This window comes from Chenopodium album, chromosome 14 (genome assembly GCF_948465745.1).
Source record: "Chenopodium album chromosome 14, dcCheAlbu1.1, whole genome shotgun sequence".
In the NCBI taxonomy this organism is placed as follows: Eukaryota; Viridiplantae; Streptophyta; class Magnoliopsida; order Caryophyllales; family Amaranthaceae; genus Chenopodium; species Chenopodium album.
Window position 1 is genome coordinate 7,388,590 of NC_137847.1, and position 144,179 is coordinate 7,532,768.

At 36.4% G+C, this 144,179-nt stretch overlaps 9 protein-coding genes, 1 non-coding gene and 1 pseudogene across 13 annotated transcripts; 8 read left to right on the plus strand and 3 right to left on the minus strand.

The window, feature by feature from the left end:
- Positions 1-4,692: 4,692 nt before the first annotated feature.
- LOC145579989 (putative pectinesterase/pectinesterase inhibitor 32) lies at positions 4,693-11,025 on the plus strand. The gene is made up of 3 exons (XM_081637302.1): positions 4,693-5,212; positions 8,503-9,093; positions 9,917-11,025. The coding sequence occupies exons 1-3, from the start codon at positions 4,903-4,905 to the stop codon at positions 10,636-10,638; spliced, it is 1,623 nt and encodes a 540-aa protein (XP_081493428.1). The 5' UTR covers positions 4,693-4,902; the 3' UTR covers positions 10,639-11,025.
- Positions 11,026-23,751: 12,726 nt separating this feature from the next.
- Positions 23,752-31,595, plus strand: LOC145577695 (putative pectinesterase/pectinesterase inhibitor 12 pseudogene; annotated as a pseudogene). Its single transcript, XR_014098832.1, has 2 exons — positions 23,752-24,775; positions 30,928-31,595. The product of XR_014098832.1 is annotated as a putative pectinesterase/pectinesterase inhibitor 12 pseudogene (transcript).
- A 1,965-nt stretch (positions 31,596-33,560) lies between these two features.
- Positions 33,561-37,215, plus strand: LOC145578783 (putative pectinesterase/pectinesterase inhibitor 13). The gene is made up of 4 exons (XM_081636085.1): positions 33,561-34,300; positions 34,853-35,349; positions 35,580-35,740; positions 36,518-37,215. Exons 1-4 carry the CDS (start codon positions 33,827-33,829, stop codon positions 37,213-37,215), a joined length of 1,830 nt encoding a protein of 609 aa, XP_081492211.1. The 5' UTR covers positions 33,561-33,826.
- A 1,253-nt stretch (positions 37,216-38,468) lies between these two features.
- On the plus strand, positions 38,469-42,798 carry LOC145578784 (DNA repair protein RAD51 homolog). The gene is made up of 9 exons (XM_081636086.1): positions 38,469-38,730; positions 40,039-40,183; positions 40,301-40,411; positions 40,516-40,607; positions 41,097-41,191; positions 41,276-41,389; positions 41,895-42,024; positions 42,184-42,305; positions 42,390-42,798. The coding sequence occupies exons 1-9, from the start codon at positions 38,635-38,637 to the stop codon at positions 42,511-42,513; spliced, it is 1,029 nt and encodes a 342-aa protein (XP_081492212.1). The 5' UTR covers positions 38,469-38,634; the 3' UTR covers positions 42,514-42,798.
- Positions 42,799-44,723: 1,925 nt separating this feature from the next.
- LOC145578786 (conserved oligomeric Golgi complex subunit 3-like) lies at positions 44,724-59,521 on the plus strand. The gene is made up of 25 exons (XM_081636087.1): positions 44,724-44,943; positions 45,169-45,252; positions 45,353-45,460; positions 45,954-45,998; positions 46,080-46,154; positions 46,277-46,372; positions 46,457-46,534; positions 48,416-48,501; positions 49,085-49,151; positions 49,260-49,322; positions 49,408-49,509; positions 50,143-50,247; positions 50,335-50,427; positions 53,016-53,104; positions 54,243-54,462; positions 54,631-54,717; positions 55,488-55,604; positions 55,717-55,749; positions 55,909-55,995; positions 56,083-56,145; positions 56,638-56,754; positions 57,701-57,793; positions 57,955-58,080; positions 58,680-58,780; positions 59,196-59,521. Exons 1-25 carry the CDS (start codon positions 44,860-44,862, stop codon positions 59,323-59,325), a joined length of 2,349 nt encoding a protein of 782 aa, XP_081492213.1. The 5' UTR covers positions 44,724-44,859; the 3' UTR covers positions 59,326-59,521.
- Positions 59,522-60,429: 908 nt separating this feature from the next.
- LOC145579990 (1-phosphatidylinositol-3-phosphate 5-kinase FAB1B-like) lies at positions 60,430-75,931 on the minus strand. 2 transcript variants are annotated; one of them, XM_081637304.1, is made up of 14 exons: positions 75,735-75,931; positions 75,295-75,331; positions 74,396-75,215; positions 71,296-71,976; positions 68,681-68,834; positions 68,076-68,420; positions 66,812-67,675; positions 66,385-66,716; positions 64,616-64,739; positions 64,363-64,533; positions 62,507-63,952; positions 61,986-62,091; positions 61,825-61,883; positions 60,430-60,918 (listed from the first exon to the last, which is right to left on the minus strand). In XM_081637304.1, exons 3-14 carry the CDS (start codon positions 75,010-75,012, stop codon positions 60,616-60,618), a joined length of 5,202 nt encoding a protein of 1,733 aa, XP_081493430.1. In that variant the 5' UTR covers positions 75,013-75,215; positions 75,295-75,331; positions 75,735-75,931; the 3' UTR covers positions 60,430-60,615. The 2 variants fall into 2 exon arrangements, with proteins under 2 accessions (XP_081493430.1, XP_081493429.1); XM_081637303.1 differs by having other exon boundaries at positions 61,825-62,091; positions 75,735-75,929.
- A 6,866-nt stretch (positions 75,932-82,797) lies between these two features.
- LOC145580483 (small nucleolar RNA R71) lies at positions 82,798-82,904 on the plus strand. Its single transcript, XR_014099513.1, has one exon. It is a non-coding gene; the product is annotated as a small nucleolar RNA R71 (small nucleolar RNA).
- Positions 82,905-89,359: 6,455 nt separating this feature from the next.
- On the minus strand, positions 89,360-93,057 carry LOC145578787 (uncharacterized). The gene is made up of 3 exons (XM_081636088.1): positions 91,802-93,057; positions 90,675-90,786; positions 89,360-89,596 (listed from the first exon to the last, which is right to left on the minus strand). The coding sequence occupies exons 1-2, from the start codon at positions 93,031-93,033 to the stop codon at positions 90,705-90,707; spliced, it is 1,314 nt and encodes a 437-aa protein (XP_081492214.1). The 5' UTR covers positions 93,034-93,057; the 3' UTR covers positions 89,360-89,596; positions 90,675-90,704.
- A 1,526-nt stretch (positions 93,058-94,583) lies between these two features.
- On the plus strand, positions 94,584-98,444 carry LOC145578788 (uncharacterized). Of its 2 annotated transcripts, XM_081636089.1 has the most exons (5): positions 94,584-94,738; positions 94,852-95,034; positions 96,926-97,055; positions 97,163-97,277; positions 98,058-98,444. In XM_081636089.1, exons 2-5 carry the CDS (start codon positions 94,874-94,876, stop codon positions 98,111-98,113), a joined length of 462 nt encoding a protein of 153 aa, XP_081492215.1. In that variant the 5' UTR covers positions 94,584-94,738; positions 94,852-94,873; the 3' UTR covers positions 98,114-98,444. The 2 variants fall into 2 exon arrangements, with proteins under 2 accessions (XP_081492215.1, XP_081492217.1); XM_081636091.1 differs by having other exon boundaries at positions 94,661-95,034.
- Positions 98,445-99,441: 997 nt separating this feature from the next.
- LOC145577696 (uncharacterized) lies at positions 99,442-100,479 on the plus strand. The gene has a single exon (XM_081635165.1). The coding sequence runs from the start codon at positions 99,442-99,444 to the stop codon at positions 100,477-100,479; it is 1,038 nt and encodes a 345-aa protein (XP_081491291.1).
- A 370-nt stretch (positions 100,480-100,849) lies between these two features.
- Positions 100,850-105,507, minus strand: LOC145579991 (CRS2-associated factor 1, chloroplastic-like). The gene is made up of 5 exons (XM_081637305.1): positions 104,569-105,507; positions 103,355-103,482; positions 102,540-102,765; positions 102,266-102,393; positions 100,850-102,169 (listed from the first exon to the last, which is right to left on the minus strand). The coding sequence occupies exons 1-5, from the start codon at positions 105,395-105,397 to the stop codon at positions 101,138-101,140; spliced, it is 2,343 nt and encodes a 780-aa protein (XP_081493431.1). The 5' UTR covers positions 105,398-105,507; the 3' UTR covers positions 100,850-101,137.
- Positions 105,508-144,179: the final 38,672 nt, after the last annotated feature.

Sequence of the window (144,179 nt, forward strand, 5' to 3'; positions counted from 1 at the left end):
TTAATTTTTCTATTTAGAATTTATTAGACTATTAGGTTTCAAGATCGAAGTCAATATCTTTGTACCGTACAATCACTAAATCAAAGTCGCTCAACTAAAGTTTTGGACATTGCATAGCTACACAACATCCAACACATTTAATGATTACATGCAAATAATTTTAATAAAACTACGCATTCGATATAAGTTATTAAACAATTTAACTATATATACATTTTGATAGGTTTATATCTTTCATATTAACAAAAATTTACAAATGTTATTATTATATTTTGAAAAAAAAATTAGACTTTGGAGTTTTGTATACGATAGATAAAGGATAAGTTAATTCCCGTCATATATGCATTGAGTTTTGGGTGTTCTATCCGGTTCACCCTTTGGGCTAATCCAGATTTGAGGATCTGTTCTAGGCTATTAGGTTCCACCCCCCTTCCGATTGTTGTTGCAGGGGAGCGAACACAGGTCCTCCCTACCAAGTGTAGTCTCAATCACCACTACACCAACAACCAAACACTTGGTATGGAAGACACGTGTTATAAAATATTATATTATATACATATACTTTTTTATATTATATAAAATATTATATTATATACACATACTTTTTTATATTATAAAAAATATTATATTATATACGTACACATACTATTATAGTTAAAAGTATTATTATGTACACAAAATTTTTAAAAAATCGGGTGTACAATAATTACTGTACATCCATTATCAAGATAGCCTAAAGTGATTAAAAGTTACCCCTAAAATGAATAAAAGTTACCTCCTATATGCATAAAAGTAACCCAATACAAATAAAAATTATATACGATTTATTAATAAAGAATCACATTTTAAATGACTAAAAATCAATTATTAATGACTTAATGTAATTACATTAGTTTTATAAAACTTTTCATGTTGTCTATTTATATAAAAATTATATTATATTTAAAGTTACCCAAAAAAAAGACAAAAAGTTACCCTAAAATTAGCTAAAAGTTACCCTTATACTGCTCGATGTACACTAATATTAGTGTAAACCGGGTGTATACAAAAGTTTTCCTATTATGTATAAAACAACATAAATTATTGCACATGATTGTTGTATATCTAGTATAGTACACGAGCAATGCACGATTTTTAAATCAAAATGTTAGTTTTTCTAAAAAAAATTCAAGTGATAGCATTGTTAATACGAATATTACAATTTGAAATACGAGTAATAGTTATAATACATTTTATATTTATCCCTTTTCCGTCAAATGTCTAATTCAATTTAACTTTTATTCTTCTTGTTTAGATTGGTTATTGGTTCAGGTTTTTTTTTTTTTTTTTTTTTTTTTTAATGTAAGAAAAACAAAAGGTCATTGTAAAAGACATTGTATAGAAAATGAAAGGCCGATTAAAATTAAATTTATGTTCAAGATTATGTATTTTTTTCCAAGACAACATTTCGGCTCAGCATTCAGTATTTGTCAAGGAATACAACAAACGATAAAAGTAATTTTTACACTATTTTGTATCTTTATCAAAAACTTTTGTATTCATCCGATTACTTGAATTGAATTTAGGATAACTTGTAGACTATTTTGGGTAACTTTTATCAATAAAGTATAAATAACTTTCATTCATTACAGGGTAGCTTTTATAATAGGTGCACAATATTTTATTGTACATCTGAATTTTTTAAATGTTTGTATTGATTTCATAATTGACGTCAAACTAAATTCTATCGATTTTATTTAATTTTCTTAAAAAAAAAAACAATATTAGCCTTTCAAAATACGAAACAATTGTTTTCTTAATTATGCCACTTTAATCATATTGCTTCAAATTAGTTATTATTCTTTAACTTGACTATAAATTAAGATTGGAAAGACTTTATGTATTATTTGTAGTATTGGAAAGTATATATTTATTATAAAAAAATTAAATCAATATTTATGTTAGGAAATCATGAAAATCTTATGCATGTATAGAAACTTGCTTTTATTGTTTGAAGTTTAACAAAAATAACTATGCTTGAATATGTAAACAGTAATTATATAGATATATTTTATACTTAGGATAAGCCAATGAGAGAGTGACATTTGTCATCCTCACATTGAGGCGCTTGTCTTTTAGTATATAATATAATAGATATAAATAGATGCCTTATTTTTACCAAATTCCTTTTTGTTGTGGTCCTTGTGGATAGATTATGGAATGTGTGCATGTAAATTTAAAGAAAATCTTTGCCTACTATTTAAAACATCTGACTTCATGAGCCATGACCTTAACAATACAATCAATAATAACTTTACATATATTAGACTTTATTATAATTAACTATAGCTTAATGATACAACTAGCTTAAGTCTAATGATATAAGCTATGTATGTATGTATGTATGTACTAGCTTAAGTTGTACACTATAGAAAAGTAATACATAATTCATTCTATCATATATAAATTAAGGGGTGAGACATCAATGTTCTCCTTAATTAAGTATACATAAAATGTTTGCTTAATCTGTTAAAACAGTTGGTGTACGTATATATAGGGCATGTTGTCATACGTTTATTTTCAGTTCAGTTCAGTTTAGCTCAGTTCAGTTCAGTTCAGCTCTTAATTTCCTCATTTAAGTTAAGTTCAATTCAATTGAGTTCAATCAATGAGAACATGCCTATAGTTTAGAAATTTAAAGCACGGATCGCAAACATATAGTTCAAGTATGTATACATAAAGGAAGTTGCTATTTACCGCCGACACAGAACATGGGAACGGGCCACCATTATGGTAGGGACTAGGGAGAGGAACGATATATATACGAGTAGCCTTATGCCTTTACATAAAGAGGTGAAACATGCAAAGGCAGATGCAAAGGCCACAGATTTGAGAGGTTGGGTCCCATTTTATAATGTCTTAGAAGTAGCATTCATAGTAAGCTTTCCAAAAACTATATAATTGTACGCGTTTTTCTGGATACTCTAAATCATAATCAGCATCTACCTTTGATGGATACTGGATTATATTATGGGGTCATCTCGATCTATTCTTCATTTTTTTTTTGTCTATGTGATCTTAGTTGTCTCCGTATAAATCCTATCTCATGTCGACTTTTTTTGGTAGTGCTTATGTTGACTTGTGCTCTTAGCAGATTTGTCGAGTTGATTATAGATCGGGTTGATAAAACTTTTATTTTAAAACTTGGAGTCAAACTAAGGAGAAAGTCAAACTTTAGATCGTAATAAGAGTATTCAACTAAAAAGAAGTATCCCAAATACGAAAAAAAAAAACAAAACAAAATAGTGGTGAAGGTAATTAGTTGTAATGGAATTCATTAGTTTTCATCAATCCAAGTCATGCACAAAAATAAAACATAAATATACTGCAAAAGGCGGTTGTACAAATAAAAAAATTCATTCAGAGTAATAGTTATTTTGTTATTGTAATCTACGCAGTATATACCAACAGAAGATTCTGTAAAGAAGAAGGAAAAAAAAAACTCCAATTTATTGTCCTTTAATTTGTAATCTAGAATCAAAACCCTAATTGCTCATTTATCGAATTGGTCAAATCATAACCAGAGAAATTATCACTTTTTGGTAGAAAGAGACATAAAATCCAAATAATGTTCTTGTTTCAAATTGAGGTATATATAAGATAATAACAATCAAGCAAAACTTGGTTTTGTGGTAATAGTTGAGTCCTTGAACCTTGAACTTGGGGATTCAATGACCAACAGGGCATTCCCTTACATTTCCCCCTACTTTGAAAGTGTCTAGGTCGTAAACTCGATCGAATTGATTTGTTAGAGGTTTTGGTTCGATAGAGTAGAGTTTATCTTACCTTTCTTTTTTTTTAAAAAAAAGGTACAACTAATCAACTTGGTTAGGGGACGACTCAACTTGTAAAACTCTAAATTTAGTAGAGTTGATCATGTCTGACCCGACTTGGCTCAAAAACTGCTTGGGTTTGAGCAAAATTTTGGGCTTGAAAGCCGAGCTCAGACTTTTTGGGAGAAGGGGGATTTGGGCAATCTAAAACTTTTAGTTTTCAGTTGTAATTTTGATGCTACCCAAAAATGGTTCAATAAGTCTACTACTTTTTATTCGAAAGTAGGTTTGGACACAAGCTAAGTTTTTTAATCCACCGACCCGTTAGGTTGGATATTTTAAGCATAGAACATATTGTCAAGGCTTAATAAAAAAAAATGTTCGTTGCAGGATTAGGGTAAAGCACGACACCACGACCCAAAATTTGTTAGAGTAAAACACGACCCAGATTTTGTTAGAGTAAAACACGATCCAAATTTTGATAACTTTAGCCAACTTATGCAACTAAAATGGTGTTAAATTTCATTGCATCGACAACATAATCGAGTTCAAAAATCAAAAGTAAAGGACGTGTTTTTTCTCTTAAAAATTTACCAACTAATTATAAAAAACTGATTTAGACGCACCTAAAATTGAGTTTGGCACACCCATACGGGCCATACTCGAACAAGGTCCACTGAAGTCGTCAAAGACTGGCGTTACTTAGTCCAAGCAATGAAGCAAAGCTCCCTACTCCCGTTCCATCAGTGGGCCTCAATAGGTCCACCCCTGAATACAACACATCTTGTTGATTGTATTAGATTGCACTGTATAGCACACAATGGCTAACACAGTAAAACATTAAATATAACATATACTTCTATAAATACTCAAAGCTATCTTAGCTGTGATATTTATTTAGACTTCCAAATATCAAATTAATCATAATAATAATCCTCCTCTATAATAAATTCCTTCACCTGTCACCCTGCCTTTTTTCTACACCTATTAATGCACCCCTTTTAACAGGGGAAACTCCTATATATTCACTTATTTCCATTTTCAAACCATATATTATACAACTCATATCATATACTATATAGTTTTCATAATGGGGAAATTATATAATAAAGAATCAAAGGTGGTATTAATCTTGTTAATGGTGGTGATTAATATGACAAGTGTTACAGCATTTTCTGATGAAGAAATATTGGGGGCAGAATGTTTGAATGTTCCAGCTTCTGTGTTTACTGATACTTTGGAGGCTACAATTGATGGTGTTCTTAAGGTTGCATCAATGGTTGCCAAATTTGCTGGTGCTTTTGGTGATTTTAGAGTTTCTAATGCTATTTCTGATTGTCTGGATTTGCTTCAATTGTCTCAAGATGAGTTGAGTTGGACTCTCTTTGCTTCTCAACATGGTAATTTCTTCTTATCCCGAATCTTATTTCGAATTTTGATATAAAATCGAGTAATTTGTTATTTCGTAAATAGATGTCAGTTAGTTTAGATGGTAAAGTTATTTTTTGACACTATGAATTATTTGTGATGATTAAGGATGAGATTCTATTTGTATCACAATAATTTCAAGTACGAGCACATTTAAGAATTAGTTAATGCTCCTTGTTAAAAAAAAATAATAATAATGAGAATTAGTGAATGCTCACGAGTCAGGACCTTCTTAAATATTTTGCAGTACTAGGAGATATGTATGAAGTACATAGTACATAATATTACATGATGATACCACTAGTTAGTTTGTTACTTCCATATCTATAATTTTGTATGAAATTTAATATTAAAATGATATACTACCTCCGGTCCAAATTACTCGCAATTTTGGAATATTTTATATCTTATAAATAATACTCCAAAGTTGCGAGTAATTTAGACCGAAAGTAGTACTAGAATAAATATTTATGATTTTTGGGGGAGGGGTCTACAAGATATGAGACCCTCTATATGAGGGTGTCTTGTACACCCTTATTAATGGGCATGTTCCTATGTTAGTACTCGTATGATAGAATTGAATCCTTTTACATCTTTATAAAATTAGAATTTTTGGGAAATTGTGGAGAAAATGTACTACGTAGAGCGTATGATTTTGGTGGATTTTGATGGAGTAGTTCACGACATATTTACAATCATTGCGTCTTTTTTTAGCAGGATATTGCGTCGGTTTTATTAAATGGTTATGATATACAGAGTACTTCTTATGAGATACGAAGTATGACTGTACATACATGCAACTTTTAAAGAAGTTGAATACTTGAATATAAGCATCAAGCATATTTTTTTTTACATATTCTTACTATAGACTTATAAATGTATTACAAAATGGCGTACTTGTATTAATCATGTGTTGACAATATTAAATTGATGTTTTTTTAAAAAAAATAAAAATAAATTGATGCTTAATATTTTCAGTTTTAGTAATGTATTTCATATTAAGGTGTAAAAAAAATATAATAGAAATGAAGTTGAGATGAATTGTAAATTAAATAATAAATAAATTGAGATGAAATCGGTGAAGTTAAGACATATATTAAAAAAAATAAAAAAAAATAAAAAAAATAAAATAAAATAAAGACCTATATAAACCAATGAATTTCTTAAAAAAAAAAAAAAAATCTAGTGAATTACTACATATTATTTCATATTGGAGAGTGAGATATAACTGAAGTGTTAGAGCTTCTTTACTGATTCCTAGAATCGATTTTCACCCCGCCCTTGTGGCTCTTTAAACAACATAAAAAAACATATTACTTCATATTATTCAAATTATTTGAGAGCCAACCAATGCAAAAATGTTTGAAATGGGGTTCATTTTCAATATTTATTTACAATCATCTAGCTAAGGTATTTACCTAAAAAATTGTGTTTTTGGGTGGATTTAAGAAAAAAAAAATGCATACGAAGACAGTGAAGTACAGATTAAAATTTTAGTGTTAATTTAATTAAGTCTTCATCATCTATAAGACTATAATTATCATCTATAAAGACTATAATTATCATCTGTAAAGACTATAATTATTTCCTCCATTACATATTAGTTGCAATTTTGGGGAATTATTTGTGAGATATACAAAATTCCAAAGTTGCAACTAATAAATATATAATGGAGGAAGTACTTTGTCTTTTTTTTTTCTTTGGTGTTCCACCCGGTTCACCCTTCGGGCTAATTCGGATTCGGAGATCAGTTCTGAGTGGTTAGATTTCAATCCCCTCCCGATTGTTGTTGTTCCAAGTGTAATCTCAATCACCACTACACCAACAATTAATTGGTTGTACTTTGGGCATGTTCTGTTCGGCTTAATTTCAATTCAATTCAGCTCCAATAAGTTAAGTTAGTTCAGTTCCTAATTTCCTTAACTCATAAAATATTCATTTCAATTCAGTTTAATTTAGTAAATCAGAATCGGCCTTTTTTTTTATGCCCCTGCACTATGTATTACAGAGTAAAATTACTACATTCGTTAACTATTATTTACAACAAAAGAATATTTTATATCTCATAAATAATACCCCTTTGTTGCAAATAATAGTTAACGGATGTAGTATTACTCTTTTTTTTGTTTCAAACATATATTCCTTGGGTGATTTGCACCACAAAATTCGTTTACTCTTTTTACTGCATGGTGCAGTCTTTTTCTCCACCTCACCTTTTTTTTTCCTTCTTTTACTTTTTTTTTAATAAAAATTATATTTTCGTTTGGCTTTCGGTGTTAGATTCAGATTGTGCACTATCATTTGAATAGAAAAACTCATCTACCGTAAGACTTTTTTTATTATTAAAAAAAAGTCATTTTTATGATGTATTGATGTTTATATATATATAGCTCAAAGAAATTAGAATAATTATTATTAGTTAGTTAGAGGTAATAATTGATTTATTATTTATGAGATAACATGACCTCTAAATTTATCAAGAATTCGTTGGGATTTAGAGATAGACATATATAGGTTGGTATTTATTGTCCATGTGCTAATGGAATGGTCCTATCTATGCATGTCTATTACTTACAAGTACTATTGCAACAATGCCAACAAGTGCACAAATTGCCCGCTATTTTGATTTTGAATGGCACGGAGTAGCACTACAAGATATATGTTCAAAGAGGGCAATTTTAATCGCCCTCTTAGAGCCAAATCTCGTCTTTTTAGGCAAAGAGGGCGACTTTCAAATCGCACTCAATTCAAGTTGCCCTCTTAGTATCGTTGTATTAGCTTTGAAGTGCAGTTGAGATGTTTCGCCCTCTTTGAATTCATAAATTTATATTGATGATTGTATATTTTTCCTCTATAAATTTATAAATACGTAGTACTTGTATATAAGAGGTTAATCTCGAGATGTGCATATATATAAGATAAATTTTATATAAGGACTTCAATAATTAACTTACTAGAAGTGTTCGTCGATCTGGGATTTTAGAGTGATTATACTAGTCGCATATTTTATCATGTAGTCATTTTTCTAGTCAATTTGAATTATCGACCTTGGCTTGTATGTCGGTTGTCCCATAATTTGGTAAGGAAAATTAACATTCATAATGCTATAATATAATTTAGAGGTCTAAATGAGACAAAACAGGTTACATCCTTTTACAAATTCCATGCAATTTGTGACATTTGCATGTTATTATTATTGAGTAATATGGACAATTTACATGAATGTGATTGATTTTAACCTTAATTTGAACGTATTCAATAGGTAAAGGCAATGGGACGGGTGACCTAGCTTCTGATTTGAAGACATGGTTAAGTGCTGCCCTTGTCAATCAAGAGACTTGCCTAGAAGGATTCGAAGGAACGGGCAGTATGGTCAAACCCATAGTCGCGGGCAGCATCAATCAAGTCTCCTCATTGGTCCAAAATATCCTCCATATGGTCCACCTAACACCCCGTCCCACTAAACCAGGTCGGGTAAATGGTACCCGACCTGGTGGTGGTGGAAGGCGATTATTGGCTAAGGCCACGACTTCTAAAGATGGGTTTCCTTATTGGCTAAGGTCAAATGACCGAAAGTTATTACAAGTCTCTGGAATGTCGAGCCCAAATGTAACCGTGGCTCTAGATGGGAGTGGTAATTTTACTCGTATTATGGATGCAATTGAAGCTGCCCCAAGTCATAGCACTGACCGATTCGTGATTTATGTAAAGAAAGGGGTGTATGAAGAAAATGTGGAGATTAAGAGAAAGAAGACCTATATTATGATGTATGGTGATGGAATGGATGTTACAATTATAACGGGTAATCGAAATGTCGTTGATGGTTGGACCACTTATCGTAGTGCCACATTTGGTAAGCACATGAAATCCTTAATTTTTCATATCTTTATAACTAAATTCTAAAAATTCACAATTAAACATAAAATACAAGTTTATTTTAGACATTTGGTAATAGGAAAATTTCCTTACCTTCCCCCTCTACTCTCAAGTGTTGAGCTGCGGAGCTGGATTGGCTAAACTTGTAAAAGATGCCGATTCAGTAGGGTCTTTCCTCTTACCTAAAAAAAACTGTATTAACAATCAACCCAGGCCAATGTATGGTAGTACATTTACCATGAATCCATGATTACTTTATAAATGTTACATAGCCATGCATGCGTGTACGGCTGTACACGGCTTTATTTTTGGTAGTGTGTGTGTGGGGGGAGGGAACAATAGAGCATCGATTTGGATTAATGCTTGTGTTTTTCAACACTTTTGACCATTGCTTTTTTGCTTGGCCAATAAATGTAGATACAAAACTATCTAATAACATCTTACTTTTGTGCCTTAATTTTCATACCCATGCTTTTTCTAGATTCTAATAAAAATATATTAGTGTTACTTTAGTCTTCCTTTAGTCCAACAAAAAGTTAAGAAAAATAAGACAAATAAAGTAATTGGGGCACATAGACATTGTACGTAACTACGTACATGGATGCATGAATAAATTGAATACAAATCCTTAGCAATGTGCCAATGTGTCAATATAGATGCATTTTTGAGTGGCTCCATGTATGACAAGTAGTAAAACTCCAATCAAATTGATAAATGCATTGCTGTTACTTGTAAAAATGGGTTGAAAATATATATTTTAATTTTAGAATGATAAAAATAACTGATTGAATATAATGCAGCTGTTACCGGAGCTGGATTCATAGCACGAGACATGACATTTCAAAACACGGCTGGACCAGAAAAACATCAAGCTGTTGCATTTCGATCAGACTCCGACCTATCAGCCCTCTATCGTTGTGCCTTTCGTGGATACCAAGACACACTCTATGCACACGCGAATAGGCAATTCTTTCGAGAATGCACAATCACAGGCACCGTAGACTTCATGTTCGGTGATGGGGTAGCCGTGTTCCAAAATTGCCTAATCCAGGCTAGGCAAGGCCTCCCAAACCAAAAGAACACCATCACGGCCCAAGGTCGCAAAGACCCTGGAGAGAACACCGGGTTCTCAATCCAATTTTGCAACATTACCGGAGACTCTAGCCTTACAATGACTAATACCTCAACCAACACGACCACCACCACGACGTACACGTATTTGGGCCGTCCTTGGAAGGCATATTCTAGGACAATCATCATGGAGTCATACATAAGTGGTGTGGTAAGGCCAGAAGGGTGGTTGGAGTGGAATGGTAATGTGTCTTTGGACACACTTTACTATGCTGAGTACATGAATTATGGGCCTGGGGCTTCTCTTGGGTCCAGGATTAAGTGGCCTGGATATCACATTTTAAATAGTTCAGCCCAAGCACTTAACTACACAGTGGCCCAATTCATTGATGGGGATTTGTGGTTGCCAACAACTGGCGTCCGATTTGCAAGTGGACTTTCTGCTGTTTAAGAGACAAGATGGTATATAATTTTTTTTTTTTTTACATTATTATTTTTTCTATTTTAAGGGACAACACCATAAGAATCCGTGTTTTTAACGAATGATATACACGAATTCTTGTAGTGTGTGAAAAAAGTATGCCTAAATTATTTTGTATGTAATTTGACAAATGAAAGTCAACCTACACATATGTTTGTACTTAATTTGGGGTTGGGGATTACCATAATTTATATATTTTGAAGATTATGGTAGGATATATAGTAAGCTCGCTGTTAAATCATACATGAATTATGAAGAGTAATCTTCTCAATGTAATATTTGTCTTCCATGTTCTCAATGTAATTTGAGAGATAATACACTACTAATACAAAGTATCATACTTCCTACATTATATTAGATGAGTGACTTCTGAATTTTACTAGTTTCATGCGCAAAATATTTTTAGTCATATTTGTAATTAAAATTTATAAATAACAAGTGTGGATAGTTATTAATAAATATTATATATGGTAAAAAAAAAAAATTGTACAAAATTTTGGAATACATAAATAAATAAATTACAAACACTATGGCCCTGTTCTCATAAGATTATTTTCAGTTCATTTCAGTTCAGCTCTAATAAGTTCAGTTCATTTAATAAAAACAGACCCTGTATTATGGAACGAGAATGGAATTATTTCAAAAAAATAAAATAAAAAATGGAACGACAATGGAAACACTAAAATATTGTCCACCGACGACAAATAATACGGATAGATGGCATGGTTAGATAGCTGATATAGTTGAATTCTTGCACAAAGAATTCACATGTATTTTTGCGAAATTTTTCATTCAATTCACTTATAATCGTATTGAATCTCTTCAATTTGTCGTATTTTCTTCATGAAACATTTATGGCATGCAATTTCAGTCTTTGTAATTTGTTGGCTCACTTCCTCTTCCCCCTCACATAATTGTGTCAGAATATATAATGTTTGTCTTTACATTCTGTATTGCTTATGATAATTTATTGTTCATAGGTTCTATTACTTTACACTTCATAGTACAATCTATCTAGTTAACTAAGGGTCTGTTCTCTTACGTTGAAATTCAGTTCAGTTCAGTTCAGTTCAGTTCAGCTCAGTTCAGTTCAGTTCAGCTCCTAATTTCCTTCTCTTATAAAATATTCATTTCAGTTCAGTTCAGTTCAGTTCAGTTCAGTTCAGTTCAGTTCAGTTCAGCTGAGTTCAGTTCAGTTCAGTTCAGTTCAGTTCAGTTCAGCTGAGTTCAGTTCAGTTCAGTTCAGCTGAGTTCAGTTCAGTTCAGTTCAGCTGAGTTCAGTTCAGTTCAGTTCAGTTCAGTTCAGCTGAGTTCAGTCAATCGGAACAGGCCCTAACTTTGTTATTGCACATAGTTTTGTACATGGAATTCAGCTGTTTGGTTTGGACAGTTTTACTAGACTACTGTGAAAAAAATATGTTAAAGGACCAATTTAATCAAAAGCTTAAGATAATGGTTAAGGCCCAGAGAATATGTTTCATACTCTATCAGAATAGTTTCATGTCATTGTATATGGTAAATCCGTAAAGCTTTATCTTCAGAATTCAAATCGATTTCATTTATAATACGAAGTATAACATTATATTTATCGTGCACTATCACTTTGGATGGGGCATGGGTTAGTTTTAAGAAACTCTTCATATCTATTTGAAAAAAAATACACTTTGATAATCTCAACTTATTAGAGTTTGGTTGTTATATTTATGTTAATATTGTATATTTGGCAAGTTTATCTTGTTAGGAGTTTTAGGCAAGTTATGTATTGTGGATATATATGTGATTATTATCAATACAAAGGGGAAGCCGTTTTCTCCACAATACTCTTGAGTTTAACATGGTATCAGGCCTCTCTAATTTCTAGAGAATTTTTCGATCTTGGTTTGTTCTTGATTTAATTCCGCAATTAATTTGTTTGTTTGTGAGATTTAGGCTTCAATTTATTTTTTTTCCCACAAATTTTGTTTCTTCAACATTAGGGCTCACAAACCCTAATTTTTTTTTTTTTTCGGGTTCGATACGATTTGTTTTTTGCTTGGTGCGCATCTCTTGTGCGTGCTGCTTTGCTCGAGTTGTGGGTGCTGCGTGTGTAGTGCTCAGTTTTGTGTGGTGCTGTGTGTAGGCAGTGCTGCGAGGTGTTTTTTTTGGTGCGTGGTGTTCTGCTTCTAGGAGTGTGCTAGTGTGCGGCGTGGCTAATTTGGTAGTACGTGTTACGGTGCTTTGTGTGCAAGGGTGCTATTTGCGTGTACTACGGTATTTCGTTTCTCAAACATTAAAGGCAGCAACAGTTAGTAGTATTTCATACTTTTTGTTTTCACTCACTTTTGTTTGTTTAAGGTTGGATTATTATTCACTTTTCATATTAAAGTGGATTGAGGCAGTGTGTTGGAGCAAAAAGTTTGGTGTTTGTGCATTTAAATTTTGCCATAGTCTGCCATTATTTTTTTTTCCCCTCTTGGTTTGTGGTTCATACTTGCTGTTGTTTCTCTTGTGGGAGCACGTTTGGTATCCTTGGTTTGTTTTTCTTAGTTTGTGCTATTGTGGTGGTATCTAGGCACTTTGGTGGTCTTTGTGTTGCACGGAGTATTATTGGATTTTGTGGTTCTATAGCTCGGTTCTTTGTTTATTGTTGAGCTAGTTTGGGGTGATTTGGTTATATTTGGTGAAGTTTGGTGCTATTTGGTGATTCTTTTTATATATTTTGGTGCGTGTGGTTGGTTCTCTATTGTGGTTCTTGGTTTTTATTGCTATCGTTCGGTTGCTGTGTTGTTGAGCTGCTTGGTGTTCTCTTTCAATGGGGGCTCAATCTAATTGTACATTTGAGCGTCTAAGTGATGCAGATGGTAGGAGTGTTCCTACTATCACCGATGAGCAATGGAAAGACCTCCTATCTGTCGTTCAGTGCTCGAATTCTTCGTCTATTCGCACCTATAATTCTGTCGATTGGCTCATTGATACTGGAGCTTCAAATCATATGTCCGGTAATATCGATTTATTTACAAATTTATCTGATATTTCGTCTCCTGTTGGTTTGCCTAATGGGAAGAGCACTACTGCTACAAAAGAAGGGAGAGTTATTCTGTCTGATAATTTAACTCTTCATCATGTTCTTTATGTTCCTGCTCTTAAATGCAACTTGTTGTCTGTGTCTCAATTGTTAGAAAAACAATCTTATTCTGTTATGTTCACTGACAAGCTATGCATTATTCAGGACCGCAATTTGAGGAACCTGATTGGAGCGGGGGAGCAGTGTGATGGGGTCTATATTTTCCGTCCGGTTCGTGCTCGGAATCCTCAGGCAAACAAAGTGGTAATTTCGGATGCAAGTTTGTTATGGCACAAACGTCTTGGTCATCCATCGATGCAAGTGGTTAGTTCTCTTCCGGGAGTTTCTCGTACTACTCATGATCATAGTAGTTCTTCTGGTTGTTTGTTTGATTGTGATATTTGTTTTATGGGGAAGCAACCCCGCAACTCTTTTCCATTGAGTACGAATAGAGCATCTAGTATATTTGATTTGATCCATTGTGATATTTGGGGTCCGAATAAGATTTTGTCTAGTTGTGATGCTCGCTATTTTCTTACCATTGTTGATGATTTTTCGCGCTCTACTTGGGTGTTCTTAATGGTTGGTAAATATGAAGCTGCTCAGTTAATTCGTGAGTTTTGTGCTATGGCTAAGACTCAATTTGGCCGTAAGGTCAAGGTGGTTCGTAGTGATAATGGTCAGGAGTTTCTCAGTTTGGGTTCTTTCTTCGCTAAGAAAGGCATCTTGCATCAAACGTCTTGTGTTGACACGGCTCAGCAGAATGGTCGAGTTGAACGCAAACATCGTCACATTTTAAATGTGGCTCGTGCTCTTCGGTTTCAGGCAAAGTTGCCTTAGTATTTTTGGGGTGAGTGTGTTATGACGGCGGTGCATCTCATTAATCGCACACCTACTCCAGTTCTTAAAGGCAAAACGCCTCATGAGTGTTTATTTGGTCAAACACCCTTATATGATAGTTTGCGTGTTTTTGGTTGTCTTGCTTATGCTGCAAATCGTCCTTGTGTCAAGGACAAATTTGATTCGAGGAGTCGAAAGTGCATTTTTGTTGGGTATCCTCATGGTAAAAAAGGGTGGCGTCTTTACGATTTGGTGAGTAATGAATTTTTCGTTAGTCGTGATGTTCAATTTTTTGAAGACAAATTTCCGTATCTGGAATCGCTTCCTGACGAGCGTAGGTTGCAATGGGAGCGATATTTTGCTAATCCCCCGCTTTGGGATGATGATGTGGTGGGATTACGTGTTATTGATATGGAAAATGGTGAAAATCGCGACTTAGATCCACCCCGAACCACAGCCCCATTGCGGCAGTCCGAGGAACTCCACACCCCGGCTGTGGACCCCACTGCCAACCCTGCAGAACAGGCAGCAGAGGCTGGCCGAGCCACCCAGCAGCAGCCTCGCCAGACTGCCCAGGGCGCTGGAAATCCAGCGGGCGCTGGGCGAGGCCACCAGCAGCCCAGCCAGCTTTCTGCCCAGCACGCTGGAATTCCAGCAGCCGCTGGCAGTGGCAGTCAGCAGCAGCAGCAGGGGGCAGACCTTGTTCCACCTGGGCAGCCCACTGTGCAGCCACCTGCCCAGCCACCGATGGTGGCTGCCTCGCCGGAGCAGTTTCCGGCAACCTTCGATGACTTTGCAAATTCATATACTCGCTCGGGTTTTGTTGATCCTAGTGGTTTCTCTCGTTCCGGTAATGGTAATGTGCGTTCTTCGACTGTTGTTGAGCAAGAATTAGATGGTGAAAATATTCTTATTCATCCGGAATACTTGAGGGGGAGTTCGTCGGATAATTTGGGTCGTGGTCATCGTGAAAAACGTCCTCCTTCGTGGCATCGTAATTATGTCACACATACTATCATTACTGAAAATATAGACCCATCTCCATCAACTGTCGTCCCTCCTCAATCACATTCCTCAGGTAAACCTTTCCCTATAGCTTGTCATGTTGAATATAATCGTTTTTCTAACAGACACAGGTGTTTTCTGGCGACGATCACTAAGGGAAAGGAACCGTCTTCATTCAAAGAGGCGGTTAAAGACGTCAGTTGGCGTAAGGCTATGCAAGATGAGATTGATGCTCTAGAACGCAATGGCACATGGACTGTTGTGGATCTTCCTCCAGGCAAGAGGGCTATTGGTAGTGGTTGGGTGTATAAAATCAAGTACACCGACAAATCCAAGGTGGAACGTCTCAAGGCTCGTTTGGTTGTTTATGGCAACCGTCAGGTTGAAGGTGTTGATTATAATGAGACGTTCGCTCCAGTTGCAAAGATGACTACGGTACGTGTCCTGTTAGCTGTTGCTGTGTCTTTGAATTAGGAGTTACATCAGATGGATGTTCATAATGCATTTCTTCATGGTGATTTGGATGAAGAAGTATATATGCAGTTTCCTCCAGGGTACGGTGCTCAGACTCCTGGGAAAGTTTGCAGGTTGGAGAAATCTCTATACGGCTTGAAACAAGCCCCGAGACAGTGGTTTTCTAAACTGTCAAGTGCTCTGCGAGGTTTTGGTTTTAAAAATTCCCATGCTGATTACTCTCTATTTAGCTATGTACAGGGCAGTGTTTCTTTGCACGTTCTTGTATATGTCGATGACTTGATTATTGCAGGCTCCTCTCATGATGCTATTGTTCGATTCAAAGCCTATTTGAGCAAATGCTTTTATATGAAGGATTTGGGTTTGCTTAAGTATTTCTTAGGCATTGAGGTTGCTCGGAGTCCCGAGGGCATCTTTCTTTCCCAACGAAAGTATGCTCTAGATATTTTGACTGAGGCAGGAATGTTGGGTTGTAAACCCATTCATACTCCGATGGAGCAGAATCATCGTCTTGCACATGCTTCCGGTGAGCCATTTGCTCATCCGGAACAGTATCGTCGTTTGGTTGGTCGTTTGGTTTATTTGTCGGTCACTCGACCGGAGTTGAGTTATTCAGTACATGTTTTGGCACAGTTCTTGAGTGTTCCATAGGTTTCTCATTGGGATGCGACCATTCGTGTCCTGCGCTATCTTAAGGGTAGTCCGGGACAAGGTATTTTGTTGAGACCTATGACGGATTTGCAATTGACGGCGTTTTGTGATAGTGATTGGGCGGCATGCCCCTTGAGCCGGCGTTCCTTGTCAGGTTATTTTGTTTTCCTAGGCCGTTCCCCTATTTCTTGGAAGACTAAGAAACAGCCTACTGTAGCCACATCCTCTTCTGAAGCTGAATACAGGTCTAATGAAAGTTGGCCTGTAGGCTGTAGCCATATCTAATGAAAGTTGGCCTGTAGCCATGTTCATGTGTCACCATATTATTGGGTAAATTTTAAAAAAAACAACTACAATATAAAATAACATGTGGATAATTTGATTTTATTAAGAAAAATTATGGAAAGATTTTATTAGATATTTTGTTTTGAAAGATAAGATTTATGAGATTTGATTTAATTATGGTAATTTGATATTTGAGTTATAAATTATAATATTGGCTTGCCTAAAAAAAAAATATATTAGCACCTTAAACATCATAATAGACTCGTGAAAAAAAAAAAACGGTTTTTAAGTTCTCCGTTGAGGCGCACTCAACGTTCTCTTCATTGAGGCACACTCAACGTTCTCTTCATTGAGGCACTCATCGAAGCAGCTTCTGTGTTCTGAGGTTAGTTGTTGTTTCCTTTTCTCATCCTAATTTCAACTCACAATTTAGGGTTTATTCTTCGTCTAATTTTATTATTTGTCAGTTTAGGGTTTAAAAATCTTAACTTTTGGTTTAATTTACTTAAATTATGACTTTATTTTTATAATTGAATCGTATATCCCTAAAATTATTTGATTTTTCGAGCTTTATATCACGAGTTAATCAAATATCCTTAATTGAATTTTATGTGATAATTCAATCACATAATTTCGAGCATAATTTGATAATTGAATCAATGAGCCAAATTTGATGATTGTATCGTATACCCCTAAAATTTATGTGATTTTTCGATCCTTAGGGTCCGTTCTCATATGTTTATTTTCAGTTTAGGTCAATTCAGCTCCTAATTTCCTTCAGTTCAGTTAATCTGATTTCAGTCTATTAGAACAGACCATTAATTGATCATTGAATCAAATAACCTGATACTATATGATTTTTCTAGCTATAATTGATAATTGAATGAAGGAGAGCTGATACACATACAAGTATACAACCATTGTATTGTATGTTGCTTCAAAAAAAAAAAAATTGTATGTTATCCTATACACCATTAGAAATTTGACAACAGATAATGGAAGAAAATTAGGAGTCAAATATAAATTGAGTTTAATGGAACTTTTGCCTATTATTTTAGCCAATAGAAACATGACAAATGAGAGTTGTACGTAAGGACACACATACCTAATTACTGAATGAAGCATCCCTAAATATATGTGATATTTCGAGCCTTAATTGACAATTGCATCAAATTTCCCAAAAAAATTGTGATATTTTAAATGTTGCTAATGTATTGCAGAATCCTTTAATGTTAGTATTGAACTATGAAATTAGAACTCTGGCGTATAGGTAAATTTTTGCTAGGCGACTGGTTTAAATGTGAGCAGTTAATTGTTTCTCTATAATTTTTATACTTGTATGAATGAGAAAGAAGTGAGAGTTGTAGAATTCATTTCTAAATTAGAGAGTAATTTCAGACTTTTTTGTTGCAGAATTTGATATAATGAATTATCCTCGTTTAAGTTCAGCAATGGAACCAGGCATCAAAGTTAAATCGTGGGCATTCGATGAAGATCCTGGTGATAACCAGAGGCCAGTCGATGATTTCTTCACCATCTACTTAAATTATTATGGGAGCACGAGCACTACTGGGACATTAAAGTTGAAGAGAGAAAGTAGTGATTGACATTTTGATATCATGAATTGGTTTGCTGAGCTTGATGTTGATATGGATGCTTGGGATTGTACCATGAATGTTGTGGTGAAAAGTTGTGAGATTTTGCTCAGGCTTGTTGCTCAATCTGCCCGCAAGTCTCTGGAATTCAAAGTTGAGGTTTTCCTAAAAGATGAGGATCATGATCACCAAGAGGAAGTGGATTACCTGCTCATGTATTCTGATGACATTCATACCAGCTCTCGTGACATAAAATCTATTCTCCAGGATAGTGGAGTCAGGTTTGATAACGGCCATTCAAGAACTATGAATAATTGTTCGATATGTTTAGAGGAGTTTGGGATGTCAAATAATGTGGCTACACTTCCTTGCTTTCATATGTATCACGAAAAATGCATGATTCGTTGGGCTTTCCAAGGAAAACGAACATGTCCATTATGTAGATTGGAGATAAAAGCGTAGTGTTAAGTTACATAGGGAAACTTTCATTGGGAAGAATTGGTGATTTGATTGTAGAGAAATATACTCATAGATTAGATGAGATAAATGTGTAAACGATGTGGTGATTCGACACTCTTGTCTTCCTTCAATAGATTGGATGAGATGGCTATTCAAGTTGTACAGAGTATTCAGAATTGTCAGTCAATAGTGTTTGTTCTTGCTTGTAGGTTGGGGTATTTAAGAGCTCTAATTATGATGGATATCACATTTTAAATAGTTCAGCCCAAACACTTAACTATACAGTGGCCCAATTTATTGATGGGAATTTGTGGTTGCCAACAACTGGTGTCCGATTTGCAAGTGGACTTTCTACTGTTTAAGAGACAAGATGGTATATAATTTTTTATTTTTTTTTACATTATTATTTTTTCTATTTTGAGGGTCGACACCATAAGAATCCGTGTTTTTAACGACTGATATACACGAAATCTTGTAGTGTGGGGGAAAAATATGCCTTAATTATTTTGCATGTAATTTCAAATGAAAGTCAAGCTACACATATGTTTGTACCTAAATTGGGGTTGGGTGTTACCATAATTTATTTTGAAGATTATGGTAGGATATATAGTAAGCTGTTAAAGCATATGGAGTACATGAATTTTGAAGAGTAATCTTCTCAATGTAATTTGAGAGATAATACACTACTAATACAAAGTATCATAGTATCATACTTCGTACATTGTATTTGATGAGTGATGAGTAACTTCTAATTTTTACTAGTTTTATGTACAAAACATTTGTACACTGTTGATAAATAATTACTTCGTATATATCTTCTTCTTTTATAAAATATTGAAGTTTCTCACAAAAATAATTATTATCTTGAATCAACTACAGAGCATATATAAATGACTTTTTTAAATTTTATGGTATAGTATAGTAAATTACAATATTTAGTACTTGTATTAGTTGTATAAAGTATAAATTAAGCCTATTAAATATAAAATACGTAGTAGTTAGTATAGTATGGAGTATAAAATAAGTCCAGAATCGGATTGATTTATATAGGAAATGCTAAAATTGTCCACTGACAAATAATAGGGCTTGATATAGATGAACTCTTGCACAAGGCTGAAAGAATTCACATGTATTGTTGCCAAATTTTTTCATTCAATTCAATTCATTTATAATGGTATTAAATTTCTTCAATTTGTCGTATTTTCTTCATAAAACATTATTATGGCATGCAAGTTGAGTCTTTTCTTGGATCTCTTCCTCTTTTCCCTCCACATAATTGTGTCAGGATATATAATGTCTGTCTTACATTCTTCATTGCTTATGATAATTTATTGTTCATAGGTTTTATAAGTATACACTCCATAGTACAGTCAATCTAGTTAACTTTGTTGTTGCACATAGTTTTGTACATGGAATTCAGTTGTTTGGACAGTTACTAGACTTCTGTGAAAAAGAATAGTTTCATGTCATTGTACATGGTAAAGCTAACCCCTGTCTATCTTCAGATCGATCCCATTTATAAAAAAACTAGTTTTGTGTCCCGTGCGATGCTCGGGTTGTTTATGAAGTCGATTTAAATCTATACAACGTGGCGCGACACTCAAATTTTATTTTATTGAAAATAAAAATCTAAATTAACAATTTTATCCTAAAAAATTTTATTTTATTGAAAATAAAACTCTAAATTAACAATTTTATCCTAAAATTCTATCCAAATTTGATTCATAATAGAATTCTAAACTAACTTTTTTATCTTATGAAGTGCATTTAAATCTATCCAACGTGGCGCAACACTTGGCGAAAAGTTAGAATGTCAAATGTCGCTGCCTCGTGACCTGACTAAAAATTTAGCTTTATATATTAGTTATATGATATCATTATCGTACATTACTACTTTGGATGCATGTGATATATATAGGGTGTATTATTGGAAAATTTAGTTTTACGAGAACTCCGTATATATATCTATAACTCCGTATATATATCTATAACTCCGTAATAAAAAGGTTTTAAAAATAAGTCTAAATATCTCATGACATCCCGTTTATATACAAATACTCGTATAATATGAACTTGGGACCAACTAGATCATGATTGGAAGTTTTAATTACCAATTAACATCATCTATTCAATCCCTTCATTTTCAAATTAAATAAATGCACCATTTTAACTTTCGTATATGTCAATATCCAACTTAGAAATATAAGTAGTAAAACTTAATGATATTATGAAAATTTACATTCCAACAATATTTTACATAATCACATTTTACAATACGTATATTAGATAAAGGTGGTAAATGTCTCATTGTCTCATTTTGATTTGTTATCAAGTAATAATTACTTATTAGGAGTTAGAACAAGTTGTTTAGGTCTTATTTAGAATTTGTTATATGTACCCGGGTGTACCGTACATCCAACTAACTCAATGTTAGTTTTTGCTCTTTATTGGATGATTAAATGAAAAACAATCATTAAAATGAGTACAAAATATCCATGGGTGTACGGTACACCCGTGTGTTTTTGCCCTTCATTTGATGATTAAATGAAAAACAATTATCAAAATGAATACAAAATACCTATAAATATATGGATAAATATATGGTATACCCGGATGTACATAAAAATCTCTGGATTTTATTCAAGTGGCTTGATCTTAACTTGGATATAGCATGGCCCTGTTTGGGAGAAAGCTGAAGCTGATTGAGTTAGCTGATTTTATTAACTGATTTGCCTAACTTATTGTATTAACTGATTATATAAAAGTGTTTGGTAAATAGCTGATAGCTTAAAGGTGATTGAGTATGTGAAATGACCAATAAGCTAATTGTGGGGTAGGTAGTTTAGACAGAATTTTAAATTAAATGAGGTTATAAGTGTCATTTCACAATAATTAATGAATAAGCTAATTGAAAAAGCTCCTAAAATGAGCTTTTTCAAAAAGAGCTTATTTAGTGGAATAAGCTCTTTCAATAAGCTTACTACCAAACACTTGTATTAGCTTGTTTGACTAGTAGTCAATCAGCTAAAGTTAGTCAAATAAGTTAATATACCCCCAATAAGCTAACTACCAAACAGGGCCATGCAACCGAAGAAATTCCTTCAAATATTTTTGGAAAAATTAGAAATAATAATCCCAACTTTCATCAATTTTGGTAGAATAATCCCAACTTTGAATTATACTGGAATAATCCGAACTTTGGGGGGTCTTCTTTTTCCTCAATCCCTAACCGGTCAACAAAAGTCAATGACCTATTATACCAGGTCACTTGACAAGTGTCAAGTTCTGATTGGTCCAAAAAAAAATTAAAAAAAAAAAATTTTAAAAAAAAACCAAAATTAAAAAAAAATAAAACACCTAGCCCAGCCTTGTCGGACCCCATCCAACCACCACGTACCCTAGTCACCGCCAGCCCTGCCACGTACATCGTCGGACCCCACGCAACCACCACGTACCCTAGTGACCGCTAGCCACGAACATCATCGGACCCCCACGCAACCACCATCCATCCTCCCTGAAACCCCCACAAAGCCACCAATAAAAACCCCCCCAATTCCACCCAAAAATCACCGCCCTGCGCCGCTAATTCCCCCTCCCCCTACGCCGCTTATACCCCTCCCCTGCGTCGTAAATTCCCCCTCCCCCTGCGCCGCTAAATAACCCTTCCTTGCGCGCTAATTCCCCTCCCTACGCGCTGCTAATTTTCGATTTGAAGACATGTATGAATTGTAATTGGGGTTGCGAAAATGGGTGGGGCTGGGATTAGGGGTTTCGAGATGGTGTATTGCGATGTGGGAAAGATTGGGGGTCAGGTTTCGCGGTCTGAGCGTGGTTTTCCGGTGAAAGAAGGAGAGGACGGTGGGTGGGGTGGGGAGCTCCGGTGAGCAGCGGTGGAGGGTTGGGTGAATGGGTGATTGCTTGTTTTTTTTTTTTTTTTTTTGGTTTTTTTAAAAAATATTTTTAACCAATTAATTTGTGACACGTGTCACTTTAACAAAAAAAAAAAAAAAAAACCCTTTCTACCGGTAGCCGGTATTTGGGATTGAAGAAAAAGAACACCCCCCAAAGTTCGGATTATTCCAGTATAATCTAAAGTTGGGATTATTCTACCAAAATTGATGAAAGTTGAGATTATTAATTCTTATTTTTCCAATATTTTTTTATAAAAAAATAGGTAATTGTACGTCACGGGTTTCTTAGTTGTGAATACCAATGCAACTTCCTCATCTAGCATGGGTTTCATCTACAACAACTCAACAAGTAGAGAATCAATTTTAGCAATGTCAATGATTCCTTTTTATCTTTATTGTCCTTACTAGAATACATAAAAATGGCTTAAACTAATGCAAAGTTGCATAACTTTTTGTGAATGCCATTTATTCATGGTTTCAAAGATACCCATTTCAATATTACTTGAAAATTACGCATAACCTTAAAAATAATCCACTAAAATTCATGCAAAATTTTATCTTCCCAAAAACACCAATGATAAAATTTACCATACCTTTAAAAAATTAAATGGTAATCATGTATGTAAGCTATAGGGTCACATATAAGCATTAAGTACATTTTTTTATAAACGGAGTATCTAGATACAGTATAAATTTAAAATTTTACGAAGTATGACAAAAGCAGGCACATATCAATATAGTTATAGCTTAAATATTTTAAATTTTTTTTTAGTTTCTTATATGCAATCCTGTATATAGCAATTTTTTTTATATATATAAATTAAATTACGGAGTATTATTTATATTATTCTCTTAGCTTCATTTCAACTCTCTTTTGATTCTCTCCTCATTTGATACCTCCTCTAGCATGGCTCTCACCCTCTCAAAACCTTCTCATTTTTTCTTGATTTTATCTCTAATCTTAATAATCTTCATACAATTTGCAAACTCCTTAAACAACAACAACAATGAGATGAAATTACCTCCTAAATTAGAATTAAAATCTCTATGTAAATCAACACCTTACCCAAATGATTGCTTAAACACCCTAAAACTAACCATTTCCTTAAACCTCCCATTAACCCTCCTAAACATCCTCTTACAATCACTTCAAAATGCACTAAGTGAAGCTACTAAACTCTCCTCACTTTTTGATGCAACAACTAACTACAATCTCATTGAAAAACAAAGAGGATCACTCCTAGATTGTAAGGAACTTCACCATATATCACTTCTTTCATTACAAAAATCGGTGTCTAAGGTAAAAACATCTAACCTAACCGATGCTAGGGTTTTCCTTAGTGCTGCACTCTCTAACAAGGAAACTTGCCTAGAAGGCCTTAACTCGGCTTCCGGCCCTTGGAAGCCACTTCTAGTGAGCTTCATTGCTAACACTTACAACCATGTTAGCAACTCATTGTCCATGCTCAAAGATGACCCTAATCAACCATTGTCACCCTTGTCGTGGTCACCTAATGACTACGACGAGGGTGACAATGGTGGTGACGATGATGGTGGTGGTGTAGGATATGATGATGATGATGATGATCTAAGTGAGACTATTATTGTTGCAGCTGATGGAAGTGGGAATTTTACAAGTGTACAAGAAGGGGTTGATTTTGCACCAAATAATAGTGAGTTTAGGACTTTTATATATGTAAGAAAAGGGGTTTATGAAGAGAATGTGGAGATTCCAAGTTATAAACCTAATATTGTTTTGCTTGGTGATGGAAGTGATGTTACTATTATTACTGGTAATAGAAGTGTTGCTGATGGTTGGACTACTTTCAGATCAGCAACTGTTGGTAATTTTCTTATACTTTAACTTTTTTCTTGAATTTTATATATGTTTTGATGATCAAATAATCCTTTATTTAATTGAAAACTTAGACCAAATATATACTTGGAAAGTACATACACTTAAAAGAATCCTTGGATTGTTGTGAAGGGATTGTAAATATTTCATCTGATTATTTTTATTTGTCCGATGTTTGAAATATTTCATTTGTAAAGTGAGAAACTTTGATCATGATCAGAGGCGGGGCTATAAATGTTAACACTGAAAGTGGTCTGGTGCAATTTTGTTAAATTGGACCCTAAAATCAATTTTTAGGAAAAATGATATTAAATTAAAAAACCAGGGTGGCCCTTTTATAGTAATTTCACTTAGGGACCCTGTGCGACTGACCATCCTGCACATGCTTAGAACCACCCCTGATCATGATTATTCATCGATATATATATGGAAAAAAAAATGTCCACCTGAGATCTAGCTAAATATATGTGTCTTGTTGTATACTTTCATAACACTATATTTTGTGTAATTTAGTGACACGTGATTAAACATATTGTTTTTCAAAGATATACATTAGAAACTATCAAAAGTCAAAAATAAGACCAACAATATACGAAGTATATGAAACTTGGAGAGTATAAGAATATCTTGAGTATGGTTGGATCCACACAAACCCCTTGTTTAATTCACTTAATTAAGTATGGGTGGTAATCTAAATTAAGACCTCCACGAGTGAATAAAGGGGTGGTTTCTTCTTTCTAGAGTAACATCCTTACAACACAGGTGTCTTAGATATTCGAATTTACTAAAGTAATGAATTTGGTGAAAGTATGTGTTAACTTAGGTTCACACACCTGCAATACATGCATACACAAACAAGTTTCATGTCTAGTGTACACAAACAAGTGTAATACACTCTATGAAATAACACCCAATGTAATCTTGTATAAATGCGTGCCACATTTATATATACGGAGTACAAATTAGTATATGATCTAGAAAATATACTCAAACACCTGAAATCAAATCTCATCTATATATACTAACTGAAATCCACATTATTTGCTTTATACTCTTAAATAGACTTGGTTTACACTAATTTATTGTAGACCACTTATAATAGAGATACTATATGGTCGTTTTATATATTTTAAAAAAGGTCACTATGTTAAAATAATGGTCATTATGTTAAAATAACAGTGATTGTGTTTCATAAAGGTCATAAGAGATAAAATTTTTTAAACGAAAATTTTAAAATATTGGTCACTAAGTTAAAAATAGGATCACAACATCATACTTTAGGATTGCAACAATATTAAAAATCACACAAATTTTATTAAAAGTTACTATGTTAAAATTAAGGTTACTATATTTAATATTAGGGTCACTATGTTCAATACAAAGCCAATTACGCACATGTAAAACTTCGGGTCCACAATAATATTATTGAGAACCAGGTTCATACAAGTTTTTAATGTTGTCATCACATTCATCTATATATATTATACTAAAAGACAAGCGCCTCAATGTAAGGATGACAAATGTCACTCTCTCATTGGCTTATCTTAAGTATTAAATATATCTATATAATTACTGTTTACATATTCAAGCATAGTTATTTTTGTTAAACTTCAAACAATAAAAGCAAGTTTATATACATGCATAAGATTTTCATGATTTTCTAACATAAATATTGATTTAATTTTTTTATAATAAATATATACTTTCCAATACTACAAATAATCCATAAAGTCTTTCCAATCTTTATTTATAGTCAAGTTAAAGAATAATAACTAATTCGAAGCAATATGATTAAAGTGGCATAATTAAGGAAACAAATATTTCGTATTTTGAAAGGCTAATATTTTTTTTTTATGAAAATTAAATAAATCGATAAGAATTTAGTTTGACGTCTATTATGAAATCAATACAAACATTTAAAAAAAATCAGATGTACAATAAAATATGGTGCACCTATTATAAAAGCTACCCTGTAATGAATGAAAGTGATTTATGCTTTATTGATAAAAGTTACCCAAAATAGTCTACAAATTATCCTAAATTCAATTCAAGTAATCGGATGAATACAAATTTTTTTGATAAAGATACAAAATAGTGTAAAAATTACTTTTATCGTTTGTTTTGCTCCTTGACAAATACTGAATGCTGAGCCGAAATGTTGTCTTGGAAAAAAAATACATAATCTTGAACATAAATTTAATTTTAATCGGCCTTTCATTTTCTATGCAATGTCTTTTACAATGACCTTTTGTTTTCTTGCATTAAAAATAAAAATAAAAATAAACTGAACCAATAACCAATCAAAACAAGAAGAATAAAAGTTAAATTGAATTAGACATTTGACGGAAAAGGGATAGATATAAAATGTATTATAACCATTACTCGCGTTTTAAATTGTAATATTCGTATTAACAATGCTATTACTTATGAATTTTTTTTAGAAAAACTAACATTTTGATTTAAAAATCGTGCATTGCTCATGTACTATACTAGATATACAACAATCATGTGCAATAATTTATGTTGTTTTATACATAATAATACTTTTAACTATAATAGTATGTGTATATAATATAATATTTTTTATAATATAAAAAAGTATATGTATATATAATATAATATTTTATAACACGTGTCCTCCATACAAAGTGTTTGGTTGTTGGTGTAGTGGTGATTGAGACTACACTTGGTAGGGAGGACCTGTGTTCGCTCCCCTGCAACAACAATCGGAAGGGGAGTGGAACCTAATAGCCTAGAACAGATCCTCAAATCTGGATTAGCCCAAAGGGTGAACCGGATAGAACACCCAAAACTCAATACATATATGACGGGAATTAACTTATTCTTTATCTATCTTATACAAAACTCCAAAGTCTAAATTTTTTTTTCAAAATATAATAATAACATTTGTAAATTTTTGTTAATATGAAAGATATAAACCTATCAAAATGTATATATAGTTAAATTGTTTAATAACTTATATCGAATGCGTAGTTTTATTAAAATTATTTGCATGTAATCATTAAATGTGTTGGATGTTGCATGTGTAGCTATGCAATGTCCAAAACTTTAGTTGAGCGACTTTGATTTAGTGATTGTACGGTAAAAAGATATTGACTTCGATCTTGAAACCTAATAGTCTAATAAATTCTAAATAGAAAAATTAAAACAAAAGGAAATAAAAATAGTAAATGACTTTAAATATTGAAATAAACATAACCTTTTAAATCAATTTAGCGAATTCAAGAGACAATTTTAAGGCTTTTAAAATAAAATGGGGGAAAATATATGTAAAAAGAACATTTTTAGATATATAAATGTCCATGCACTATTATAAGAGTTTTGTTAACCATTTTATAATTAAGGTAGGGATAAATCTTAGTAATATATACTCCGTATATTTTATTTATATAAAATTATCAGTGTAGGGAATATTTCAAGCATTATGACCCCAAACTTGAACCCCACTTTGATCATACACTAAAGTACGGTGGCGTTCCAAAGGGAAAGACAAAAAGCAAAAAGAGTCGCCAACAAGTTTTAGGAACTTGTAAACCCAAAAGACAATCCAAAAGGACCATCAACTACTCCATAAGGTCTTGAACCAAACAGGGTCCGGGGATGAGGGTACGAATCCAATCTACAAAAGAAAGGACCCGCCCTATAAAATAGGCCTCTACTTTGTTCTGCTCGTATTCATGCGCGCTTTTCGAATAACATGCAAACATTATATTAAACCTACCCTGTTTATCTATGTTGGTTGAATATTAATGCACAAATAATACTATTATTGGCGATCACTTGAATTAAAATCACATTAGCCTAAACCAAATTAATAATTATCTTATTAAGCGTGATTTCAAGTACAAATTCCCTTTAACAATCATAAAAGGTGTGATCAAGCAATAACAATAAAATAAAACAAGCAACATAATAAATAAATCAATAACAATAATGATAATAGCATGATAAGGCATAATAAAGCTCAATAATAATAGCAAGATCCTAGGCATGATACTAACAAGGTTAATAACAAATCCTAGCATGTCACTAAACAATAAAGATCAAAGCTTTAAACCTAACATGGTACTAACATGATATCAGAAAGGATTAAAGGCACCCTAAACATGATACTAGAAAGCATTAAATAACATCCTAACATGATACTAGGAATTAAAAGCATCCTAACATGATACTAGGAATATAAAACAATAATAAGCATGCTTTCTACATTGTGAAAGATATAGAGAGTAAGCTAATCTACTTACTTTGAAGCCTCGTACCTCTTTCTAATAACAAAATACACAAGTTAGTAACTTCAATGAAAATAATAAAGAATTATTAAAGAATTAAATTGAAATCAAATTAAATAAAGTTTTGACTAGTTTTGGACCAAACCCTCAGAAATTATCAAACCTTTCACGTCTAGGGCGAAGACAACTTCGAACTTGGCTAAGAGACTCTAAGTCTTGTGAATGCCGAATATTGTATTTGAAAAGCAAGTTTATGAAGAGAGAGAAAAAAATAAGCTATATTGCTCAAGAGAGAAAAGAGAGAATTAAGGAAGAATTGATGATTGTGAATGATTTTTGAAAACAAGAATTCGGACCCTATTTATAAGAAAAATAGTCCGGAAAAACATAGAATTTGATAAGGAATAAAACTACACGTTGTCGCCAGGAATCGACTCTGTCGCGACGCGACAATGTCTGTCGCGAGGCGACAGGGTCTGTCACGCGGCGACAGGGTCTGTCGCGTGGCGACAGACTTGTCGTTTGGCGACAACCTGTATTAGCGCGTTTTTCTTCACGCGGAATCCAATCTTTAATAAACTTGATTTACGGAATCCGTACAGAAGATAAAATATATATTTAAGATAACAAAACGATATTTTATTCCAAATAAAAAGTCTATTTTAAAATAATTAATTATTAAATCTAATAATATTAGAATCAAAAAGAATCTTCTAGAAACTTCCAGAAAACTATAATTAATCCTAATAATTTTAGGAATACTAATTAATATTGGACCCTCCTCTAGATCATTGGGCCGTATTTAAATAATTAACCAGGCCCAGTTTAGTATTTTGGCCATAACTTCCTCAATATTCATCGGAATTGATCTTATAATATATCGTTAGAAAGGTCCCTTCGAGCCCCATCCATCTACATTATTATTGGACCTTAATTATAGACCAAACTAAACTGGTTCGGCTATTTTCAAATAAACAAAGTCATTTTCAAAAACAGAGAGAAAAGAATTTAATTAAAACTAAACCGCAACACTCGACTTCCAAACCACTTTCACCTAATTCGATAATGACACAACGTGAAAGGCATTCATCACCGGGTTTGGTTTTGGGGAGACACAATTTGGTGTCTACAGTATCCATACCTATATACGAAGTATTTGTGTTGTATACTATATTTAATCAGCTGTTGGTTATATATATGACTGTTATATAATATATAGTTTTTGGCACAATGCTTAACTTAGGAAAATATATGTTCTGGTAGGTCAAATATAAGGTTATTATTGTGTCTATAGATTTAACGAGTGCGACGTGTAAATAAAACATGTATATATTAGATTGATTGTAGCTACTGATGCGGATGGTATGATAAGAAAATTTTAGTTTTTTCTCAACGGGAGATATAAATAAATTAGTCCACTTCTTATATAGCTATGTGGAGTATTATTCTTTTATTTTTCAATTAATAAAATAACATTATGAAAAATTAAAAGAAATTCAAATAACATAAAATACTATTCAAATAACGTTCCTTTAATTTTTTTTTTTACCATTAGTAACCAAGTCCTTTTATAATAGTAAATGAATTACCTTTGTTTTTATTTTTATTTTTCCTACGGGTTTAATAGTTTGATTTATAAACCGTGCATCGCACGGGCACTATGCTAGTTTATCACTATTCTAACAGATCTTTTACCAAAATGACTATTTTTACGAAAGTATTTACCAAAACGGCTAATTTTAAATTTTAATTCCAAAACTAGCTAAATTATTGATTTGAAAGGAAAATTACTTATTTCTTATTTTCCTTTGAACTAGCTAAATTATAGCCGTTTTGATAAAAGATCCTATTCTAACTAGCCAAAGTTCATTATGGTATAATAATGCAGCGGTTTCTGGAGAAGGATTCTTAGCACGAGACATAACCTTTGCGAACACAGCAGGCCCCGAAAAGGCCCAAGCAGCTGCCCTTAGAATAAACGCAGACTTAACAGCAGTCTATAGATGCAACATCTTAGGATACCAGGACACACTCTACGTCCACTCATTCAGACAATTCTACCGCGAGTGTAACATATATGGTACAATTGACTACATATTTGGCAATGCCGCGGTAGTCCTCCAAGGATGTAACATAGTGTCACGTATGCCACTTCCTGGCCAGTACACAGTCATCACAGCTCAGTCACGAGTCATGCCTAACGAAAACACAGGCATCGTGCTCCAAAACTGCACGGTGCTAGCCACCGAGGAGCTAAATGGTAACAAGAGGCGCGTTCAGAGTTACCTAGGGAGGCCGTGGAGGCCATACGCTAGGACGGTGTACATCGAATCGTACATTGATGAGTTTATTGATCCAAAGGGGTGGATAAAATGGTCATCAAATGATATTGATGAGATGCAAAATAGTTTGTATTATGGAGAGTTTGATAATAGAGGGCCAGGTTCAATAACGAATGGTAGAGTAAATTGGGGAGGGTATCATGTAATGGATTATTATGATGCAAGTAATTTTACGGTTCATGAGTTTATTGTTGGGGAACAATGTGTCAGATAATGTAAAACTCCTTAATCAGAGTGATTTCCATTGATCAATATTTATAGGGTTACAATGAGAAACCTAATCATATTAGGTAACTATAAGATATGTACAGATATCAAAGATAATCTTATACAAAATATATCCTAAACCTAGGATGAGAATATTCTATGGATATTCTCTATCACACCCCCGCAGTCAGAGCGGGAGAAAATCGGATGCTCAGACTGGATCTGAATCACGCATCGAACGGGAAGGATAGTATAGTAACCCATGATCAAATTAAGAGAGAAGTAGTAGACGTGTGCTGGTGATGACGATGAGAAGCAACAACCACAACCTACGTATAGTAGAGATATGCGCTTTTAGGCTGAAGGAGAAGAGTCACGCATATACTTGGGCCGAGTTGCAGATCCAGAGAAGAATAAGTTAAGGGATCAAACCATCATCGGGGAGAAGACACTACACTACTACGTAAAATCACTGTTGAAGAAAAACAAATAAAATTGCGCAAGAAAAGATTAAATCCCACCACTTGAAATTAAATCAATTCTCAAAAGAGAAACCAGGTAGCAAGAAGTAATACTCCACAAAGATTCCAAGTGCTGCAACAATAAAAGGAGCTAACTTGATAGCAAAAGAGATGTGCAAAAGTTGACCTTATTGTGATATACCACCACCAAAACAAAATCTATGTGATTATGTGTAAAAAAAAACCAATGAGGCAATGTAAGAATATTCTCTATCACAATGGTTAGATTCTACTTCATTTCCCTATGATGAAGGGATTTAATAATGACTATTATTATTATTATTATTATTATTATGACTTCTAAATGTGTCAATGTGTTGAAAATTGATACTCTTTGTTATTTTTTACAAATTGATCTCTGGACCATCTAGACCGGAAGGGAAGCTCTAACCACTTGAGTTATTCCTCACTCTTAAGACTGGTTCATTTATTAAAAGACAATACGATTAATGTACAAAGAAATTTAGTAAATTAAAATTGAATCAAACAATTAAAAAGCTTAGCCTAGTTTAATCTAGAAAAAAAAAGAAGCTATGATTGTTGTTCATTGTTGCATATGAAACATTAAAATTCTTTAGCCATTCATGCACATATAGGTTGTTCACTCGAATTGAAGTGGATAGATGATCAAGAATTTGAGACTAACAAAACAAAAGTGTCAAAATATATTGATTATGCTAGCATTAAAAACAAATCAGGCCAATAAAATCAGATCGAAACATGAATTGCATTCGACTAATTTGAGTTTACTTTTTTTAAACAGAATACTATAATGTTTTTTTTTTTTTTTTTTTTGGAATTAAATAATAATAATAATAATAATAATAATAATAATAATAATAAAAATCCCCTAATATAAGGTTAAAATGTTCTCATTAACCAATTGAATGAGAAATTAATCATATTAGAGGTTTATATGCATTATTAAATCTAATAACAATCAATTCGGTTCAAGACTATTTTGACCCAATATCGCACTTGTTCTCTATGATTTGGTCCCCCATATAGGGTCGGTCCAATCTAATCCATGCATTATTCCAATCTATACCATTTTTTTGAGCATAACTACATACATTCACGTATAATCGTATATTACTTCCATATACAATTATCATTCACAATTTGAATGAATTAATTGGTTTTACTAATGCAGATTACAATTTATGATGACTTAAATTTGTCTCCCTAAATGCTATTATCACCAAAACTTTATCTCTTCGGTATTTATAGTACAATTCAATCATTAATTTGGGAAAAATAAAGTGAAGAAGGTTGTACACAAAATATACGAAAAAATCGGATTGAAAGGAAACCTTAACTAACTTTCAAACAATATTGTATTCCTATAATAAGTAACTAATTTTCATTTCAATTTTGTACAACACCCCTAAAACTTCTCTAATCCAGACCTCTTTAAGTCTCTCTATCTTAAAGAAAAACAAAATAAAGAACAAAATTAGATAAAATGAAGGAAACAAAACACTAAAATAAGCATAATTTTAAAGATCAAAAATATTGTTAACAGGTTGGGAGGAGGTAAAAGAGAGAGCCAAAAAAAAAAAAAAAAAAAAAAAAACAAGAAAAAAAAAAAAACATTCATTCCTGCCTTAGCTAGAGGCATGCCATGCTAGCTAAAACAACGGCAGAAGGCCTCTCTCTTTAGCCCCTCCTACCCTCTCATCCATCTTTTTGATTCGATCTCTTGTTCGACACAAACATGGCCTTTGAGGAGTTTAGCCAACTATCTAAACGTAGGAGAGAAGAACGTGCACAAAAATACAAGAAGAAGATATGCTTCGCGGTAATTTGTAGTATATTGTTCCTCCTTTGTATAGCCGGTGGAGTTTTTGCATTCTTTTATTTTAGTGACAAGAAAAATGATGCAACTAATAAAGACGATGGTTCCTCTCCTTCCCCTCCTGGAGGAGGAGAAGAGCAGATGAAAACCTCGAGTAAGATAATACAAATGTTATGTGACCCTACGGACTATAAGAAGAAATGTGAGGGTACCCTAGCCAATGTGGTACGTACTAATGCCTCTAACCCTTCTATTGCCCCTAGGGTGATCATCAAAGCCGCCATCTCTGCAGCCGCGAAAGAGATTGTCAAGGCTATTAATAAGACCGAAAAATTTAAGTTTGATAAACAAGAGGATAAGGCTGCATATCAAGTTTGCAAGAAGCTCTTCCAGGTAAAAGAATATGATTGATTCACACGTATTTTTAAAATCTACCCTTACCGAAATAGAATACTTATGAATAATTCTTTTAGTAAAATTAATTCATTAATAGAAGAGTCACATAACATCTACAATATAAATCAAAAGTGGCAAATATAATATAAATTAGATAAAGAAATATTGATTTAGAAGAATTTTCCTTAAATAAGTTAATGACAAATTATATTCCTTGTGAATATAATGCTCAAAAAAATTATTCAATTCAACACCATTTATATAATGTGCATGAAAAACTTTTTAATGTATGCATGTTCATTAAGGGTACCTAGTGCGATTTAAAATTACTTTCTAAGTTACAGATTTAAAATTTTTAAAGCATGACACATCGTAAAAATTACCAATAATGTACTCCTAAATTCCCAATGCATTAGGTTTACATCGAACTATATACTTTAAAATTAACAAATAGTCATGTAATATACTTCATTTACATACTTCATGCACCAATAATTACGTAATTATTTACAACCCTAATGACAATAATCCCATGCATAACAAAAACAGGATTCGGTAGATGAATTATCCGAGTCACTCCATCACGCGGAACATGAGGTTAAGAACTACCATACCGAGATTAATGAGCTTAAGACATGGTTAAGCGCGGTGTATTCTTACCAAGAAACATGTATCGATGCATTCGATAATGGGGATATCAAGAACAAGATCAAGGGAGCAGTGAATGCTTCTAAGGAGTTTGTTAGTAACTCTCTTGCACTTGTATCCCAAATCTCAAATATTCTTGATAAATTTAGTGCGGCCGAAGAAGCTTTGAAGCCTCCTACTCGTCACCTTCTAGCACACGGTGCACCTAATCGCAATGGTTCACCTTCATTCGTCGATGATGAGGGATTCCCCGATTGGATTGGTCATGAGGAACGTAAGCTTTCGGTTAAATCGGTGAGTAACTTGGTTGCCAACCTCACCGTGGCGAAAGATGGGAGTGGAAATTTTACTACCATCAATGATTGTTTAAAATCCTTGCCTGAAAATCGCAAAGAAAGGTAATTAATTACAATGCAAGGTTTTATCCTAGTTGTATCAATACTTTTTTTATACACGCTCGGATGCACATAGAGGTTAAGATTTGAAAATGGACAAAGAATATCAAATGAACAGAAAATACCATGCACCGTGCACCCAAGTGCATATAAATTTTTTCATATATGTTATATATCATTTGGTTAATGAAATAATTATGCTAACTTTAACTTTGTGGGATGTATGTAAGCAGAATTTATATCTATATTAAAGAAGGAATTTACGAAGAATACGTGACAATTACCAAAAAGATGACGAATATAACAATGTTTGGGGAAGGGTCACAAAAGAGCATGGTCACTGGCAACAAAAATTTTGTAGATGGAGTCCGTACCTTTGAAACTGCCACTTTTGGTATATATATACTTTCTCTATCTATAGCTTTACACAAATAACTATAATCAATATATGTTCCTTTAATAATAATAATTGTGCGCCGGTTTATGGTGTATGTATGCACCACAATCATGAATATATGGGCACATATGATACCAATGAGGTACTGATCGACTTAGTAGTTATGATCGTGGGCCTGTGTACACTGTATTAGGTGTCACATGTTCAAATCCTCTTATCTCACGTTATGATCGTGGGCCTGTGTACACTATATTAGGTGTCACAGGTTCAAATCCTCTAATCTCACGGTATGATCGTGGGCCCGTGTACACTATATTAGGTGTCACAGGTTCAAATCCTACAATCACATTTTTAATGTGTATTGCATTTGTGGTTGATTCGGACCAAAAAAAAAAAAAAATACAAACGCATGCAATTAGACAAAGCTCGTTTGGTAGGTAGTGATAAATTAATGGTGGTAATGAGAAAGGTTTATTTGTATGTAATTTGCAAGAAAGAGATTGTCCTCATCATCATACTGTTAGTTTCTTGAAAATACTACCTCCGGTCCAATTTACTCGCAACAAAGGGGTATTATTTGTGAGACATAAAATATTCCTTTGTTGCGAGTAAATTGGATCAGAGGTAGTATTTTTTTTCTTCGTAAATTTCCATTTTCATCCATTACCAATAGTTGATTCAATACTCTTTACTTTTTGTGAAAATGTTACACTTAGTTCGTTAGACCATTAGTATCCTCCATGATGAAATTCTAAACAAACATTTATGCTTCAGCTGTGCAAGGAGAAGGATTTGTTGGCATTGCATTAGGATTCAAGAACACGGCAGGCCCGGAAAAACACCAAGCAGTAGCCCTTAGAGTGCAAGCAGATCGCTCAATTTTTCTCAATTGTCGTATGGAAGCATACCAAGACACCCTTTATGTTCAAGCACATAGACAATTCTACCGCAGTTGTTACATCACTGGTACAATAGACTTTATATTTGGTGACGCGGCTGCCATCTTCCAAAACTGTATGATTATTGTTAGGAAGCCAATGGACAACCAACAAAACATAGTCACGGCCCAAGGAAGGGCTGACAAACACGAAAACACGGGTATTGTTCTTCATAATTGTCGTATCTACCCCGACAAGGATCTATTCCCTTTAAAACATAAGTTCAAGACATACCTAGGTAGACCTTGGAAGCAATACTCTAGGACAATTGTCATGGAAAGTACGATTGGTGAGGTGATCACGCCAGAGGGATGGTCACCATGGCACGGGGATTTTGCACTTAAGACATTGTACTATGCCGAGTTTAACAACCATGGTCCTGGAGCAGATACCTCGAAACGAGTTAAATGGGGTGGTTATAAGAAGTCTATTAGTAGACAAGAGGCACAAAGTTACACTGTTACACCCTTCTTGCAGGGTAGTTGGACTCGAGACAACCCTTCGGTGCAAGTTCATTTTGGGTTGTACAATTGAAGGCTCAATGGCCATGTATTTGATTCAACAAGGAAATTGGATGTTCATATTTGATTTTATTTATTCAAAATTACTTATAGCTAGAACTTTTAGAAAATTTTGGCATTCTTAATGAGTGTTTCATATACTTGTTTATTTGATGTACATTATCTTAGATGAGGATTTTACTTGATTTATTCTACTATGTATAATTAACAATATGACATACGCTATGCCTAGTTCCCCCTTCAACTGTTTTTTGAGATTTTAAGCAAAGAATAATTAAGGTATTCTCAAACATATTGAGAATTAGATTAAACCCCGTACAATGCACGTTTGTTAAATAATTTTAATGACAATAAAATAATAAATTTTACAAAAAATAATGGATATATAAATATTATAAATAGACTTAGTAGTAAAAAGTTTGAAATATTGTGAAAGAAATTAATTAAACATATACGGAGTAATAGTTATAATGGGCAATTTGATATTTAAGGACATTTATTTTAGATTTTATATAAACTAAAAGTCATAATTTAATTACAATAATTTTTTTTAGTAAGTGGTTTTGGAGTGAAATCATTTTACAATATTTTGCCAAGTGTTCTCTAAGTTTCGCCTTTAGTATAATGTAATTGATGATTGATTGATTCATTCTCAATAGTTAATATCAGATCTCTATGACACAAGAAAATACGGTCGTGTTATCATTGTAGATCATGTGTTATCAAAATTGATGCCCTTGTTTGGTAAATAGCTTTTAGTTGACTGTATTAACTTGTTAGACTAGCTGGTAATATTAGCTTATTTGACTAGTTAATTGCGAATAGCTACTTATGTAAAAGTGTTTTGGTAAATAGCTATTTATTATTAGTTGTTTCAGTGTATATAACACCTAAAAACCTAACTATTCAACAAGCTAATTGCAAAAAACTCTTATATTGAGTTTTTTCTAAAAGAGCTTTAGGGACCCAAAAAGCTCTTTTTATAAGCTATTTACCAGACATCCAAATTAGCCTTTTTAAATACTCGTAGTAAAATATTTAATGGTAATTAATAAGCCGAAAACTATTCAAAAAGCTTTTTACAAAACAAGGGCAAAAAAAAAAAAAAAAAAAAAAAACCGACCGCCACATGCCCGTGTAGGCCACACCACCACGATGTGCTTCTCAGCCTCTTACGGCTGGGCTACACCTCTACAAAACTTCCCAAGCACGAATCAAAACACACAAATCACCCAAGTGCATAAAAGGAAGGAAGCTAACAAAATATTCACTACATTTTGGCGCCTAGGTTGAACATTTCGAATATCTTGCTGTAGTTTTCCACTAGATCAAAGCCCCTTTCCCCACCAATCTCAAGCCCTCAAGTCTTTCTATCTTCCAAATTCAAGGTTCAATCTTCTGGGTTTTCTGGGAATTATTCACATCGCAAAAAATGGAGCAGCAGCAGCGAAACCCAAGGGCAGTGGCTCAAGAATCAGAAGAAATGGAAGAAATTCAACATGGCCCTTCTCCTGTAGAACAATTACAGGTACAATTCCCCCAAATTTCTCCTCTTTTTCTCTCATTTCTTGATAATTTTATCTGGGTTTTCTTTATATTCATCAAACTTTAGGTTTCTTGCTATTTAACAATGATATTGTGAAATGGGTCTTTTTTTTCTTTAATTTCTTGAAATTGTTTATCTGGGTTTTCTTTATAATCCTTTATTTTGAGGGTTTCTTGTGAAATTACAGTTATTAGTTGATGATTGTGGTTTCTTCTGATGGTTCAAGAAATTTATTGATATAACGAAATGGGTCTTCTTATTTCATCTGGGTGTTTTCAATACCAAATCAATTTTAGGGTTTCTTGATTATTTACTGTAAATTGTCAATAATTGCTTATTTCTTTAGATGGGTCCGAAAATTTTCTTGATATAGTGAAATGGGTATGCTGTTTCCCTTTCAACTTTGATGAAATTGATTACACCCAGAATTTATGGTTTCTTGCTAATCTTCCAGGAATTTGTGTGATCAAGAAGCTTAATCTAGCTTTCCATATTTTGGGTTTATGGGGTAAATGTTACCCTCTTTACTCCTAACCGGCTGCTTCTATTAATGGGTAATTCTTGTTAGAAGTTGTTGATGTGTTATTGAAGAGGGTTAAATTGTTACGATTTAATATTGATCTTGTTGTATTGCTCTACCAGTCAACAAGAGCTTTTCTTGAAATTCATAATACAGAAAAGCCTTCTATGACTTGTGTAAACAGAAAAGCTTTTCTTGTTGTATTGCTCTACCAGTCAACAAGAGTTTGGATATTTAATGTTGGATTTTCCTCTTCTATGATTTGTGTACTTTTTAATTCTTGGATCGGTGATTGAGGTTGCCCCTATACTTGTTTGGTGCGGCAGTAGACTAGGTCTTCCCATTATTGAGAGAAAGACAAAGATATTTCAATATTGTTGCCAGCAGTTTTAGTATTTGATTCTGTGATTGTTAGTCAAGCTAAGTAGGGAGGAGCTAAATATAATTGGTGCTTTGTGGTTCATTATTAGCTCATCAACCTGTCTTTTGCTAATTTTCCGCGGAAGCTCAAGAGTCAAGAATGCTTTTCTATTGCTGTATACAGGAATTAGAACTTGGTTTAGTACTAAGACTACTGACTACAATTTATACAAATGCATTTTTATTATTTTTTTTATTTTGTTGCTTCTCCTTTAATATGCATTCCAATTAAAAAATAAAAATAAAAAAATTTGTTCTTTAAGAATTGATGCGAGTACAATTACCTTTATTCATTAAGTCAAGAAGTTCTTTGTATGCAACAGTACGAATTAATTTGTTTCTTATATTAGGCAGCTGGTATTGCGGCTATGGATGTTAAGAAGCTTAAAGATGCTGGCTTATGTACAGTTGAATCTGTTGCCTATTCTCCGCGCAAGGAGCTTCTTCATATTAAAGGAATTAGTGAAGCAAAAGTTGACAAAATAATTGAAGCAGGTGAGAATGATATTGATATTATTTGTATATCTTGATTCTGTTTTCTGCTATACCTTGATTCTTTTTTATGAAATCAACATTAATATTTGCTGCCTCTATTGCTCTTTTGATTGGAAGCTTCAAAACTGGTTCCTTTAGGCTTTACCAGTGCTACTCAACTCCATGCACAGAGACTCGAGATTATTCAAATTACATCTGGCTCTACAGAGCTTGACAAAATCTTAGAAGGTTTGTTGTTAACACCATCTTTACCTGTGCATGTCATTGCTATATATAATATATTCAGTAACTTCAGCGGTAAACTGACTTCATGTAATTATATCATTTGGCAGGAGGACTTGAGACGGGATCAATCACAGAATTATATGGCGAGTTTCGTTCTGGAAAGACTCAACTGTGTCACACGCTCTGTGTCACTTGCCAAGTAAAAATTCTTGTTCACTCGATAAACTGTCTTCCTTTTTTTTTTTTTTTTATTTATCAAAAACTACTAAAATTATTGTCTTCCCTTCATGTTTTAAAAAATAAATAAATTCATCTCAGGCTATCTTAATTTTAGCCGCTACAATTCTTAAATTGGTGCTCTTAACATATCCCCTGTGAGCACTGACTTGTACAGCGAGTACTTGTTTGACTTATACTCCACATATATTTTTTAGATCCATTGTCTGACAAATTTGGATATTACTCTTGACTTCTTGAGAATTGTTTGAAACTGCCAACTTGAGGTTAAATTTTCTTCAAGCAAAACTGTATATCTCTGTGTTTAGATAGCTTTCAGAATTTTTACATGTTTCTTCTTCTCAGGAGGGACTAAATATATATTTTGATTGTGTTATGCTGCAATTCTGTTCTAGACCCATCTATAAAACTATAATGCTTAATGTTTCCAATTTTCTTGTTGGTGTCTCAGCTCCCATTAGACCAAGGAGGTGGTGAAGGAAAAGCAATGTACATTGATGCAGAGGGGACATTTAGGCCGCAGAGACTTTTACAGATTGCAGAGAGGTTTGTGTCAGCTGCCATCTATTTGTTGTCTCTTTCTATTATATACGTAAGCATACAATTTGTAAAACTGTGCTTTTATTCCAGGTTTGGGTTGAATGGTGCTGATGTGTTAGAAAATGTGGCCTATGCAAGAGCATATAACACTGATCATCAGTCAAGGCTTTTGCTTGAAGCAGCATCGATGATGGTGGAAACAAGGTATTTTGAGTTTCTTATGTTTTTTGATTGAGTAGAGTATCTTGCATTTAGCTTGTTGCCAACATTACAACTTGATAAATCACCATGTTTTGTTCAATTAAATGACGATCTGAAACTCAATGGATTTTGTCAATTTCACTTGTGACTTGTCTAATTAATATAGCCAACCTTTATATTCCTTAGGAACTCGTATTCTTTCTTTGTTTTCTGTACTATAGCATATTAGCAGCCATTTTTCAACACTCCAGAACAACTTGAAATAGAGTGCAATGTGTAGATATTTTGAAATGGAACTAGAAACTTGTCTTTATATTGCCCTTATATGTTTAGAATTGTTAGTGGCTGACTTGAATGTCCTGCAGCCTCGGTTATCTTGCAGTTATACCTCTGGTTAAAATTTATACAAATTTGAAGCACTGATGCTGTCATTTGCGCCCACTACTTTTTGCTTGATTATAAGTTGTGGATTATGGTGTCAAAATTAATATGGATTTCTCATCTGCAGATTTGCTCTTATGATCGTAGACAGTGCTACTGCACTTTATCGGACAGATTTCTCAGGAAGGGGTGAGTTATCAGCCAGACAAATGCACCTTGCTAAGTTCCTTAGGAGCCTTCAGAAGCTGGCAGATGAGGTAATTATTCAGCTTCATTTTGACATTTGATACTTCAAGCAAACTGAACTTAGCGTTCATATGCTCTGAACTGGTAGCATATAAGACGAGGATACAAACCTTGCTATAAGTCATTATGCTTGTGGGAAACTATCCTTAACTGCATGATTGGCATTGCAGTTTGGTGTTGCTGTGGTCATTACAAATCAAGTGGTTGCCCAAGTGGATGGTTCTGCAGTCTTTGCTGGTCCTCAAATCAAACCTATTGGTGGCAATATAATGGCTCACGCTTCCACAACCAGGTCAGTTAATCTCGACCTATAATTTTCTGTCAAATAAAATACAGATATGTTGATGTGCTGAACTTTTTCCGTTAAACTATTCAGATTAGCTCTCCGAAAGGGAAGAGGGGAGGAGCGCATATGTAAAGTAATAAGCTCCCCATGCCTTGCTGAAGCTGAAGCAAGATTTCAGATCTCTTCCGAAGGTGTTACTGATGTTAAAGACTGATACCTAATCCTCTTGCTACTGTCAGTGGATGTACACAACAGCTGTTTTTCTTCACCATTGCTGTACGGATGAGGTCTTGCTGATTACAATTTCTCATTGTTGCCTGAAAGGTTGGGAGAGGGTGTAAATTCTGTAATGTAGATTAGTATAATAGCAAATCTACAAATGTAGATCCTTTGCTTAGATGCGTTTTTCAGGTTCTTGTGTACAATTGTCCTATTACACTAATTTCCATTATATTGGCTTCAAGCTTTTTGTTATTGACAAGCTTGTCTTCTTATTTGACTTCAAGTTGCAATTTAGAGATGAGTATTGACAATTTGGCACGCACTAGAAAATGGCTTTTGCTCATACAACACTAAATTCATACCCAATTTAGCATCCTAACACTCATTCACTCATTTGGATATTTATTAGGAAAATTTGTCAAAAATAACACGACCTTTCACCGGTCTTTCCAAAATAAAACGACCTTTGACACATCTTCCATAAATGAAATGTGGCCGGTTGGTAACCTATTTAATAGGTTACCTATGACACGTGTCAAAGTATCATTGGTCAATTTTTATATCACTTTCATTTTTTAATAAAAAAAACCTTATTAATAAAAAGAAAACCCCCAGTGAGCCCCACTGGCTTTACCGCCCCTCCTCCTCCACTGCCCATCTCCTTCTCTTCGCCGGTGTCTTCTTATCCCAACCCCATCGTCGCTAGACCTCCCTTTGATCCCTTTTCTGGCGCCCTTTAATTCCCATCCCCGATTCCGTACCCCCCCTCCCATCCTTGTCCCCAGATTCGGCCCCCTATTCCTACCTTGTTCCCGATTTCGTCGCCCCTCCCTACCACATTTCGATAAGTTGCTATCACCTATTCACCTCCCTCTCCTTCACGCAAGCTCTCTTTACTCTCTTTTCCCATAGGAGAGAGAAATCTAATGACCAGGTCATGGCCATGACCATTGGCAAAGGGTGGGCAAACAATATATGTGTGCCACTTGTCACGGTATGAGTGGACTATTTTTTTTTTTATTATTATTTTCTTAGTTAGTGATGAATATTATGATCATAAAAAATTAGAGGGCAATCAATGGGTATATGTGGGCATAACTGGGCATGGTGATTGGGCATAGATGAGATGGAAGAGAGAGATATTAATAAAAAAGTTGATGACCACCATTGATTTGGGCAACCATTGGCTTTGCTCTTAAGCCATACTAGGGCAACATTCTTTTTCGAAAAGCACAACAAAATATGATAAAATAAAATTAAAATTAATTAGTTTTCAAAAAAAAATTAAAATTAATTAAGGCATGCAAGCACGACATAACACAACATAGTGACATGTGAGAGTAGGATGCACCTAACATGTCATTTTGCAAAAAATTCAATAGAGCAACATGATGACCTTTAGCGATTGATTTTGTAAAGATTTGTTTGTACTCCCTTTGTTTTTTAAATACTTGCTTCATTTCTATTTTTTGCACTATTCATTTGTCCTACTTTGACTAATGTTTGTGATTTATACATAAGAAAAAAAAGTCTTGTGGGTATTTGTTGGAATCGTCTAAATGAATAAATTATTTTCATTGTTAGAATTTTTATTTATTGATGATTAATAATATAATTGATCAAAGATTTGCATCGGCACACATGCCCAAGAAAAATGGAGCAAGTATTTAAAAACGGAGGGAGTATCGTCTTTTCCAAAATTTTGGCATGACATGACATTCTAGGCAGTGAGTGGTTTCGTAGGGATGTGTTTGTGTCACCTTTTTTAACATTTTGGAATGACATAATGTGATACAAGTGAGTGGGCACACCTATAAGTCGGGTTTAGTCAATCCCAAAACACATGACACAACCCACAATCATCTTTAGATATTCCGTATCAATAACAATCATCGGGCAAATCATGTTCTTCCGCTCAATCATCTTTATACCTCACCCTATCATTTCATTAGCAAGTATTTTAATAACGATTTGGTAACACCAATTAACCAAAAAATATATATAGGTCTGGTAATACCTGACTCGACCGACCCGAATCAACAGAAACCGATTCGAGAAACATCTAATTCAGCTTTCGACTGATATAACTAGAGTAACTTACTCCGTAGCATAACTCAATTTTGACGTAGACTCGACCAAATCTCATCGACCCCGACACGAACACCCGAATTAACGCCTCTACACTACACTTATCTCCCTAAGGCCAAAGTAAATGTCCAATTAGCCCCCTTTACGCCATACCAGATCCAAAGTAAAGTCCCAAGTCTCTCTTCTCTGAAACAACTACCACAGTGATCAAATCAAATTACTGCACTCGAAGAAGACGACTCCACCAACAATGGTGGCTCCCAAGAACTCCTCTCCTCTCCCCAAATCTGGCGCAGTTTCCAAGGGCTACAACTTCGCTTCCACTTGGGAACAGGTCTCTCTTTCTTTCTCCTCTCAATTTTACTTTCAATCATTGCATTGCTTTGATTTGATTTTAATTAGGGTTTATCATTGCTTGTTATTTGATCAATTTTCATCAATCTTGCAATGCTGATTTGGTTTATTGAATGAATTAGGTTTAATTTCCGATCCGATTTTTTTTTTTTTTTCCCCTGGAATTTTGTTGATGTTCTGAGTTTAATTTTTGTGATCAATTCAGAATGCTCCATTGACAGAGCAACAACAATCCGCAATCGTTGCATTGTCTCATGCTGTTGCCGAGCGTCCCTTTCCTCCCAATTTGGTACCTTTCGTTTATTTCTGTATTTTGATTTCGTGGTGATTTTGGTGGTGGTGGTGGTTTAGTTTCGAGTGTCGGAATTGAGTAATTGTCTGTCTTATAGGCGCAGGATCGAGTACCGGGGCAGGGACATGGTTTATCTGTTAGTACGCCGGACAGTGTTGCTGATAACTCTGCTGCTATTGAGGCTGTTTTGGTTAACACAAATCAGGTGATCAGTTTGTTTTGATCATGGCTTTGAAACTTTTAATCAGTATCTTTATTACAGTTGCGTTTTGGATGTACTACTTAAACATGGATTTTTATATATCTATCTTGCTATCATTGCAATATGATTCAAATGGTAGGAAAGAATTAATTTGACATATCAACACTAGTGGATTGAGTAATGGTTGATACACATGCATAAATGTTATGTTATTATCTGTTAGAATTGTCAATATTTCATACACGCTGTTACAATTTGAGGTTAATTTATGGTGATATTATTATAATTGTGATGAAATAATGTGAAATTACCTTTTGGCATGTCTAAAGGTGGATGTTCATACATCAATCTTTTTTGCAGTGTTCATTTCTTTCTTAGTTTTAATCATTTATGTATGTCATACAAAGTATTTAGGATTTCGAAGCTGTAAGTCTCAAAATTTAGACACAGCCATTAGCTGAAAGCTTGTTTCTATGTCTGTCCTTTTGTGCTGCAGTTTTATAAATGGTTCACAGACCTTGAAGCTGCCATGAAGTCAGAGGTCAGTCATTGTGTAATGTTGATACACTGGTTATATGTGCTCATGATACTTGGATATTTCTCTGATTATTTCTTTTTTTAGACAGAGGAAAAGTACAGACATTATGTAGATACTCTGATACAGCGTATTCAAACTTGTGATGATATACTTCGCCAGGTTGATATGCATTTTTATCATTTTGACCTTCAAGTCCATTGGGTGGCTTTGTGATACAGATTTGGTTATCAGCTAATATCCTCCCCTTGCATGATATGCAACTTTGGCTATATTTGATGCAGGTGGATGATACCCTTGAATTGTTCAATGAGCTACAATATCAACATCAAGCAGTGGCAACTAAGACTAAAACCCTTCACGATGCATGTGATAGATTGGTATTTTCTCAATCTCTTAATTCCTTAAAATGGGAAGGCTACTTCCATCTCTTTAACTTGGGTTTTTATCTTCTTTTTTTGCAGCTAATTGAAAAGCAGAGATTGATTGAATTTGCGGATGCTCTTCGGAGTAAGCTTAGTTACTTTGATGAATTGGAGAATGTAAGCATACACTATACTTTTTCATCAACAAAAAAGGCCCAGCCCATAAAATTATGGTGTTTCATGTCCAAGACTAATTGTTAGTTATATTAAAAGAGAAACAATTTCAAAGTGCTAGTGGCATTTCTATTGTTTATCTCATTTTGAGACCTATGCAAGCAATGGTAATCTATTATGTAACATGTATATTGTTCGTTGATGTGGCTATGCCTGTATTCTTTTGGCGAAGTGTTTCGCTGCTGTTTATATACTAACTCTGTTTCTATTTACTTGACTAACATTCATATAAAGGAAATGTCATATTACTTGACCCACACTATAATGGACGGTTTATAACTGCAAACTCACATACTTACCCTTAATTACCTCATTTGTCCTAGGGTTAATAGACCCCAAATTCCCAACCTCTTCAACCTTTCTTTATAAAACAGCCACCACTAGGTTCATCAAAGCCATCACCTTCCCTTCCGTACAACCGCCACCCTTACTGAAAATCACCACCTATACACTGATGCGCCTACGTACCCTTAACTTATGCACCCTCAAACAAAAATCACCAACTCACCTCCATTTTCACCGATTCGCCACCCCGAACTCGTTCGGATCCTGCCGCCCTCACCAATACCACTGCCCTCTACACCAATTTTCACTTTTAACCCGTCAAAATTTTCCATCCTTAAAAAAAAATAACATCCCTTTGCACAATCTTCCGTCTTTATGACCCTAGCTCACCTAAATCACTTGTCCACTAAAAAGCGTCACCTTCTAATTTGAAAACCACCATCACCGTCATAGATGAAAACCCTAACTTTAATTTTTCTCTCTTCCCTTCTAACCACCAGATCTACAACCCACCATGCTACTCTTAAGGGCCTTACTAATAATATAAAATGGGTCATCTGGGCTATGCAATCAGGGAGACATTAAGATACATTAAGAGATGAAAAAGCTAGTTTGGTTTATAATTTGGATAACATTAAAATCTGAAGATAGTTTTAAAAAATTTGATTAGCTTGGCTCTCACAAAAGCTAAATAAGTACTTGTAAATGAAGATATAACTGTCTGTAATTTCCTGATTTTCTCCATATACTTCTCTCTTCGATTCCTAATATTTGTAACCACCATTCAATCTTCTTTCACTTCTCCTTTGTCTCAATACACATAGTACTCTTTCTCTTTGGGGCAGTTCATAGTGTCATGCCAATAAATTTTCCAAACTACTAACGGTGTTGAGGTTATCCCGCACAAATCTTAAGAGTACCATGTGAACATCGATTTCTCCCTCCGTTTTTCTTTCATAAGCTAGAGTTACTATTTTCGTCCTTTTTTTTATAAGCTAGAGTTATATTTTTGGAAGTCTCTTATAATTTAATAATATATATTTACCCACTAATGTCCCCACTTTTTCTTTATCATTTCTCACTCTTCCAATGGTCCCCACTCCCTCTCAGACCACTTTACTTTTCAATAAAATAATAACCTTATCTACCCCACTAACATTTTATTTTATTAAACCACCTAAAACTCGCGCAATCTCATCTCTTGCCTATAAAAAAAAAACGGAGGGAGTACTTTATTTAGGCTTATTACTGTATGCACTTGCACAAAAAATATAAGGGTACTATGTAGAATATTCTCATAAATTTGAATAACATTGAGAGTTGTTTCATATAGATATGATTTTGCAGTAATTGAAATATTCCAATGCTTGTTGTATATTTATATCTTTCTTATTTGGTATTTATATGCTTTTGTGTGCTATTTTCAAGTTCTAGATGCTGATCATTTAATCTGGCATCAGAAGCTCAAAAACATAGAGACTGCATCACTCTTTTCCGAGATTTACATTTCTAATTAAATTTTTCAAATTTTGTTTTCAGATTTCAACAAGCTTCTATTCCCCTAGCATGAATGTTGGAAATCGAGACTTTCTTCCTTTGCTGAAGCGGCTGGATGAATGCATATCGTATGTTGACTAGTGGCCTGAGACATTCCTGGATTTAAAATTAATGCATGGTTAATTAATTTAGAATTTAGTCAGTATAAAATGGTCATTGATAACACCCTTTTCTTTTTTCCTTGTGGAAAAATCCAGCTTAGGAAGTGTTCTGTACTTTGCATTATACAATATTCTTTTATATATAAAAAAAAAGGTATAAAAATACAATTATAAGTAATACAGTTTGATCTATTTAATTAATGGGATGTAGTAGATGAAGAAAAGTAATCTATTAAAAATAGTTGTTTAGTTCGTAGAATATATTGCTGTCATAAATGCTTTTAGAGAATTATAAAATAAAATTATAATTTGCATTTTTAGAAAATAAAAAGTGGGTTTAGGAAACCCTCCAAAATACTCCATTATAATATATAGATGTATATGTATCTACTGCCACCCTTTTTGAGAAAATTGGGTTTCTAATATCTCTTAGTTGCTTTCTGAGTGTTGACTATGTTTCTAAGAGTGCTGTATTTTTCTTACTGGTCTTTGCTGCTGCCTTTTGGATGTTGTAGTGTATAAATTTTTATGCTTGAATTCTGAATTTTAGGTACGTTGAGAGCAATCCCCAATATGCAGAGTCTAGTGTGTACTTGGTCAAATTCCGACAGCTCCAGGTAGTAATAACTCATACTTTTTGTGTACGATACTAAGAATGCAATTCTTCTATCAAGATTAAGGTCAGGTTTCAAATATAATTTTCTTCTCTTTGATGTTGACTACAGTCACGAGCCTTGAATGCGATAAGGTCTCATGTCCAGTCAGTCCTCAAAAATGCATCATCTCAGGTGATTATCAGCAATATATTATTGTTGTGTTTGCTCTTACTGTTAAAGTTAGAAAATTCTGTGATTTTTAAGTTGTCTTGATTAGGTTCATGAAGCAATAAGGAATATTGGTGGCAGTAAACCAGCATTTTCTGAAGGTGTAGAGGCATCTGTTATATATGTCCGTTTCAAGGCTGCTGCAAGTGAGGTAGTTTTCTTGATAACTGCTGTGACTTGTGAGATTATTTCTGGGGTGTGGCTATGGGGATAATTCACTAGAAAGTTACTTTATGAAGTTTTGAAGTGTATCAGAAACGGAAAATCTGGTCTTGAATTATTCAATTTTGCTTTTTTCATCATCTGGAAAGAAACAAACACATAATTTCTTCCGTCCCTAAACAAAAAGCCACATTGATTAGAGAATTGAGTTAAATTACCATGATTATCTGTAATAAATTGTAATCCCTCCATTCTTGAATACTTGACTGGCCTATGTGTCAATGCATAAGTTTGTCCATAAATATATGCTTTTATGCATTAATTAAAAAAAATAATCAAAAAATTGTTTTTTGAAAATTTACATTGAGACTAGTTCATCAATATAGTACACATCTACAGATTATTTTATATATTTGTAAAAAATAGAATTAAAGTAATACATGAATATGTTAGCCGACCCCACTTTTGGGATTAAGGCTTTGATTGATTGATTGATTGATTGAAAGTAATACATGAATAGTCTAAAGGATTTGTCATTGTTGTTCTGCTGCTGCTGTTTGGTCTAAAATAGAGCTGTTTGGTCATTGCTTACCTTTTCAAATCATAATTGGAAACTGTGCAGCTCAAGCTTGTGCTTGAAGAAATCGAAAGCAGATCATCACGGAAAGAGTACTCCCAGCTCCTTATCGAATGCCACAAGGTGTACAGCGAGCAGCGGCTTTCATTGGTTAGTTTGAGTTGTCTCCGGTGTTTATTTTTTAATTTTTTTTTTTTTTACACTCACCTGCAATACTTAATTTGCAAATTCTCTCAGCTAAAAGGCATTGTGCAGCAGCGAATATCTGACTTTTCTAAGAAAGAGGCATTGCCATCATTGACTCGGTCTGGGTGTGCATACTTGGCACAGGTGATTGTACTATTTGAGACTAGTTATAATACGGAGAACTTTGGTTCACATTGTTACTTTGTTTTTAATTTTAAATCTCAATGCATTGTCTCTACTATTCCTTCTTCCTTAATTTGGAGCTTTATCAACAACTTAGGGGAACTTTTTTGATTTAAAAAGTTAATACTCAAGACCTTTTCATATCTTTAAATTTGTAAATTCTGAATGTGTACAGCCTATTTGAAGGGAAAGATTTCTTAACCCACCTTACTAGCATGAAAGTTAAAAAGAAATTCTATGTAAAAGATAAGCCCTTTAAATATTCGTATTGGATTCTGAATCTAACAACTGTTTTAAGCAAATTACTACCTCTGTTCCATAATGTCCGTTTTTTTAATGGTTGCCACAAGAATTAAGGCAATGGAGAGAGTGTGTTAAAAGATGGGTAGGTGTGAAAAAATTGTGGATAAAGTAAGAAAGAGAGGGTGTGTACAAAGTTGGGTGAATGTAAAAAAAAAAAAGGCGGCTGGAGTAAAGAGAGGGTTAGGGGAAAGGTTTTAATAGTTTTAGGTGAGAGGGATATGATTAAGAGGGGATTGCTGAAAATGTAATAAAGTAGATATGTAAGAAAAATACGAAATGGATAAAACCAGAATATGTCCAGAACATTATGAAGTGGAGAAAGTATAACCCTAATTTGCTGTAGAAAAAAGAGAAAAACAACATAAAGATTACAATGAAGGTTTTACTTAGCATTATTTTGTCTCATCCTCTATCCTTTTTTCTTTTCTTAAGGATGTTTGACCTCAAATGTGAAAGTAAGATAGTAAGAAAAGTGCATGACTCAGGCATCTCTGACTATGACTGGGCTCTAATAAATGTTTATAATCATCTACCTTCACTGAGAGAATGTTTTTGTGGCCAATATTATTAACAAGATTGTCAAAATTGTAAGGGCAACCCTATAATATTTCATGGAATGTTCTTTACACTTAAGTTTATGCATTTTGTAGATCGTAGGAATGGGGGGTGAAGATGCTCGTCACACAAAAGGTTTTGATAAGGTTCAGAAATCTATGTGGACATTTTAATATTGCTAGAATTTGGCTGGGAAGAAGGCCGAGTATCAGATTCGCTTTTTAGCATCTGAATTCAGTTTTTTTTTTTTTTTTTTTGGGTGCTCTGTTTTGAGAGACTTCCCTGTTTTATAAATGAGGATGGTGCGCTGCTTTGAGAGACTTCCTTGTTTTATAAATGAGGATGGTGCGTTTAATTTTTGCTGTGAAGTGAGAGCATTTATTTCAGATGTGGATCTAAATACAAAGATGTCTTGTTTGGTAGTTTGGGATGAAATTATTTTGAGTGTCCCGATAAATCATAAATTGGGAAATTCCTATGAACATGGGTGACATCAATTTGAGGATTATGTTTTCTCATACCATCATTTTTACTACACCAGCATTTCAGCTGTGGAATGCTAAATACAAAGGTGCCATAGTTGGTAGTTTGGGATGAAAATATGTTGCAAGTGTCCCTATAAGTCATAAAAGGGGAAATCTTTATGAACTTGGGTGACGTCAATTTCAGGATTATGTTGTCTGGGGATTATGCTTTCTGTACCATCATTTTACTATACATTGGATCGTAGGAATGTAGGACTATAGGAAGTTAGCTGTACATATTGCAATACAACTGGAATTGACAAATAATAATTATTTTGCTTCTTCTGGGAATGTTAATGGATTTATTTACCTTCTAATCTGAGGGTGTCTAACTGCAACTGATAAAGGGCCCTGATGCTAGTAATTGATCTTTTCCCTTCAGTCCATTAAACCCTGCACTAAATGAAAGTAGCCCGGATTTACTTCATGCAAAATAATTAAAGCAAGACCTGCCTATTTTAGTTACTCTAATTAGGATTGACTACTTAATTCACTCCAGCCTCCAGTAGCTTGGGTCAGCAAAATTTGACCACAGTTTTTCTCTCACAAAGTATGTAAATTATGTGAATTTAACCTTTTTTTTTTTGTTCGTATACAAGTATTGTACTACGTAGTAATTACTAACAATACAAAATCAAACTCGTCCCTAATACCATTCGATTCATCCAAAGGTAGCTGCAGCGGGTGACCAGTGGCTGTAGTTGCCATCAGTTATGGAGGAGGGTGGCATAGGTGAGTCATGGTTGTTGTGGCATGGTGGTGATGCAATGTTGTCTAAGCTCAGCTATACAATTTACGATAGAGAGAAAAGAGGAAGGGAGAATTAAAGGAATGAAGTATACTGGAGATAAAATGATTGTTGTAATTTTGAGGATTTTTTTAGTGATTGAGGAATTTTGTAGTTATATTTGATATTTCCAAGCTTACAACTATGATGTCATTACTAATCTCACACCAAGTAAAAGTGAGTCTCCATTGACAAAAGAGGCACATTCATACTTTTAACTTTCACTTGTAGACTTGGATGGTGGGATCCTTATAGTTTTACTTGCACATTGAAAAAGCTGCCAGTAGATGTGCCCAATTTATCGTCTTTTGCTAATTTCAATATGGTAAAAAATGCTTATCATATACTATTTACAAAGACACATCAAATTGTTATTGCAGGTTTATCAGCTTGAACACCAATTATTTAGTCATTTTTTCCCAGCTTCTTCAGAGGATGTTGCAAGTTTGGCTCCTTTGATAGATCCTTTGTGAGTTACTATTGCTTCTTTTGCTCATTTGGATTTTGGTTACATATATTTAATTTGCCAAAAGAGGTTTGAGTGTGCACCTTCATGTACTAGTGAATTGTGATGTACTCACTATTTTATTATGTTTATTACATATAGTTGATTGAATCTCATGCTTTTTTTATGCACAAATAGTGGTAAATTGGTAATTTGGTAATAGTGCATCAATTTGACCGGCATTTAGTTTTTGAAAGCTGAATTTAATGCATTATAAAATATAGTGTTAGTGGGGTTTGGGAATAGGTGGGTAATAGTTTGTTAAAGAATAAGAGATGTGAGAGGAGAGAATAATATTTTAAAAAATGGTAATTGTGGGGACCTTGTGAGGAGAGAGATATAATAATAAGTAAATAAACTACGTGTCCAAAAAAGGAAGTGATGCACATAAAAAAAAAAAAAAAAAAAAAAAAAAAAAAAAAAAAAAAAAACTGAATATTTAGGTAAGTGATGCAATTTGAAAAAACAGAGTGAGTAGGAATGACTAAAAAACTCTCTTGGTAATTAAATAATGTTTGTGGGATTAACAATTTGTAAACTTTCTATAAGTACCTTTTAATTATTATCATATTCGCACACTATATTTTCATAAAAATCTAACTTTATATATCTACCTTTTTTAACAAGTATTTATTCTCTAATACTTAAATATGTCAATGCTCTTATTGGCAATCTACATACTTAAATAGCTATTAGCTAACAATTTTTTACCACACACTTATATACAATCAGCTAATATGGTACTACACAACCAGCTTCAGCTATCAGATATTCTGACTTGTGAAAACTTATTAGTACAATGACCTTGCAGTATTTAACACCATTGGTTGGATATAGAGCAGTCTAGAATTCAGATGTAATGTAGTCTCTTCTCAAACTTGATTGGGACCAGTAGAGATATTGCTTTCTGTAGCTACCAATTGGAGATCCTAATTAGTGATCAACTATGAAGATTAGCCGGATAGAATATTAAGACACTATATCCTTATATGAAGAGGCTTTTCATTTCTTAGCTTAGTATCACTACTTCTAGGAAATTTGTTTTTTTAATACTCCATTTTCCTTTTCCCATATTGACATTGCTCCTCAACTGGAATTGCAGGTGCACTTACTTGTATGATACTCTACGCCCAAAGTTTATTCATGAAACAAATATCGATTTTCTCTGTGAACTTGTTGATGTACTGAAAGTCGAGGTCCTTGGAGAGCAGCTCAGTAGACGGAGTGAATCATTAGCTGGTCTGCGGCCAACTTTCGAAAGAATTTTGGCTGATGTACATGAGCGACTAACATTTCGTGCTCGGACTCATATCCGCGATGAAGTGAGTATTATACTCAATTTTGTTACCTGAACGGCTCTCTATTGAAATTTGCCGTTGGCCCATATATTTCAGTGTTGCTATTTGTTCCTGAGTTATTTTCTTTATGTGTATGTGTAACCTTCGTATCTTACTGAAGTTTTCTTTTTCATCTTCTTTCTCTGCATCTAGATAGCAAATTATTACCCTCTCAATGAAGACTTGGATTACCCTGCAAAACTGGAACAATCTTCTGAGGTTAAAGAGGAAGCTCAAACTGTAAGTTAGTTGAATATTAGTTAATTATTATTTGTATGATGGAGATAAGTGCATTCGTTTCATATATCTTGAACAAAAATTTGTTTAATATGTTTCTCCTCAACTCAAATTTGTAATTGTTTTCAATTGTATTATTTTGAATGAACAAGCTGCTCAATGTTTGCAATATGATGGTCAAATGGCCTTCTCTATCTTAATTGCTGAGGTGTTTAACTATAAATGGGAATTCACATTGTTTGTTTAAGCTTATTGGGGTTCTATTTTCAAGTTTACACCATACTACCTCCATGTTTTATTCAGCGCTGTTGACTTTCACGCTTTCCAATGTAAAACTATGCTCACTGATATCTTTAATTATCAATTAAAAGTTTGAAAGTTGATATTTTTGAAAAATGTGTGTTGTATTGAATCAAACAAGATCAAATATAGCTATGTTTTTCTTTCCATTTCAATCACCATCTATGGCTGAAGTGGAGTATGTGAATTGTGCAAAGATACAAAATGCATAGATTAAAAATAAGGCAGAGGGAGTACAGTAGTACACATGCTTCATACTGGAAAGTGGAAACTCTATATGGTGATACCTGATTGGAAAAATATAATGTATTTTATGTGAATATGTTACACATGACAGACATATAGCATTTATCTAGACACATGCATGAAAAGAGATATAATCATATGAGTGCACATATGCGGCACACAATGTTTGTGATACCTTCCAAGAGCCAGGATTTATAATTTTTATCAATACCCCAATTTAATTGCAGAGTGAAGAGAATCAAGATGTCTTCAAATCCTGGTACCCGCCCTTGGAAAAAACTCTCTCACTGCTGTCAAAGCTTTATCGATGTTTAGAACCAGGTGTTTTCACTGGTCTAGCTCAGGTATTTAGTGACCAGGCAACAAAGTATACCTTTCTTTTATTTAAGATTTATAGATGTAGGCATGTAGCCTTGTTAATTTGCTAGCCAACTCACAAAATTTATCTTTTTTCAGGAAACAGTGGAAGTCTGCTCCTTGTCCATTCAAGTAAGTGCCTTTATCCAGATGACATACTCTAGAAAGTCTTACTGATATTTTGTGAGTGTGAGAGATTGACATCTATGTTTGTAGGTAAAGTTTGATGTAGTATATTGAATTTCCTGATGAGCGTGTGGTCTTTACTTATTTTAAAATATGTTTCTACAGAAAGCAAGTAAACTCATATCGCAGAGGTCGTCACCAATGGATGGGCAACTTTTTCTGATAAAGCATCTTCTAATTTTGAGAGAGCAGGTTGAACTTTTGTCTTCTGTATTTGGTTGGTAACTAGTCTTGTTATGTGCAGTAAATAGTGACTAACTTCGAATTGTATTGCTGCAGATTGCGCCTTTTGATATTGAATTTTCAGTCACACATAAGGAGCTTGATTTTTCTCATTTGCTGGTTAGTTGGCTGATACTTTCAGATTTTTAAAAAAACTATATTTTTTCTGGAGGGATTTTTTTTTTTTTTTTTTTTTTTTTTGGGGGGGGGGGGGGGGTTTAAGGAAGGTCAAATTTAGAGCTGATTTATTATCAAATCTTGGTTACCACTCCCAAGTCATTGCCAACTAAGCTAGCTCAAAATCATTATGTTGACCGTCTTTTTGTTGGCAGACTATTGCTTTGATCACTAGTTAATTTGAATTTTGAAAGCAATGAGTTGTAAGAGACTTTTTGAAGTTTAAACTTGGGAAAAATCTTGTTACTTTTGATTCTTGAACTCCTATGTGTACCAATTTCAAATGACATATGCCAGTCATCTTCTATATTCAAATTATCTTTTTATAGACGCTGTGATAGTTATTACAATATTGAGAATGAAAGAGGTTTGTGAGTCTATTATTTGTCAAACAGAAGGCTGCAAATAGAATAATGCTGTCCATTTTGATGTCAGGACCATCTTCGACGACTTCTCGGAGGGCAAGCCTCTCTGTTTGATTGGTCAAGATCATCATCTTTGGCTAGAACTTTTTCTCCTCGGGTTCTGGAAAGTCAAGTAGATGCTAAGAAGGTATGTGATATCAATTCCTTGGCCTTGATTGATTATCCATTTATACGTTGTCTTATTGCTTATATGTGGAGCTGGCTATGAAATTTGGCATACATATTGTGAAATGATAATACTAACCTTCCACTCCCAGCATGATAACAGGAATGCAATCTTACACCTAACTATTCAACTGTAGTCGGGAGCCTTGTTTTGGTATTTGCAATGGAAAAATTTAGGAAAAGGTTTAAGAAATTTAGAGTAGATATTGTTACATTCAAAGGAGTAGTTAAATATTGCAATTAGTCTTAGAAGTAGCAACTGCAGCAACAGAGGTCTCTGTGTGTAATGAAGAGAGAATACTATTTTTCGGGATAGTTACTGATTCGATTATTTCAAAGTTTGCCATGGATTATTTTTATTAACAATATTTGGACTACAACTTAGCAAGGATTATTGCTACTAGTTTCTTTTTCTTGCTAGGCATGACCATTGTTTGACCACTTGATTAGTTTGTCCTGGTTGGGGGAGAGGGTTTTGGTTGAGCTTAATTTTTGTGCCTTTTTTTTAAATTTTTTTCTTTATCATTTTCTAGTTAATGTTAAACCTTATACTCCCTCCGTCCCTAAAAGAATGACCCTTATGGCCTAAATCTAGCCCCAAAATGATCATCCCATTTGCATTAAAATACTCTCCAAATTGCAACTATATTTGTGCAAAGTTAGCTTTTCCATGTAAATTTTGCTTTTCTATGTAATTTTATTACTTTCTCTCTTTAGTTTTTTGCAAACCCTATGTGAATTACATTTTCCAATGTACTTTTACTACTATCTTTTTCACTTTCTTAATACCTGTGAATTTTGCCCACAAGGGTCATTCACTCATTCTTTTAGGGACGAAGGGAGTAGTACACTAGTATATGGATATGTAATTACTCTAACACATCATAATTGGGACAATCTTCTCACAGGATTTGGAGAAAATTCTTAAAGCCACTTGTGAAGAATTTATAATGTCGGTGACAAAGCTTATAGTGGATCCACTGCTTTCATTTGTGGCCAAGGTTTGTCTTGGAATTCATGAGCTTTATATATGCTTCTCTTATTTGCCAGTGGAAAATTCTCCCCACCCTCGTTTCAAATATGCTACAGACCAGCAGGGACTGGAAGAAGAGTTAGTTTATAATTTTATATCAACTTTTAGAACTTTGCCTTCTCTTTGTAGGTCACAGCTGTGAAAGCCACAATATCTTCAGGCAGTCAAAATCAAAAACTCGAGACTGTCAGGGCAAAACCTCTTAAGGAGCAAGCTTTTGCAACTCCAGAGAAGGTGTCTGAATTACTTCAGAAGGTAGTTTGGTGTTCTCTCTCTCTCTCTCTCTCTCTCTCTCTCTCTCTCTCTCTCTCTCTCTCTCTCTCTCTCATGATCAGGTATATGTAGAAACATCTATTTTCTAGAGTTTTGATTTTTGCTTTTTTGTCATGACAGAGATTAATTTTGTTGACTAAAATATTCCCTAATACAGAGCATATGTAAGCCTTATTAAAGATAACGCAACTCATTGCCCTTTGCTGACTTACCAGGCTCCCTTTCAGCATCTCTTTTCTGTCTATTCTCTCATGTGGCAACATGGGTTTCTTTTCTTCTGTTGCTGCTTTCTTGTGTAGTGCAGATGCTAGAGCTTTTAAATTGGTTTTGGGCCTGTAATAATAAAACTACTTATCTTGATTAATAGCCACAGAGAGAGCCCCATATATGCTGTATATATGCTGTGTCCCTCTTCACTCAAACTTCTACCTATACCGCTACCCAAAAATTAATTAGTTATCGTATCAAAAACTCGAATTCCTAGCTATATCTGTATTCAAGAGGGTAATGACTTAATTACCTAATCATAGGTATTACTGGTTGCCACTTGGGTAATAATTTGATTACCTAATCATCTGCAGGTTAACTCTACAATACAGCAAGAGCTACCAAGTGTGATAGGGAAGATGAAGTTGTATCTCCTGAATCCATCAACAAGGACAATATTATTCAAGCCAATAAAGTAAGATTTTTGATGTGTTTTTTTTCTTACCTTTTCCATTCTACCTGCAAGGAACCTGCTAATAAAGAAATCTGTGTTTCAACAAAAAAAGAAAATATTCCAAAAAAAAAAAGAAAAAAAAACCTGTGAATCCTGTAAACATGCAGTTTGCTGTTATTTTATACTTTTTGTCAGTTTTGCATTCTTCATATGAAAAATCCTTTATGTAAAGATGTGAGCCAATTACATGCGAATTCCTATCCCCAAATTGGGTGGGAGCCTCTTGCATTGGGTTTTCCAATCTACTCTTGATAATCGTTCTGTCTTGTGAGTGTTCCCTGCTTCTTCAGGAGTGAAAGATTTGTGTCTCCTACTGACTGTATTTTCCTGTTCTAGACAACGAATTGATTATTTTCTACAAATGACTCTTATGTAGGACAAATATTTTGGAAGCTCATACCCAAGTGCAATCACTTGTAAAATCAGAATACTCAGCAGAAGAGATAGAGAGCATCAATGTGGTTTCTATAGAGGATTTACAGGCGCAACTTGATAGCCTACTCTAGATTTGGCAGGAGCACGTATAAAGCAAAGCCATTTACTTCAAGTGTTAGGAATTGTTCATATTAAATCTATACAAGAAACTATATTCACAAGAGTGATGATTCATTTGCTCACAGATAGTATACGTATTTAGAATTCAACTATAGGTTTGTAGATGTTTTTAACTTCTCATTATTTGTTTTTCCTTTGTATTATTCATTAGTTATACCAACAACACACAATTTTTGTAAGCCCCAAATTCTTTTTATTGGATCTTAAGTTTCATTGTACGAGTAATTTTTTTTTTAAAGAAGTATTCATTGTAATTAATTTTGAATAACCAATTTTGAAAAGCCAAACAATCAGCTGAACTTAAGCTCAATTTTGCTTTTTATTGTTTACTACATCTAATCATCTAGACTTGCTAATCACTTAGCATAAGAGCGAATAATACTGGAATGTTGTCAGTCCACATTGTTGGTTGGTTAGCAAATTTTGTAGGTAATCACTTTAGAATAACATGTACTTTTGTAACAAACTCATACTCAGAAACAAAATATACTAGTATGTGAAAGTGGCTGATAAGCTACTTATTATAGATTATATAGAAGTTTTTTTTTTTTTTTTTTTTTTTTTTTGAGGGAAGATGATATATAAATCTTAGCTAATTAACTAAACAACAAACAAATAATAACGGAAGATATAACACAATACAAATGCAATAATGAAAGTAAAGTATAGACTACAAATAAATACATTGTTTTGAGTAGTATAGTACTCTCAAAACTTTATTCGCATCTTTAAATTAAAAATAAAAATTGAGCAACACATATATGCGACTGATATTTATTTTCTTTTTTCAAGTTAAACTACACATACATATTACAGTATAAGATTTTGTTACAATATCTTAACATGATCCAATATTTCTTACATAATATAAACACATACAAAATTCTTAAGAAAAATCATAAGCATAACAGAAATCCCTACTTTGTAAAAAGTTAAAAACCCAACGCAATAGATTTAACGTGGAAGTTGTGAAATAAAAGGCAAAGAGTTTTTAGGATCTTAAAATTGGTATACGCTACAAGCACATCAATGAAATACAAACCAGAACTGGTATATGGAATAAATCAAATGACTCAAAGGGCCTTTTTTATTAACTAAGTTAATTAATAAATGTAACAAGAATAAAGTAAAGACAAAACAAGAAGTTACAACAAAAATGTTTAACAGGAGCTATACACTTATGATGTGACAAATTCAAAGACTCTGAGACTCTACAACAAATCAAGGTGAAACTACAAATTCTAGTTCTCCTCATTAACATCAAACATAGGTTCACTCGGGAGGATCGTTGGAGGAGACCATTGATCAGGCACCATAAGAAAGTAGGTTGTCATAGCTTTCCTAAACCGCTTTTTATACTGATCAGGAGAGATGACTGTTGGTTGTGCATTCTTCGGACCACCAAGAATTCCTGAGGCCTTCACCCAAGTCTCAAGGTGCTTGTCCCATGTATATTGCCTCATGAAATCAATAATACCAACCACCAGCTCCCGCTTTTCTTCGTCAATACCAACCAATAATGAATAATCCATCACATCAATCGACTGCAGAAAATAGACATAAAAATAGTCAGAAGACAGGCAACAGCAATAAAACTTCCCAAAAGCTAGATCCAACACAAGCACTGAATACAAGGTCCAGTTTCAGATACATGATTTAAATTCAGAACACTATGAAACTAAAATTTGCCCAAAAACAAGTAATTGTAAGTTCTCACCAACAGCTTCTAATTAAGTACTTTCAAAACGACATTAATTTTTGAATTTGAAAACTACGACTTGGTTGGTCTCAACTCCCTTCCTGAACCGTCTAGTATAGAATCTATCAATACAAAGGAATTAATCCTGTCCCAGCAGCTAACCTTGACTGCTAGAGGTCAAACTTCATCCCCATATTGACATGACCAATGACAACAATCTAAAGTCATTAAATAATATTCCCTTGTCTTCTTCCTCCCCCTCACTCTTCATCTTTACAAAACCACCCTTCCCCATGTTTTGACTCTCTTCATCTTTATCCATCTCTCCTTCCCAATTAATATTAGTAATAAGATCTTTACCTCTTTTTATTTTTCCCTCACTTGATTGTTAGAATTTATCAATAAACCTAAAGCCACTAAAATCCCAAAATCAATTGTTCTCTCTTCCTTTTCCCCTCTTCTTGATAATGCTATAGCACTCTTCTCATTTTCAAATCATCATTGATCAACTAGCCTACAAAGCTACCCTAGCTAACTTAGGATGGGTCAAGCATGCTATTTCTGGTCCCATCAGTATAGATAAAATTCCAAAAATTCAGAATCAAGGGATGAAACCATTTTTGACAATCTATAACAAAAGGTCTCTCCCTGAAATGCATGCAATTCATTAAATCTATAGGAGGAGGGGTAAAATTCACATAATTTTCAAACAATCTCAGCACACCAAAAGTGCCTAATAGTACAGGCTTACCGCTAAAAATGATGTGTCATTCCAAACAGCTCGTTCAAGCAGCCTTTTTGCCTTGTTCCCTACAAAAATTGGAGAAGTAGGCATTGTCTCGATCAAGTTCTGATCAAGTAAAACTTTGTTTCCACCAGTTGAATCTGGATTGTATCGTGATCTACAAGAACCTTTTAAATCATAAAGTCGTACAACATTACGCCGGAATAAAAGATTCTCCATTACTAAAACGTCCATCTTGAACTCCTTCCCTCCTTTAATATGCTTGGATGTAACCTTTAAGATACACACCAAAGAACGGAGAAAATTAAATTTGCAGTCAATAATTCCACAAGAAAAAAAAAAAAAAAAAAAAAAAAAAAAAAAACACAACACACACACACACACATTGAATTTCTCATCCAACCTTGTGGTCTTTTGTGTATCTTAGGAGGCAGGGGCATTAAGATAAGAAAGGAACCAAGTAGAACAGAAAGAAGGAAAAATACTGCTTGGATCAACCCTCAAATTTAACAAAAAATCAATGAATTGGTCATATGAGGGGAGCATGCAATTAAGACAAGGACAATTAATGAAGTGGGGAATGAATTTGGCGAATGTAGCAGCATTTACACAAACTCCAAATCACATGAGAAAATCAAAATTACTCTGTAACTAAAAAACACAGCTTAGTATGATGTATATATAATACCTGATAAATGCCCAGGATCTTTGCCAGACAGGTAGGGCTGCAACTTTCGATTGACTCAGACAAATATTTAAAATAAGCTGGTGCAAACTTGATAAACGATTCCAACTCTGTCTTCGTAACTTGTTTGATTATAAATCTATCATCTAAACTCTTTGCGAAAAAGACATTGCTCTTTCCACCTTGAGCGCCCCATTTCTTACAACGGCTAAGAGACCTGATGAAATCCATCTCAGAAGGGCAACAAATCTTTCTCAACGCCTCAAATCGTTTTGCATAATAGCAAGTGACAGTGTATTTTACTTTGCCAAGAGGACCATTATCTGAAAATGAAACTCTAGCATGCAAAGCCTTGGTATAGAATAACGGATCCAAGATGAGAGAGTTTCTTGATCCAGACATTGACAAAAGGCTTTCTTCAGAAGACCCAAAACTTTTCATTGACCCAGAAACCGCTTCAAATGGATGGAGTGAAAGGGAACTCGCTAGGCTGGTCAAAGAAATTGCAGAGTCAATCCCATCCTTTTTCATCTCAGGGTCATCTGAAATCTGAGTTTTATAATCTGGTGATACAAGCGCGTATGCTATGATACTAGTTGGTTCATCATCATAAACAGGTATAACAGTATGATCAACACCCACAGGAAGCAGCAGTCTGGCACCACCTAGGCGTTTCAATTCACGAAATGAGGAAACAAAAACTGGGTTATAGTCCCCTAATGCATCAAGCTTTTGAGCATTCCATGCAGTATATTGATAGATGTTCATAAAGGGCATCTTTAACCAATCAGTGGAGCTGTCCAATAAGTCAGAACTCATGGGAGGCAAAGCAATGCCAGTAGCATGATGAATCTCCGTCTCATCTCGGGCATCATTGTGCTTCTCTGAATTGGGACTTGCTGCAACTGATCTGACTGAGCTCGATGGATCTATTGCATCATTCTCCTTGGGGTTGGCACTTCCTGAGAGAATTTCACCAATCCATGCCGCATCAAGAGTATCAGATAAATTCACCCCAATAGGGAATTGTCCAGCTGAAATTCTCTGAACCGCATTTACAGAGTTAGCTGGATCTACTTCACCCATTTTGATCCCATGGAGATCTTCCTTGCACATCATTTTATTAAATTCTTTGATGTTAACACCTTGGCTAAGATCTGTTCCAATGTTTCCATCTAAAATCACAGAACCACAATTGCCCACTTCTCTAGCTACGTCACCACCGGCATTTGTACTAGTCTTTTCAACATAATTGCAGGTTTCCTCCATGGATTTCAGTATAGGACTATCTGATCCATAATGAGTTATCTTTGCATCTAAACTGGATGCAAAGATTAAGCGCTGGTCCCATACATAAGATTGGATTAATAAATGCAGCCTCAATCTGTTGATTTCTAGGATGTCAATTTCATCTTGTCTTTCCGATTGCAATGCCTTTTGCAAGGACTCCTGTGAAAATTCCAAATTGGTCATTAATCACTGAATGATTTCCCTTTACGCAGTAGGCATTTCCATAAACATGCTAATTTCGAGGTCAAATAATCGGATGCACATTAAAAAGAAGAAACATGTAGAGACAAACAAAAACAGGTGTAAAGTAGGAACAGAAAGTCTGAGCATTATAATTGCAGAAAGATAACTTTGTTTCTCTACAGTTAACTTCTAATACATAGACACACCCTAAGCATACCTATACAATCATTCAAAGTTATAAAATTATGATGTTTTTTGGCTTCTTATTGCCCTACTACCTATCAGATACTTTCTAATTAACTTTTGTGGAACTACTACAGAAGAAAAAGGAGTGATAAATATATTTCTTTTTTAAAAAAAAAAGGTAAACAGTGTAATGGGAGAACCTCAAATTCTTCTTTCTCCTTCCTCAGTATCTTATCTAGTTCCATGATGTGTTTTCTCAATCCACAAGCTTTTATGTTACTTTCCAATAATCCAGACCTTGAAAATTTCTCTGAGATCTCATTAATGCAATTGCAGACTTCAGTATACAGAAGCTCTGCCTGGTCATTTACCTGTAAAAAAACTCAAAACAATCACCACAATTGTAGGAAACACAATAATACAAGACTACACAAGCTACAAAGGATTTCCCACCTCATCTGCTTCTTTTTGGATCCATTCCAGATTAGCACAAGTGAACTCCAGATTTGATGGTGGAAGGAAGACAGAATTAACAACAATTGGTGCATAGCGAAAGCAAGCAACCATCCGTCCACACCTGCATCAGAGCACAGCAATATGAAAAACTTGAATATATATGGTGCCCAATCTGCTAACAAATCCCTAAACTTCTATCCTCACCCTAGAATTTCTATATAAATTCAAGAGGGCCCTAATTATACCAAGGGACTACCAAAGAAGCAATACCGATATCAAGAAAAAAAGCAAGTACAATAAACAGCAGAAATGTCTCCCCAAAAAATGTCATCACAAAAGACAGCTATAAAAACAATTGTAATTAGCACACTTCTAAAAACAAGTTCCACAGAAAACATGGGGATAAAAAGATGCAACTTTCCTCACAAATAAAAGTCAACATCTTAAAGTCTTAAACGGCCTCAGGCATTCTGAGACATGAAGTTATGGTCAATGAAGCAATTTGTAACAGATGAAAGAGTGAGATGCTAAATTGCTAACTAATGATCACTTGATCAGTAACAAAAATCAGATTGTGGTTTTCCTAATCATATCTGCTTTTAGTATACATTACCTAGTTTGCTATTTGTATTTTTTTGTTTTATTTTTTTTAATAAATGATAAAAGAGGTAACAACGGGGTGTCAAGTTACCAAACCTATAGATAAAGGACTAGAAGCAAATATAAATCACACAAATCAATCTATAGAATCATCCATGATCTCATCTACGCAATCAAAAGAAGAAAATTATGTTCATATTGAAGCTATTCACTCCAATTGTACAAGATCCTCAAAAAACCAATATAAATGCTTGGACTGGTAAGTCTTTCCCAATAAAAATCTATAAATTCCTCTCCATACAGCTTTCAAATACACAACCATAAAGTCAATGGAACTAGCTTACACATTCCCCAGTTGAGAGTCCTTTCTTCAGATGCAGCCATATTAATTTACAATACATCCAGTTCTATATTTATCATTTTATCTACTGTCTTATTTCCAAATTCAAAAAGATTTTATAGACTTATGCTTTGGCGTGTATTACTATTTATTGTTGGTTTTGTGCCAATTCATTTGTATGAATTTGCTCATATGTATTATTGGTAATTCCATGATTGGGATTTTCTTCAAGAGGAAGAACCAAAGAAATAGACGCTATCTACAAATGATCATTATCTTGACAGATAGTTATGCATAGTCTAGGACCTCTATAAACATCTTTTTGTTATAACACTTCTTATAGATTGTTTTCCATGGACCATGGATCTTTCGAGAACCTCCCCGCAAGCTTAGTATAGAGAGGGGCATGCATACATGTGGACCTCCACAGAGCTTGCAAACATAAAGATCCATAATGGTTTATGGTTGATGCTGTTATTGTCATCTTAAAGTAGCCACTGTTGCTATACTTATACATTTACTTAGTAAGGTATGTAGTCATAAAAATTGCAAAATTTGTGATAGTTAAACACCATCTTCAAGCCCTCAAACTAAAGTAAGAGTCTTTTTGTAAACCACACTAAAGTGTAGTCATAAATGCTCTCAATATATTGATCAATTTAACTGATAAACAAAAGAAAAGAAAATTGCAGCACAATCTAGACCAATTAAGCATATTGAATTAATATCTTAAGAGCTCACAGGGGCATCTATTGCCTTATATATTGTAATCACTTTAAAGAGAAAAGAGCAAATGGACTTATGCAGGGTCAGTTTAGATGCATACCCATAAAATCTAAGACAATCCTTGTGAAGAGAGTGGCCACAACTAGCAACTCTGCTAGCAGCTGCATGGTTTGAAAAGCTGAGTTCTAAGAATTTTCCAAATGACAGCCCCCATGCTGCATCAGACATAACAATTCTTCTAGTAGCAGGAGGAAATCCGTTAACTCGAGGACAACGAAGGCACCTATGCCACATCCAGATTTTGCCGTCCCTTTCCCCGGGTAATGGAAACTCAGTAAGCTTTCTCACCGAAATAGTAAGGCTTCCTTGCTGATGAGTGTAACAATGAATATGTGCTTCTGATGGCATCTCACAAACACGGCAACGGTAATTCTTCAATCATCCACAAAAGAGCACTTTCAGTCAAAGTTGGGCAGAGGTTTACATTTTCAGACAAAAGAAATCATGTATAATTTAAAGAAATATACCTGATCAAACAAATCATCCAGCAAAAACCGTCCTAGAGGCTTATCAAAGCTCCGGTAGTACTTGATACGGAAAAGATGTGCCCTCTCACACACAACTCCTTTCCAGACACAGCGTGTCGTTAAAGACACCAATATACTATGACCATCAGAAGGTGAGGGTGAAAATTCTTCCTTCAGCAGCTTCACTTTCTCATTTTGGTCACTATAGTTTAAATCTAACAGATTTGTGCTGGGATTAGGTTCAGTCGCTGCACTACAATCATCATTTCTCTTGCTAACACTGTGTCCAGATGGTAATGAGGTGCTAAAGGAACTATCAGCTGCATAATCATCAGGAAGGCAATCATCTGGTTTTACAGATATGGAATGGCTTTCTGGAAAATTTTTCACACCTGATTTGCTGACATGCTCTGAGACACCATCTTGGGGCAGATCATTACAAATGGAATTAGGGACATCATATAATGAAGAGTCCGGAGAGCTGTCAACAATTGACTTCACACAATTTAAGGAAGATTCCATGTACTCGTTTAAAGAGCTTGACCGAGTTCTTTCTGATATAGGAACAGTGCTTGTAGTGATTAACGAAGGAGCATGTGAAACCAGGCGACTGTTTTCACTCTGGGGCCTTTCAGTGGGTGGGATAACAAGATCAGATACAGTAGAGATGGATCTATTAATGTTTAACGGTTTGTCAGGTAATGCAACAGTTATCGGAGACTTCAAAGGAAGTTCCGGCAGAGAAGCACCCTCATCAGCAAGATATGATGTTTCTAAAGCTAAATGATATGCAGCAAATATTCCATACTGGACAACATGCTTCACTTTTTTCAACTCGTCTCCAGAAGCTCCTTTGAGCAATATCTGAAATAAAGCGGGTAACTCCCGTTAGTTAAATAAAATTACAAAGGTAAGCCTAACACCAATCTTGTGGATTATAACATAAGATAAGCTGACGCCGCTGACAGAACAACTAATATACTGAAGAAAACATTAAACATCACAAGATCAGAGCAAAAGAATATTCTTTTTAGGAATTATTCAAAATGGTTCTAGATATAAAAAAATGTTCAGTATAATCTAGAAATTGCAAAATACTGTTCCAATTAATCCAATATCCTTTTGTTTTTACTTAGTTCATTTATTATATGACTGAAACAGGGGGGATAGTGGATACACATTACAAAACAATTTTACCTAAAGACAAATAAATGGCAAGACAATTTAGCTAACATCTGTTTACGCAAATGACTGTCGAACTTACAGTACATCCCAAGGGTTTTGGACACCCCTCAAAAAACATCAAGGTCTTTGTCAGTTTCTTCCCACCCTGATCAGCACTTCCATGCTCCTCAAAGTACTTGTCCACATGGAAGGATTCACAATAACCCAATGTTTGTGACTTCAGATGGTCAACAGAGGGAACAATTTGTGTGCCAGAGCAGCGAGCAATACGCTCTAAGAGCGGCCTCTTGATATTTAGTACAAGAGATATGTTTTGCTCAAGAAGATACTCTTGGGCGAATCGTGATACAGACTTTTCCACCAATAAGATATTGGGATTAAGAGAACTGATTTTAGCAACAGCCATCTTCAGATGATCCATTTCCTAAATATGTTTTTAAAAAAAATATCATTAATCAAGGATTTATAAAACTATCAATTTTGGTTAATTATTAAATAAAAGGTAAATATTGAAACTTGTGAAGGGAATGCAATAACAACAAAGCCTTAGTCCCAAAATGATTTGGGGTCGGCTAACATGAATCGTCATAAAAAACCGTCCAACAAACTTGTGAAGGCAATACTTTCTCAAAAAACAAGATGAATAAAACAGATATAAAAGTAAATAAATAGCACAATCAGCACCTGTTGCAACAATGTGTCAAAACTAGATAAGTGGGTGGAGACCCGCTGATACTCCAAAGCCCCTCCAAGGATTAAAAGGCGAGGTCTATCAAACTTTGCAGTCATTCGCCGATGAGCAACATTCTTCTTACAAACGACTCCTTTGACCACCAAACTAAATGGTGATAAGATCCACACACAAAAAAAAAAGAAAAAAAAAATATTAGGGGACATGTAGATGAGATGAACCTACATTGTAGCTTATGCAAAAGGAATAACATAACTTTATAGATTTGTCTTCTCTAACATTTCTATATGGTTAAAAGGACTAGTAAAAGGTGCATTTACATAAAAAGCAACCTAAGCTTTTAGTAGGGATGTCAATGAGCCGATGTGCTCGTGAACAAACTCGGTCAAAACTAGTTTGTTAATTGGAAAAAAAATATATAAAAAAAAATAGGGAAATTCTCTTTGGTAACATTGTAAATTTTTATTATCCTTAGTAAACTCTAATTACTATAATATTCAAATGGTAACATCAATGATGTTTAAATCCAATTATAGGTCTAACCATGGTTAATTATTTATTTTTTAATAGTAAAATTAATAAAAAAAAAATCCCTTCCCCCACTCACCCAGCCACCACCTGGCCCCCTCCCTAGCCGACGGCACCAAGCTCCGGCGATCGCCTACCCCTCCCTCCCTTCCGATGACCCCCAACCCTCCCTCACCCCCGATTCCTATCTCCTCTCTCCTACTCCCACTCCCCCACCCCGATCTCATCCCTCCTCACTAGATCGCCCACCAAATCCGTCCCCTCCGACCTCCCCTTCCCGAAAACGCCCCCTTCTCCTGTTCCCTGGAACGCCACAAATCCGCCCTTTCACGCACAAAAAGTAGTGAAATTGAGATGGATTTTGGGATTCAAGGGTTTTGCCGAGGTTAGGGTTGCAGCCAGAGAAGGAGAAGATGAGAAGGTTGAAAAAAGACGCCGGCGAAATTAAATGTGAAGGTTGAAATTACAGTGCTAGGTTTTAGAGGTTCAAATTGGGGAAATTTGTAGGCATTGTTTAGGGAAGGGGATTTGGGCTGAGGCTCGCGGTGGGTGATGGTGGCTGCTGCTGGTTCGGGGGAAGGGGGAGGTCGGTGCGCCGGTGACAGAGAGGCTGGGTGCTGGCGTGGGGTTGGGGCGGAGAGTGGTGATTGGCTGGAGGGAGAAGGGGTGGTTTTTTTTTTATAAGAAAAAGTTACTATTTCTTTTTTTTTTAAGTAAAAAATATTAATAAAATAAATAAATTAATTAACTATAGTTAAATATTTAACTACAGTTATCATTAATGTTATGATTAGCTTAATACAAAAATTCAAGTTTACCAACGATAATAAAAAATTTCGTAGTTTACCATTGAGAAAATTAAAAACTACAGTATTACCAAAGAGAATTTCCCAAAAAAATAAGATAAAATAATTGTCAAGCTTGTTTAGTAAATGAGCCTACCTTGAACAACTTAGGACTCTACTCATCTAGGTTTGTGAACAACTAGTTCATAATCATTTATATGCTTGTTCGTGTTCATTTATAAGCTAGTTTAAGCTCAAATTTTCAAAAACAAAAGAAATATAAAAGGATTTGCTAGAATGAATAAAGTCAATCGCAAGTTGTCATGTCACTAACATATGTATACCAAAGAGCGATCCTCATAGTTTTCCACCTATCCATGGCCCGGAAAGCTTAGACGACCGTAACTTACATTCCCATGAAAATAGGGTGAGTTTTGGGATGTTTACACAGGCCACGTGAAACTTTTTTGTGGTTTTCTCATTTCTCATTTCAGTTGAGCCAAGCTCGGACAAGCAAAAATAAAGCTGGTTGAGGTGGCTCATGTGCTTCTTTTCAAGCCTAGCTCAATAGGATAATATTCAGCTCAGCTCATTGACATCCCTAGCTTTTAGCAAGTAAAATTAACGATTGCAGTAGGAGAAGAGTGTTTTTATTAATGTCAAAGAATCTTTTAACTAATACTAAAACAAAATGTTACTGACATCATCCCTTCTCCAAATTGTACACAACTACACATTTCACTCTGACATTGATTTTTTTTTCCCGCCAATTTGCTATGATGATGTTATTATTTTTTATCATTTTTTTAAATTTTTACTTTTACCTTTGTTTTTTTTTATCTAATAAACCTTTCATATGCTTTATTCTTTGTCCCTACCAAGTCTTGTTTTTTTTACACGTATGTTAACATTTCAATGTTCAAAAGTGTTCATTGTGATTTTTTTTTTATTATTATTATTATTATTTTTTTTTGTGTATATTTTATAACTAATATGCTATAGCAGAAATTACTTACAATGTAAACAAAAAATTTACAGAATAGAAAACTTTCTTTCTCCATATTATGAACAAATCTCACACTGTGTTTGTTTAAAACTAGGCATCGCACGGGAACTAAACTAGTATGATACTATAACATTACTTGAAATAAAATCCAGAACTGTTGAGGTTTGGAAGGTCAAAAGTTTTACTCTAAAGTTGAAGAAAGACAATTCTGGGCAACAAAGGTTAAAAAAGGACAAGAACATGAAAAGTAACTGGATACAAAATACCCAAAACGTCAATACAAACTAACCTGTTACTTCGTTTCCCACATGCTAGGCATTTCACTTTTACATACCCACCAGGATCCATCCCACTACCTTTGGTCATGTCTGGCTTAAGAAGTGAAGCAGCCTCCCATGACAGAGAAGTGATTATGTCCAGCCAGCTTTCTTTGTCGTCATCATCCCGAACAGGAAGATTTTCGACTTGCAAAAGCTGTGTTATGAGTGCTCTGAAATGCCCACCAACAACATTTCTCATAGCTTTCCGATGTTCTTCGTTTGCTTTTTCCCTCTGAAGCTCACCGACCACGCTGCTTGAAGAGCTCTGATATGCCCATTCTCCAGCATCTCTATCATCCTCATCATCAAAAAGATCGGCTTCTCTGTCATCATCTTCATCTTCAGGCTCTGGAGGGATCCAAAGTAGCCCATTGTTTTCAAAATCCAAATTTTCTACATCTGCATTCTCAATCCCATAAAGTGAAGCTTCAGATTCATCATTATTATTAGGAATGCCTGGTTCATTCGCAGAAGCCTTAATTCCTTCCAGAAACTCTGAGCCAAAGACCACAGAAGACAAAGGACTAATTGCTTTTCTATCATCGCTTTCTCCATCAAAACCTCCTTTGCATGATTGATACATATTGTCAAGTTCATCAAAATTAACAGCACCAAAATACCCCCCATTTGCATTCTCCTCGTCATCACTCCTAAAAAAAGAGACGAGACCAAATAGATAATCATCAGAGAATGTGCAGCAAATATCAACAAAAGTGTGATCTAATACCAAAGAATGAGATCGGACATTACAACAAAATAAACTAATAAGAAAACCAAGGGCAAAATTACAACAAATACACACAACTAACATGGCACTATAGCCAATTTAAAATGTCCAATCTCAGAGAGATACAATCACTTGAGTTGGGTAGGTAGCTATAAAATGAAATATTAACAATTTTACAGCACTCATAGTACTTTTAAAACTGATTCATTATTATACATCAAGGTCATCAACATTATGCCTGTTTAAAGTATAAAAACACGCTCCCCACCCCCCCCCCCCCCCCCCCCCGCCAAAACCCCTGGTGCATAATATCTTAGAGTCAAGACTTGATATTTTGAATATTTTTATTTCAAACACAAGAGCTAGGATATGAAATTTAAAAGCTGTTGAGATTTCAATGCTAAGTCCAGATTCCTAAATGAGAGAGAATATCCATCCAGCTATCATGCTATGGGTTCCTATTTCTAAACTATATATTACACAACATTTTATTTCAGCAAATCAGCAGAGATCTTAATTGTGTGGTTATCATCATCGTTTTCCACGGATAAGGAAACTAAATTGTTTTATCTTCATGAAAAATACCACAGTTGCCACTCGTTAGGTAGAAATTCTAATATTTGACGCCTCTTGAATCGTCTTCGCCATTTTCACTCATGAAAGATACTTAATTGTTTTATCAGGTCAAATTCATTGGCAAAGTCAACGTAGAGAAGTTATAAGCTCAAGGAAACCATTTACTACAGAATAAAACAGCAGACTGCTCACTCACATTCCTCCTAAACCCCCCCTTAAAAAATATTGCAAATAGTCATTTGGGGGTGGGGTGGAGGGAGTCAATCCATGTAACTTACAAAATGCAAACAACACTGCAAGTTCACCAAAGCAAAGAACAGAATTAAGAGAATAAGTATTTAAAATTCAAAAAAATAAACCTTGCTTGCTTCCTTACCTTACAAGGAGAACACCAGCCAGAAACAACTGCTAATACATGGTAGGCTTTGGAGCAAGCAATATAGCAAAATATTATTCAAGGAAGGCCTCCTGGTTTACATATTTCTTGGTTTTAGACCATTTGATGTCTGATCAATATTGGCAACTCAATACATCAATGAAAAACAGAAATGGGTTGTAATAGATCAACCTAAAGAGGGGTAGTATAGGTATTCTAGTAATATTAGCTCACTAGGTTAATAGTCCTTACTCCTTAGTATAAATAGAGAGGGAAGGGAAGGAAATAGATAGGCAGAAATTTGGTTTGAATCTTTTGGAGAGTTATGGCCTAAAGCCATTTTAGAGAGTTGTGAGCTAAACTCACTAACGAAGATTGATAGCCTTAAGATATTAAATTATCATTTGTAGCCCTTCCACCATTATCAATCAATCTTAAAGCTTCCGTCTTTATTATTTCTTGCAACTTACAAAAATCAGATTATCTACATTATTCAAAGAATCAATCTTTCTCTATAATTCTACTGTTATTTGCATGAGTTAGTAAGCAGTAAATATCAGTTCATTACATGGGTACGGCCAAATAAGTGAGATCATAGGGCAATCAATTACAACTTCATCAATGACTACCCTCTGAAAACAGGGATTTGCCCCAGTGAGAGGGGGGAGAGAAGTAGGATCTAATTGATGCATTGGGAAAAGTGAGTGATATGCTCATTAAATCATACTCCCTTTGTTCCTTTATATTTGCCCCAAAGGCATATGTTCACTTTATTAAGTTTTGGTTGATTGAAGTTATGAGAGAGAAAATTGGTGGGACCAAAAAAAAATTTGGGAGAGTAAAGTAGTGGCCCTGATAGCCGTTTATGTAATGGAGTGAACTTAAAGGGACAACCCAAAAAGAAAAGTGGAGCAAATTTTTAAGGAACGGAGGGAGTAGTACTAGTAGGAATAACCTTTTAGTCAATACTAAATTGATACTTTAAGTGTGCCATTGAAGTTCTATCTTGAAGTTCCATCAGAAAAGGTTGGCTATAGACCTGGGCACTTATTGTGCTATGAAACTAATGCTGCTGTTTTATTAACAAACGTTCCCCTTTTTTCCCAATCCTGCATCTAAACTACTATAAGAAAATCTGATGAAAAAATGATAAATATATCAACTCTGTGGAAAAGAAATCAAAGTTAACTTGTTCTCAATTCACGAGAGGCTGCTTTGAATCAACTCATTATGCCAGTATCATCTTACACTCCAAGTACAAATCTTAAGTATACAATAAAAAATATGAAGGGCTAGAATATCGAAGCACATTAAGGACAAATCTATGATAGGATAATTCAATTAAAAGAAAAAAGAAAAAGGCAGTAAAGGTCTTAGAAGAAAAAAGTACCTATTAACACATAAACCATATTGATTATCATTTGAAGATAGATCTCCAACATCCACATACGTATTTATACTGATTGGATCAGATGCTCCATTGCTTTGATTATGTTGTCCTGATTGGGAAGATTGCTCAAGATTCGTAGAAGAACCATAGGTCACATGCTCGTATGGCCCAGTTGAGTAGGCCATTGAATTCACTGTACTTGCGATGCTATCACCAGTAAAGCTGGTATTAAGACTCCCCAAGCTAATAGCTGAAGGAGATGGACTAAGCCCTGGACTAGAAGCACCACCAGTTTCATGGTTATCGGTCACCAATCCTTGCTCCCATTGCCTGAAGCAATAGTTACAAACCCTGATTCTATCGCTATCCTCTCGATCACTCTTGGACTCGTCCGAAAGGATTGGAATTGAGTGAGCCGTACACTTAGCACAGAAAACTCGACCACAGAGCCGGCAATGATGCCTTCTATTAAACACCGTAAACTGGGAATCACACTCATAACACACCCGGCAGCTCTGATCCGGCATCCAAAAAACCCTCGACACATTGGCCGGTTCGCATTTCCGGGGACCCCAAAAGTTCACAATACCCAATAGCTTTTTGTCAGGGGAACCCATCGACGACGTCGAAAATGTCCCCTGACCAGTCTCATAATCATATTTTCATTCCACCCAAACCCCCAATAGTAGCAATAGCTTGTATTCAATCAATTCAACCACACCCACAAAAGCTCAAACAAACCTTCTCCCTTTTCCCACTTTCACCCAACCCAAGTTATTACTATAAGCTCAGCAACACAATATCCAACAGTAACAATCACCTGTTAAAAAAGTATGATCATGCATAATTGAATCATATAACCTTAAAATAAACTATAAAATTGGGAATTTAACTCTTACCTTTATGCAGCCGAAACAGCAAGCAACTCAAGAAAAACTGCAAATCACCAGAATCAAAACCCAATTAAAAATTACAAAATAAATTAAAAATAAAATCATATTCACAATTAACAAATTCAACTATGAAATGGGGTATACTGGTTACTGGAATCATTAAATAAAAATTAAAAATAAATAAATAAATAAAAATTTAAAAAAAAAAAAAAAAAAAAAAAAAAAAAAAAAAAAACCATAAACCCCAATTCAAAATAACAAAGATTTCAAATTAATTCAGTCCACAAACTCCATAACATCAAAAAATTGAAAGTACTCTTACTTTTAATCGCCTCAAAAGGCTTGAAATCGAATTGCCCAAGTATAAATTTAAATTATATATTAAGGAGTAAAAAAATGCATTCAACTTTCATAGCCCAGAAATTTAACAAAATTAAAAAATTTACCTTATCAATTTAACAATTCTGCAAAAGTTCTCACTTTTTTCTCTTGCTTGAGTAATCAATTGTATGAAAAGATCAGGAAAAAAAAATCCAAAGTGAGTTCTGTATCAAAGACCACCGCAAATTTTATTTATTTTTCTATATTTTATTATAGGTTGGAAAAATATAAATAATAAATCTGAAATACTAGGAAACAAATGGTGGCCAGAAAATGTTTTATTGTATTTTATAGTATAAATATTGATTAGGTTGATGGAAAAAGTTAAATTAGTATTAACTGGATTCACAAGAATCATTAGAGTCCATTGGAAAGGTAAGTGTCGAGTCATCAATGGCGATGTCTTCTTTGTTTTGACGGGCCGTTATTTTTTATTTCATTGCCACATGGCAAAACCTTATAAACGTTACGGATATTATCCCGTTGTCTCAAAATTGACTCAATCGAACTTTACATTTGCTTATGCACTAATTTACCTTGATTTTAATTATTTATACTAGTATTTTTATTAAGGGAAATTTTTTTTTTTTATATTTTTTTTTTGAAGGATAATTTTTATATAATTATACATTAATAATTAAATCATAAAAATAGTTTCGTATTTCTTTCTTTAAAAAAAAAAATAATTTTGTAAAAAATAAAAATAAAAACATCTTTGATATAAAACCTTGTACGAAATATTAATATAGCTATCTATCAATATATTTCATGATAAATCATGTTTTTATTATGTTTTTAAATTATTATATAGAGTAATCAAAGTTAACATAGTAAAAAAAAAAAAAAAAAAAAAAAAAAAAAAAAAAAGAATGAAGGAAAAAAAAAATCTAAACTAGTTTTTTTTATACTCTATAACATCTACACTGATCAAACAATAAAAATAAATGGTATTTAACCATCTAAGTCAATTATTAACAAAATTATAAACATGAAATAAATGTACATAATTAAAAATCATAAGGTCTATTCTAGTTTAGAATTATAAAAATAAGCAACAAAGCGATAAATCTAATCTGAACTTATTTTTTTCATTTAACCGGAACTTTTTTTGTCTAATGTGAAACAGGGGTGATCACGTGTTGGGTCGAGCTTTGCCCCAAAGGCTTCGGGTTGGGTCCAACCTCAAACCCATGTCCAAACCACAATTTTGGCCCGAAAATAACATGTTTTTCATGGCAAAATCAGATTGAGAAAAAAATTTAATTAAAACTGAATTTTTAGGTTGCCAAAAAATCGAAAAGAAAAAATAAACAGTTGTTGCGAACTATCTTTTGATCAAGCCTTTTTTTTTTAAAAGCAATATTTGCTCCAAGCTAGCTTTGATCAAACATTGGTCAAACTAAAGGTGATCAAAATTTGGGGCGGGCCGAGCTTTAGTGAGAAAACTCGTGCCCAAATCCGTTAAAAAGTGTCAGGCTTTTTAACTAAAATTGTGATTTTGACTAGCCCAAACCCACTAGTTTTTCGGGTGGAACAGATCGGGCCATAGTTGATCACCTCTAGGTCAAACTAATTTGAAAGACAAACTTTTAATAAATTGGATGTACAATATTATTGTACATCCGTTATAAAGTTACCCTAAAATGAGCAAAAGTTATCCTAATATGAATAAAAGTTACCCTGACATAAATAAAGCTTACTAAGTATTTTCGCTTTATTGATAAAAGTTACCCAAAAAATTATAAAAGTGACCCTAAATTTGATAAAAGTGACCCTCGATGTATAGTAAATTATTGTACATATACAAAAGTTACTCAATTTGAAATAAGTAACATATTTCTTATATACCATGAAGTAAAACATAGCCTAATACATGTACACTTGGAATTATTCCCCAATTTTCACTTACTTTAGGGGGAAAAAAGTTATGGCCCTGTTTGGGAGAAAACTGAAAGCTGAAACTGATTGAATTAGCTGATTTTGACTAGCTGATTTTATTAACTGATTTGACTAACTTATTGTATTAACTGATTATATAAAAGTGTTTGGTAAATAGCTGATAGCTTAAAGGTGATTGAGTATGTGAAATGACCAATAAACTAATTATGGGGTAGGTAATTTAGATAGGATTTTAAATTAAATGAGGTTATAAGTGTCATTTCACAATAATTAATTAATAAGTTAATTGAAAAAGCTCCTAAAATGAGCTTTTTCAAAAAGAGCTTATTTAGTGGAATAAGCTCTTTCAATAAGCTTACTACCAAACACTTGTATTAGCTTGTTTAACTAGTCAATCAGCTAAAGTTAGTCAAATAAGCTAATATACCCCCAATAAGCTTACTATCAAACAGGGCCATATATTTTCTCATTGATTCAAAATAAATGTCTCATTTCTTACTTTTGCAGTATATTTGTAATTCCCCCGTATTTTTAAATATTTTATAAATGAAAATTTATTTTATTCATAATATTTATTTGTTATTTTTCATAATTTAATTTCAAAAGTTTCAAATTATTAATCTGGGTCGAAAATTATTTGAACAAATTATTTTATGCACCTTTATTCTACAATTTATGTCCAATCACACAAGCCTAACCCATTTGTTTACTTAATCGACCCATTATTTTTATGAGGCCCAATATTTCTTTTTACCCTACAATAATTCTCTTCTATAAATACCCCATGAATCTCCAAAAAAATTTCCACACAAAAAGGTTAGTCTAATTTTCATCCTCCTTTGTTTCATTATTTTGCTTAATGTTAATTTAATTGTTTTGGGTTTTGATTTTAGTATAAAGATTATATTTTTAGTATCAAATTATATTTTAATGGTATAAAGATTATAAATTTCATATTATATTTATGTTATAAATTTCATATTTTATGAATTATAAACCTAGGGTTTCAATTTATTGAAAATCATGATTTTAGGTTTTTTATGAACAATTGATTTAGGGCTTTTATATTAATGATGTTTTGAAATTTTGGTGATTATAACTAATGATTAGTTTAACATAATTCCGGATTATTTTGAACACATAGATTCGTGTTTTAATTTTTAGATTTTCGTTCGTTAATATTAATCCCGTTTTAATCCCGATCAGATTCTGAACTCATCCGATTTTGATGAAAAAGCAGTGTTTTCCATGTGGAAACAATGTTTTAAGAAAGACTCACTACTTATTGTAGTGAGCACCACCCTCTCGTGGCCAAATTCAGCCTCTAAATATGATTTTCGGGCAGTTTTTGATTTTAACGAAGTTTTTTTTATACTTAAAATATTATCCTTGAGTTTGATTAATAAAATTAATCATGTTTAAAGTTAATTAAGCATAAATATATGTTTTTATTGAAGTTTTAAGTGTTGGAAATAGTTTCTAAGTACTACTTTTGATGTTTTATAAAGAGGGTTTAATCACCCATTAAAAAGGGAGATTATTAGGGGTTTTTATATAATTTTCAGATTTTTATTAGACTTTGAACTTGCTGTAATTTCATGTATAAGAGTGTATTTTAAGGTTTTTATGAAGAAAATTTAAAGAACTATATATAAGCCTTTAATTTTAACTAAAGGGAAGGTTTTAAAGTGTTGTTTGATTTGGATTTTGAAGGTTTTAAAGTAAGTTGGTATTGCTGTAAATTTGATTGATTGGGTATTGATTGAGATGTTATTATTTGGCTTAGGAGTGGAGTTTATTGAAGGTGATTTCTAGTTAGTAAAGTGGCATACCAATTCGTTTGCTCAAGGTACGTACAAGTTACGAAACCTTTCTTTTAGGTGCATGTTTAAGGATGACAGATCGAGAACTTAGTATCATGTATAGGGATGACTGAGTTAAATTGTTTGGTTATACATTGTGAATTTCGTATGACGTGCACTATTTTATATTGCAAGTATTATTTGTGCTCTAATTGTGCAAGGTGCGTGACAGGGTAAAGTCGTATCCCCTAATCAAAAATAATTCCTAAGTCCTCTAACTAAAGTAGATAGGGAAGTAGGGTCGATCTCCACAGGGAAACAAGTCTTTTTACTCCTAATTAATTATTATAATCTAAATTATCTAAGTAACTAATATTTATAATTGAGTATGAAACTAAACTACAAAGAATAGGAATAGGGAGAAAACAATATATAAAAGGATCTAGGGCATAGGTTCACCAATAAATAATACTCCAGGGTAAAACATAGTAATCAATCATTGACATTGCATAAATAACATAATTAACAGGCTCTCGCAATTTATTAATCAACATAGATCTAACAGGCTCTCGCAATTTACTAGATCTAAGTTCTTATTGAAAATAGCCTTTAATATCAAATTAACATCTGCTCGATTCATCAATTTAATATTGCTATACTTTTACAAGCCGCAATTGTAAAACATTAAAACAATCCAATAAGAAATTATCATCCAATACCATCAATCAATAATAGTCAATCATCAATGCATCAATTAACCAGATTGTAAAGGGCTCTCGCTACTTATTACAATCACACAACTAATTTATCGGTATTAAATCTCATCTCTCGAATCTTGACTTAACCATTTATAAATTAACTTGCCTATTGAAACTAGACCTAAACATTAATTCTCATCTCTCGATTCTTGAATCAATATTGTCAAACTCATGCATAAAAGATAGGCCTAATCTAGTCACAGAGCATTAAATCAATCAATAGGAAATTAATCTAGCATTGATAATCAACAACAATAATTTACCCCTTCATATTATTTATTAGATCCCCATAAACCCTAGAAATTAGACTACTCACACATAATTAAATATAAACTAAACAAACCAAATAAATAAATCATGATCAAAGGAATAAAATAAATAACTAAGATTAAGGGAAGAGAAATCGTTACCGAAATAAATATGGAATTAATGAAAGAATTAAGAACAAAAGTTTAGAAAGAGATTAAGAGAGAGAAAACTAAGTAGAGAGAGAAAGTCTAAGAGAAAAGGATTAAGAGAAGAAGAAGAAGATCCTCCAAATTCATCGTCCTAAAAACGTACTTAAACTAAAACAAAAACAACTCCTAATTAGAAACTAATTGCTCGACAAAAGTGCTTCTCCAGAAACACGCGCCCGATCGGTGGATCCTTATCTGGTGGATCCTCCTTGACTTGGAATGGGGAATCTTCAATGCTACGCACTAAAAACCCTTCTTCGATCGAATGTTGCTTCAAATTGTCATTGCGTTCAACACTTGCAACTCGATCTGGCGGAACACTTACCGTGGGCTCGATTCGCACAACTTGCTCGATCGGTTCCACTTGTTCATCCTCGAAACCAAGGCCAACATTGTAGAGTGCTCTTTCTATTGCATCGACTTCCTTCTGCCATTTGTCTATCTCATCTGAAAAGGATGCAACACAAGATACCGCCTCCAAGGGATCTTTTTCAAGAGCTTGGGGCTTGTTAGAATAATTTACAACCACATTGACACTGAAACATTTCTCCTCAGTCATGGAGCTTTTGGGGGCATTATTCAGATTAAAAACAACTTTATCGTCCCCTACTGATAGTGTTAACTTACCACTTCTAACATCTATGACTGCTCCTGCAGTGTTAAGGAATGGTCTACCCAAAATAATTGGGGTGTGCATATCCTCAGCCATATCAAGAACAACAAAATCCACAGGTATATAAAATTTACCTACTCTGACGGGAACATCCTCTAAAACACCTAGGGGGTATTTGAAAGAACAGTCGGCCATTTGCAGAGTTATATTGGTAGCTTTTAATTTACCCATATTCAACTTAGAACACACAGATAATGGCATGACGCTAACACTAGCACCCAAATCACATAATGCATTATCGATCAAGAGATTACCAATATGACAAGGGATAGAAAAACTACCCGGATCTTTTAACTTAGGTGGAGACTTATTTTGAAGTACGGCACTACACTCTGCAGTGAAAGCTACTGTCTCTACCGCACTAATAGACCTTTTCCTCGTCAATATTTCCTTCATAAATTTTGAATATGAGGGGATTTGTGTGATCAATTCAGTAAAAGGAACTGTTACCTTCAAATCTTTTACCACCTCCAGAAACTTACCAAACTGCTTATCCAAGTTTGTCTTCAATTGACGATTGGGGAAAGGAAGTTTGATAATTGGCTTTTGAGCATTCTTATCTTTGTCTGGAGTAGCTACCTTCTCTAGAGTTTTACCCTGCAATGTAGAATTAGATGTGTTAGTATTATCCTCTAGCCCTGCAGGGCTAGCAACTACATTGTTTGGTTTAATGGAATCAAGATTAGCATTATTTAATAAAATAGGTTCATCAACTCTGGGCATAGAGGGCCCTTCATAGTTTGAACCACTCCTTAGAGTAATGGCAAATGCTTGATCCGTAGGCATAGTCGGCTGTGCCGGCAGGGCTCCCTGTGTAGAGTAGCGGAGAGTTGCGCAATTTGATTATCTACAATTTTATTATGCGCTAAAATTTGATCAATTGTCGCATCTCTGCTCTCCATGTGCTTTTGCATATTGACCAACATTGCTCTAATTTCCCCCAAAGAAGTGTCGGAAGAAGAGGGGGGGTTGTTGTGGTTGATTCTTCTGGCTAGCATTTGGGTGATAATACTTCTGCTGCTGTTGCTGTGGCACCTATGGTTCTTGTGGTGGTGGATTCTGAACATTAGTGCTCCGGTAGGAAAGGTATGGATGATTCCGATACCCAGGATTGTAAGTGTTGGAGTATGGGTTATTCTGCCTATAAGCTTGGAAGGCATTAACTTGCTCCACATAACTCCTGCAATCCTGCTCCCAATGACCTACAATACCACAATTTTCACAGAAAGCCTCATTAGAATTATTATTAATTGCAGAAACATTAGCTACATTAGCAGTGCTCAGATTATCTAATTTTTGGCAAATAGAGGTCAGTTGAGCTTGCAAAAAGGATACAGAGTCGACACTATGTTTCCCCTTGTTAGCAAATCCTCTGGGATTCCCATAATTGGGAATTGTGTATCGCCATATCTTCAATAACCTGACCTGCATCATCAACATTAAGATTCATAAATCTCCCACTAGCTGCAGAGTCTAAAATTATTCTGGAAGAATTTCCAATGCCGTTATAAAAGGCTTGGATTAACTGCCATTGTGCTAAATCGTGGTGGGGGCATTCTCTTTGTAGGTCCTTGAACCTCTCCCAAGCCTCATATAAAGACTCGTCGGCTTCTTGGGCAAAGTTCTAAATTGCACTTCGTAGTACTGCTGTTCTCTCTGCAGGATAATACTTGTCATAGAAATTCAAAACAAGAGTTTCCCAGTCATTTATACCAAGTGTAGTTCTATTTAAGCCATTAAACCACAATTTAGCTTTTCCAGTTAAAGAAAAGGGAAAGAGAATCTCCCTGATTTGGTCTTGAGTGACCCCGGCTTGCCTGATGGTGTTGCAATATTGACAATAGTCGGCAATGTGAAGATTCGGGTCTTCACCCTTGGCTCCACTGAATTGCTTCCTCTCTATCATCGTTATAAATTGAGGTTTGATTTCAAATTGAACCCCATCAAGAGCCGGAGTAGGGGTGAGATGTGGAAAGTCCGTAAGCTTTGGTTGTGAATAATCACTAAGCTTCTTTGGAGCCGCCATCTCTGATTCTGTGTCTGATGATGTCTCTGAATTGCTAGAATCAGTCGGAGGATCGCGGTGATTATTGTTAGTATCACCAGAATCCGCCAGAATTTGCTTGTAGAAGTTTTTCTGTCTATGGAAGGAACGTTCGATCTCAGGATCGAATGGGATATAACCTGATCTGGAACACCTGGGCATAAACAAAAACTAGAAGCAAATATGAGATTTGTCTCAGAGAACTAACGCTCTCTGAGACAAAAGAGAAATAATCTAGACTACAAAAACAATCAGAAATAAAAATAAAACCGTTTCCCCGGCAACGGTGCCAAATTTTGACAGGGTAAAGTCGTATCCCCTAATCAAAAATAATTCCTAAGTCCTCTAACTAAAGTAGATAGGGAAGTAGGGTCAATCTCCACAGGGAAACAAGTCTTTTTACTCCTAATTAATTATTATAATCTAATCAATATTGTCAAACTCATGCATAAAAGATAGGCCTAATCTAGTCACAGAGCATTAAATCAATCAATAGGAAATTAATCTAGCATTGATAATCAACAACAATAATTTACCCCTTCATATTATTTATTAGATCCCCATAAACCCTAGAAATTAGACTACTCACACATAATTAAATATAAACTAAACAAACCAAATAAATAAATCATGATCAAAGGAATAAAATAAATAACTAAGATTAAGGGAAGAGAAATCGTTACCGAAATAAATATGGAATTAATGAAAGAATTAAGAACAAAAGTTTAGAAAGAGATTAAGAGAGAGAAAACTAAGTAGAGAGAGAAAGTCTAAGAGAAAAGGATTAAGAGAAGAAGAAGAAGATCCTCCAAATTCATCGTCCTAAAAACGTACTTAAACTAAAACAAAAACAACTCCTAATTAGAAACTAATTGCTCGACAAAAGTGCTTCTCCAGAAACACGCGCCCGATCGGGCTAGAGGCCGCCCGATCGGGCGCGCCTTTTTGCTAACACATTCTCCTCAGCAGCACCGCCCGATCGTGCTAACCCTCTGACAGGGTAAAGTCGTATCCCCTAATCAAAAATAAATACCTAAATCACTAACTAAGGTAGATAGGGAAGTAGGGTCGATCTCCACAGGGAAACAAGTCTTTTTACTTCCAATTAATTATTATAATCTAAATTATTTAAGTAACCAATATTTATAATTAAGTATGAGACTAAACTACAAAGAATAAGAGTAGGGAGAAAACAATATATAAAGGGATCTAGGGTATAGGTTCACCAATAAATAATACTCTAGGGTAAAATAGGGTAATCAATCATTGACATGGCATAGATAACATGATTAACAGGCTCTCGCAATTTATTAATCAACATAGATCTAACAGGCTCTCGCAATTTACTAGATCTAAGCTCTTATTGAAAATAGCCTTTAATATCAAATTAACATCTGCTCGATTCATCAATTTAATATTGCTATATTTTTACAAGCCGCAATTGTAAAACATTAAAACAATCCAATAAGAAATTATCATGCAATACCAATAATCAATAATAGTCAATCATCAATGCATCAATTAACCAGATTGTAAAGGGCTCTCGCTACTTATTACAATCACACAATTAATTTACCGGTATTAAATCTCATCTCTCGAATCTTGACTTAACCATTTATAAATTAACTTGCCTATTGAAACTAGACCTAAACATCAATTCTCATCTCTCGATTCTTGAATCAATATTGTCAAACTCATGCATAAAAGATAGGCCTAATCTAGTCACAGAGCATTTAATCAATCAATAGGAAATTAATCTAGCATTGATAATCAACAACAATAATTTACCCCTTCATATTATTTATTAGATCCCCATAAACCCTAGAAATTAGACTACTCACACATAATAAAAACTAAACTGATCAAAATAATAAAATAAATCATGATGAAAGAAATAAAATAAATAACTAAGATTAAGGGAAGAGAAATCGTCACTGAAATAAATCTGGAATTAATGGAAGAATTAAGAACAAAAGTTTAGAGAGAGATTAAAAGAGAGAAAACTAAGTAGAGAGAGAAAGTCTAAGAGAGAGGAGATAAGAGAAGAAGAAGAAGAAGAAGAGGTAGAGAATACTAATTAATCCGTACAAAAACGAATTTAAACAAAACTAGAAAACAACTCCTAATTAGAAACTAATTTCTCGTCAAAAACACTTCTCCAGAAACACGCGCCCGATCGGGCTAGAGGCCGCCCGATCGGGCGCGCCTTTTTTTGTCGCACAGGTCTTCTTAGATGCCGCGCCCGATCGAGCTAGCAGCTCACCCGATCGGGCGCGCCTTCCCTTGATGGCACTCCCACGCGCATCCGCCCGATCGGGCGATTACTTGCCCGATCGGGCCCGATCTTTATCTTCAAGGCTTTGGACTTCAATTGGGCTAGATTTCTCGGCCCAATCCATATTTCCTCTCGGGTCTCGAATACATGGTCCAATTGCCTCGTGATCCAAATAACCGAGCCCTTAATCACCGGCTCGATGGCTCTAACCGGCCTTGGGCTCCAAAAGTGGTCGCGTTCTTCCAATGCTCGTAGTTGCTTCATAAAAAATCCCGGGAAAATGCTCCAAAGGTGCAATTCCCTGCAAAACTCAACCAAAACTACGAAAACACTAGAAAACACATATTAGTAATAAAAGTGGCCCGAAAGAGCCAAAAACACTACTAATTATGACCAAGGGACGGGGGTAAAACACTATATAAAATAGACATATCACCCTCGCACGATCGGGCGCGCCTTGGGCCACTCGACCTTGGCTTGCTGCGCTTCTTGCCCGATCGAGCTAAGCTTGCCCGATCGGGCCCTTGTGGCTCCTCGAGGCTTTGGACTTCTGATTGGGCTCGACTCCTCGGCCTAATCTGGATCTCCTCTTCGGGTCTTGAATACTCGGTCCAAACCTCGGTATTCCAAATACCGAGCCCTTAATCATCGGCTCGATGGCTCTAGCCGGCCTTGGGCTCCAAAAATGGTCGTGTTCCTCCAATGCTCGTAGTCGCTTCATAAAAATCCCGGGAAAATGCTCCAAAGGTGCAATTCCCTGCAAAACTTAACCAAAACTACGAAAACACTAGAAAACACATATTAGTAATAAAGGTGGCTCGAAAGAGCCAAAAACACTACTAATAATGACCACGGGACGGGGGTAAAACACTATATAAAATAGACATATCAGTGCGCTTAGAGGCAAAGGTATATAATTGGTGTAATGATTAATTTATTACTCATTCATGATTATGCAAGCAGGATGAGTAAAGGAATAATTTAAGTTTTCTAAGACGAGGTTAAGGTTTTGGGGTGCCTTATGCACTCAAGGTGTTTATACACCGAGGTAGTAAAGGAATAAATAATAAATGTTGCTTGCCACTAATAAATCAAGAATTGAAATTGAAAAGTTGTTTTACTTGATTGAATTGATATTGGATTGATTGTATTGTTATGCATATGAGTCATCACCAAGTCTAAACCTGTAAATCACGTAAAGTGCAAGATGGATGAGCAATAAAACTCTGGATTGGTGCACTTTTGGAGTAATGACAATCAGGGGTTGGGGTACATGGGGTATTAGCCGTGTACTTTTCTTGAGGCCGTCTGATCTACGAGTCTCTTATTTCAAATATTTTTCAAAACTAGGAGTTAGGTGAGATCTCATACTAACTACGGTCACGGAGTCACGCCCGTGGTCGTTGGATGTTTATTGATGTTTCCGAAAGGAGGCATGGGGTTTTTCTTTTATTGATGTTCCAAATGGAGCATGGGTTGGACAACCTTGTCTATTGCGTAATCCAATGAATAAAAATAATGATTTACCTATTATTAATTAATGAAGTCTTAGTAATATAAATAGTTGAGTCGTGTGTTGAGTCTATAATTTAATGATGCATGATGATTGATTATTAGTAGCATGTTATGGATTTCTTAATTTATTTTGCAGCTTGTATGTACACAGTTTTGCTGATTGCGTGCTTTGTGTGTCTTTCTTTGGTCATGGCCTTCGCCTTTCAATGACCCTGTGACGATCCAATTTTTACACTTGTAATGTTAGGGAGCAGAATTACCACAGGTTCTTACACATGCAGCATTCATCAGGGTTCTGCAGTGGGATCTTGAGTAGAGAGTTCGTTGTTTGCATTTTATTTCTTTTGCAAGTTTGAATTTATTTTAATTCGATTTTATTCGACACTATTTCTTTTGGGTTTGAATTTATTTGAACACTGAATTTAATCACTTACTACTTTTATTGGGTTTTGAATAAGGGCCTTAATGGTTCCAAGTTGTATGACTTAATTTAGTTTCATTCGTTAGTTTTGAAACTTATTTATAACTGATTTAGTTTTTTCGCTGCTATTTTCTGATAAAGCCTTAACGTTTGAACACGTGGCGGTAGCACGCCAGTAATTCTCTTGAATATTGTTCAGGGTCCTCACAGGTTTAAAGAGAGAATTATTGGGGTGTTACAATATTTACATAAATTAGTTTGACCACTGTTTGTGATTTTATATATAAAATTAATATACATTCTTCTTGTTAGGTAAAAACTAACGAACGCCCCGGGGGCGTTGGGGCATTGGATAAGCTTTCTAAAAGAAAAAAGATTTAATTAAAATTAAAAATAGGTAAAAGCTAACGAACGCCCCGGGGACGTTAGGGCGTTGGATAAACTTTCTATATATAAAAAAAGAGATTAAATTAAAATTAACATTAATTATACATACCGATCGACACGTGATTTTGTCTTGCTTTCCCAAATTAATATCATTTTAAGTAATATTTTAAATGCTTATTCAACGCCCCGGGGCGTTCATTAGCAAAATCCTTAAAAATATTATTGGTTAAAGTTTTTGTTAGCAAATGTTTTAGTCAAACTAGGGCATTTATATTGAAATAAAAGTGTATGTAAGTTTTAATACGGTTTAATAAAAAATACAAGGATTCAATTTACAACTTAAATAACTTGTTTTTATAAGATATATTAAGTTCAATGGTTGTTCACTATAGTCTTGATAAGATATACTTCGTATTAAGTTCAATGGTTGTTTACTATTCCAATTGACTATCGACTATATTTTTTAGAAAATACAAGTTTCTCAACTCGAGAAACATTATATGCTTCACAAAGGGGCAAATTCATAAATTTCAATTAATAAGTTGGATTAATGTTGTAATTTTGTCTAAATTTTCTCTATTTTCAATTAAAAAAAACACAAGTATTCAATGGAGAGCCAAAGAAGGTTAATGAGAAACTAAGAAACTTCTATGGGAAAATCGAACATGGTGAAGGTCTTTAGTAGAGAAGGATCCAACCTTTCCCTTAATCATACCCTTCTTTCCTCCCATAATTGTTAGGGTTTTAGTTATTAAAAAAAAAAAGAACAGAAAAGAAAAAAAAATACATTATTAAAAAATTCATACAATTTCTCTCATTTACAAAAATGTCATCTTGTCAAGTTGAGAAATTGGTGTGTTTGGATAGATTAGGGGGGAGGAAAAGAAGGGGTGGTATTGTGGTAAGGGAAGGGGAAAGAAAGGAAGAATGAAAAGTTTTCCTTCCAAATCTCTCAATTGTTGAAGAGATCAATTTCTTGCAATTTGATCCTCCATTTCTTTCCCCTCCAATTTTCTTCCTTCATCGTTTATTATCCAAATGAAAGACTATGTATCCCTCAATCTCGCTTCCCATCCTTTCCCTCTTAAAAAAAAATAAAAAATTGTTACTTGGTTTGATAGATTGCTTTTGCTATTGGTTTGTAAATATTTTTTATTCTTAGTAATATCGATAGTCATACAATATTCTATTTTTTTTTTATTTTTTTTTTAAGTACACCCCACCTGATTTACCAAAGTTTAACTCCAACTAAATCTAGTTCCATCTAAAGTTGCACGCTTAGCTTAAAGTAGAGGAATCTCCCAACAAGATGTCTTACCATCTTAATATTTAACTAAAATATACATTCGTTTCTATTTTAAATTTCCGCACCATTCAATTACTCCGTATTACCTTTGTTTCTATAATACAAGTAATTGACATGATCAAATTTGACAAACATGCCCGTTAAAGACAGACTAAGTAGCAATATACAGAACCAGCTCGTAAATTTGGTCATGAATGGGGATTTGAGATAGTGGAAACTGGAACATCTCGCCCAGAAACTCACTGAAAGAGTAGTTACAGATAATCAAAGAAACATTGGATAGTTAGTTAGTTACGCATCATGTTTCTAAATACCCTAAATCTAAACAATTTAATTACAAAATTCCTTTGGAAAGAAGCTCATTGAAAGCACTGGTAGCAAGTCCACATCTGCAATGTCCAAAAGAAACAAGGGTTAAGGAATGACAAACATTATCATTAGTTTAAAATGAATTATCGATCAAACACAGCTTTTTTTAACAACTTGAAGATATGGAGCAAACATATGCATGATCTTCGGTATTAAATTTTGAAAATCACACATATGACCTGTTTCTAGAATCCCCTCAAGAACAGATTGAATAATGAATAATGATAAGACTCCGTGAATCTAGAAAATCACAGCTTCTTCTCACTTTTAGATTAGCCCTACTATCTGAACTCCCCATAACCTCCATCTTTCTCCCTTTACCCCCTCCCTTCGCCCACTACTTTTCACCTTCACCTCTCTCTTGCTCACGCCCTCACTGCCACCTCCCTATGCTATCCTCAATTTTTGCAGTCTTTCCCCTTCATTTCAACGACTGTCACCACTACAACAAAAATTCAACGACTGTCACCACTACAACAAAAATTCAACGACTGTCACCACTACAACAAAAATTCCTATGCTATCCTCAATGTTTGCTGCCTTTCTCCTTCCTTTCCACGACTGCCACCACAACAAACAATAACAATAACAATAACAATAATAATAATAATAATAGAGAAAACAAAAAACTAATCCAGTTGTTACCCAAATTCTATACTAACATTTATCATACTTCTGAAACCATATAAGTAATTTCATACTTTTATCATTCTCCCTTCTACGAGCTATGTGTATTTTAAAAACTGCAATTCTTATCAGTGTTTATTTGATTGTGAACAGTGAAGCTGCAATTATAAGCATTTACATAAAAACTGAAAGCTGGACAAATACGTACAACTCTTACCAGTGTTGTTAGCACTTAGCAGAATGGTGAAGGGGATGTATTTTGCAAGCAAGTGGACATGAGAAAAAAAGATTAACTAGATGACAAATTGTAGAGCTCACAAAGGAGTCTAATGTAGCATCAACTTCAAATAAGTTGGACAAGGCAGCCAAATATTACACTTTAAATTAAACTCAAAAATCAGCCTGGTGGGGTTGGGTGGGTTATTGGGGGGGGGGGGGGGGTGTTTATGAAAATAAGGATCAGCAACAAACCTGTTCCTCTACAATCAACAATCCCGAAGACTACCGCCCACAGTTTTTACAGTTATGGTACGTATGGTCAGTGTTAATGTTACCACACCTGTAACAAAAGGCAACTCCACACCTGTGTTCAAATGGAGGGGAAAATGGAGTAAGAGTAATGATGCAGATAGCAAAGAGCCATGACAAGGAATGATATAAAACAATGACGCGGAATTGCAGATAGAAAAGAGCTAAGATGAGAATGACTGACAATGTTGATTCACAAAGCGGTTCTTTTCTACTAATAATAAAACAATATAGCCAGAACCTGAATGAAAGAAAATCATATAATATCCATGTTTAAGTATGGTATGGCAGCTCCTTAATTTAGGATAAAACTCCAAATACTTCAATCAAGTTTTCTTATCCAATATGTGTCAACTATTCAGCATCAAAACTTCTAACAACTAATCAATTATCACGACTCAAGATATGTCTATAGGGAGGAGGTATATACAATACAAACATCAGTTGTCTTGCCACCATGTAGCCAACAAAATATAGCTACAAGGCTGATAGTTTGAAATAGGATTTCATCTCTAAGAGTTTAAAACATTCAATCACTGAGTGATAAGACTAACATGGATTTCTATAGCCTAAAGCTCAATGAACTTGATTTTGATAACAATTGGGCTGGACAGCAAGAAATATAGTTTTGGGTCTTCAGAAAGAATCAACCAGTCAATGTTTACAACCGCAGATTGGTAAAATTCAGCAACTCTATGCACATCCAATATCAAGCCAGAATAAAAGAGTAGTATGGCTCATAAAGATACATCCGAAGAATTTCTTTCTGAAGATTGTTATCACAAATTAATGAAGAGGAAACAATAATAAGGACATCTTTCCTTCGGACCCCATTTGACTAACAAAAGCACAAACAAACAATTCATATGCACTATAGGTGTAGAGGTTAAGTATTATTGGATCAATTGTTCCAAAAGAATTTAGTATTGGTTCTACAATGCCATGGAAATTGGTAATACTCCAATTTCGAACGAGTTGCTGCCTAGAAGAAAATTTATCATCTCTCATGAAACAGCAAGGATAGATCAAAACAATGGGGCAATAAATGGGAGTTTAGAAGGGCAAATTACCTGCATTTCATATAGAGGCAACCCTCTGACTTCTCCACATAGTACTTGCACTTGGGACACCTTTGCCAGTTCTTAATCTTAGCAAGTTTCCTCAACATGATATCCTCCTTCTCCCTCTCATCCTTATTCAGAGATTGATACTCAGCACATTCAATGTCTGCATGCCATCCAACCTTACACTGCGCGCAAAACAATCTAAAGCAACTTGGGCACTCAGACATTGTCACCTTCTCAAACCCGTCATCAACCAACAATGCCGAGCAATCCTTAAACGGGCAATAGAACTTTTGCGTGGCCAGTATCACAGACTCACACAAAAGATTGCCCCACCGAGCAAAAACCTCAAATGGGAGTATATCCCTACAATACTCTGGCTCTAATACTCCAGAGCAACTAGGAACCGGGCAATTAATTATAGAAACACCGTCTTGAAGCTTCGAAGCAACATATGTTTTCATACAATCGGAGCAATACGAATGAGAGCAACCCTTTATCTTAAAAGCCTCCTTTTGGGGCTTAGAGTCAGCACAAATTTCACACAGAAACATAATTTCAATAGGTTCAATTTCAGCCACCATTTCATCATCTACCTCAAATTTCGACCCAGACGATTCACCTACTTCAGTAATCGACGGACCACTAAAGGGTTTTCTCTTCTTCCTCAAAGAAGCTGACGACAACAACGGCCTACTAGAAGGCCTCACATTGATAATCCTAATTTCATCATCATCATCATAATCATCAACACATTGTACTGAATCATAATCATCAACAACAATCGAATTCTTTTTACCCAATTTAGGTTTAATGTCCTTCAATTCCTCAACACAAATTGGGTCTTTCTTATGATTACCTTTAGGCGTCAAATTAATCTCTCTTTTCACAAAAACACAATCATCATCATCATCATTATCATCAACAACAACACCATTATCGCCATAATCGTCATCATTCAACTCAATTACATTATTTCCAGAAACAGAGGTACTAGCTTTGTCCTTAGAATTACCATTCTTACGATCATCAATTTCGAAAATTAAAACATCATTACTTACAATTTTTTGATGATGATGATTTGCCCTTCTGTTGTTGAGTGAAGAAGAGGGATGAAACGATGGATTATCTAAATCAATTGGTGCGAAATTGGGCGGAATTGAGGTTGATTCGGAATTTAGGGTTTTGAAAAATTGGGGAAGATTCTTCTGGACGATACATGGAGTTTGGGTTTCCATCTCACCGCTCAAACTTGAACTGGCTACTCGTTTCAAATTCTGAGAATTAGGTTTTGAATATTTACCCTCAATTTATTATTTACTCCACATGTGATTTAACCACGTTGTAATTCTTGTAAAGCTTCCCTAATAAGATGTGGAGCATCTAGAAGTTTTACTACTTCTTCTACTATTGTCTTTGAGTCGTCTATCCATCGTACAATAAATCTTGTACTCTTGTATCAGGCGGATACGTTAATTTTATTGTACAATTTGAGGGTAACTTTAATAAAAAACTTTTGTATACAACCGATTTACACTAATATTAGTGTACATCGAGCAGTATAAGGGTAACTTTTAGCTAATTTTAGGGTAACTTTTTGCCTTTTTTGGGTAACTTTAAACATAATACAATTTTTATATAATTAGACAACAAGAAAAGTTTTATAAAGGTAATTTAATTACATTCAATCACTAATAATTGATTATTAGTCATTTAAAATGTGATTCTTTACTAATAAAGCATAAATATTTTTTATTTGAATTAGGTTACTTTTACGCATATTGGGGTAACTTTTATTCATTTCAGGGGTAACTTTTAATCACTTTACGCTATCTTTATAATGGATATACAATAATTATTGTACACCGGATTGAATTTTATTTTAATAAGTAATTTCTTATGGATTCATGATTACTTACTATTATTAGAAAAATAATAACTTATCTAGTGTAAAGGTAACTTTAAACACTTTTATGATAACTTTAACCCGTCTTACAATTAATTAACGTACACCCGCCTTTTTGGATAAATTGTGATTCATCGTATATTCGGATGTGTGTTAAAAGACGATGATCTTGGGTCTTGAAAGTGAGTTAAATTTTGAGTGATACCTAATGTGCTTGCGTAACAAATTAACAATTGTTGTCTAGGGTAGATGTGTTCAAGTAGTTACAAAGTAAGTAATTCACTCAATTATCTAAATAATCGGTAGAATATGATCAACGAGAACTGATCTAGTATTCGAGTTACAAAATAAAAATGTTCGATCTCCAAACCGGTTCAATCCAAATTCCATTAAAAATTGCTTCTCGGAATGGTTCATATTTAGCTTAAAAATCATATACGAAGTATAAAACATTAAAACTATTTGGAACAATTACTTTTCTACTAAATATGCTGAGAAAGTTTTAATGTCACATTAGCCTGTATCACCAACTTGTTTACTAAATATTTAGTTTGGTGTTCACCAATTGTCAAACATGAAACTGCAAAGCAAAAAAATTGTTATTTGTGTTTTGGTTCAACCTTATTTTATTTTAACTCTAATATAAGGTAAATCTAATTTCATTTGAGTTAACCGCTAATGCTCATATTCTAAGCTGTTTAGAGAACACATATATAAATAACACACGTGTAATTTGTTCCCGAGTTCTTAGCTACGGAGTAGTTTGTTTATACGACTTAACCAAACATATTAATCAACATCCATAATTAATACTATAATAGTACGATCTTACTATAAACACGCTCACTAGTCGCTAACCCACGTCCTAATGTCCTATGACCTGTGTTGGTTTGGTTTAGCGGTTTAGCCTCACCACTTAAGAAGTTAAGACCGTCATAACAATCAGAATCAGTGTTCTTCTTTTCCACCGTAAAATCCTGTTAAATCAAATCAAATTCAAAAAAACCAAAACCCTAATTACAGAAATTCTTCTAAAGGTTAGGATTTTTGCTTTACCAGCTTCCGAATTTGTGTTCTTCCAATTAATTTTCTCCAGCAGTTTCCCAATCAAAATTATAATTCTCTGATTCTCAATTTGTGATTATCGTAGTAATTTGTTGAAGCAAGCTTCAATGGCGGCAGAAGAAGATTCAATTGAACAAGCAGCAGCAGAGAGGAGAGAGAGACTGAGAGCTCTAAGAGCAGCTCAAGAGCTTTTCGAAACCCCAGATGAAGATTCGTCTCAACCCAAAAACAATTCTGAGGATGGAGATGCTGATAACAATGAAGACAGGTTTTGATTCTTATTCTGCTATCAAATATTGCTTTTACATTGATTATAATGCTTTTTTTTGAGCTAATGATATATTTTTGTGATTGTGTAATTTGTGCCCTAATTGTTTAGCTTATTTGATTGATATATAATATTGAATTCGATTTCGAGCTTTAGGGAGAAGTTTGTGGAAGGGTTAGTTGATATTGGTGAGAAGAAGAAAAGTATAGTTATAGGATTGAAGTGGCATCTAGTTAGATGATTCCGGTGTATATTATTGAAATTGATTTCGAGCTTTAGGGAGAAGTTTGTGGAAGGGTTAGATGATTTTGTTGAGAAGAAGAAAAGCATAGTTAGAGGATTGAAGTGGCATCTAGTTAGATGATTCCGGTGTATATTATTGAAATTGATTTCAAGCTTTAGGGAGAAGTTTGTGAAAGGGTTAGATGATTTTGTTGAGTAGAAGAAAAGTATAGTTAGAGGATTGAAGTGACATATAGTTAGATGATTCCGGTGTATATTATTGAATTTGATTTCGAGCTTTAGGGAAAAGTTTGTGGAAGGGTGAGATGATTTTGTTTAGAAGAAGAAAAGTATAGTTAGAGGATTAAAGTGGCATCTAGTTAGATGATTCCGGTGTATATTATTGAATTTGATTTCGAGCATTAGGGAGAAGTTTGTGGAAGGGTTAGATGATTTTGTTGAGAAGAAGAAAAGTATAGTTAGAGGATTGAAGTGGAATCTAGGGCAAACAATTATGGTAATTTTAGCAAAATGAACTGGAAGTTTTGTGTCATGGTAGAATGCAAAGCTTTCGAGCAAATTGGTGCTTCAATATTGAGAGAAGTGACATTCGTGGTGAATCTGGTGATGGTTGTGGTGGTATTAAAGATTAATGTGGGGATGGTGGGGGGCTGGGGGCAATAAAGTGAGTTACTATAGAACATGAACTCTGTATGAGAATGATTAGAGTGTTAGCCCGGGTAGGCTATGCTCCATTTCCTTTTCGCATTTTCTATTCCCCGCGCTTAATGCCTATCATAATATGCCTTTCATCTTCAATTTTGCCTTTTACAAAATTGAAGAGTTGCAAGGAAATTTTGGTTAAGAAGTCTCAAGTACTTATGCACTGGTACTATGTTTCCTTTCGTCTCTGCAAACTGTAAAAGGTTACCATTTAATTTGAGTAGCCGATCCCTCTTCTTAAACAAAAAATAGCTTATCAAGATTCTGCCTCTTGTACTTGGCCCTTAAAACAACAAACTTGAACTGGTTGGCCTTTGAGTTAGACAATAGGAGTAGTCATCTGCAGTAACCTTGTATGTGAGCCATAGCCTAACACTCTTTTCTGCTATTGCCATTGTAGTCATCTGTAGGTTAGTCATAGCTTGACATTCTTTCCTGCTATTGCCATTTGCCATGATCTGTTAGTATGGTACAGTCTACAGGCCAGGAACCTGAATGATTGGTTGTTAATTCTAAAATTTTAGTCATTCAACTTTTTTTTTTTTTTTTTTGGTTCCTTTTACGAGAGTTCTTTGTGATGGTTTGAATGAAATGACTGCTTTAAGGTTGGTAGAATTAGTTTCAGCTTGTAGCTCAGGTTATTAAGTGTTATCACTACTCTCAATAGGTTTTTGCTCTATCACCGTGCTTTTGTTGCAGGCCTTTTGAGGACAAATTGTTAATAATGTGAAATAATCCTGTTCCTTAATCCAGATTTCATGATTTTCTGTATCCTACGGTCCTACCTGATGTGCTTTTAGAACCTCAATTAGCTAAAAATCTGACAAAGTGGTTAAGGAACCCGTTTCCTTGGATTAAGATGACTGGTTACCTGTTATTCGTTGTGTCCTGCTTGATGCTCTCAGAACTTTTAAGATACTGAAGTGTAGAAACTTACTTTTTGCAGTGGTCTTAGCTTGAAATTTCGAAATTACCTTCCTCATGACAAACATCTACAAGAGGGTAAACTTGCTGCACCAGAACTGCCAAAATTTGAGGATCCTGTTGCTGCAGCTCCTCCGCCTGAAGAAAAAGAGGTTAGCTTCTGTGAACATCTGCCATTTATCATTCTCATGATTAGGAATAGTTTTTATGGTACATTGACTTTCTTATGGAAGCGTGCTAACATTGCAAGCGCATGCAGGATCCTTTTCTGAACATTGCACCGAAAAAACCCAATTGGGACCTCCGGAGGGATGTGCAGAAGAAGCTAGATAAACTAGAAAAGCGGACACAAAAGGCATTGCATAAGCTGATGTGTAGGTTTCTTATTTGCTTCTAACATGTCATCTTCTAAATATTTTAATGGATTAAAAAATGTCTAGTAGTTGTGCTCAGTTGCTCACACTATAGAGCATTATTATAGAGCAATTTGTTTTAGTGCCTCAACTGTGATTAAACTCGAATGGGTTTTCTATCTCTATACTTCCAAGTTTATACTATGATACGAGGTTAATGACCCCTTTTATGTCAGTAAAATCCTTCATCCTACCTATGAGGAAAAAAAAAGAAAGAAAAGATTATTAGGTATTTTTAGATGTATAATTTAGGAGTTATTTTTGTAGGGTAGTGAGGATTGCTTCCATTACTGGGTCATAGGTATTTGTGCAAGGAGGTCAATCATACATATCTAACCTTTGGGGCTGTAGTTACAGTGAGTCCATTCAAGTGCCTGGTGTGTCTTAGGATCCTCTTGTCATAATCCAATTCATATCCGATTTGTGTACTTTGCCCTTAATTATTTAGCTATTTTACACATGGACATGCTTGTCAATTTGTCATTTAGCTTTTCAATTGATGTTGCAAACTTCCTGAATTTTTTTCTTCAGAATGTGGGTATATGGACTTGTGTCAAGTTCCCTACCGAATATTGCTTTAAATTAGAGTAAATGTGATAATTATTAGTAGCTTATCTGTTTCCCATAAATACAACATAATTATATGCTACTTAGGAGTCAGGAATGAGAAATTATTTAGTTCAAACAAGAAGCCTTCATAGCATGAATGCATGATTGCTTAACCATCTGCTCTTTTTTCAGTGGAACATGAGAAGCAGAGGCAATTGGAGGAGGGAAATGTAGCTGCTGAAGAATGAAGTCGCTGATCGACATATGATCTTTTGACCTTTTGGTGAGGAGACTAGCCGAGATGCTATTACTGTTAAAACTGAGTCCAGCTGAAATCCTTTCTATATAAATGGTACATTGCAGATGAGACTTGCTGAGCTGTTGCCATAAATCTTTCTACTCTAGGTCTGTAGTATATCAAAGAAAGGTTGGCATCTTTAGACCCTTCTGAAGCATCAAGTTGTACTGTTGAGGAGATTATGCTTAGTATAATTATATGTTAATCTGATGCTATAAGAATTTTTGTCGTAGGAAACACGCCTCTTTGGCTTTTTTTAAGAGTAAAAATTTTGCTGTAAAGATCATCTTATTCATGTGACAGTGTGACACTTAAAAATGTCGTGATTACGTAGGAACGTCATTTGGGTATAGGGAACCTCAAAGGCAATCAGGCAACTCAAGCCGCCCCCCTGCTCCCTCGTTGATAATGTATAACTGAGACGCAGACAAAATAGCAGTCTCTTAATCATACAACGATCATTGATGAGAGGCAAATGCAATCAATATAACATCGATACCAGTAATTTTAGTTTAAGAATCTGATATTCAAAATGAAGATTGTTTCATATAAGTGTTGGCGAAACAACTAAAATTCTTAGTTACAAGGTTCAATCATTCTGCACCTATCATCCTTGAGACTTCAATCTCTAATATGCTTGTCTTTTAAGTTTCAATGCTTCCCAAATTAGTCGTTTGCGCTTCTTTGAAACTACCAGTAAATAAAAATTCTCTTGCTTGTTTGGTTTGTCTTTAAATCCACCCTTTAATTTAAACACTTTTCTTGATCTCCAAGGCAAGTGTGCAAAGGTATAGATAGACTTTTGTAAGAAGTACAATTTTTGTATGATAATATAATTATTACGAAGTTAATTTACCTTTTTGTTGTTCAAGTCAATGTTTTAATTCTTCAGGTTACCTTTTTCTATTAAAAGTTCAATTTAATTCCCCTTCAAAAAAAAAAAAAGTTCAATTTAATAATATATACTAATTAATTAATATTATGCTAATAAAAAACAATCCATTCCAAATACTAACAAATCTATAAATCCGTGCATGGTAAACTTATTGTAAACCCGGTTGCAGTTGACAAGTCCAAACCTAATTGATCATGTGGAGATAATATAAAACTAAAAAAATGATATTTTTGTAAAGTTATTAGATTTAGGAATCAAATAATTAACTTTATTTATCTTTAGTAGTTTTCACTCAACACAAAGTCTTCCAAAGTAGGGTTTATAGTTTTGCTCACCCAATTTTCATAGTATTAAAACTCCAAGACCTTGCATTATTATTAATCATGGCTGGTGATTTATCTCCACGTTGGAAAAACCTTAATATATCCCCTGAAGAAAAAGAGTACGTAGACCTTAGAGTAGAAGGTGCAAAGATGGATGTTCGTTTATCTTTATGTTTACTAGGACAACTTGTAACAAACAAGAAATTTAACAAAGAAGCCATGAAAAGAACACTTAAGAGTGTATGGAATCTTTCGAACGGGGTTGTAATCCGAAATCTAGACTATGATATCTTCATGTTTCAATTCTTTCATTGGAAAGACATGAAGAAGGTACAAGATGGCGCGCCATGGTGCTTTGATAACCAATTGTTGGTGCTTAAAGAAGTCGAAAGTGGCAAGCAACCTTGGCAAGTGGAATTTACACATTGTTTGTTTTGGTTAAGGATTTATGACTTGCCCTTTGATAGTAACACGGTTGAGGATGCTAAGGCTGTTGCAAGTAGGGTAGGGGAGGTTGTAGAGGTGGATGAGATTGATGAGGTAGGGTGGGAGACATCGTTTAGAGTACGAGTTTTGATGGATATTAGGAAGCCTATAAGGAGATGGCAGAAGATAAAGAATAAGGCAGGACAGGATGCTTGGGTTGTGTTTAAGTATGAGAGACTTCCTATGATTTGTTTCGAGTGTGGGTTGATTGGTCATACTGATAAGGATTGTCTGTATGGAGGTATTAGTGCAAGTAATGGGGAGGCAACACCGTATGGAATGTGGTTAAAAGCTTCGCCTTTGAAGGATAGGACCAAAGCGAGGGAGGAAGTTTTAGATCTGAAGGCTCGAGGTCCATTGGAGTTCATCCCATTACCGGAGGCTATGATGAAGGACAGAGAGGACATGGATAGCTATATTGAAGGTACAGAGAATATGCTTCAGACCAATATCAGCACGACTGGTGCAGGCACGAAAAATATGCTGCAGATTAATATCCACGCAACTGGTGCAGGTACAGAGAATATGATGCAGACCAATATCAGCACAACTGGTGCAGATGATTTCGAGTTTCAATTGATGAAATGGCAGAGGAACGACTTATACTCTTAGAGAGTGATAGATATCACAGAAGTTAGACTAGAAGGAGATAGTTTGAACACAATAAACCTTGTTTGCAGCAAGACAATAATAAATGAATTGAACTGGTTGGCTCATTCATCTATTTTCTTTGTTTGATCTTTTGGCTAATTTATATCAAGTCTAAATCTTTTACCTAGCTTTTTATGTTTTGCACTTGTGTCATCTTTTATTAGTTCATGTTCATCTTATGTTAAATAAACTAATAGAAGTGGGAACATTTTTTCATTAAACTTTGGTTCTGTTTAAGGTGATGGGTATTGGTCGTTAGATTTAAGTATAAACTCTTTTTAAAATAGCATCGGAATGGTCATATATCGATTGTCTGATCACAAAATCAATGTATCAAATAATTTTCAGGTAATGCAATTTATAAATATGAGCTCGTCATATAGTTTGATGTAGTTTGTGATGTAGTTTGATACAATCTGAAGTTGCATATATGTACAAAGTATTGTTTTTACACAAGTACAAATTACAATACCATTCCAATTTCCAGTATATCAGTATATGCTGAAAGACTGCATCAGACAGTAAGATTTTATGCGCCAGATAACACAAACCCAGTCCAAAAAAAATCTTAATGACCCGTATTGATGGTCATACGAGAGTTATGTAATCACATAGCATATTAAGTCAGCAACTTAGCAAGCTCATCTATTTTTAGACTTCCCTGGGGAACTAGATCTAGAAACTCCTGTTCAAAATCTCTTTCCTTGTGAGTTGTAGAGCTCTTCTTTTCCTTGTGAGTAGAGCTCTTCTTTTCCTTTGACTTCTTTTCCTTTGATTTATTTACAGGACCTGCTACTGGTACTGATTCTTCAGCTTCTGAATCCCCAGATTTTTGGTTTTCACTTTCTTTAATGGCCACTTTCCGAGGATAGTATGTAAAAACAGGTCCAGGTGGAGCTTCAAGGGAAAAGGAGACTGATCTTTCATAAACCACGTCTGCATCTAAGGAACTGGTATCAAGTATCACAGCTCTTCCACTTTCTACAGCTTGTCTTAAAAGAAACTGAACACCTTCAGTGCATGGAGAAGATAACGCGGAATGAGGGTTCGCTGATGAGGTCTCTAACATTCCTTGTGTCCCCCCATTAACTTCCGAGTCATCAAAAGAGTTCCCCGACGACACTACCAAGTCAGCAGTACCATCTACATCTAATTCAGAACCAGAAGGACTTAATGAAGTAGGCTCCCTGTCATGAGAAATATTGTCAACTATCCTAGTTTCCTTGTCTAATGAACCAACACCGGAAGCAATGATGTCACCAGAAGAATTATCGGAATTTGATATGACTTTATTTCCTAGGTCACTTATCTGTGATGGATCAACTTCATTGACCTCCAATGATGCATCATCTTTCACAGAGAATTTATCATCCACTTTCGTAACACCCACATCTAGATCATCAGCCAAACCATTGCTTCGATTGGACATTTCAGCATTTAATCCCTGATTTGGAGTATTCGAGGAACATTGGGAACCTTCTTCATCCTCAGAATCCAAAGAGTGGCCATAAGATGCAGCACTGTCAGCTTCAGAACTTTCTTCACCCTTTGCACCATCTTCAGGTAGTAGGAGAGATGACTTCCAGTCTTTTCCTCTCCACATAAGTATGTGTTCGTTTTCAAATGAAATCAATACACATGGGACAATATCCTAAAGGCACAGAAGAAGGGAACGATTCCATAAACACATAGAAGAATAGCATATGTCAATACTACTCAAAGTGAATAAAACGAGATAAAAGTAGACCTTGAGTTTTGCACCAATTTTACGGCAGTCGCTGGGGTTCAATCCTTGACAATTAACTCTAACCAACTCACATGCTTCAAATGCTTCCTTAACGTTTTTCGCTAAGCCGGCATATACACCATTTTTCCCTGTTATGCAAGATAGCAAACAAATATTATTTCCATCAGTAATGTAGATAATGAACCTTATCCATCACGCACACACAACCCCCCCCCCCCCCCCCCCCTGGCTCTCGGAAAAAAAAAAAAAAAACAGTGCAGAAGCATGCGCATACCAAGCTTGCATATTGGTGTTAATTCGCGTCCCCTTTTCCGCATATCAGTTGCCTCTTCCAATGTTAACCCTTCTGGAACACGTGCGACTAATCTGGGGTACACGGGTGTAACAGGTTTCCACAGCATAAGAGGAAAGCGAGGTCGAGTTTTGTAATTGTAGTTTCTACCACGGAAAAGGAATATAACACCTCCATGACGGTGTATAATTTTGCCTCCAGTCCTTTCCTGCAACATATAAAAACTTAAGTTGACAACGTCCTTTAGGTAAAAATCATGCAGTATAAATGTATAATGAATAATTTTGTAATTACTTTTTGCAATGATTTATCTTCAGTATATTGGAGAAAAGTTTCTGAGTGATGACTATTGACTACTTGTACTATACAAGCACCCACTCAGAAGCACATAATTATTTACATTAACAGGAAACATATGTTAATAATCAAACAAAAACCTTTGGATTTAGAGAAAGATAATCAATTTTTTTAACACAGTATGCAGATTTCATGAAGCAAGCTCACATGAGTCAAATGTGTCTATTTCACTCAGGTCAGTTTGCTGCTACCAAATCTAATAAACTTGCCAACCATTGTCGTAATTTGTAAATTCTCGCTAAGAGGTCTGAACACTGTGCTTTGTAGTTACAAGCTTTTATAAAATTTTGCTTATTAAGACTTTTAAGAACTCCGAACAGGGCAAACATCAGGCCAAAACAACTAGGAAAGTAGGCAGTTTGAAAACAAAAACATCCCAGAAACTTGGGAGGAAAAAGAAATAAATAATATAAACTTAGCGTGATCATCAGCACACCAACCTCTAGTTGTTGGCACACATTATCCATGTCCACAGTACAAACCCCTTTGCATTTTATCTTACAAACCCTCCGCCGTTTCCAATGAGCATGGATGTTATCCAACATGTTGTGTGTCAAACCATCTCTACCTACAAAAAACAGGCTGAATTTAATTCAGAAAGGAAGGGCCAAACATTACTTACTTCAATGTCAATTGTCAAATGCAATAATAATTCTAATTCTAAACCACTAATTCACTCCAAATCCTTACTAGAGGATATTACCTAATTTTACAAAAGAGGCTCTGCATTCAATCAATTAATTATAGTTAGACTCCTAATCAGAGAGTAGTATTTGATTCAATTAAACCCCACCAATACACTACATTGAAGTCACAATCTTAATAGCATAAAAGCAGTCACACAAGAGCACAATGCTAGACATTTACATTTCCGATTAAATTTCCCATTTTTTGATCCCTTCAAAACACCACCACCCATATTCAGAGGGAATCAGGATAGTCGTGGAATTGTAAAATACAAGTTATACAACCCTGATTCATTCCAAGCTTAATATAATAGAGGTTTCCTACAAGTGGAAACTTGAAATGACCGATCCTAATGATAACAGCTAAAGTCTCCTTACTTGGTTCGTTCAATCACCACTTGCTTACCAAAACAACAAAATAAACATCAATCATAAAATGAGGATTAAAATTTCCATTTCCCAACCCCCCCCCCCCCCCCCCAGGCTCACACAAAAACATCATCACATTTATAATCTGTACAAGCTTCACAGCATTTACACTTCTTATGCTAAGACTCAGAGTCAATCTTAACATAGTAACAAACATTTAATTTGCTCAATCATCAGTTTGAAATTTACCACAGACGACTAATTCACTTCACAACTAACAACCAACAATCCAATTCAACCCAGCTATTGGCAAACTTGGCATCGTGGCTAAAAGTTCCTTCTTTTTTTCCTATCCCTTCCCTTTTTCAGTTTGATTTTGCCCTAGCCTAATATAACACTGTCACAAAACACCTAAAATACAGTCTACCTAGAACCTCAACACCTCTTGGCACAAATCGAACCAATCAACCTTTCCACTTCTCTTGATTCTCAATACATTCATACTTATAAGATATTTATGCAATAAAAACACAAATCAAGGTAATAGTTTCTCCAACATCAAAACAAAATAAACAAATAATAACAAACTCAATCCTTACCCATATTAAGCTGCCTTTTAGTCTTCCTACACCCTTCAACCAGCTCCTTAACCTCTTCCGGCGTCAACGGCTCCCCAATCACCTCCTCTCTAGACACCACATACTTCGGACCCGAACCCGGAAGATAAGGCCCCGGCTTCTGTACAGGCTTCACCCCTTTCTTCCCCGGCTCCGGTACACGAAACGAATCAAACTCCGGCAACTCCTTCTTACTTCCAGGCAACGGCTTCCGACCAGTCCATGGACGGCCCATTGTCCCCGGCCCAAACGGCGTAACCGCGGGCTCCCTTAGCCCAATGGGCTTCACATTCTTAGGCGTCTCAGTATAACTATACATATACTCAAACGGAGCACCTGGCACCACATATGTCACCCCATTTTCCCCAACCCTTATATCCGTTTCACCCCCAACACCCGTTTCGGGCAATTTCACCCGTTTCACAACCCTCCGAAACGCCGGGTGAGTAAAATTACCGTTTTCAGAATTAGGGTTTTTCTGGGGTTTTGAGTATTTCGATTTTTTCCCAGGAATTGACGAAATTGAAGGCTTCGAAGGGGTCCCAATTGATTTGAAATTGGGGTTTCTTGGTGTTGCGACGCCGGAATCAGCGTCGTAACTAGCTGAAATGTTGAGTGCAGATTCAAAGCGCCGGAAACGACGGATATCATCTTCAATTTGCTGCTGGGTACGCCGATTTCGCTCGAATTTCTCGGCGTTGGCGTTGTTCCAACGAGCAAATCGAACTTCGGTAGTTGAAGTGGTGGTTGTCGAGGTGGTAGTTGGAATTGGCGCGAAAATTGGGAATGGGATAACGGTTTTTAGCGCCATTTTCTGGGATTGGAGTTTCCCGACGAAGTTGCCGGCGAATTGTACGACGTCGTATTGAAGAGAGAGATTGAGGGAGAAAGATTGGATTTTTATGGTGGAGGGAAGAAGATAAAGAAATGTTTTTAAAAAAAAAAAGGAAAATGAAATAAAGATAATCTTTTGTCCTCACTCCTCTTGCAAACAGGTCTAACTAAAGCTGGATGAGAAATAATGTAAGCAATATCACGGCATGTTGTGATTTACTTAGCTGAACTAAACTGAAATTAACGGTATAAAACGGGCCTTTAAAGTTTAGTGAAATTTGATAAAGTTTTTTTTTTTTTTTTGATAAGAGAAATTTGATAAAGTTGTAAATAACTGTTATGCATAATAACATTACATAAAAAAAAAAAAAAAAAACTTTTTCACCTGTCCCTAGTTCTACTAACAGGTGTCCAGTATTATTGAGAGCGTGAAAAGTGCTACTCAAAAATTATTCAGTAGTACTATTTTACCTTTTAGTAGTACTTTTCATTTGTTATTATTTACAAAATTGCCACTGATATGTTTTGGTTGAGCATTTATGCCTTTAAACTCCCTCGTGAAATTTTGTTATTTTAAAAACGAACATTACTGTGTGATCGGCTATCGAGTTGCTAATTTTTACTTGTTTAATTTGATAATTATGTTTGATTGTATATTTTTTTATTGTTTTGATAATCATCTTGAAAATTGAGCAATTTTCATGAAAATTGCTACAGAATAAGAGAAATCAGAATTCCTCGAATTTTTTTTTATCTAAAATACTTACATACCGTCCATGTCATATGCTCTTCGAAGATGATTTTTTTTTTTTTTTTTTTTTGGACTTTAAAACAAAACCGCTAATGAAGTAAAGTAGCAGTTTTATATAAGGTAAATTAACGGTTTGCCGGTTTATTTAAAGTAACAAAATTACAACATCACTTTATAAAAAATTATGGATTTATATAATAATTAAAAAAAAAAATTTAAGGATGACGTCAGCGATAAGTTGGTTTTTATATGTAAAGTAGCTTAATTGTAGAATTTTGAATTTCAGTAATTTTCATAGAAATCACTCTTGAAGATTTTATGTTTTGCTCTTTTACTCTTACGATCTTAAATAGTTAGTAATCCCATAATTGCCTAATTGGATCCTTTGTTTACTTTTTTTTACCACCACCTCCAACACCATTAAGATCACCCATGGTTGTATTTGGTGGTGGAGGGAAGACGGGGGTATGTTGGTTTTCGTTACTAGTGGAGGGGAGTAAAAATTAGCAAAAAAAATCATGACATGGCCTCCTCTTTTTTCTTTTTTTTTTCCTTTTTTTTAAAAACTAAGAAGAGAGTTACAGAAGTAATGGTCTATTGATTTACTTACGTAACAACTGAATTTAAAAATATTTAGACATTTTCTAATGAATTTGATTTAGATTGTTTTCAAAGTCAATACGGTCAACCTCATGATTATTTCCATTTTACAATCTAGATATCTATACTTTATATATTAGTTTTATTATCTCATATAACATGTGTTGTCACCATTGCCAAATAAACTTGAGATTTCTCTTTCTTCACTGTCAAATTTCTCTCTTATATGCTTCTATTGTGAGTGTGACACTGTGACTAAAGATGTTAGTTAGATAGGTAAGGTTGTACATCGGTCCAAAACCGGATCAGACCTAACCCGGACATGAATGGACCAGGACCTAATAATCAACAGGTCCGGTTCTGGTCGAGACCAGAAAAATCAGGTCTGGTCCGGGTTTGGACCTGAATAGACCTAATTATTGATTTTTTTTCGTTTTTTTTAAATAATATAAAATTGTTGACCTGTTTAGACCTGTTTGGACCTATTTAGACCTGTTTAGACATATTAAATAAAAAAAGTAGCTTTACCGGTTTCAGGTCCGAACCTAAAAATTCCGGATTTTACTCGGACCGGTCCTGAAACCCGGAATCCTTGAATTTCAAGGACCGGTACCGGACCTGAATCTACAGGTCTGGATCAGGTCCGGTCCCAACAGGTCCAGTTTAGGCCGGTTTTCGGGTCCGGACCAAATTTTGTACACCCCTATAGATAGGTATCGAGAAAGGTTTGACAAGTGATAGGGCGGGGATAGGGATAAATATTGTACCTACCATAAGTGATGGGCTGTAGACACCCATTTGTGTCTCCCCAAAACCAAACCCAGTGATGAGTACCTTTCACGTCGAATCATAATCGAATGAAACGAAAGTATGGAAAGTCTAGTGTTGCGGAAAGTTTTAATTTCTTTTCTATTCTCTCTGTTTTTGGAAACTTTATTTTAAGAAAACAGCCTGTAGACACCTAAAAATGTCTCCCCAAAACCAAACCCAATGATAAATAACCTTTCACCGCTACTATTGGTTGGGTTTAGTATTTAATCCCGAGAGTGCTTAAAAAATCGTATTTTATTAAATTCATACTTTTGAATGGTCCATGGATTAGTCTTGATGTTTGGTAAAGGCATAGTTGTAATTTCAGCCCAAACTTATTAATTAATTTTAAGCCCAAACCTTTTTTATTTTATTGTCTTATTATTTATTTTTGGCCCAAACCTTTTATTTATTTTTATTTTAATTATTTTCTTATTTTACCCCGAATAATAAAAGTAAGAAAAGGCTCGAAATTATCAATCGACACTTAAAAAGCCGAAGGAAATTAAATTAGGGTTAAAAATGTATTTAGACGGAAAATGGACTGGAAATTCCCGCGCCACGGCAGACTGCCAACGTGTCACGGGAATCCTTCCCGTCAGACGGTGGGACTTCCCGTGACACGGGACATTCCGTGTCCTTTCCGCGTAAACCCTTAACGTGTTTTTCATCCCGTTTTCTGAAAATTTCCCGCGTCACTCCAAAAGTGTACCGTGTCACGGGAAAGTGTACCGTCTGACGGTAGAGCTTCCCGTGCCACGGTACAGTCTGACCGTGTCACGGGGTACGTTTTTAGGGTTTTTATCATTTTAGGGTTCCGTGTGCTCCCTCAGCACATTTTCCCTATAAATACCCCCTCATTTCTGATGTACGGGGCACGGAGTAATTTTATTATTTTATTTTCTCTCTTCTATGCTATTAGCCTAAACACTAGCCTACCCTTTTCACTTCAAAATTCCTTCTTTAAGTACTCAAAGGAGTCCATATTTTACTCGAGGTTCTGTCCTTAAGGCGTGAAAGGTAGAATTGTTTGAGGGTTTGGCCCCAAAATCAACTTTATTTAATTTTATTATTGTTTTATTATTTCCTTGAAGTTACTAACTCGTTTATTATTTTGTAGTTGCAAACAAAAAGAATCAAAGTAAGGATCATGCTCCTTTTATTTTTATTATTTTTCTAACGATTTTATGTTGTTGGAATTGTGACTAAATTGGTTTTAATATTAACGTTGTGCTATTATTTTTTTATTGATCACCATATTGCATGTTTAAAGGGAATATGTAATTGAAAATCACGACTAATAAGATAATTTGGACAACCGGTTTAGGATCCTTTTAATCTTATTATTAATTGAAGTGATCACCAATATTTTAGAATTATGTGTGCATTAATCTTAAACCAATTTAGTTAAATAATAGTTTGGAGCGAATTGAATTATTGTTTGTATGCCTTTGAGATCACAGGAATGTTTTTCAATATAAGAATCGAGTAGAGGCCAATACGGGCGAATGTGACTCCATGACTCACTTCGTACCATCATCCCCGATCCTCCTTTCGTGGTTCCGAACCATATGGAATTAGTAATCTCATGGATTATGAATGGGGTGTAACCTTCACGAGTCAATCGTTGTTGCCTATCGCTGTCCCTTATCGTGGTTGCCTTAAATGATCCGTGAACGGTTTACAAGTTCCTTAAAAACTTGTTGGCGGCTCCCTACTTTCCTTGTCCCTAATCGTATATGTCAATTCCCACTTCCTATGAGTGCCAAGCATATTCACCACATGCTTTTATGTAGGCGCACTTCGAACGACGCCTACAATTTGGCGACTCCACTGGGGAGGATTCTTAATTATTTATCGATTTGAGTGATCGGTATTTAATTAAGATGAGTGGATGAGACTTGAAAGATTCTTGAAAAAATATTCCTGTGATTAATTTGGCATTTTTGCATCTGCATAGACGTTTTAACGTCGCGTTCAGGTCTGTCCCGTAGGAAAAATTGGATAACTTGGTTGCGCGCGAAGGAAAAAACAGGACACCAGTTAACGCGTTGGCATACACCCTCAAGGGAGGCTGCCTTGCTAACGCGTCCAAACTCTTAACCATGGTACCCTTTTGACACCCAAAGCTTGACCAATAGTTGAACATAGATCTCGACTCTAGGTTGCGAACTTTTTTTTTTTTTTTACATCATCGTGCCTAAATGCTATGTGGTTGTTTGGTGCTAACCCTCATGTGTTTGCTCTTTTGTTTAACCCATGACCGAGTGTAGGGAATAATTTCAAGCCTTTAAATCCCACTAGCTTGAATCCCACTGTGATCATACACTAAAGTACGGTGGCGTCCAAAAGGGAAGAAGATAGAGCAAAAGAGTTGCCAACAAGTTTTTAAGGAACTTGTAAACCATTCACGAGGTGAAGGTTACACCCCTTAACGATCCAAGAGATCGTCAACTCCATAAGGTCATGAACCAAATAAGGGTTCGGGGATGAAGGTACAAATCCAACCTAAAAGAGATTGAACCTGCCCTAATAATAGGCCTCTACTTTATTCTGATCGTATTCATGTGCGCTTTCTGATTAACATACAATCAATAGGTTAACCCTAAACCTGTTTAATCTATGTTGGTTGAATATTAATGCACAAATAAATCTATTATTGGCGATCACTTGAATTTATAATCACAGTTAACCCTAAACAAGATTATTAATTATCTTATTAAGCGTGATTGCAAATACCAATTCCCTTTAACATACAATAAAGGTGATCAAGCAATAACAATAAAATATGATACATATCAAGCAACATAATAAATAATCAATATCATGAATAATAATTATAATAATAATAATATCAATCATAATCATAATCATGTTAAAGCATAGCAAGATCCTAGGCATGATACTAACAAGATTAATAACAAACCCTAACATGTCACTAAGCAATAAAAATCAAGTCTTTAACCCTAACATGATACTAACATGAATAAATATTAGGAAGAATATAGGAAGCATCGTACTTTTAATTATACTTAATATTAAAAATACCCTAGACATGATACTAGGAATATCATAATAACAATCTAAGCATGATTTCTACATCATAATATCAATTAATCAATTAAAGTACTTACTTGGATGCCTCGTACCTCTTTCTAATTACAAAATACACACGTTAGTAACTTCAAGGAAAATAATAATCAAAGCAATTAAATTAAATAATTTGAATAGAGATTTGGGACCAAACCCTTAGAAATTAAAACCTTTCACGTCTAGGGCGAAGGCAACTTCGAATATGGCTAGGTGTATCAAGATCTTGTGAATGCGGAATTTTGTATTAAAAAGCAAAGAAGAAAGAATGCATAAAATGTTAAGAATTATTGATGAAAGAGATGAAGATGATGAAAAGAATTGGTGAACGATTTGTTAATGAAAAAAGTTGATTATTGGTAATTCATAAAGTGATTGTTGATGAATGATAATTGTAGATCCATGAAAACGGAGTTTTTGATACGATATTTATAGAGAAAATCATCCAAAAAAGATAATTTATCAAAACAGAGTCTGAAGACCAAAGAAACACCTTGGCGCCAGCCCTGGCTCATTGGCGCCAGGAACAGTGGCTAGCGCCAGGCGCCAATGCTGGCGTCTGGCGCCAATCCTGATTCCAGGCGCCAAGGCCTGGGGTTGGACGCCAAATTGGAATTCAACGCGTTTTTGAAATTCTGATAAATTTCCCGTACTGGAAGATAAAATAATATAATTTCAGTCGAAAATGCTATTTGATCTAATTAAAACTCTGAAGAGTCCTAACTGAATTAAGAATGATAAAACCTTCTAGAATGTTCTAGAAGACCAAAACCATTCCTAATTACATTAGGAATGATAAATCATATTAGGCCCTCCCCTAGATCATTGGGCCGTACTTAAAGCTCAAACCGGGCCCAGTTTAGTAAATTGGCCATAAACTCCTCAATATTCATCGGAATTGGGCTTATAATATATCGTTGGGAAGGTCTTTGCAAGCCCCATCCAACTACACCACTATTGGACCCATATCATGGACCAACCAAACTGGATTGTCTGTTTTCTTAAAATAAAGTTTTCAACAACAGAGAGAAGAGAAAAGAAAAGAAATAAAACTTTCCGCAACACTAGACCTTTCCACACTTTCGTTTCATTCGATTATGACTCGACGTAAAAGGTACTCATCACTGGGTTTGGTTTTGGGGAGACACATTTGGGTGTCTAAAAAAGCCCCCACTTTGACTGAGTTTGGAGAAACGCAAGTTTCGAAAACAAAAGTCAAAGTATCGATAGGGACGGAGAATGACTCAGAACGTTCTGCGATCCTAAATCAATCTTGTAACGCCGATACCTGCAAAAACTAGCATTAGTTAAACAGATAAAAGAGTTAAGAAACGCGTATCTTGCACCGTCGAGCACACGTCTCTGAAAGTAACCGATTGTTGCTGTTTTTGTGTTGATGACCTCCTGCAAGCTAGAGAATGACATCCCGCTTGAAAACCGCTACGCCTTGTAACTGCTTCCAATTAGAAGATTGCTTCGCCTGAAACTATCCTCTCCGCAATGATAATATTCCACGTCCAAGGGAATATCATCGAAAATTATTTCTCTTGAAATAATTCTCATCCGCATTATGATCATCTTCCATGCCTCAGGAATTATGGTCGAAGACAACTTCGCCTGAAATTACCTTCAGTTGTTTGTGACAACTTTCCGCAATCTAGGGAATGATGTAGAAGACATCTTCTCTTGAAGTCATCCTCATTTGATGCGATAATCTCCCAAAGGAAAATACCGAAGATCCACGCCTGTCGATCCTTAAAAAGTTCGCCTGAACTTTGCTTTTTCTATGCCTGTACGTCGGCGCTCTTTTACTCTTGAACCTGTATGTCGGTGCTCTTTGCTCTTGAACCTGTATGTCGGTGCTTTTTGCTAATGAGCCAATGCTTAGGCGCTTTAAGCTAAGTGAGACGATCTTTTCATCAGGTCGATCACTTTATGTAATCAAGCTGATTACTTAATCATGTCAAATTGCTTAGAGGGGCCAACTGGCGTACCAAGGAACCCAAAATATGTTGCAGAAAGCTAGCACAACCCCGACAGGTGGCTGGCTGCTTTGGCGTCGCTGAAAATCAATCAGCGCTAGCTTTATGGCATTAGCGCCATGCGCTGAAATTGGCGTCTGGCGCCAAGCACAGAATGTGACGCCAATGCCTAGGGACTGGCGCCAGCACGGGAATCACTTTAAATTCCCGTTTTCAATTCATTTCGTGCTCTGTTCGTCGCGAAACAGCTCGAGAGAAGTCCAAAAACTTCAATTGATCGTTGCTCATTCGTTTCTCAACCGAATTCGCTCAAATTTATTGCAAATAAAAGCTCTTCTCATCCATATTCCTGATCTATGTAAGTTTTCCTCCAACTCACACCGGTTTTTATGAATTCTTGGCATGTTCATTCACGAATTTCATGAAAATTCGAAACTTATAATGCTCAATGTGCTTTGTTTATCAAGTTTTATGCCATGAAATTGCTTGTTTATGTTTGTATATTGCCTTGGGAGTAATTTGAGACTTGTTTGACTCAATTTGGTGAAGAAACAAGCAATCCACCATTGTTGGACCTCCTAAGGTTGTGAAGAACAATGTGGCCCGTTCTTGATGTTTTTGCTAGCAATTCTTGTTCAATTTGTCACAATAATCACTATAGTGTTGCAAGAAATTGTTTGATTGCTTGAAAAAATGCTGTCATGCTCAATTTGAATTTGTGCTCTGTTTTAGTACTACGTACTCTATTTTCTGCGAACATAGTATCATGCGGCTAGACGAACCTTTAGATACTATAGAACCTTAATTTATGATGATTCTGCACAATGTAGCATGGCTAGACAAAGAGGCTCAGGTTCACGGTCCCGAAACACTAGACGGGAGCATGAGCCCGTGGAGGACGACACTACACCGTCCACTTCGCTTGGTCAGTTCCCAGAGTGGGATGAGCAGACCTTGTTCTTTGCCCCTGTCCACCACATTTCTGAGAGGGTGAGACGGGGAACCGAGCCTGGGAGGACACGACATCACGGCTCTGGCTGCGATGGTCTAGGCGATTTGTATAGGATGCATATCGCCAGAGATCGAGAGACGAGACTCCTATGGGAGTCTTGCAGACTGGTTGCCCTGTTTGAGACCTCCGAGGCTATGGTTGCCTCCAGCGGGGGTCACCACGTAGTACGTGCTCTGGTGGAGTTCTTCTGGGACATCACCAACACTTTTCATTTTCCATGGGGTGAGATGATGGTCACTCCTACAGACTTCAGTCTCATCACAGGACTGGAGTTCTCTTCTGTGCCACTGCCATTCGACGGCGGTATCGACGTCTTTTCTCCAGAGGTCGAGGAACTGTTGGGGCCGATTGCTGTCCGGGCCCGAGCTGAGGTCGAGACGACTCAGTTCAGTGCTAGAGGGATTCGCCGCTCAACGCTGGCAGCGGCTCTTGATGACGATGTGATCACCCGAGAGCAGCGGGTGCACATCTTTGTGCTGATGTTGTTGTCAGGGACATTCTCCCCTGACAGGGGTAGTAGGGCGTTGCTTTATTACCTCCCTGCTGTTCGCGATCTCCGGCGGATCGGGACTTATGACTGGGCCAGCTTGGCCTATACTGACTTCGTTCGCGCGCTGAGGGACTCGTGTCGCCACCGGTACTTTAGGACGAACGTTGCTCTGTCTGCTTTCTGGAAAGTCGTAGAGGTAAACATTATTCCCTATAAAGTTTAGCCCTATATGTTAGGCAGCATTTACTCATGCTTTAGCTTTTTTGTAGATCTGGTTCTATGAGTACTTTCCTTCCATTGCGCCGGCGAGACCGTCGCCGAGGGGGTATCCGGTGAGCGCCTCTTGGGGCGGCCACCATGTGGACCTGTCTACTGCACGTGTCCGGAGTCGGATCATCTCGGTACGACTTTTAGTGTTTATCTTGCCCTTCTGCGACGTTTTAGACATGTTCTTACCTAATTGGTATTCTTATAGGGACTTGAGGTAGTATACCGACCATGGGGTGGTTGGACAGTCCCTGGATTAGCCGCACAGTACTCTGCTGAGCGTCGCTACTTTCTGGGGACCTACGGAGCGGTTGTGTACTTAGGAGAGAGAGTTGCTAGACAGCACTCTTCCGATATTTTTGTTGTTCCTGCTCCTCCACCACGTCACATGTTTGACGAGAGAGAGATGTCGAGCATGGCTGAGGAGTCTGGTTCCCTTTGGCGGTCCCATGTGATCCTTGGGCGGAGTTATGCTGAGGAGCTACTTCCTTTGTTAGCTCCAGCCCCTGTACCGGCCGAGGATGTGAGGGTAAGATCCTTAACTTTTGTTTTTCGATGAGTAGCCCCCAAGTGATACCTTGCTGATTTCTTTCTGTCTTAGCAGGATGATCCCACTGAGTTTGTGCCACCCCGTATGTCCATCCACTACCAGGGGATGTACGGGCCGATCGAGGAGATGATTTCTCCGGCTCCTGAGGGCGAGCGCTTTGTGGAGCGGTCGATTCCTCGTCACCAGACTAGGGTAAGCCTAGTTGTACTTCAGAGTCTTGTATTCAGTTATAATGCACTTTTACTGATTTAACTTTCCTTGACAGTTCTCACGCGAGGTGGTTTCGGCTATGGCACGATGCATAGATGCCTTCCGGAGCCAACTCATTCGGATGAGGAACGCGGCTACCTGTCATCGAGACGACGCTGTCCGAGAGGTAACTTTTCTTTACTCATTATATCTGCATTATGGCTTCAGTTTTACCTTGTTTCTGATTTAATTCTTTTTGCAAGGTCAGCCGATTGCTTCTCACACCCGTACAAGGCCTGAGGGGCGGAGAGAGCCGGCGAGGTCTAGCTCGAGACGTCGTCGCACTTTGTCTGGAGGTAGAGGTGGTCGTTCCGAGGCTGCTCGAGCCGATGTTGCTGAGGGCTCAGGGTCTTCTTCTGAGGGTGCTCCTACTGCACCGGTAGGAGAGGCTACCTCGGCTTTCAGAGGTGGTGGGATGTACGAGGTTGGCTCGTCATCGCAGCAGCCTCCGCGATCTCAGCCTCAGGTTGACCTTGGCTGGAGCGGTCCTGTTTTGAGTTTCCCTCCTCCTACGGAGACTGGAGCTGGTGCTGAGGCCGGAGCTGGTGGAGAGGTGACTCCTCGGACGGTGCAGTTTTATGGCATGATGGGCCTACGTCCTCCGACGCCGTAGTTCATTTCTGTATATGTATTTTATTTTGACTTTTTATAGAACTTTGCCTTTGACTTGTTATTTAGACACTTGTACTTTATTGTTATTGTGAATTTATCTATTATTATGTTAGTGTATGTTAGTGTGTGCAAATGTGATAACAATTTTGCGCAAAAATTCCGTCATTTTTATTATTGATGGAGGGTATTATCCAACTCTCTCCCCCAAAAAGAAAAATAAAAAGGAAAAATAAAACGGAGAAAAAAGCTGATTTTTGAGAATTAATATAAAATTCAAAAAAAATAATTTGCTATATTTAATTAATTAAGAAAAGGATAGAAAGATGTTTAGAAGAAATTAAAACGGGGTCATAAAGCCATTAACCGACTCCAATTTAATATCAAAACGCAAACTGAGCACGCGCAGCCGTCCTGCTGACTTGGCGCCAGGCGCTATTTCTAGCGTGTGGCGCCAATAGCTGATGGGTGACGCCAATTTCGGGTGTGTGACGCCAATTGACGCTGACTCCGTATTTCATTCAGATTGAAATTCCTCGTAATTTGTGCATAAATAGCCCCCTGCTCAGCCGATTATTCACATAATTCCAACGAAAAAATTATTCTTCTCTTTAGAAAAAATAATAATCATGTCTTTAGCCACTAAAACCTTCACCCAATATTCTCATGAATGGTGTCGATCTCTTAATGCTAGAGAAAGAAAAGAATTGGATTTATTTCACTTGGGGGGAATATATGGCATTAAAGGGGTAGATCTAGACATAGACTTCATACATACCGCTTTGGAATATTGGAATATTGATACTCATTGTTTTAGAATAGGGTATGATGAAATTAGCCCTTTGCCAGAGGAATTTGGTGCTATTTTAGGCTTCCCTGCAATAGACCTGATAGTAATCCCTAGAGTAGATGCATATTACTATAAGGATGTCGAGCGCTTCTTTAACTTGAAAGAAAGGGATTTATCAAAAATAGTAGATGGCAATGTAGTGAACTTAAAACAATTCGCACGCTATTATTTTGATAATCCGCTTTCTGAATCTTTTCACATATATAGAAGAAGGGCGTATTTATATTGCATGCTTAATCAATATTGTCTTAGTAGTGGTAAATTTAACGAGGGTCAATCAATTATAACCACTGTGCTAGAACAAATTGAATCAGGGAGAAATCCAATGCCATTGATAGTTGGAGAGACTATAATTAGTCTAGATGAGTCGAAAAGGGACCCAAAAGCACCTCTTCGCGGTTCTCCAATTTTATTACAGGTAGAAAAATAATATTTTTAATTATAGAAATCAAAAAATTGGGCGCCATGGGTGGAAGAAAGTCTTTGAATCACGTGATTTCGCTATCAAGTGGGTCATCCCATGGTGGAAAATAAAAAGGATGGTTGGTGTTAACAAGAAACCTTTCTGCCGTCTTCCAAGCTTGTCTCGCATGACATATTATTACCCCTGCAGAGTAAAGAGACAATATGGCTTGCTTCAAAATATTCCTTCCGGGGATCTTCGTCCTCCCTATGAGTATCCCATATCTCAAGAAGTAGATAAATCTGACACTTACTGGAGCGCTAGACCTTTATGGGAGGTGATTACCCAAAAGGTTCCCCCTTCTTTACCTAATGATGTAAAGAAGTGGTTGCTGAAGAAGTCTTCAATTGATCAGGGTAGAACCGATGTGAAGAATCGTCTAGGTGACAGGGTGACACCGGCCAAGGAACGCTTAGGTGCAAGAATTAAGTTCAAGACTCCTACAATGCCTAAGAAGAAGAATACTACTAAAGACAAGGGGAAAAGGAAAGCTACAGACAAGAAGGTTTGGGTGGAAAAGAAGCATGGAGTGCTAGCTGAAGGAGAAACAATCTATTCTAAAATTGAATGTAGGTCCTCTAAAGGATGCCTACTAGCTAAAGTAATGGATGAAGAGGAGGAGGCGGAAAAGAATTGGAAAAGAGCAAAGAAGGAGAAGAAAGACTAGACCATTGCTTAGCTTTAGATTTATTAGATTCTTAATTTTTATTTAAAGTTAATTTATTTCAGCCTTATTTAAATTCCATTAACAATGCAATTTTATTTCATTAATGAAATATCAGCTTTCAATTAAATTATTACTTTAAATTTATTCTATTAAAGCAATGAAAAACCAAAAAAATTAATTTTCGGAAATCTTTCGAGTACGGAAGTCGAAAATTTTCCGAAAAACACCGAAATTCGCCCAAATTTTAAGACTGAATTGGCGTCAGTAATTGCAGATTGGCGCCAGCTATTAAGGTCTGGCGCCAGGCGCCAATTCCATCGTCTGGCGCTAATGGCTTTTGGCTGGCGCCAGACTCTGTTCTGTGACGCCAGTTGCTTTTCCGACTTTTGTTGACTTTTTGTTGATTCTAGAACGCGGAGATGTCGAAAAATAAAGTGGCCGCACCCGTAATGGGTTGCCTACATATCCTTTCCTAAGGAATCAGGCCGAACGTAGCTCTCTTGAGTGTCCTACTCAAGTAATTATGGGTAGTATTTTTTAAGTTGATCAAGATTGGTCATGTTTGAGAATTCATTGCCATCCATGTCAGTTAATTTTGCTGCACCACCTGACAGGATTGTTTTGACAATGTAGGGGCCAGACCAATTAGGTTTAAACTTTCCCCTTGGATCTAAAACATTTTTCCTTAGCGCTTTTAATACCAAATCTCCTATTTTGATATTTCTTGTCTTGACCTTCTTATTAAAATGTCTAGCCATACGAGTTTGATAGCACTGAGTGTGATGTAGAGCTTCTAGTCGTTTTTCGACGAGTAGGATCAATTCTTCATATCGTGCCTTAGTCCATTCGACTTCATCGAGTTTACTTTCTAGTGCAATACGTAGAGATGGTATTTCTAGTTCGACAGGTTGTACAGCATCCATTCCATATACCAAAGAAAATTGTGTATTTCCTGTTGACGTACGGATTGACGTGCGATAACCCTATAATGCAAAGTGAAGCTTCTCAGGCCAATCCTTATAATTTTCTGTCATTTTCTCGATGATAATCTTTAAATTCTTATTAGCTGCCTCGACTGCTCCGTTTGCTTGAGGTCTATAAGGGGACGAATGATGATGTTGGATACCATATTTATGCAGCAATTCTTCACATTCGGCTTGAAAGTGAGTTTCATTGTCACTTATCATTTCATGTGGGACTCCATATCGACAAATGATATTTCTCTCGATAAAGAGTGCTACATGTTTTGCGGTGAGTTTAGCGTATGATTGTGCTTCAACCCACTTTGTAAAGTAATCAATTGCTACTAGAATAAATTCGTGGCCTCCTGTCTCTGGAGGAGTGATCTTGCCAATTATGTCAATTCCCCATGTAGAGAATGGCCATGGTGATGTGTAGCTGTAGAGCAAAGATGGAGGAACGTGCTGTAAATTGGCGTAAATTTGACACTTAGGGCATCTTTTCACATATTGATGGCAGTCCCTATTCATGGTAGTCCAATAATACCCTTCTCGCATTATTTTCTGGACTAACATTTTGCCATTTATATGAGTTCCACAGATTCCTTCGTGGACCATTCTCATTATTCTTTGTGCATCCACCTTCCATACACATAGGAGGGCTCGACCTTTAGGTACCCTTTTATGTAGCTCGTTGTCTATGAGTACATATTGAGAAGCCAAAAGTCTCAAGGCTCGTTTTGCTCTTTTGTCAGCATGAGGAGGGTATTCTCCATTGGTGACATAGTTGAGAATGTCTGTGTACCATGGTTCTTCTTCTTGTTCTTCATCTTCGTCTTGGACTGGGTCGTCGTCTTCTATAGCCTGTATATATGCCGGTTTGTGCCTTTTTTCGATAGTTAGAGGCATTTGCTCGATATCCGTGGGAATCCTAACCATTGAGGCTAATCTTGCCAAGGCATCAACAAATTGATTTTCTTCTCTAGGTAGATATGTGTTTTCCACCTTTTCTAACTGATCGGTAAGAGTTTCCAGATAAGTTTGGTACGGGGCTAAGCTTTCGCTCCTTACTTTCCACCTTTTAGATATTTGATTGATGATTAGAGAGGAATCTCCGAATATCCTTAACTTCTTTACTCCCAATGCCAAAGCTGTTTCAAGGCCTACCACACATGCTTCATATTCAGCAGCATTGTTGGTAACGTCGAAATCAAGCTTTATTGAGATTGGGACGTGTTCTTCTTTAGGTGATACTAGTAGCACTCCGACACCACATCCCTTTTGGTTTGAGGCTCCGTCGAAATACAAGGTCCAAGTATCATCTTCGGTGACCATCAAATCTTCATCTGGAAATTCGTTGTCCTGTATTGGTGTCGAGTCTTCTATTGGAAAATCTGCCAGAAAGTCTGACACCACGGATCCTTTAATAGCTTTTTGTGGCATAAACCGCACATCGAACTGGGCTAAGTTGACTATCCATCTTGAAATACGTCCATTGAGCGTTGATTTCTCGAACAAGTATTTGAGTGGATCTAATCGAGATACCACGAAAACGGTATGCACCAACATGTAATGTCTCAACTTAGTTGTGGCCCACACCAAAGCGAGGCACAATTTCTCGAGTGGTGTATATCGTGTTTCGTATTCGAGCATCTTCTTACTTAAGTAATAGATTGCATTCTCTTTGTTTTCTACCTCTTGTGCTAGCATGGCTCCCATTGTCTCCTTGGTAACCGTCAAATATAACCTAAGAGGTATTCCGGGAAGTGCTGGCGCTAATACGGGAGGATTTGCGAGATAGGCTTGATCCGGTCAAAGGCTTTTTGACACTCGTCATCCTATATTACTGGTACATTCTTCTTGAGCTTTTTGAAGATTGGTTCACATATCGTTGTTAGTTTTGATATGAACCTGCTTATGTATTGCAACCGGCCAATGAATCCTCGAATCTGTTTCTCGGTCTTGGGCGGTGGCATTGACATGATTGCTTTAATCTTGGTTGGATCTATCTCGATTCCTCTAGAGCTTATGACGTACCCCAAGAGCTTGCCTGAGGTGACTCCAAAAGCACATTTTGATGGTTTCAACCTCATATTGTATTTTCTTAACCTTTCGAAAAATTTCCTTAAGGCTACTTGATGGCCTGGACGGTCCTTTGATTTCACAATCATGTCGTCGACATATACTTCAACTTCTTTGTGCATCATGTCATGGAGCAAGGCAGTTGCTGCACGTTGGTAAGTAGCACCTGCGTTTTTCAACCCAAATGGCATTACCGTGTAACAGTAAGTGCCCCATGGTGTGATAAAAGTTGTCTTTTCCATGTCTTCTTCCGCCATGAGAATCTGATTGTACCCTGCGTATCCGTCCATGAATGAGAGAAGCGCGTGATTTGCCGTGTTGTCTACCAGAATATCGATGTGTAGCAAAGGGAAGTCGTCCTTTGGACTTGCCTTATTTAGATCTCGATAGTCGACACACATCCTTACCCTTCCGTCTTTCTTTGGAACTGGGACGACGTTGGCGACCCATTCGGGGTATTTGGATACCTTGATGAAACCTGCAGTTATTTGTTTTTGAACTTCTTCTTTTATTTTAAGTGCTACGTCGGGTTTCATTCGACGTAACTTTTGTTTTACAGGTTTCATTCCTGGTATTAATGGTATAGTGTGTTGAGCTATTTCTCTGTTAATGCCTGGCATATCTTCATATGACCAAGCAAATACATCGATAAATTCTTTAAGCAAGTTAATTAAATCGGTTCTTTCTTGTTTATTCAATGTTAGTCCGATTTTAACTTCTCTTTTATGAGTTGAATCATTTGAGATGTCAACTGTTTCAGTCTCTTCAATTACTGGTGTTTTCTTTTCAAGTGTTTCCATTGCTTTAATAATTTCTTTATCTTTTTCATCGTTAGCTAAGCAATGTTCGTCATCTTGGGTTAAGGAAGAACACGAGAAGTAAGAAGAATGAGCGATATTATTATACTCTGAGATCATTACATCAAAGAGTGATATGTCCTCAGGGACTGGATCACTAACTATCCTAGGAGAAGAAATAAGAAGGGGAGGCGTTATAGCTAAAGACCCAGAAGATTCTATGGGGAAAGACTCTGACTCAGACTCTGACTCTGACTCTGACGATTCTTCAAACATTGGCCCTTGTCCTGTCGTGATTGATATCTTCCTCCCACTCGGAGTGGTCACCTTGATAGTCTTGCGCCACCCTTGCAGTGATCCTTCAGCTGGAGTAATTAGCTTTGAGGGGTCGAAGTTTTCGCTTTGTAGGACCGTTTGAATGAGTGAGGAGTTATCTTCCTCATAAACTGGCTCATTCTTTTCTCGCCCAAATAGTAATCCCATGACATTAAAGTCAAAACATGGGGGTGCTTTCTCCTTATGGACGGGAATTGGGATTTCGTCAATGAAGTAGCAATCCAAGAAAATCTCGAATCCTGGTTGTCGTATGCCATTTACAACAAATGGTTCAGGAAATTCATGGCATGGATAGTCCTCTCCTTCTTTTATAAACTGTCCATTAAGCGTAAGAGGGTACTGATCCATTGGAATTGCTTTCTTTTGAATGCGAGCGTCCCTACGTGCTTTCAACTTGTCCTGGGCTCGCTTGAGATCTTTCCGAGTCGGTTCGAAACCAAGTCCGAAAGTATCTAGTTTAGGGAGGCCAGGTGACTCTATCGATTTTGCTATCCCCTTCTTCTTTCTTAAGGTCATCCCAGGGAAGTGTCCTTGTTTCTTTAGCATAGTGTTGATAATCATGTTGGAATGGGGATCGTGGCAAAGAGATGTCCTTTCATCCTCTTGGATTAAGGAGACTTCTTCGTTAAAGCGCCATAGGTCTTCATCATCTTCGTCATGCTCCACGTTGATGATTGGATTCTCTATTGATTTGATCCTCATTGGCGAAGCATCAATAGTGATGGGTATTCCTCCAACTATGGCTTTCACTTGTTGGTGGAGAGATGAAGGGACGGCCTTTAGATCATGGAGCCAAGGGCGTCCTAACAACAGATTGAATGAGGCTTTGATGTCTACCACTTGAAAAGTAGTAGCGTGTTCTATTGCTCCTACCGTCACATTTAGAGTTATTTTGCCAAGAGCTTGACGTCGAGTATTATCGTAGGCTCTTATTCCTTGTGTGGACGGAGTTAAATCCTCATCCTTTATGCCGAGCATCCTCGCAGTCCTAAGTGGACAGACATTAATAGCCGATCCATTGTCTACAAGAGTCATGGGAACATTCATTCTTTTGCAGACTACTGTGAGGTTTAACGCCTTGTAGTGTTTGTCACCTTCCGGGGGTAAATCTTTATCAGAGAAGGTGATTAGATTAATTGGAATAGGGAGATCACTCGTGAGGAATTTAGCTAGTCCCTCAGGAGTGGTGTCAGAATCTATCCCGATTTTATCCAAGGCATTCATCACAGCCAACCTATGTTCTCGAGATGTTGCCAGAAGCTTCCATACATTCATCTCCACTTTTGTCTTCTTGAATTGTTTAACAATGTCATTGTCTTCGATGATAGGTATGGGAACTTGTCGTACAGTAGGCATAGGTTGTGTTGAAACGGGAGGTTGCATTCTCCCGGATCTTGTAAGGACGTCTATTGATGAATCTTCTTCAGCCCAAATGTCGTCCGTGGTGTATGATACAGAAGGTGAATGTCCTAATATGTCTTTTAGATAGACATCTTCTTCGTCACTGTCCCATACTCCATTAACATTTATATCCTCTTCTTGTTGAACTTGGACTAATTCCTTTCTGTCAATCATTTTCTGCACCAAATCCTTGAACTTGAAGCAGTTTTCTAGGGTGTGTCCTCCTAACTGATGGTATTGACAGTAATATCTATCTGTCCTTTTTAATGATTCAAATGGTCTCGGTTCGAGAGGTTTGACCTTGCCACTCTCGGAGAGAATTTTAAACATTTGTGCATACGGGATCCCAATTGGAGTATAAACTTTATTGCTCTTCTTGGGTCTTTCGGTGACTTGTAAAGGAAAGTATTTTGCCTCATAAGTCGTTTTTACTGGTGTGAATTCTCTCTTAGGTTCTTCATCATATTCCTTGTGAAGTTCATTCAAAATTTTGAGATTTTCATGTAACAGTTGCGATGTCTCCCTCAGATACAGTGTGAGTATTCGTATCTCTACCTCATTTGCTGGTTCTGGAAGATTATCTTCGCCATCGAAAAAGGTCTCTTCTTCTTCCTCTTCGACATTGGTTTCTTTGACAGGCTTAATGAGAGATGAGGGGTCAACTTCGCTTTCTTCATCGGAGATAGCCAATGTGTGAGCTAGAGGTGCATTGTCAATACTCGGTTTCTTACTGGCAGGAGGCAACGGCAGCTTGTTACTGTCAATTAAGTCTTGAATAGCTTCCTTAAGCTTCCAACAGCTTTCAGTAGAATGGCCCCTACCTTGATGATATTTGCAATGCGCATTGGGGTTCCAATTAGGCGACCTCTTCTCGACTGGTGGATCTCCAAACGGTCCAATGGGAGTTATAAGACCTTTTGCATTTAGCCGATCAAACGCGGTGTCATAACTCATGCCAATAGGAGTGAAGTTTCTCCTAAAGGGTTTCTTTTGTCCTTGATTGTTCATGGCGAGGACTTCTCCTAGATTAAAGGTGCTAACATTATTTGAGTGGGCGGTTTTGGAAGAAGAAGGATTGTCGCTCTTCTTTCCTTTCCAGCCACTGTTGGAGTTATTGTTGGCAGCTTTAGATTTAGCCAAGTCATCTTCGATATTAATCTCGATATCATAAACAACCTTAAAGCTATGAAGGTTATTTTGATATTTAAGATGTTTTGAATATTTTTCTTGGAGGTTTTTAATGAACAATCTCACGGACTCTTTTTCACTTGGTACCTCAATCATTTTAGCTGAGGTTTTTCTCCACTTGTTAAAGAAAGATGTGAAGCCTTCATTCTCCTTCTGCTTGAGAATTTCAAGTTCTCTATGGTCAGTTTCGACTTGAACGTTGCACTTGTACCTATCGACGAAAGCGTTTGCTATAGATTCCCAGGTAGAGGTCTTTTCTTTTTCAAGAGAAAAGAACCATTGTTGGCAAACGATCTCGAGAGATAGCGAGAACAGAGAAGGGAAAACTTTCTTATCGATACCCTTGATACTCATTATTGTTTCAAATTCCCTTAGATGGATGTAGGGGTTGTCAATTGCCCTAAACTTTGGGATGTCGTTGGCACTGAACTTCTGCGGAAGAAGATCCTTATCCACCGAGACCCCTTGGGATGTGAGTTCTTGAAACTTGTAGTCGCTGGACAACTTGCTTAGGCTTTCTTGCATGAGGTCCATTTGTTGTTGCTTCGCGAGATCCTCGATCTTAAGTGCGAGAAGCTTCAGTGTCTCAGTTACAGTAGCCAGTTGGTTCTTGAGATCGTTAACTTCTTCCTGAGTTGCCATTATAACTCTTGCTTTCCTCTTGCGAGCTATAGGTTTGTCGAAAAGTTGGACTTGTACGAAGAGGTTATCTTTGATTAATCGCCCTTCCTTTCTTGACCACGCGCTGTAAATTAAGCCAGTTTGCGTTTTAATTACTTGACTCGAATCAGTTTGACTTTATGGCTTTTATTTTAAAAAAAGTATGCATATTTTTAGGGAGCAATAATGTACATGTGTTTAGGGAACTTAAGTACTATTATTTATTGGAGGATTAATATCCGACTTACCCCCCTAAAAAAAATGACGAAAAATGACGCGCGCACACAAGACTCCCTTAATCATGGTCAAGACATGTGTATTAATGTGTGTATTGAGTGTAAGTGACATGCTTGGACTCTTGTGTAAGACCACGGGACTTAGTGCCTAAACTCGAATATTGATTCAATTAAACATTATTGCCAGCAAAATTAACCGAATTAAACAGGAAACTGATTAATTAGACATTAGGTGATGACTCGATAAATAATCCGAACTGTCGGCCAAGCGACAGGACTGGCGTCACAATATGGTGGTTGGCGCCAGACTTTTTAGTAAATGTCTGGCGCTACACACCATACAGTGGCGCTACAGCTCAGATTTTGGCACCAACTTTGGAGCCTCGATCCGGGACTGTTTTCGGTATTATTAGTTAACTGGGGTATGCCTAAAGTCGTACCAGGTCAATTCCGATTAAAAGAAGAAAAAACGTTATGGACTCGAATTAATTAATTAATTAATTAGGCAAAGTTCTTTAAGTCATTAATTTAAATCTCAACACAAATCAACAAACGGTTAAGAGGAGCATAGGATATATATGCACAACAAATAATGCACAATTAGGCAAGTAGGCACAATATGATGCAATGAGTTCGCAACCTAACCATGGCTCTAGTTCTCTAAAGTTCGGGATATGGTTTAGTCAAATAGGGTCCATGGTTAATTGTCCAGATGCACCGCGTAGAAGCCTAACCGTGAAGGGTTAACGCGTGTGGATAGAACACCGCGAGTTTTTAGAAAAAACTCGCTTCCATGGTTTGGTGAATTCAACATCTCAGATGTACCCTTTGTTGCCAGGAGCGTTCAATCGGGTAGATAGAGCATGAATTCCCAGAGGGTTATGTCCATATGTAGAACACATATGGGTTTCAGAAAAGTGAGAAAAAAAAATTCAATCAGGAAGTAGGATCGAGCAAACAATACGAAAAACCGGTCGAAATTAGAACGCATATTTCTGGCTCGGTATTGGGGGAAATTGGCGCCAGTAAACAGAGACTGGCGCCAACTTTTAACTGTAGCGTCTGGCGCCAATATTGGCGTCTGGCGCTACGACTAAAGTATGGCGCTAAGCTCTGGCCCCTGACGCTACTTCCCACATGCCTCAGCAACTTTTTGTGCTCAATAAAATCATCCAGTTTCGCGTGGTGTTATTTCAGTCCTAGTTGTGAAAGACATTTCTCAAATTTCCTACGTGTAAAAATCCTATGTTTTTGACTCATTACAGATGGTCTTTCCAATGAGAACCTTTTTATGCATATGCCACAATGTTAATCAAAATTACGCACATGAAATACTTAGAACTTTTCGAGTCTCATCCACTCATTCTAAATCATTGCCGAAACAAATTCAGGAATTAAAATAGAAATCCTCCCCAGCGGAGTCGCCAAAAACTGTAGGGAATAATTTCAAGCCTTTAAATCCCACTAGCTTGAACCCCACTGTGATCATACACTAAAGTACGGTGGCGTCCAAAAGGGAAGAAGATAGAGCAAAAGAGTTGCCAACAAGTTTTTAAGGAACTTGTAAACCATTCACGAGGTGAAGGTTACACCCCTTAACGATCCAAGAGATCGTCAACTCCATAAGGTCATGAACCAAATAAGGGTTCGGGGATGAAGGTACAAATCCAACCTAAAAGAGATTGAACCTGCCCTAATAATAGGCCTCTACTTTATTCTGATCGTATTCATGTGCGCTTTCTGATTAACATACAATCAATAAGTTAACCCTAAACCTGTTTAATCTATGTTGGTTGAATATTAATGCACAAATAAATCTATTATTGGCGATCACTTGAATTTATAATCACAGTTAACCCTAAACAAGATTATTAAGCGTGATTGCAAATACCAATTCCCTTTAACATACAATAAAGGTGATCAAGCAATAACAATAAAATATGATACATATCAAGCAACATAATAAATAATCAATATCATGAATAATAATTATAATAATAATAATATCAATCATAATCATAATCATGTTAAAGCATAGCAAGATCCTAGGCATGATACTAACAAGATTAATAACAAACCCTAACATGTCACTAAGCAATAAAAATCAAGTCTTTAACCCTAACATGATACTAACATGAATAAATATTAGGAAGAATATAGGAAGCATCGTACTTTTAATCATACTTAATATTAAAAATACCCTAGACATGATACTAGGAATATCATAATAACAATCTAAGCATGATTTCTACATCATAATATCAATTAATCAATTAAAGTACTTACTTGGATGCCTCGTACCTCTTTCTAATTACAAAATACACACGTTAGTAACTTCAAGGAAAATAATAATCAAAGCAATTAAATTAAATAATTTGAATAGAGATTTGGGACCAAACCCTCAGAAATTAAAACCTTTCACGTCTAGGGCGAAGGCAACTTCGAATATGGCTAGGTGTATCAAGATCTTGTGAATGCGGAATTTTGTATTAAAAAGCAAAGAAGAAAGAATGCATAAAATGTTAAGAATTATTGATGAAAGAGATGAAGATGATGAAAAGAATTGGTGAACGATTTGTTAATGAAAAAAGTTGATTATTGGTAATTCATAAAGTGATTGTTGATGAATGATAATTGTAGATCCATGAAAACGGAGTTTTTGATACGATATTTATAGAGAAAATCATCCAAAAAAGATAATTTATCAAAACAGAGTCTGAAGACCAAAGAAACACCTTGGCGCCAGCCCTGGCTCATTGGCGCCAGGATCAGTGGCTAGCGCCAGGCGCCAATGCTGGCGTCTGGCGCCAATCCTGATTCCAGGCGCCAAGGCCTGGGGTTGGACGCCAAATTGGAATTCAACGCGTTTTTGAAATTCTGATAAATTTCCCGTACTGGAAGATAAAATAATATAATTTCAGTCGAAAATGCTATTTGATCTAATTAAAACTCTGAAGAGTCCTAACTGAATTAAGAATGATAAAACCTTCTAGAATGTTCTAGAAGACCAAAACCATTCCTAATTACATTAGGAATGATAAATCATATTAGGCCCTCCCCTAGATCATTGGGCCGTACTTAAAGCTCAAACCGGGCCCAGTTTAGTAAATTGGCCATAAACTCCTCAATATTCATCGGAATTGGGCTTATAATATATCGTTGGAAAGGTCTTTGCAAGCCCCATCCAACTACACCACTATTGGACCCATATCATGGACCAACCAAACTGGATTGGCTGTTTTCTTAAAATAAAGTTTTCAAAAACAGAGAGAAGAGAAAAGAAAAGAAATAAAACTTTCCGCAACACTAGACCTTTCCACACTTTCGTTTCATTCGATTATGACTCGACGTAAAATGTACTCATCACTGGGTTTGGTTTTGTGGAGACACATTTGGGTGTCTACACCGAGGGTTTTTATTCTCACATAGTAATTAGTACGGACCTAAAATCGATTAAAATCTGAAAAAATCACAAAACTGACCTGGAACTGCGCACCGTGTCACGGCATGTTCTGCCGCGTCACGGTGAACAGTGCCGTGACACGGGGAAGTCTACCGTCTGACGGTAGACTGCACCGTGTCACGACAGTCTGCACCGTGACACGGAGCCCAGGAAAGTGTCCTGACAGTCTTTTTCTCGATTTTTATGCGAATGCTGTGTCCAGTTTTGTGTCGTGTCTAGCTATACGGTCAAAACACGCGTCTATAACCTCACCTAATCACTCACATATCGTGTTCACACACTTTTTTTAAGTCGTGCACCACTTTTTGACCGTATTTTAGAGAAGTCTCGTTTTTGTGTCGTTTTTTTTCGGAGTAAGTCGGATGGTATCCTCCCATGTTTTTTTTTTTAAAAAAAGTAGAGTTTCAAAATTATAGATTTTTAATAAAAAAAAATTTCTTTTTAATCCGGATAGGTTAAGGTTAAGTTTGGTCATTAAAGGTGTGTTTGTTTCGGTGTCACATCACTTGGACAAGAAGCAGGGGTAGATTGTTACGGTTCGAGTCCATACCTCAACAACCTCTTATACCAAAGAGGCGTACAAGGAAACCACCTCAATCATCTCCACAAGATCCATCTCCAGTCTACTTTCAACCAATGGCCACTAAGGAAGATATTGAGAACCTCAACAGGACAATCGAAAGATTGTCTGACATGATGCAGACACTCACCACTAAAGTCAGCACTGTAGATCAAGACAATCAAAAATGTCACTACTGCTGCAATGGACAAGATTAAGGAACAGATGAGCAAGATTTCTGAAGAGTTCACTTATGTGGAACAACCTGTCACCTCTTCGTCCATAAGAGAGAAGCTTCCTGAGAAGTTTTCCACTGCTGACATTCCCAAATTCAAGCCTACTGATAATCCGCTTTTCCATTTGAAGGCTTTTTCTACAACCATGGCTCTTAAGGGAGTAGATGTGACACTCTTCCCTACGGTGTTTCCTCTTTCCTTAGAGCATGCCTGTCAACAGTGGTTCTATTCTTTGGAATCCAAGCATGTCGCGACCTGGGAGGATGTTGCTGAAAGCTTTATGAATCGGTACAAGTGTAACATCCAGGCCAAGACTTCTGAACGTGAACTCTCCATTCTCAAACAGAAAGAGAATGAAGGCTTCACCACTTACTTAAGCAGGTGGAGAGAAACAGCTGCGCTCCTGGTGGATCCTCCCAAGGAGAAGGAAATGGTTCGCTTGTTCATTGCCAATCTGACTCATAAGTACAAGCAACACTTGAAGTTTCTGCCTCTAAGTACCTTTGAAGCTGTATACGATATTGGAATCAATATCGAAGATGAACTGATGAAGTCTGTTGGTAGCAAAAATAACAACAACACTTGGAAAAACAAGAAGAACGACACTCCTTCTTCTTCGTCTTCTAAGCCCAATAATGCTACCAACAATATCAACATCAATGATGTGCTGACCCTTAATGCTCCTCCTCAAAGATTCCAAAGGCAAATGAGGGTTTATACGCCTTTAGGAATGACTTATGATGCTGCTTATGACCGTTTGCATGGTCAGGGACTGATTATGCCAACCCGATTCCAATTCTGAAATCGAAGTTCTTAAACATTCTCTTACGCGTGAATTTTCTCTCGGACCATTTCCAGAACCTCGACCCGAGAATAGGACCGCTAGCTATGACCCCAATGCTTATTGCAAGTTTCATCAAGGCAAGGGTCATAACACTGAGAAGTGTTGGAGGCTGAAAGATGCAATCCAAGACCTGATTGATGCTAACCAACTTCCTGTCCCTCCAGGGGGCAAGAAGCCTAACATTCAAACAAGTCCTCTTTCTGATGCTTTGGCTATCATGGGAGATGAAGTCTCCTTTGATCCGTCAATACTCATTCAACCTGTGAATGAACCTCTGCCGGAAGTTGTATTTATCTCAAGTACTGAAGAAGTGAATGGGATCTGGGATAGTGATGATGAAGACGTCTATCTCAAAGACATAGCCTGTTCATCTCTTGGCACCAGTGAAGATGTTTGGGGGGACTTTGAGGTCAAGGTTCTCACCAGAAGTGGACGGTTGCAACAACCTAACCCACTTTCACCTCCACCTCCACCACAATCACATCCGATAGTTGATCCCATCGACCCTGTGAACAGCGATGTGGTCAAACAACTGCAAAAGACCAAGGTGGAGATGAATGTATGGAAGCTTTTGGCCACTTCCCACGAGCATCGAAAGGCTGTGATGAATGCTCTGGTGAAAATAGGAGTCGATGATGACATGACTCCTCAAGGATTGGTCAACTTTCTTACTACTGAGCTGCCAAGTACTAGCAATCTGATTTCCTTTTCTGATAAGGATCTACCCCCAGAAGGGGACCAACACAATAAGGCCTTACACCTCACTGTGGTGTGTAGGCAGATGAATGTTCCTATGAGCCTGGTTGATAATGGCTCTGCAATCAATGTGTGCCCACTCCGTACTGCAAAGAAGTTGGGTATAAAGAATGAAGAATTGATTCCCTCCACTCAAGGGATTCGAGCTTATGATAATACTCGCCGTCAAGCCGTGGGTACTATCATACTGAATATAACTACTGGGGCCATTGAACGTCGCACCAAATTTCAGGTGGTGGACATTAAGGCCTCTTTCAATCTGTTGTTAGGACGCCCTTGGCTTCATGAGCTAAAGGCGATTCCGTCATCGCTTCACCAGAAAGTGAAAGCCGTAGTTGGAGGGGTTCCGATTACTATCGATGCTTCTCCTATGCGCATTCAAGTTATTGATACTCCTATCGTCCATGTTGAACATGACGAAGAAGATGAAGATCTTTGGGGGTTTTCACTAGATGATGTTCTTGTGATCGAAGAGGAGGAAAAGTGCCATCTCGACTTCGATCCCTATTCAAACACCAGTATCAATGCCATTCTGAAGAAGCAAGGTCATTTCCCTGGAATAACCCTTGGACTCAAGAAGAAAATGGCTGAATCTTGGGGCCATCCTAGTGCGCTCAAGAAGGATACTTTCGGCTTGGGATTCAAGCCAACAAAAGAAGATCTGAAACGAGCTGCATTGAAGATGAAGGCTCGCAATAACGCTCGAATCACGAAGACGGAAATGGCCATGGATCCGTATCCGTTCACCCTCAATGGCCAGTACATCAAAGAAGGGGAAGACTTCCCATGCTATGAATTCCCTGAGCCATTCGTCCATGATGGGATCAGTGAACCAGGATTCGAGGTGTTCCTCGATTGTGACTTCGTTGACGAAGACAAAGAGCTCTTCACAACCGAGAAGCTAGCTAGCCTGAACTCTGATGATCTAGGAATCAACCTTCTTTTTGGAATGGAGAAAAATGAGTCCAAGATGGTCCGCAATGATAACTCCGAGCTTGTTCAAGCTATCATAGCGAACAAGGATTTTGACCCCTCCGAGTTAATCGTCCAAGCTGACAACATTTCAAGAGGATGGCGCAAGACATTGAGGATCACTACGCCGAGTGGAGAGAAGTTGGAAATAACCGCTGGCGAGGGTCCTATGTTTGATGAGTTTGAGTCGTCTGGATCCGAGTCCGAGTCTGAGTCTAAGTCTGTAGACGAGTCCTTAGAGTATGAGGCCGACCCTCTTTCTGCTATAGAGTTCAACCCTAAGTCTCTTGTTGAGTCCTCTCTTTCTAGTCCTAATAATTCTGGTGAGGTCGCAGCCGACCTTGCCTCTCTTGATGTATTAGCCAATGAATTCAATAAAATGAGTACCTTTGCTTACGATGTGTGCCATTCCCCTAGCCCTGATCAATATTGCTTTGCTAATGATAAAAATGACAAAGAAATAATAAAAGCAATGGAAGAACATGAAAATAAAACAGCAGTTATTGAAGATACAGAAACAGTTAACATTTCCAATGATACGACCGTTAAAGAAGTAAAAATTGGATTAACACTAAGTCAAGATGAACGCAAGGAGCTAATTAACTTGCTTAGTGAGTTTGTTGATGTATTTGCTTGGTCATACCAAGATATGCCAGGAATTGACAGGGATATAGCTCAGCATACAATACCACTCATTCCAGGTATGAAGCCTGTCAAATAAAAGCTGCGCCGAATGAAACCAGATGTGGCTCTCAAAATCAAGGAAGAAATCAGGAAGCAATTGGCCGCAGGTTTCATCAGAGTATCCAAGTATCCGGAATGGATAGCAAATGTGGTTCCAGTTCCAAAGAAGGATGGAAGGGTCAGAATGTGTGTTGATTACAGGGATCTCAATAAAGCAAGCCCAAAAGATGGGTTCCCTCTACCTCACATTGACATTTTGGTCGATAATACAGCAAACCATGCAATCCTGTCATTCATGGATGGCTACGCCGGATATAATCAGGTATTGATGGCCGAAGAAGACATGGAGAAAACCACATTCATCACGCAATGGGGTACATATTGCTATACGGTAATGCCATTCGGGTTGAAAAACACGGGTGCCACCTACCAAAGAGCAGCTACAGCATTATTACATGACATGATGCACAAAGAGGTGGAGGTTTATGTCGATGATATGATCTTTAAGTCTAAAGATCGCCCAGGCCATATTATTTCCCTTCGCAAGTTCTTTGAAAGACTCCGCAAGTACAACATGAGATTAAATCCAGCAAAATGTGCATTCGGAGTCACGTCAGGCAAATTACTTGGATACGTGATCAGTTCTCGAGGGATTGAAATAGATCCTTCGAAAGTAAAAGCGATCATGGCCATGCCACCACCCAAAAATGAGAAGGAGATTCGAGGCTTCATTGGAAGGTTGCAGTATATAAGTAGGTTCATATCAAGCGATATGTGAACCTATATTCAAGAAGCTTAAGAAGAATGTCCCAGTCACATGGGATGATGACTGCCAAAAGGCTTTCGACAAGATCAAAGAGTATTTAGCAAACCCACCCGTGCTAGCGCCAGCAATACCTGACTTTCCTCTTCGACTCTACCTTACGGTCACAAGAGAAACGATGGGGGCAATGCTAGCACAAGAAATCGAAAGCAAGGAGAATGCAATCTATTACTTGAGCAAGAAACTTCAAGGATATGAGACGCGATACACACCACTTGAGAAGTTGTGTCTCGCACTTGTATGGGCCGCACAGAAACTAAGACATTACATGCTCACTCATACAGTGCATGTCGTGTCCAAGATGGATCCTCTCAAATACTTGTTCGAGAAAGCAACACTCAACGGCAGATTATCAAGGTGGATAGTCAATCTGGCTCAATTTGACTTGAGATTTGTGCCACAAAAAGCCATCAAAGGTTCTGCAGTTTCTGACTTCTTAGCAGACTTTCCGCTAGAAGAAGCTGAAAAAGAAGAAGATGAGTACGATTTCCCTGACGAAAATTTACTCATGACCGAAGATGATAGCTGGACGCTCTATTTCAATGGAGCTTCAAACCAAAAGGGATGTGGGGTAGGAGTCTTGCTCGTATCACCCAATGAAGAGCACATCCCAATTTCCATGAAGCTCGACTTTGATGTCACCAACAATGCCGCAGAATATGAAGCATGCATTTTGGGGTTAGAAACAGCTGTCGCTTTGGGAATTAAGAAACTCAGAATCTACGGTGATTCTTCACTAATCATTAACCAAATCTCCAAGAGATGGAAAGTGAGAAGTGAAAGTCTCGCTACGTATCAAGCTCATTTAGAAACTCTCACGGAGCAACTAGATGAAGTGGAGTATATGTATTTGCCAAGAGAAGAAAACCAGTTCGCCGACGCACTAGCTAAATTAGCATCAATGGTGCGAATTCCAACTGATACAATCAGAATGCCACTGACCATAGAAAGAAGATATGAGTCGGCTTATGTTCATGCACTTGACGATGAACAAGAACCACAAGAAGAAGATGAGGAGCCATGGTATACAGACATCCTTAATTATGTGACAAGAGGAGAATACCCTCCTGATACTGATAAAAGGGCACGCCGCGCTTTGAGGCTCCTGGCCTCATAGTATGTGCTCATCAGGGGAGAACTCCACAAGAGAACTGCAATGGGAAGAAATCTCTTGTGCATAGACAAGAAAGAAGCACATAAAACCATGGATAATCTTCATGCCGGTATATGTGGAACACACATGAATGCAAAGATGTTAGTCCAAAAGATTCAACGACAAGGTTACTATTGGACTACTATGGAGAGAGATTGTCACGAATACGTCAAGAAATGTATGAAGTGTCAAGTCTATGCAAACTTACACCATGTTCCACCTTCGCTTCTCTACACGTATACTTCTTCATGGCCTTTCTCCACTTGGGGCATTGACATCATTGGAAAAATAACACCACCAGGACAAGGGGGGCATGAATTCATTCTCGTAGCAATCGACTACTTCACCAAATGGGTCGAGGCTGCCTCATATGCCAAGCTGACGGCAAAACACGTAGCTCAATTCATTGAGAAAAATATCATATGCCGCTATGGGGTACCACATGAGATGATCAGTGATAATGGAACACATTTCCAAGCCGAATGCGCGGAATTATTACAGAAATATCATATCAAGCATCACCGATCATCACCTTACAGACCACAAACAAACGGAGCAGTCGAATCGGCCAACAAAAATGTGAAAACTATCATCGAAAAGATGACAGAAAATTACAAGGATTGGCCAAGTAAGCTACATTTCACCCTTTGGGGTTATCGAACCTCTGTTCGTACATCAACGGGGGCTACCCCTTTCTCTTTGGTCTATGGAGTTGAAGCTGTACAACCAATCGAGCTCGAAATCCCTTCTCTTCAAATCGCATTGGAAAGCCAACTAGATGAAGTCGACTGGATTAGAGCAAGATACGACGAACTGGTCTTGCTTGATGAAAAACGCTTGGCAGCTTTGCATCATGTCCAAACCTACCAACAGCATATGGCACGGCATTTTAATAAAAAAAGTCAAGACCAGAAATATCAAAGAGGGTGACCTAGTGCTTAAGGCACTTCGTAAAAATGTGTTAGATCCAAGAGGAAAATTCAGACCGAATTGGTCAGGCCCGTACATTGTTAAAGCCATCCTGTCTGGCGGAGCGGCACAATTGGTAGACATGGACGGTAACGGCTTCCATAATTTAACCAACTTGGATCAACTCAAGAAATTCTATGCCTAGTCGCATGGGTTCATGACCCAATAGAGCTATGTTTGGCCTGATTCCTTTTTAGGATACGTAGGCAACCCCTCAAGGGGGCCCAACCACTTTAAAATAAAAAAAATCCTCCCTCTGTCAATCAAATATGCGCGTCAGTTCAGCATTGCGTCACGGCCAAAAAAAAAAGGAAAATTGCCGCGACACGAGACATCCCACCGTGTCACGGTACTGTTCACCGTAACATGGTGGGCCTGAACAAAAAAAAAGAAGTGAAATTCCCGTGACACGAGATTTATCCCGTCTGACGGGAGAAGTTCCCGTGTCACGTCACCTTTTGTCGGCCACAAAAAAAAGAAAAAAAATAATAATAAAAAAGGGAAAATTGCCGTGACGCGGGAATGTTTACCGTGTCACTGGTCCCTTTCACAGTGACACGGTGGAATTTCAGTTTTTCCGTTTTATTTTTAGAATAGAGGCGCATTCGTTGCGGATTCATTGTTCGAGTTTTTATTTTCGTTCTTCCATTGCGTCCGACTCCTTGACTCGGATAAATAAATAATAAATAAAAGTCATTGTAATTTTTATTTTTAAGGCTGAAATAAATGTGCTATTATTATTAAAATAAACGCGACTACAAGTATTGGCATCATATGCCTTATTTTAAATAAAAATTAAATCATAAAAAGCAAAGCACTATTGATCTAATCTCTCTTCTCTTTTTAGGAACATACTTCTCTTGGTCAATTAGGCCGGCCTTCACCATTAATGTGTCTTTCTTAGCCCGAACCGTCACACCCCTAGTCGAACTTTCGCCCCTTTCACCTTTCTTGATTTTTTTCGGTTGTTTCTCCCTATAGACCATCTTTTCTTTACCCTTCCCTTTCACATAATTCTTCTTTCTTGGAATTATAGGAGTCTTAAACTCAATCCCTTGTGTTCTCGGACCTAGACGATCTTTAGGAGGAGCTTTCTTATTTCCTAGACGACTCTTCACATCAGACTTGCGTGATCCGAATCGTTCCCTCCTACTTCTAGGGTTCAACCATGCCTTGTATGCACTAGATAAAGGAGGAGGATGGAGCTTGGTCACTTGCAGAAACGGTCCACAAAGGTCTTCCAATCCAATAAGCCTCGTACTTGTGAACTTTACTTTCATGCAACGATACTTTACGAGGACTATCGTTATAGCGTGGAATTACTTGTTCAAGTCCATACTGCCGCATCAGTCGAGAAGGGCAATAAAAGGTCAGTTTTGAGATACTAGGAACACGGCAATATGAAGTATCATTCGTACCAACCATCCTAGTAAGCCTCCACCAAGGCACCACCCAACGAATAGAAAATTATCTCCTTGCAAAGAAATTTTTCCAATCTTCATACGACATGTTCGCAGAGTAATTCTTTTTCCTGCGGACTAGGTCGTTAGGGCCATATTTTTCAACATCGTCGAGGGCTTCGAATAGTTCCAAACGCTCCATCAACCAAATCTGCAAAAAAAAAATGTGTTGTGACGGTAGCAAAAAAAAAAATAAATCAAGCAGATTCCCGTGACACGGCAGGTTTTGCCGTGTCACGGCAGACACCCTCCGTGACACGGTGCCTGTTTTGTGTCACGGGGGCTACTCGGAGCGTATTTTTACCTGCAGTAGTACCAGAGAGCCCTTCCTGATGGCTTTTCGGTCAGCTTTTGCCTCGTCAAGGCAACGAAATGTCTCTCCAAGGCACGTCGGCATAGGAGATCTTCCAGATTCGACATGTTCAAGCACAGACGCTAGACAAGCATGTCCTACCCTATCGTTTGCAAATAAGAGCTTGCTAAACATGCAAAAAATATATGCCCTTCTACGATATACATGATAAGACTCAGAGATAGGGCGATTAAAATATAAATTAGCAAGTTTTTCTAAGTCTACTTCATTACCACAAACAATTCTATTCAAATCTGGATCTGTTAGATTCAGATGGCGTTCAAAATCTTGGTAATAATATTCACGTAGGGTAGGCATGGCAATAAGATTTCTAGCAGGAAATCCAAAGATTGCGCCGAATTTCTCCGGCAAGGGACAGATTTCATCATAATCAAATTTGAAACAGTGTGTTTCTAGACTCCAATAATCTAATGCTGCCCTAAGAAAATCATGTTCAATAGCTACGTGTCGCAGGGCTGGCAAACCCCTGACATGAAATAATTCTAACTCTCTTTTTTCAGCATTGGTCAAAGAATAAGACCAGTCGCGCAATGTATTATCAAAATTCTGAGACATGATTATTGAAATATGAAATTCTAAATTATTTTGTGTTTCGTAATTATGCATATCATGAATAAATTGGTCTTATTTTATAGCAAAAGCGCTCGAAACTGCCCAGAATTTATCTTTTCATACGCGTAAAACACGCCGCTGAGTCATACGCGTCCCGTGACACGGGAAGTTCCACCGTGTCACGGGAACTTTTGCCGTGACACAGCAAGTTCTGCCGTGACACGGTACACAGTGCCGTGTTACGGCACTTCACGCGTTTTCTTTTTTCATCTTTTCCTGTATCTATCCGGATTTTTATAGTATTTTATCTTCACCGTCTATTTTTCAGTTTTTCTGAGAGTTTATTTCTAATAAAATTCTCACTTTTTTATCTATATTCTTGTTATTATTATTATCTTTATTTTATTTATTTATTTATTCATCACTTTAAGATTTTATTTCTTTATCACTTTATTTATTTTTTGTCTTTTTATTTCTTTTTATTTTGGGGAAGGTAATTTCACTTATTTTATTTCTTTATCATTTTATTTTTTTGTCTCGGGGAAGGTAATTTCATTTATTTTATTTCTTTATCATTTTATTTTTATTTCTTTTTCTTTTGGGGAAGGTCGGTACCCTCCATTACTCCACTTATGTTATTCGTCGCGTCGTTAATAAATACACAATCACACACAAGGAGTTTCAAGCACACACTAACACACAATAATAAATACATAAACCGTGAATAATGTACAAAGAGTCGTAATAAATAATATGTCAAGTGTCATCATAGTACGTACAAATAAAAACCCTCGGTCAAAAGTCCCTAGAGCCAGAATCAGTATCATCTCCACCCTGCGCATATGGGAACGGTGAGCCGAAGAGTCCCTCCACCATCCGAGTACGGGGAGTAGTGTCTCTACTAGTCCCTGTAACACCAGCGGTAGCCAAGCTCAAGGCAGGACCCGTCCAGCCGGAAAACGGTGTAGACTGGCCCAAAGACACTGGAATTGTCGGTGAAGGCATCGTCCCATACAGCGGAACTGAGAACAAGCCCGACACCGGTGGAGGAATCCCGGACAATGGAGCTGAAAACGAACCAGGATCCAAGGGAGTCAAAACAGACCCAAATTCAGGCTGCGGAGGCTGCGAAAACGATTGTCGCTGCCCCTGACTCTGGCCCGGAAAGCGCTGGGAGGACTGAGGCTGCTGCCACTGAGCCTCCTGAAATGGCTGAGTATTCTGAGGCTCTCGCTGAGAATGAGAACGCCGGCGAATCTCAGGAGATCGTCTACCACGACCAAGCTCCTCCTCGTCCGAGCCTCTAGGCCTCGAGCGCGAGCGGGACCTCCGTTGCTCCTGAAAGATACAAAATCAAAAGGTGTCAACAATGCAAAATAAAACAAATGGTAGAAGTGAAAAAATGAATGATACCTCAAGAATGTCGCTAGAGCTCCGACAACTCGCACCACGCCGAAGCTTGATGATGCAATACTTCAGGGCGTCAACCAGCTTCATGAATCCCATCATCTCCGGGCGGTTAGGCTGAGGATAAAACAAAGAAAAGTCAGTAACAAGCGGCGTTAAAAAGATGAATAACGCATCAAAGAAAACTCACCGGCTCAAAGACCTCGGGCAGAGACTCCTGCGCCTGTCTGTAACCCTTTGGCGCGTCAGCAATATGATCCTCGGTGATACCAATCGGCCCTGGATAGCGGACAGACTGAGGAGGAATCTCGATCCTCCCCACAGGGCGGATGGTCGTCTGAAAATAATATGATCGAATAATCAGGTTATTCGACTATTTAAAACGGAGACTAGTAAAGAAGATCCTCAAAAGAAATCATACCTCAGGAAGACGGGGTGGAGGAGCCAGAGAGGGAAGCAAGTCCCGCGCATAGTCACTCTCCATGTGAACAAGATCCTGCCATGGAAAAGTATAGCGCTCTCCCCTGTTGATCAACTCTCTGATCAAGCGGGAGTCCAGCATCGACTCTGGTGGAGATGAGGGCACCACAAAACGATCGCCGCTATGCTGACGGACGACTCGCTCCCCCAAATACTAGACCAAGCGTCCGGTACCAACCAAAATGGTACGGTACGCTGAAAGACGCAGGCCTCAGGTAGATCAGTCATCCCGGCCCAAGGACGATACTGGACATCAATGGCAACCTGAAAACCATAAAAAGTTGGCGTGAAACAACGGAAACAATGTCAGAAGGAAAAGCGCAACAAAACTAATCCTTACGCCAACAGAAGAGGTGCCTCGGCGTAGTAGCCCACGCAGTGCAGGGACGGACTCCACCCGCGACTCTCCTCGATCACGCCAGCTGGCCCCAATAGGGAAATTATGGACCGCTCCACGACGCCGGCGAGGAGCCAAGCCTGGGAAGTACTCGTAGAACCATAGCTGCAATGAAAAGTAATCTTTAGCACATGAGCCGAACAAGCTAAAGTAAAACAAAAAGGGAAAAGATCATCACCTCTACGACTCTCCACAGACCATAGACGGTGATGGGAGACTCGTCATTCAGCTGCCGACAACCGTGGCGTAGCGACAAAAGGAGATCCACGTACCCAAGACTGGCCCAGCTATAGGATCCTATCTCATGGATCCTGGCCAAAGAGGGGAGGTAGCAAAGGAGTACGCGTGAACTCCTATAAGGAGAAAGGGTCACAGAGATCAGGATCAGGATGAAGATCCGCACTCGCTGCTCAGCCGTCGTATCCTCCATGTCGAAGCCACGAGCTAAAACTGAAGCCAACTCCGATCGTCCGCTCCTAGGACCACCTCGAGACACTGGTCGGGTCCTGATGTGCTGAACGATCGGACCCAACAAATCAGCTGTCTCAGCCGATCCCCAAGACAGATCAGACATCTGAGCTACAGCCCGGTCGGTGAAGCGCAACCCGCTGATCATACTGAAATCTAGAGGGGTCACCGTCATCTCCCCCCAAGCAAAATGAAAAGTGTTGGTAGTATCCCAGAAATACTCCAACAACGCGCGAACGACCGTCGCACCGCAACCCCGGGGGCTGCAAAACCCTACAACCGCCGTATATAATTCTACTAAACCAGCCGATTCCCATAGGGCGCTCGTAGCAGGATCCCTCGTAATGATCTGGTGAAGTCGAGGGATCAAATCGCCGGCTCCAGAATCGTGGTGGCGAAGCGTGCCATCAACTATGCCAGAGAGTGTGCGATGAGAGACATGTTTTCACGGCAGAAAACTAACTGGTCTGGAGTCCACGGAGGTGGAACCCACCTACCTCTACTCGCGGATGCCCGAGGCTCGGACTCTAAAGCATCGTCGTCCATACCCTCAGGAATGGTGGGAGTGTCCTCCCGAAAAGCCCGACGCCGGCCGAGGTTAGAAAGATCGCAATCTCGTCGCCTAGGCATGCTATTATAAAAATCTAAATACTTAGCATCATTTCCTAAGTTATTTAGTTATTTATTGAATTATATGTTAAATTTTTACCTCCAGGCTAAAAATTGGCAAAATTATGGTATTTAGTTTCTCCATGACAAACTAATACTACAGTTCTCCTAGCCGCATGATACTATGTTCTCCATGACGATATAGTACATACGCAAAATATGTTTCGAAGTTGCACAAAAAACAATAAATCAACACATCATGAAACACTTCACAAGATTTACCACCGTTTTTTCACCATTTCAAGTACAAAAGAAATAACATGAACGTCATTTCACAAAGTAGTACCCAAAAATGGTGATTTGCTCAATTCTCCATCAAATCATGTAATTTTTGTCTCAAATTACTCACAAACACACATGCATACATATACAAGTAAAATCATGGCAAGAATTTCAACATAAAACCTCAAAATAAAAAATCCCCAAATTGATTTTTAAGGGTTTTTCATGAAATTACTTATGTGAAGCAAATTCAAGACAAAAATCAAAGGAAACTTACATGAATGCTTGTAGAGGGTCGAAAATGAGGAAGATAGCAAGAAATTACAGCAAAATTGGTGAAAATTCAAACTCCAAAAGCTCGAAAAAAGCTCCGGCCACCAACAGACCGCCGCGACACGGTCAGCAGAATCCGTGACACGGCGAGGCTGTCCCGTGTTACGGTAAGCTCAAAAGGCGACGGAGCTCCGGTGACCCCGACGGCAGCTCCGGCGGAAGACAGCAACAACAGCAGCAAAAATTAGCAGCAGCAACCCGCAGCAAAAAGCTCGAAAAAATTAGCAGCAGGAAGGCCGCGACACGGTGGTGGAAACCGGCCGACGGGAAGACAAACCGAGCACCGGTGAGCACTCGACGAGACACGGCAACCCAAGGAAAATTTTTGAACTTTTTGGAGTGAGAATCAGATGAGAAAAGGCGAAATGGTGAAGCAAAAACGTGAATTTAAAGCAAAAAAGAAGTCGTTGCAAACCCCGTTCACCGTGCCACGGTTACCGTTATTGTGTAACGATACACTGCCGACGTGGCGCGCTGGTATTCGTCGATAAAAAAGCACGATATTCACGCGTTGACTGATTCAAACAACAAAATAAAAAAAAGGAAAAAAATATATTCTCGTGACACGGGATTTTTTCCCGTATGACGGGAGGAGTTCCTGTGTCACGGCAAAGAGGTGACATGGCACGGCAGACTCTGTGCATTGTCAGCGAATATTCCTGACATTTTTTACCAGTTTGAATGATTTTTCGAGCTTATTGGGCGATTATTTTTCGCTAGAATTACGCGGAAAATTCTAACTGATATTTAAGGGGGACTAAAATTACCATTTTACCCCTAGCAGACTTCGGCATTTTAAGCACTTAATATGGTCGGATAATCGGCTTAAATTTGTGAAACATCTGCGGCCCACGTTCGGGGATAATCGAACCATCATAAACTTACAAATTTCAGCAATCCTCGGCTTTCCTCAGGCTTGGAAAGCGTTATCGGTGGATTTTTCTTCAAGTATAGAAAACCGCCAAGTCGGCTTTCCTCAGGCTTGGAAAGCGTTATTGTAGACACCTAAAAATGTCTCCCCAAATCCAAACCCGATGATAAATAACCTTTCACCGCCACTGTTGGTCGGGTTTAGTATTTAATCCCGAGAGTGCTTAAAAAATCGTATTTTATTAAATTCTTATTTTTGAAAGGTCCATGGATTAGTCTTGGTATTTGGTAAAAGCATAGTTTTAATTTTAGCCCAAGCTTTTAAGCCCAAACCTTTTTATTTTATTATTTTGTTATTTATTTTCGGCCCAAATATTTTATTTATTTTTATTTCATTATTTTCTTATTTTAGCCCGAATAATAAAAGTCAGGAAAAAGCCCGAAATTATCAATCGGCACTTAAAAAGCCGAAAGAAATTAGGGTTAAAAATGAATTTAGACGGAAAAATGGACTGGAACTGACCGTGTCACGGTACAGCCTGACCGTGTCACGGGAACCCTTCCCGTCTGACGGGGGGACTTCCCGTGACACGGGAGGTCTGCCGTGACACGGGAAGTTCCGTGTCCTTTCCGCGTAAACCCTTAACGCATTTTCCGTTCCGTTTTCTGAAAATTTCCCGCGACATTCCAAAACTGTACCGTGTCACGAGAATATGTACCGTCTGACGGTACTGTCAGACCGTGTCACGGTACAGTCTGACCGTGTCACGGGATACTTTTTTAGGGTTTTTGTCATTTTAGGTTTCCGTGTGCTCCCTCAGCACATTTCCCTATAAATACCCCCTCATTTCTGATGTACGGGGCAACCAGAATTCTATGATTCTGATTTTCTCTCTTCTATGCTATTAACCTAAACACTAGCCTACCCTTTAGTTATTGTTTTATTATTTCCTTGAAGTTACTAACTCGTTTATTATTTTGTAGTTGCAAACAAACAGATTCAAAGTAAGGATCATGGTC

Bases quoted from the DNA above. Each gene is read 5' to 3' on its own strand.
- LOC145578786 (XM_081636087.1), top strand. From the start codon at position 44,860: ATGGTGGCTCCCAAGAACTCCTCTCCTCTCCCCAAATCTGGCGCAGTT. The intron at 46,373-46,456 runs GTATTTTCTCAA...CTTTTTTTGCAG, and splicing joins ACGATGCATGTGATAGATTG to CTAATTGAAAAGCAGAGATT. The intron at 56,755-57,700 runs GTATGTGATATC...ATCTTCTCACAG, and splicing joins GTCAAGTAGATGCTAAGAAG to GATTTGGAGAAAATTCTTAA.
- LOC145579991 (XM_081637305.1), bottom strand. From the start codon at position 105,397: ATGGCGCTAAAAACCGTTATCCCATTCCCAATTTTCGCGCCAATTCCA. The intron at 102,394-102,539 runs GTATGCGCATGC...CTTGCATAACAG, and splicing joins AACACCAATATGCAAGCTTG to GGAAAAATGGTGTATATGCC. The intron at 102,170-102,265 runs GTCTACTTTTAT...CTGTGCCTTTAG, and splicing joins AAATTGGTGCAAAACTCAAG to GATATTGTCCCATGTGTATT.
- LOC145578788 (XM_081636089.1), top strand. From the start codon at position 94,874: ATGGCGGCAGAAGAAGATTCAATTGAACAAGCAGCAGCAGAGAGGAGA. The intron at 95,035-96,925 runs GTTTTGATTCTT...TACTTTTTGCAG, and splicing joins GCTGATAACAATGAAGACAG to TGGTCTTAGCTTGAAATTTC. The intron at 97,278-98,057 runs GTAGGTTTCTTA...CTCTTTTTTCAG, and splicing joins GGCATTGCATAAGCTGATGT to TGGAACATGAGAAGCAGAGG.
- LOC145577696 (XM_081635165.1), top strand. From the start codon at position 99,442: ATGGCTGGTGATTTATCTCCACGTTGGAAAAACCTTAATATATCCCCT.
- LOC145579989 (XM_081637302.1), top strand. From the start codon at position 4,903: ATGGGGAAATTATATAATAAAGAATCAAAGGTGGTATTAATCTTGTTA. The intron at 5,213-8,502 runs GTAATTTCTTCT...CGTATTCAATAG, and splicing joins TCTCTTTGCTTCTCAACATG to GTAAAGGCAATGGGACGGGT. The intron at 9,094-9,916 runs GTAAGCACATGA...AATATAATGCAG, and splicing joins TTATCGTAGTGCCACATTTG to CTGTTACCGGAGCTGGATTC.
- LOC145579990 (XM_081637303.1), bottom strand. From the start codon at position 75,012: ATGGGTTCCCCTGACAAAAAGCTATTGGGTATTGTGAACTTTTGGGGT. The intron at 68,421-68,680 runs GTGCTGATTGTG...AAACATATTTAG, and splicing joins TTGACACATTGTTGCAACAG to GAAATGGATCATCTGAAGAT. The intron at 63,953-64,362 runs GTTCTCCCATTA...GAATTTTCACAG, and splicing joins AGGAGAAAGAAGAATTTGAG to GAGTCCTTGCAAAAGGCATT.
- LOC145578787 (XM_081636088.1), bottom strand. From the start codon at position 93,033: ATGGAAACCCAAACTCCATGTATCGTCCAGAAGAATCTTCCCCAATTT. The intron at 90,787-91,801 runs GTAATTTGCCCT...ATTTGAACACAG, and splicing joins TGCCTCTATATGAAATGCAG to GTGTGGAGTTGCCTTTTGTT.
- LOC145578784 (XM_081636086.1), top strand. From the start codon at position 38,635: ATGGAGCAGCAGCAGCGAAACCCAAGGGCAGTGGCTCAAGAATCAGAA. The intron at 41,390-41,894 runs GTATTTTGAGTT...TCTCATCTGCAG, and splicing joins TCGATGATGGTGGAAACAAG to ATTTGCTCTTATGATCGTAG. The intron at 42,306-42,389 runs GTCAGTTAATCT...TAAACTATTCAG, and splicing joins GCTCACGCTTCCACAACCAG to ATTAGCTCTCCGAAAGGGAA.
- LOC145578783 (XM_081636085.1), top strand. From the start codon at position 33,827: ATGGCCTTTGAGGAGTTTAGCCAACTATCTAAACGTAGGAGAGAAGAA. The intron at 34,301-34,852 runs GTAAAAGAATAT...TAACAAAAACAG, and splicing joins TTTGCAAGAAGCTCTTCCAG to GATTCGGTAGATGAATTATC. The intron at 35,350-35,579 runs GTAATTAATTAC...GTATGTAAGCAG, and splicing joins CCTGAAAATCGCAAAGAAAG to AATTTATATCTATATTAAAG.